The 126,830-nt window shown below is 34.0% G+C and overlaps 15 protein-coding genes, 6 long non-coding RNA genes and 1 pseudogene across 41 annotated transcripts; 10 read left to right on the forward strand and 12 right to left on the reverse strand.

The window, feature by feature from the left end:
* Positions 1-3,928: 3,928 nt before the first annotated feature.
* On the forward strand, positions 3,929-7,120 carry LOC106371852 (probable protein phosphatase 2C 12). Its single transcript, XM_048737621.1, has 10 exons — positions 3,929-4,212; positions 4,624-4,920; positions 5,019-5,190; positions 5,284-5,437; positions 5,535-5,598; positions 5,697-5,804; positions 5,886-6,011; positions 6,083-6,318; positions 6,418-6,620; positions 6,701-7,120. The coding sequence occupies exons 2-10, from the start codon at positions 4,723-4,725 to the stop codon at positions 6,724-6,726; spliced, it is 1,287 nt and encodes a 428-aa protein (XP_048593578.1). The 5' UTR covers positions 3,929-4,212; positions 4,624-4,722; the 3' UTR covers positions 6,727-7,120.
* A 5,355-nt stretch (positions 7,121-12,475) lies between these two features.
* Positions 12,476-14,926, forward strand: LOC106405322 (annotated as a pseudogene).
* A 2,496-nt stretch (positions 14,927-17,422) lies between these two features.
* Positions 17,423-20,008, reverse strand: LOC111200019. The gene is made up of 2 exons (XR_002653743.2): positions 18,564-20,008; positions 17,423-17,780 (listed from the first exon to the last, which is right to left on the reverse strand). It is a non-coding gene; the product is annotated as an uncharacterized LOC111200019 (long non-coding RNA).
* A 6,506-nt stretch (positions 20,009-26,514) lies between these two features.
* On the forward strand, positions 26,515-30,976 carry LOC125577012. Its single transcript, XR_007315328.1, has 3 exons — positions 26,515-27,450; positions 27,540-27,684; positions 27,760-30,976. It is a non-coding gene; the product is annotated as an uncharacterized LOC125577012 (long non-coding RNA).
* A 745-nt stretch (positions 30,977-31,721) lies between these two features.
* On the forward strand, positions 31,722-34,443 carry LOC106371855. Of its 12 annotated transcripts, none has more exons than XR_007315339.1 (8): positions 31,722-32,318; positions 32,546-32,621; positions 32,700-32,846; positions 33,107-33,182; positions 33,320-33,526; positions 33,622-33,688; positions 33,792-34,053; positions 34,132-34,443. It is a non-coding gene; the product is annotated as an uncharacterized LOC106371855 (long non-coding RNA). The 12 variants fall into 12 exon arrangements; XR_007315340.1 differs by having other exon boundaries at positions 33,339-33,526; XR_007315334.1 differs by having other exon boundaries at positions 31,722-31,902; positions 31,981-32,318; positions 33,132-33,526.
* Positions 34,444-38,925: 4,482 nt separating this feature from the next.
* On the reverse strand, positions 38,926-44,720 carry LOC106371856. Of its 6 annotated transcripts, none has more exons than XR_007315343.1 (5): positions 44,332-44,651; positions 43,786-43,910; positions 40,051-43,443; positions 39,422-39,620; positions 38,926-39,331 (listed from the first exon to the last, which is right to left on the reverse strand). XR_007315343.1 is itself a non-coding variant. In XM_048737626.1 (3 exons), exons 2-3 carry the CDS (start codon positions 39,590-39,592, stop codon positions 39,263-39,265), a joined length of 240 nt encoding a protein of 79 aa, XP_048593583.1. In that variant the 5' UTR covers positions 39,593-39,620; positions 40,051-40,221; the 3' UTR covers positions 38,926-39,262. The 6 variants fall into 6 exon arrangements, 3 of the variants coding, with proteins under 3 accessions (XP_048593583.1, XP_048593582.1, XP_048593581.1); XR_007315341.1 differs by having other exon boundaries at positions 40,051-43,465; positions 44,240-44,651; XR_007315342.1 differs by having other exon boundaries at positions 44,240-44,649.
* Positions 44,721-45,782: 1,062 nt separating this feature from the next.
* Positions 45,783-48,442, reverse strand: LOC106370478 (protein DETOXIFICATION 19-like). Its single transcript, XM_048737623.1, has 7 exons — positions 48,006-48,442; positions 47,097-47,641; positions 46,924-47,010; positions 46,777-46,833; positions 46,451-46,689; positions 46,237-46,355; positions 45,783-46,144 (listed from the first exon to the last, which is right to left on the reverse strand). Exons 1-7 carry the CDS (start codon positions 48,273-48,275, stop codon positions 46,043-46,045), a joined length of 1,419 nt encoding a protein of 472 aa, XP_048593580.1. The 5' UTR covers positions 48,276-48,442; the 3' UTR covers positions 45,783-46,042.
* Positions 48,443-53,496: 5,054 nt separating this feature from the next.
* Positions 53,497-55,456, reverse strand: LOC106371857 (tubby-like F-box protein 6). The gene is made up of 5 exons (XM_048737627.1): positions 55,191-55,456; positions 54,693-55,081; positions 54,529-54,616; positions 54,321-54,453; positions 53,497-54,252 (listed from the first exon to the last, which is right to left on the reverse strand). Exons 2-5 carry the CDS (start codon positions 55,017-55,019, stop codon positions 53,613-53,615), a joined length of 1,188 nt encoding a protein of 395 aa, XP_048593584.1. The 5' UTR covers positions 55,020-55,081; positions 55,191-55,456; the 3' UTR covers positions 53,497-53,612.
* Positions 55,457-61,662: 6,206 nt separating this feature from the next.
* Positions 61,663-62,794, forward strand: LOC125577013 (amino acid transporter AVT6B-like). The gene has a single exon (XM_048737628.1). It carries the CDS (start codon positions 62,155-62,157, stop codon positions 62,608-62,610), a length of 456 nt encoding a protein of 151 aa, XP_048593585.1. The 5' UTR covers positions 61,663-62,154; the 3' UTR covers positions 62,611-62,794.
* Positions 62,795-63,602: 808 nt separating this feature from the next.
* On the forward strand, positions 63,603-65,544 carry LOC106371860. The gene is made up of 4 exons (XR_001274654.3): positions 63,603-64,510; positions 64,874-65,070; positions 65,186-65,269; positions 65,361-65,544. It is a non-coding gene; the product is annotated as an uncharacterized LOC106371860 (long non-coding RNA).
* A 698-nt stretch (positions 65,545-66,242) lies between these two features.
* LOC106370809 (cell division cycle 5-like protein) lies at positions 66,243-66,950 on the reverse strand. Its single transcript, XM_048737380.1, has 4 exons — positions 66,801-66,950; positions 66,571-66,702; positions 66,409-66,483; positions 66,243-66,305 (listed from the first exon to the last, which is right to left on the reverse strand). Exons 1-4 carry the CDS (start codon positions 66,948-66,950, stop codon positions 66,243-66,245), a joined length of 420 nt encoding a protein of 139 aa, XP_048593337.1.
* Positions 66,951-67,363: 413 nt separating this feature from the next.
* On the reverse strand, positions 67,364-69,197 carry LOC106371861 (putative F-box protein At2g02030). Its single transcript, XM_013811959.3, has one exon. It carries the CDS (start codon positions 68,740-68,742, stop codon positions 67,462-67,464), a length of 1,281 nt encoding a protein of 426 aa, XP_013667413.2. The 5' UTR covers positions 68,743-69,197; the 3' UTR covers positions 67,364-67,461.
* Positions 69,198-71,380: 2,183 nt separating this feature from the next.
* On the forward strand, positions 71,381-73,610 carry LOC106369792 (amino acid transporter AVT6B-like). Its single transcript, XM_013809904.3, has 5 exons — positions 71,381-72,182; positions 72,253-72,375; positions 72,455-72,658; positions 72,720-73,188; positions 73,259-73,610. Exons 1-5 carry the CDS (start codon positions 71,804-71,806, stop codon positions 73,398-73,400), a joined length of 1,317 nt encoding a protein of 438 aa, XP_013665358.2. The 5' UTR covers positions 71,381-71,803; the 3' UTR covers positions 73,401-73,610.
* On the reverse strand, positions 73,524-75,405 carry LOC111200020. Its single transcript, XR_007315344.1, has 2 exons — positions 74,386-75,405; positions 73,524-74,278 (listed from the first exon to the last, which is right to left on the reverse strand). It is a non-coding gene; the product is annotated as an uncharacterized LOC111200020 (long non-coding RNA).
* Positions 75,406-77,690: 2,285 nt separating this feature from the next.
* On the reverse strand, positions 77,691-80,181 carry LOC106369793 (mitogen-activated protein kinase kinase kinase 20-like). Its single transcript, XM_013809905.3, has one exon. It carries the CDS (start codon positions 79,003-79,005, stop codon positions 77,884-77,886), a length of 1,122 nt encoding a protein of 373 aa, XP_013665359.2. The 5' UTR covers positions 79,006-80,181; the 3' UTR covers positions 77,691-77,883.
* An 829-nt stretch (positions 80,182-81,010) lies between these two features.
* LOC106371862 (gamma carbonic anhydrase 2, mitochondrial) lies at positions 81,011-85,988 on the forward strand. 2 transcript variants are annotated; one of them, XM_048737629.1, is made up of 5 exons: positions 81,011-81,264; positions 84,534-84,677; positions 84,988-85,113; positions 85,213-85,364; positions 85,517-85,988. In XM_048737629.1, exons 1-5 carry the CDS (start codon positions 81,150-81,152, stop codon positions 85,808-85,810), a joined length of 831 nt encoding a protein of 276 aa, XP_048593586.1. In that variant the 5' UTR covers positions 81,011-81,149; the 3' UTR covers positions 85,811-85,988. The 2 variants fall into 2 exon arrangements, with proteins under 2 accessions (XP_048593586.1, XP_013667414.2); XM_013811960.2 differs by lacking the exon at positions 81,011-81,264 and adding an exon at positions 84,183-84,433.
* A 521-nt stretch (positions 85,989-86,509) lies between these two features.
* On the reverse strand, positions 86,510-88,431 carry LOC106371863 (proteasome subunit alpha type-1-B). The gene is made up of 2 exons (XM_013811962.3): positions 87,998-88,431; positions 86,510-87,222 (listed from the first exon to the last, which is right to left on the reverse strand). The coding sequence occupies exons 1-2, from the start codon at positions 88,346-88,348 to the stop codon at positions 86,755-86,757; spliced, it is 819 nt and encodes a 272-aa protein (XP_013667416.2). The 5' UTR covers positions 88,349-88,431; the 3' UTR covers positions 86,510-86,754.
* Positions 88,432-91,960: 3,529 nt separating this feature from the next.
* On the reverse strand, positions 91,961-92,392 carry LOC125576875. Its single transcript, XM_048737381.1, has one exon. It carries the CDS (start codon positions 92,390-92,392, stop codon positions 91,961-91,963), a length of 432 nt encoding a protein of 143 aa, XP_048593338.1.
* Positions 92,393-104,918: 12,526 nt separating this feature from the next.
* On the reverse strand, positions 104,919-106,013 carry LOC111200022. The gene is made up of 2 exons (XR_002653746.2): positions 105,524-106,013; positions 104,919-105,283 (listed from the first exon to the last, which is right to left on the reverse strand). It is a non-coding gene; the product is annotated as an uncharacterized LOC111200022 (long non-coding RNA).
* A 64-nt stretch (positions 106,014-106,077) lies between these two features.
* Positions 106,078-106,922, forward strand: LOC106369795. Its single transcript, XM_013809906.3, has one exon. The coding sequence runs from the start codon at positions 106,495-106,497 to the stop codon at positions 106,855-106,857; it is 363 nt and encodes a 120-aa protein (XP_013665360.3). The 5' UTR covers positions 106,078-106,494; the 3' UTR covers positions 106,858-106,922.
* An 11,736-nt stretch (positions 106,923-118,658) lies between these two features.
* Positions 118,659-120,949, forward strand: LOC106371864 (metal transporter Nramp2). Its single transcript, XM_013811963.3, has 4 exons — positions 118,659-119,398; positions 119,511-119,647; positions 119,714-120,366; positions 120,504-120,949. Exons 1-4 carry the CDS (start codon positions 118,836-118,838, stop codon positions 120,732-120,734), a joined length of 1,584 nt encoding a protein of 527 aa, XP_013667417.2. The 5' UTR covers positions 118,659-118,835; the 3' UTR covers positions 120,735-120,949.
* On the reverse strand, positions 120,905-122,913 carry LOC106371865 (cyclin-A3-4). 4 transcript variants are annotated; one of them, XM_013811964.3, is made up of 7 exons: positions 122,428-122,913; positions 122,117-122,355; positions 121,866-122,021; positions 121,749-121,782; positions 121,512-121,661; positions 121,300-121,434; positions 120,905-121,196 (listed from the first exon to the last, which is right to left on the reverse strand). In XM_013811964.3, the coding sequence occupies exons 1-7, from the start codon at positions 122,740-122,742 to the stop codon at positions 121,122-121,124; spliced, it is 1,104 nt and encodes a 367-aa protein (XP_013667418.2). In that variant the 5' UTR covers positions 122,743-122,913; the 3' UTR covers positions 120,905-121,121. The 4 variants fall into 4 exon arrangements, with proteins under 4 accessions (XP_013667418.2, XP_013667420.2, XP_013667419.2 ...); XM_013811966.3 differs by having other exon boundaries at positions 122,117-122,349; positions 122,428-122,910; XM_013811965.3 differs by having other exon boundaries at positions 121,866-122,018; positions 122,428-122,910.
* Positions 122,914-126,830: the final 3,917 nt, after the last annotated feature.

Raw genomic sequence — 126,830 nt, forward strand, 5'->3', positions numbered from 1 at the left:
CAACATAAACAGACTCAATTAAGACTCTACAAACCACATTAGTTTTTTTTGTGTTATTCATATAGTATAGTTGTTATTCATATTAAAAACACATTAATTTTCATTATTATTTATATATATATATATAAACTCACCAGCATCCAACACTAACCAGTCAAGTACTTCCTATTGATTGATCATATAATACTTCATCAAAATCAAGGAAACCAAAACATAGTCTATCATATAAGAAAATAATTCTTAACACAATAGAATCTAGCTTAAGAGGTCACTAATAGTTAAGTTTAATTTTTTTATCAGAGTTGGTAAATTATGAAGAAAAAAAAAAGAAAACTTAGGAGAAAATAGATTTATTTTGGAATTTATGAAAGAAAGAATAAATATTTTCAGTTTAGATTGTGAATTTTATTTTTAAGTAAGATACTTTTTCTGAATATAACAACATTATATTATATTTATTTTGTAGCTTTTAACATTCTACTAAACGTATGATGTTAACTTTTGTTTCTTTTCTATAAGCATAAGTGTTTATGAGCCTAAAATTATTTTATTTGTACTTATAATTAATTTGTAAACTTTATAAATTTATATTAAATATCAAGTTATGTGTAATACATGTCTATATGATTTATACATTCTTATAAATATACATTTAGATGATTATAATTCTATTTAGAATTTTTATAAATGATTTTAAAATCGTCATAAATAATTTAAAAATTCTTATAAATGATTTTGTATACTTTTAACAAATGATTTATAGACACTTATAATAATTTATAAATCTTAGAAATTTATTTTGAAATCACTTAAAATGATTTTATAAATCTTTATAAATAAATACATAAATCTTTATAAATAATTGTATAATTATATAAATAATAAATAAATTATGTATATTTTTCTTAAAATTAATAGATATTACAATGTCTTTTATAAAAATTGAAATTCGTTATATTGGTTGTTACAAATTATTCTTTTTAAACTTTTATAATTTACAAATACTTAATTTCTAAAAACTAATTGATGGGAGATTATATAAACTTTCTATTATTTTATAATTAGTTACTATAAATCATTTTGTACTGGATAGTTGGTTAATGTTATTATTTGGTTATTGAACTACTTTTTCTCTTTAATTAAAAAAATATTCATCCAGTAAAATTAAGATAATTCTCTAAAATTTCACCTGCGAGAAATACACAAAAAAATATCACTTAAGTGACTTCTCTTTTGATATATAGTAAGATATGGTGTAAATTTTGTTTGACTTACAAATGTCCGAACAAAAGCTAAAGTTGACCATAGTATTTGAAATTTTTGAATTTTTATTATACACTTTAAATTTTGGTATTTAAACTGATAGATATGATATAAGTGTGGTTATTCAATTGTTAAAATTGTAATATGAAAAATATATATTAATTTTTTTTTTAAAAAAGATGATCAATTAGTATTTATTGAACATTTTGTTTGGATTCCATTCTCATATAAATATTAACCTAAGAATGACAATTACTAAATACAAAAGAATTGTTAGTTAGGGGAATTGAGAGGTTTATCAGAGAATTTAATTTTTAGAATTATTTATTTAAAATCCAACAAATAAGTACGAATTAATATATATATATATATATATTCATGTCATTTGCATTTAACATCTAAGACCATCTCCAACCATTAGAAATCATGTAAGGTTCTAAACTAATAAAAATATTCATATTTTAACTGTGCAAATAAATTTGATATTTTTTTAAAATCATTAAAATGTTAGTTGAATGACATGTGGATGAAAAATGTTTTGAAGTGGTTCTAAAATAAGAGTTTTTAGAACATCCTTATCCCTAAGAGGTGTTTAAAGACTCTTAAGTATATTTAAATATTTTAAGTTGATGCGTGGCAGTAAGAGGCAAGTCAGCAACCCTTCACGGCCTTTAAACAAGAGGCATGTCCAAGCTTTTCTTCTTTTTTTTATTTTCTTTTTTTTTCCGTTTAGTGCTAAGAGGTGTCATTAGAGACACCGATAAGGATGCTCTTTAGAACCTCTTTTCACTCTCTCTCTTTTTTTTTCTTTAATTTTAATAGGAGAGTTTTGATTGAAGAACCTCCATTGGAGGTGCTCTAAGATCACCTCACCCACTTTTAGGTGACAATATCTCCAACTTTCTCAAACAAAATAAATTAAAAATGACCAGTTAATCATGCAAGCTAAAGTTGACGTAGTTTGAAAAATACGCATGATACAATACAAGGAATTAGTTTCCATAATCCAGAAGCTACAACAAAATTAATAAGTTGGTCTGGTCAAGGAATTAGTTTCCACAATCTACAATTCTACTTTGACAATAAAATAACAATCATCAAAAGTTTCTTAGAGGATAAGAGTCAAGTTTAATACATGAGTTTGAGCAAAAACACACCAATACAACTCAAAGGATGATCTTCAAGAAAACTTAATTAAAAGCAATATTTTATCGTCTTCCAACACAACTTTATTACAGTTTAGAAAGACCAAAATAAAATTATATGCAACTTTTAAACAACCAAAATAAGTGCATGGCTTCCCCTCCCCTTTTTTTTTTACTATAAGTTAGATGTTAAAAATTTCCAAAATTGTCAAATTTAAAAATTAATTAAACTGCGCGTAGCGCGGAAAACGACCTAGTGTTATTAAAAGAAACAAACAAAAGACCATTTAAACTTCACACTGCAATATTTTACTATCGAAATGTTATACAACATCTATTCATACAAACGTTAACCATGAAACTCACCAAACTCATCGTTTCGAGCCCAAAATACAACAAAAGCATACAAAATATAAGTGTTTATATCCCATATAAAGCATATTCCGCGCATAGCGCAGACCGACTCTAGTATTTAAAACTCATGAAAAAATGGAAGTACCAATTAAGTAAAATACACATCAAACGTATTAAAATATCTTCACATCCAAAATAAAATCACACCATAGAATTAGCTCATTTCATCTATTGTGTTGGGAGCAATGATCATATGCTTACAAAGATAAATATTTGTTTCCATTTTAAAAAGGCATAATATAAATATCAAAATAATACAATGTCACAAAAAAAATTTAGTAGATAAAACTTAAAACACATCAAATATAAATAAATGTTAATTTTAAAACTAAATAAATATAAGTTTTTTCGCGAAGCGCGGACAGACCACTAGTGTATCTCTAAAACAATAGTTTCAAACTTAATTTTGAGACTTATATCTCCATGTTTTAAAAATTAAAAAAAAAACTTATAAACCGTAATTATAATTAGTTTGCAGTTTTTATATTAAACTATAACCCACTTTAAATCGATGTTTAACTAAATTAAAACTAGAATTAAATCTACCATAAAGCTTCTGAATGAAAATGATCCAAGTTAGGCTCATAATTGGATCTAAGTCAGCTTTAATTTAGTTAAGTGTCTATTTAAAATGATTTATAGTTTAATTTTAAAACAGTAAATCAATTAATCATGGTTAATGGTTTTTCAGATTTCAAACTTCAATGCCATGGGGAATTAAGTCTGAAACTATTTTTCTGAGATATGTAGAACTACATCATAGTTGAGAAGACATATAATGTTATATAATATTTTTCATTGGAAAATAGCTTGTGGATCCAATTTCTTTATATGTACACTTTTCCTAATAGAACTGAAAACAAGTAACACCAAAATTTTGTGTTTGAAAACTAGAAAATAAAATAGAGTAGAATTGAAAATCCAGGCGTGATTGATGTTTTCTAAGTAGTACATATGTATAAAATGTCTGTATGTAATTTGTTGAATTTTTGCGCGAGATTTGGGGGTTAAGCCAGGTCGACCACGTGGGAATCGAAAACGACAGCGTTTTCTTTTAATTTGCGCCGAATAAAAACATAACGGTGCAGCTCATGGCAGAGAGAACGGCGAAGGTTTTCAATTAATTTAAAAATATAAAATATTACAATAAAAAGAAATTAAATAGACAGAAAAGAAAGAGACACCTTCGTTTGCGCGTTTTCTGCAAATCTCTCTCTCTCTCTCTCTCTCTCTCTCTCTCTCTCTCTCTCTCTTACGGCTGTGTCCATGGCATTTCTGCAGAGCGCCGTGATCCGTGATTCTCGATCGGAGGAAGAACTAAAAGCTTCATCGCCGTCTCTCTCCGCGTAATATCCGTCGCCGATTATCGCATCTCCGTTCGATCCAAATCGTAACTTCTCCCCCCCCCCCCTCATCGTGTAGTTTCTCCTCACGAATGTGATCGTATTCATTTCGCGATTTCGTTAGGCTATTGAGAATCTGTTCGTTCGATGCCTCAGATCATTACGTTCGTTCATGTTCTTTTTCTTCACTGGATTGATTCGTTCAAAGCTCGTTTAAAGAACGCATTTCAAATTTGGTTTTTAATTAATTTTAAGATCTAATTTTAATGACTAGATCGTTTTGTTTCTTCCTCGTGAGTTCGATCTAGCAATGGTGGATCGAAACGTTGAGCATGTGCTAGACATGTATATATAAATATTTTTTTAAATAATAATCGTGTATATTAAGATCGTTCATAAAGCTATAATTAGAGATTAAAGAGGCTGTGATTAATTTTTAATTTGTAATTTTGTATCAGGTCTTTTGTACGGTGGTAGAGAACTAGAGAAAAGCTAGAGGAAGGTTTTAGTGTGTGTGTTTTTTTTTTTAAATTTATTTAAGCTTTGGGAGACAGACAATGTCAACTAAAGGAGAGCATCATACAGTTCCACTTTCGGTTTTGCTAAAGCGTGAATCTGCAAATGAGAAGATAGACAACCCTGAACTTGTACACGGCCAGTTTAACCAGAGCAAGAAAGGAGAGGATTTCACTTTCGTTAAAACTGAGTGCCAACGGGTTACTGGAGATGGCGTTACCACCTTCTCCGTCTTCGGGGTATTTGTTTCCTCTTTCTTTCATCTTGGTCCTGAGAATATATTATAATGATTGGATTGACATGAACATCTTATTCTGTAAATCCTTTGGTATTGCAGCTTTTTGATGGACACAATGGTTCTGCAGCAGCTATCTACACTAAGGAGAACCTGCTGAACAATGTACTAGCTGCAATACCCTCTGACCTCAACAGAGATGAGTGGGTTGCGGCACTTCCTAGAGCTTTGGTTGCTGGATTTGTTAAAACTGACAAAGATTTCCAGGAAAGAGGTATTTAACTCTTTCATCATTGAGTAAATTTATGATTTTAGTGAAGGAAATGTTTTGAGTTTTTGTTGTTGTTTCCTGTCTTTTTTTTTCCAGCAAGAACGTCTGGAACGACTGTAACGTTTGTCATAGTAGAAGGATGGGTGGTGAGTGTTGCGTCTGTAGGTGACTCTCGTTGCATACTTGAGCCTGCGGAGGGTGGTGTCTATTACTTATCTGCTGATCATCGGCTTGAAATAAACCAAGAAGAGTAAATCAGCTTTGTTCCTTCTGCTGACCTTCAGCTAATAATAATAATGAACTTATTGTATGTAATAGAATCATAATATCTTTGTTTTTATTAACAGGCGAGATCGCGTCACTGCAAGTGGTGGTGAAGTTGGTCGGCTAAATACTGGTGGTGGAACTGAGGTACTTCTTTTAAACAATACATTGTCAACTAATGCGCGTTTTGTAGAATGTAAAACATATGAAACTTCTTTGTGCTGTAAAAATCTGAATTGTTTTAGATTGGTCCTCTGAGATGTTGGCCTGGTGGTCTCTGTCTCTCGAGATCCATTGGAGATCTGGATGTTGGCGAATACATTGTTCCAGTTCCTTATGTGAAGCAAGTCAAGGTTCAAAATTCTTTAACTCTCTCCTGTTGTGGTTATGGGGCTAGTTGAAAAAAACGTATCTAATTTTTGGCTGTTGTGTAGTTATCTTCAGCTGGTGGTCGACTTATCATCTCAAGTGATGGTGTGTGGGATGCAATTAGTGCAGAAGAGGCTCTTGATTGTTGCCGGGGTTTGCCACCTGAAGCTTCGGCGGAACATATTGTTAAAGTATATAATTTTTGAATTGCTTATATTCTTTTCCATGCAGTACCTTGATGTGTTTTCATTGCTTCACACAGGCAGCTGTGGGGAAAAAGGGTATTCGTGATGATACAACATGCATCGTGGTTGATATATTACCATCAGAAAAACCAGCTGCTTCCGTGCCGCCTCCAAAAAAGCAAGGAAAGGGAATGCTAAAGTCCATGTTCAAAAGAAAATCTTCAGACTCCTCTTCTAATATTGAGAAAGAGTATGCAGAACCTGATGTAGTTGAAGAGCTCTTTGAAGAGGGGTCTGCTATGCTTTCAGAGAGGTTTGATTCTCTGAGAAAGAACAATAGTTAATACAGAATAATATATTTTCATTCATTTTGATATGTGAAACTTAACTTCGTTCTTGTTGTTTATTGCAGATTAGACACGAAGTATCCACTTTGCAATATGTTTAAGTTGTTCATGTGTGCTGTGTGTCAAGTAGAAGTGAAACCTGGAGAGGGTGTCTCGATCCATGCTGGATCGGCTAATTTCCCAAAGCTTCGTCCATGGGATGGTCCATTCCTATGTGCAAGTTGCCAAGAGAAGAAAGACGCAATGGAAGGGAAACGATCATTGGGAGGTATCTACTTACATTTCCTCCTGACTCCACTAAGAATGTGTGTGTTGCCGAAGCTAATAGTCAATGTTGTTATCTTGCAGATAGACATAGTAGTGAGAGCGACTAGCCAACAGATTCCACAACTTGCAATTTATTTGGTCAATCTACTAACAAAAACAGTATTGTGAGGTAATATGGAGCGGTCTTATGGATCTTATGGTTGTTAATTTTCACCCAGAGATATGAGTTCGTTGATCAACCCACCACCATTCTCCAGCAAACTCCAAAGCAGTTTATTTTTAATTTTGATATGGCTCTCTCACTTCACACCCTCTTGAAAGTTCTTTTCTTTTCTTCTTTCATTTGTGATGCTTTGGTGTTTCATGAGTAGAACTAACTGCCGAGAGATGGTAGGTACAGAAAGATATGCGAGTCTGTGAAATTATTTCATGTATAAAACCAATGAACACAATTCTGGATAGAAGCATCATTTTCATATAATTTAAATTATATCTTTCGTATTCGTTGGTTTATTACATAAGCCATTCTCTTCTATCGTCTGACACTTGATAATCTGACACTTTCAAGCTATGTATTCAAACAAGTGAACTTCTTGTTTTAAGAACCCATAAAGTTTACATGTCAAACTCTAAGAGATAATAGAGCTCAGTAATAAATCAATTACTGTCTATTTAATACACCAAATTCACAATAAAATTGCGTGAATCTGTTGCGGCTTTAACCTTAGGATTAATAAAGTTGTATGGTTTTAAGTTTTTACACTTGTTGATATAGTTGTACACCATTGGTTAGTACAATAAAGTTTTCAAAAATAAATGTTGTTCTTACTCTTAAGTTCAAAATCTATCTATATATCTATATATATTATATAAAACAACATAATATGAATAACTCAGTGAACAATATATACAATATTTGGAAAGTATTTTTTTGAATTTTGTTTGTGTGTCATCACCAAATTCATTTAATTATAAAAATATGACATAATTCAGTAAAAATGATGACATGTTTTAATTTTGACATGTCAAATTGCATTTATGAAGTTTTAATTTTTTTTTGGTAAGATGCTTCAAATATACCAATATATTATATGTATCATCATTTAAAGAAAATTTTAAACTAATAACCAAACTAGAAATATATAATTTTTAAATTAACTTAGAATTGAAAATAAAAATATGTATATATTTATATTTGTATAAATTAAAATGATTATATATTTGTTCACTAAGTGTTCGAATTATGTTTTAATTCATTAATTGGCAAAAGACTAATAAAAAAAGTGAGATCAAGATAATCCACATTAGTATTAAATGATCCATGGTTTTCAACCAGCAGCCTAATACCAGTAAACAGTATCAACATAATCATTATCTAAATCGTACAAAGAATTTTCTCATCAATGCGACATCAGAAACATGAAACCCACATGCAATTGGGCTTTGGTGGATCCAGATGATGTGGAAATTATAGAAAGTATAATACTGAATCGGACCCAAATGATCGATCAAGATGGATGGCACTTCACCAAAAATGGAAAATACACGATTAAATTTGATTATCAAGTCGAGCGGGTGTGCCCTGCTACAAGAAGGACGCTTCCTGTGTATGGACCAACTATCACCTCCTCTAAAGGCATATTCTTACAAAATATGTTGTCCACCCAAGATTAAGCATTTTTATGGAAAATAGTTTTAGGATGTCGAGCGGGTGTGCACGATGTAGAGCGGGAGTCCACCCTGAATCGAATCAATAAATCATGTTTGTTTTTAATGTCTCACGACTGTCCAAGTGTGGGCTCTCTCAAAAATCTCATCGAATGCAGTTAATTTTTCTACTTAATCGATTTTTTCAAATACAGATCATTTGTTTTAGAGGATTTCACCCCAAGTGATAATCATTAGTTTGCATGAATTTTATGGTATATTTTGAAAGGACGAAACAACATGATTTTTTTCAGCAACATAGATACCAATCCTAGAGATACTCTCCAATTGGCAGAAACTTAATCAACACTTTGGGTCGAGGCACAAACATCACTAACACAACGAGTCACCGAAACTAGAGAGGTGAGCCGGAAACATTACCTCACATATTGGGACGATGGTGTTTACGGATAAGTCATGAAAGAATAGCCCAACTACTCGGGACAAGGTTGGTATAGCTAGCACATTAGAAAAAAATTGATGGGATGATGGAGGCGACGAACATGAGAGCCAGCATTTCATCCCTTCATTCGGAATTAGAAATCTTCATTAGGGCAATGCAAAACATGAGGAATCTAAGACAGTTTCACGTAACGTTTGCAATCCTCAATTGTTGAAGACGGTTTCAGAACCAGGAATTTTTTTATAAAACGATTTTTATTTCATCTTCCTATAGTTTTTAAAACTCTAACAAAGTTATCTAACATAAATCATTTCCTAAAATTATACTAAAAACAGAAACATTTTCTTTAGAATCATGATGAACTTTAGATAACTAACTTAATATTGTTAAAATTACTATCAACCAAAAAATCTTTTGTAAATCTAACCTAAACAAACGATAATAACAAGAGATAAGGATTTATTAAACATTTACCCTATCTCATGATATGTTACATAAATAATTTAAACTTTGTTATGTTTAATATTTATAATTCTGAACTTATTTTCTAACAATGTGATCAATATTTAATTATTTTCATTTTATCAAGATTTAGATCAAGATTTTATCATTTTATTGACAAAAAAGTAACTGATTTGCAAACTACCCAATGTAAATATATAAATTTACGTTTTTGAAAATATAGTAAATTCATATGTATCCAACTAAACATTTTCAAAATAAATTTTTATACTACCCATTTGCAAAGTAGAAATTTTAATATTGCTTAATAAATATGATATCCAACTACATACATAATGATAATTTTACATAATCAACTATGGTTCAAAATCCATTTAAATAATATATTTATTTAGAGTTCTACTTATATCTATTGATAAAAGGTTGTTATTTAAATTTGGACATATGAACTTTTCCGTTAATGTTAAGACTAGATTGGATATTAAATATATAAATCTGAAAATTATGTTACACTAATTCATTTTGCTTACCAATTGTTTGGAAATCAATAAACATGACTGATGTTCTTACCAAATGACATTTAGTTTCTACATACAAAAATATCTATCTCTAAATATGACATACACAATACAATATAGTATACCTGAAATCATTTCATTATGTATTTTTACATTTCTCACTCCTACGTAGACTAATTCAAACCTTTTATTTATCAAGATTTTAATGTATGCAATGGTAATTAATAACCGGTGCTATAGGGAATTGTTTTAACTAAGCCATTGTTCATTTTTTGTACATATAAATAAATTTATTGGTAGAAAATAAGGTTAGATGCCGTTTTAAAATATTCAATATTTCGAGAATGAAATGTTTACATTACGTTTTTGACACATATTTACTAGAAAAAATTCATCCTAATATTCTTATAAGAAAACAAAATAATTATAAAACAAAAAAAAAGATTAACTGACAAAACAAGTCAGTAACTGAACTACAAACCACACATTCTAGTTTAAAATTTGATTCGGGTATTTAAAATTTAAATAAATTATTTTAGGTTCGGGTATTTTATGTTCCGCCTCAAATTACTCCAACCCTTACCCATACCTGAACTACAAACCACACATACCTAAAATTTAAATAAACCCGAACATAAAATACCCGAACCCGGTTTAAAATTATTTAAACCAAATTTAAAATACACTTCGAGTCGGGTTCGGGTATTTTATGTTCGGGTTCGGAATATTTTAGGTCGGGTTCGGGTATTTAAAATTTGAAGAAAAAATAAATAAATTATTCATTTTTAAGTTTTTTGAATTTAAAATATATTTTAAATTAACTGGTTTTCTAATTTTTAAAATATTAAACTATTAATAGGTTTGAAGATAGAACTTAAAAATAGAAAGACACTAATTTAGTTGTTGTTTTGAAATTTTAGATGTAACTTTTGTTAATGTAAGAAAACAGAACTTGATATGTATTTTAAGTGAGTAGCAAACGATTTTGTCCATAATTGTATGTATATTATATAATTTTGGGCAATAATCATCATTAATATAAATATTTTGAATAAAATGAGAGAAATAAACTAGAAATATAGGGTTAGGTATACTTATGTTTGGTTATCTTCGGATTCGGATATTACCCGTTCGTGAAATAAGTAATTTGTTTTGTTATTCTAATTAGATGATTTTTAGACCGAGCTGGTGAATATATACTAGACAGACATTTATATTTCGAGTCTGCACTTGTATTTTATAACAGCTTGATATATTAGATTCGAATTATAATCTATTAATATAGTTTCCGATGATTTTTTTCAAAATTTTAATTCTTAGATATGTATATGGAGTGAAACTAATTTTTACAGATGTCCATTTTTTTTAATTGACACTTATGTAATTCACCGAATTCATAAAACAAGTTAAACTTATAAAGTTAACTCATATCAATGAAATAAAGACGAGAACGAAAACACAATTTTATAGAGGTAGAAAATGAAATCACTTATGCAGAGTCAATAGTAAACAAATCGAGAGCAGAAAACTTAACCCCCTTTCGTCATTATACAATTGATGTTGCCTATTTGGTTTTGGTGATTTGTGTCAGGCACAAAACTTAATTTTATTTTGTGGATATGAAGTTTTAAAAATAATTAAAATGAGATGTAATACGTTAACTCTTCAACAAGGATGATATATTTAGGAGACTAACATTTGTATTCGTCATTTTATAATTGATAAAAACTGTAGTGTTGCAAAATGTTAAAACCATTTAATAAACAAACATTATCATAAGAATTCACTCCGCGCATGCGAGTGTAAGATTTGCTAAGAAAAGGAAATTCAGCAATGCTGCCCAAATTTTTTTATATCTATCTTATTAAAACAGTAAAACTCAAGTACAAATTAAATTTGTTTGGAAACATGTATAGCAATTTTTTTTAAACTTCGTTTGGAAACATAGATTGTATTTTAAAAAAAAAAATGTTTGGAAGCATGGATTGCAGTTTTAAAAAGGAGGTTTGTTTGGAAACATAGATTATAGTTTTAAAAAATAGGTTTGTTTGGAAACATGGATAGCAGTATAATTAAGAGAGAAAAAAAGTAATAGGCTATATATTTTTAGAAAATTTGGAAGTGCATTATATTATGAAAAACTATCTATCTGGTACCTAATCGGGTTCAATTCGGGTTTCTGTGGTCAAAGATTTCAGCATCATTCTAATATTTTTAAATTTTAGTTCAGGTTCATTTCGGATTTTTACGGGTTTGGTTTGAGTTCGGATAACTCATTTAAATTACTTTTAAAATTTTAAAATTCATTATATATTTATATACTTTAAATTTCTCAAAAACTATAAACAAAATAATATATTAAATATAAATTTGAATAACATATGTAAGGATACCTAAACTTAACATATACACTATTTTAGTTCAAATATTTGGATAGAGAATCAATAATTATTTTAAGTATTTTTGGTGTTTTAAGTATACTTTTACTATTTTATATATTTACTATAGATTATTTGTATATATTTTCAAGTATTTAAACCAGCTTAAAAGTATCATATATATTCTAGATGTTTTTATATATATTAAATCTAAAAATAATTAATATATATAAGTATATAAATCCATTTCAGATATATTCGGGTACCCAGAATACTCGGTTCGGATCGGATTCGGTTTCGGTCCTCCAAAAAATAAAATTTTGAATAATTCGGATATTTAATCAATTTCGATTTGGGTTTGGTACTACTTTTTTGGATCGAGATCGGTTCGGTTCTTTTGATTCGGGTATTCGGTTCTTTTGACACACGGGCGCGCGTGTCAAAGTCTAATTTTCTCTTATAACTCCATTTTATAAAAAATAATCATGCGTTTTAATACGGATTAGAATCTAGTAAAGATTACAAAGTCGGCATTTAGCAAGGCGTAAATATGACTTGTCGCTAATACTAAAAAGTAAAAAGTCATGTGTAGTTTTTGCTACAGAAACAGTATAATTGCAGTTGAGAAAAAAAAATGTAATATTTCTTCTTTTTTATTTCATCCAAAAAATATTAAAGTTTATTTGGTAAGAAAAGGAAATTCAGCAACGCCGCCCTAACTTTTTTGTATATTTTCTCTGCCGCTTTCCATATGGTAGCTAGGTCTTTTGACATAGCTAGGTTTGCCTAGGTCTTAATATAAACTTCAACACCTCCCTCTCTCTCACACAGACAAGCATAACGATCATGGCTACGGATCCTATCCCTGTGGAACTCAGCCACGAGATATTGTCAAGATTGCCAGCAAAGTCAATCGCTAGGTTTCATTGCGTGTCCAAGCAATGGGCATCAATACTTGATCGGCCATACTTCAAAGATTTGTTCCTGACCAAGTCTTCGACCCAGCCACGTCTCATATTCGCTATCGAAAAAAATGTGTGTGGAGCTTCTTTTCGTTGCCTCAGCATATGAGTCCACATGAGAAGCCATCATCTTCTCTTGTATTAACCCCTGAATTTCATATGAAGTTCCCTCCAGACGATACGTGGTGGATCTTTCCTCGTTATGACCGAAAGTTCGCATGCGGGTATGCCTCTGGTTTGATCTATTTCTCTTGTATGTCGGTTAAGGCGGGTTACGATGGAGTGCCTGTAATTTGTAACCCTAAAACAGGACGATATGAGATCTTACCTTTTATCAGAAGGTACAGAAAGTCGTATAGTTTTTTTGGGTTTGATCCTGTTGAAAAGCAATACAAGGTATTGCACATGGCTTATCCATGTGGTCCTAATGATCACAGAATTATGACACTGGGAACTCAAGGAATGAGGTGGAGAAAGATCCATTGTTCATTAAGACTTGAGAATCTGAGTGAAGGGGTATGCATTAATGGGGTTTTGTATTACTTAGGTGACACGTCTCAGTGTATGGAAAAGATTAGGGGGAAGTCTAGTTTTGCAATAGCATGCTTTGATATTCGGTCTGAGAAGTTCAAGTTTCTTTATCCGGAAAGCTTTTGTGAATTGGTAAACTATAATGGTAAGTTAGGTGTGATTTACTATGATGATCTCACTGATGATGCCATTGAGTTGCGTGTGTGGGTTCTAGAGGATGTGGAGAAAGAAAAATGGTAGAAATATTCCTACACTCTGAGGGGTGATAAACTCTTCCCGCATTATGCTTCAGTGGTTGGAGTGATTTCTACTGGTGAAATTGTGTTGTCGATGGCTGATTATACGTCCAAACAGCCGTTTTATATTTACTACTTCAATCCTGAACGGAACACCATTCGACGTGTTGAAATCCAAGGCTTCGGAGAATACCACAAAGCTTCCAAAAAACCTAGTAGAGTCTACGTCTTTTTAGACGACTGTAGTAGATTCTACCCTTCTGCACACCATGCTGAGGATCTTAATGTTAAGGATCCAAAGCTACTAAACTCAAGCATATATGTTCCATATGTGTATAAAGGAGAAGATGAAGAAGACGATGATGATGAAAATGGTTTTAGTCAATTTTATGGTAAAAAGAGGAAGAATAAACCAGATGAAAGCAGGAGTAGAAAACGAAGAAAGCAGAAGGGGAAGAAAAAGAAGAAGAAGGAAGTAGGAGGAGAAGACAGAGACAATCATTGGAGTTAGGTGAAAGCAATGGGCATGTCATTTTGTGCTTTTATCTATGCGTTTATGCTTTTGAGTTATGTACCCTCTTTATAACTATTTTAATAAACCAAGTTTTCTTTTAAGATTCCATCTCTTCTCAGTTTCTAAATGCAATAGCATCCTCTGGGCGGTAATGAATACAAAACCGTGCGTGGAGAGTTTATATGTGACAAATAATTATATTTTGATGCTGTCTTAAACAAAAGGAACGTGTATATATTGATAAGTAAATCGGTTACTCCTGCATCTTCACTATTATCCTGTTGGGGATGTTCAAGGGTCAGAGCAAAAACATTTAGCTTATGATTCTTCAGTTAGAATCTCTAATGCTAAAAAGAGGTGTTGAGTTTAGCTGAAGAAGCTCTTGAATAACATCCTCCAAGATGATAACTCAGACAACCTCTTCATTGCCAGTCACGATCCCTGTAGACAACTGCAATGTTGCTGTGACCCTTTTGGAACTTATTTAGGATAATCATATAATAATACACTGGAGACAAGAAGGTTATTAATATGAACGCTTGTATTATAGGATATCATATAACGACGCGGTCAAGAATGTGATTTCCCGCGGAATTCTCTCATAATGTTTTTTTCCTTTGAGGAACTTAATATTTTGTTAATTAAGCTGACAAAATATATAAAAGAAAAATTGATTACAAACTGATTAGTAATACACAATTGTTTTTTGGGATTATTGGGACTATGGAGTCATCTTCTTTAGTCACTCTTCTTATTGCCGAAAAATCTCAAAAAGAAAATGATCAATGCTAACAAGTTTGCAATTGGTATGGCAGAGTATCCGGTTGTTGCAACAAAGTTAATATAGAGAGTAATCAGAATGACTATTGCAATGAGTGTCTGCTTCTTCCATTGAACTGTATCATTAACTGCAAATAGCAACCATGCCACAAAAAATCACTCTTTTCAATATACAAATTAAAACGAAAGGAAAACAATGGTATACGTTAAACCAATACGTACCCTCTTTTTTGGGTTGGTTTTGAGCCGTCAAGTGTGAGAATGAGTCTATTGTCCTCTTTATACCTTCCTGTAGTTAAAGATTAGTGAAAGTGAAACGGATTACTGGCACCGAAACAGAATGATTATATCGATCTATATGTCTCTAATGAAAAAAGAAGTTTGTGTAAACCTGAAGTGGCACAACAGGAGCGTAGCCTAAGAGATCCTTTGCTTTTGAGGAATCAAAAGTTCTGCTGCAAGACTTTAGATTTAGACTATGCTAGGTCAAACAATGTATTAAGCAATGAATAATAAAACAGTAAATATAGCTAAGCAAGGTGAACAAGGTAGTTGTTCGGTAAATAATAGTGAGGTTGTTTGATGGAAAGATGGTTACTAGACTTAGGGTTTCATTCAGGTTATTAGAACTCTAGTCTATAGATGCTAAGTCTTGATTCTAGAACTCGATATCTAATGCAAAAGAAAACCAGCTCTCACTGTGAGTCTAATCTATTGACTAAGTTCAGTGTTTCAGCACTCGTATGCCAACACGGATCGAGCATCGATCGATGCTATGGTATGAGTGTCGATCGATGCTATGGTATGAGCATCATTCGATGCTACGGTATGAGCATCGATCGATGCTACGTTATGAGCGTCGATCGACGCTGCCTTAGGCAAGCGTTATCGATCTGATCGATTATGTTCAACTAGATTCCTAGACCAATGCTAGTATGCGCCTAGGTGTCTAATCCAACAGGATTTAGGTTCCGTTATTTGATTGCACTCTTGTGCCTCTCAATTGTCCTATGATTCTAGGTTCAAGCATTTAGTCACACTCTCGAGATTTTTCAACTACTCTAGATCCTAATATTACAATATATCCTGATGTAGAGATCTTTAGATATCCTAACAATCATATAATTCAGAAGTTCATTCAAAGCCCTAGAAATTCCTAAACCTAGCAGGTGGATCTACTCATGCATGATGTTTGTCACAAAAATCATAGATGCGTAGAAGAAATTGCAAGATATATTAAAACCAAAACCAATGGAATTCCAAAAGGACTCTGAAGGAGTTCATCCCTTCTCTCCTAACTAACAACAATGAATAAAAGAAAGCGTAGCCGTCAACAATGGCTTAGAAAACACATAAATAGGTTTTTAGGTCATCTAAGGGTATTCTTGTAATTTGTGGTTGCTTATGGGCTTCAGTCGGCCATAAAATATGCTCGGCCCATATTCTGGCATTATCGTCGATCGACAGTCCTTCATCTCCTTGACAGCTTTCTCTCGCGAAGCAGACTGGCCACTCTTCAGTAAAATGGGCATAACTTCTTCTATAAAATGCTGATTGACCTCAAACCGGTGGAACTGGAAAGCTAACTCAAAGCGCTAACATGTATCAAACGATGGGCTCAATATAACAGTGGGATAGTCTCCATCCATAGCTAGACAATCAAAATTCTCCAAAAGACACCAAAATCACCACTTTCCTCCAAATCGTCCATGAACCTGTAAACTCTCTAAATAGACTCTATATCGTAGTAAATATATCTTAAAACACCTATAAACCATGGCTAGAAGTGGGTAAAATCCATGGTTTATCAACTCCTACAGACTTACCCTTTTGGTTGTCCTCAAGCAAAACATACATAAATGGCATGTATATGGTTTTAAATTAGAGTAGCTTCCTTTGGTCAACACATTAACATACTGAACAACTTCAATTTTATTCAGCTTAATTGATTCTGTTTTCTCTCTGCAAAACGTCTTATGAAGTTTTTTTTCTTTTCCAAGAGTCCGCTCAATTGATTGATGTTTGTTTTTTCCACCTTCTCTGCAAAACTTTTTTGGTAGCCAAGAGTCACATTTTTAAAACTTCAGGCTTCTGAACTCTCATTCTAGGAATCGATTTTGGTGGGGTTCTCTCATTCTATGATCTTTTGTTCGTCTGATATCGTCAATTTCAAAAGCAAGTTGTTCGTCTTCATATCCAACTTCTAACTTGTACTTCATGCAGGTTTGGAAAATCCGAAATTGACAGAAAGAGAATTAGCAAGGAGAGATGACATTGGAGATCATTGGTTTTATAACAAAAGTCCAATCTTATTATTGGGAATTGCATTCATTTAACATTCATATTATTATTTATTATAAATATATCCACAGATCTGATACAAATATTATAATACTTTATTTTAGTGACACAAAATATTTAGACATTTATTGTTAAAAAGGTAATATAGACTTTGGGTTGTGTATTACATTCACAACCTTTAGCGAGAACCCTTACAAGGAGCATTGCAATCACAAAATCCCTTAGAATCCGAACAAACACCACTACCACTAGGTGGGAATTTCTTCTTACACTCATTTCGACATAGTATTGGAAAACATTGCTTTGAGTTATGTGCGATTTTATAAGGACATAGTTTTGTTTCCTTTTTCTGTGCATCTATCATCATTCCTGTTAGATACAAAATCTCAAATTTTATAAGAAAGAAAAAATAATGATAATATTTATTTATGAATTATAAAAAAATATATATCAACAAAATTCTTACTTACTTTTGTTTTAAGCATTTTAAATAAAAATACACCTATACTTTATTAGTAAATCAAAAACAAAAATTATTTGATGAAAAAAATTATTTTTGTATTTTACAGAAATGCGTGCATATTAATTTTAATTTTTTTTTGCAGTTTTAAGCACAAATATTGTATATATTGCAAAATCATAACATATTAACTATAATAAATTTAATATATATATATATATATATATATTATGTTATTCAAAATATAACACAAATTTACATAAGAACTATAGTTCATCCATATTATGAAAAATGTTGGTTAAAATATTTGTATGTGCATGAAAAAATGTAAAGAAATAGATGATAAAAACAAAAATATCTAGAATTGTTTTATCACAGTATTTCTCCATCATGTATAAAAAATATACATTTAAAAATAAAAATGGATCAAAATAGTAAATAAAATCTTAAAATATTTTAAGGTTGATCCTTTTTAGTTTAACACAAAAATGTTTGACTCAGTTTCAATATTTTCTAGCTTGCTAGGTATTTATGAATTTGCATTAAAATATAATTGATACTATATTTTATATAGTAAAAAAAAAATGCAGGAGGTCTACAATATATTGAAAATATAATTTAAATTATCTAATTATTATAATCAATTTAGTATAAAATAATTGTATGCAATATAGTAAGATATAAAGACAAACCTAATGAAAGAATGATGAATACGGTTAAGAAGGTGAATAAGAGTTGAAGGGATTTCCTCATTGTGGATAACAGAAATGAATTGATGGTGAGTTAAAATTTAGGAAATAGATAAAGTGTTCTATTTTTTTTACAACAGAAGAAGAAGTATTCTTACATATATACATAATAAAAATATCTAATTTAAGCTACTCACATTATTATGGTCCGGTTTAAACGAATCAAATTTAGAAAAATTCCACATTCTTTGCTCATGTAATATGTGAATGCTTTAGACTTGTTCGTTTTCCTAAAAGCAAATAGAAGGATGCGTGTTTTACGCCTGAAATTAATTTTGATGTTCTAAAAAAAGTTTTGTTAATTTGAGAATTATAAATTAATTTAAAGGAAATGTCAATAAGAAACTTGATCAAATATTACTGCTTGAATATACAGTTTATCATGTGAATGTTCCACACATAACATAATTTATAGATTATATACAAACTTATATTAATTATACAGTTTGTATGGCCATTGCATAGATATGTATAATATTTAGAGTTATATGTATGTATAATTTATAGATTTAATGTATATTTATAATAAAATAAGAAAATTACCTTGTGGTTTATGTTAATATATTTGTATATCGAAAAAAGGAGCGTGCGAACACGTGACTTGCTCATATGTTATTAATATGGTATTACTTATTTGCCCTTATTTGTGGTACTATTCCACGTGACTTGCGTAATTACTTGCGCCAAAATGTAAAAAAATCAAGGGAATGATTGGTGATAGTCATGAGTGCTCTATACAATTCCAATATTCTCTTCAGTGAAAACTAAAGCAATCAAGCTCTAGTAAGAAAATCTAAAGTTATAGCCCAAAAACTTGAAAATGAAATAAATTGATTTAGAAATTAATGTTTTTACAGTTTTATGTTTAGTGCTTTTAAACTTTAAATTAGTTCTACAGTAATAAAATCTAAAAATAAAACCACAGAATCTAAAGCAAAAAAATCAAAGCTATAACCTCTTCTAATCAATCTCTGAAAAAAAAATTTAATTGCTTACAGCTAGCGAAAAGAGAGAGTGAGATAAGACTACGAGAGCAAAATTACTGATTCTCGCTTGGGGTTGGTAATACGGCATGCAATCAAGCTCTAGCTATCATTAGTATACATTCTTCCCTTTAACAATCCTGAACTTTTCCAAATCCAACCAACACACACATAGAACATAACATATTAAAAAAAAATCTAAAATAGCAATCAGTCTCTGGGTTATGATTACTCTAATTCAGATTAGAAAAAATTCACTATCTTCAAATGATTCTCGTGAATGATTTGTTTTGAAGTTTTTATGAATTTTTGTATTTTCGGTATTTTTATATTTATTTTATTAATAAAATAATTTAAAATATTCGTTGTGAATTTTTTTATTTTTTGTGAATTTTATTGACTTTTTATGATTTGTTTTGAATTTTTTAATGATTTTTTATATTTTGTGTATTTTTATATTTATTTTATCAATAAAATAATTTAATTTTTTGGGTGAATATTTTATGAATTTCTAGCATTTTTATGATTTGTTTTGAATTTTTTTATGGATTTTTATATTTTACTTATTTTATACTTATTTTATAATTATTTTACTAATAAAATAATATAAATATTGTTATGATTATTTATTTTTGTAAAATTTTATGATTATTTTTATATTTATTTTATCAATAAAATAATTTAAAATACATTTTGTGAATTTTTGAATTTTGTGAATTTTATAGACTTTTTATGATTGGTTTTGTTTTTTTATGAATTTTATATTTTTGTATTTTTATATTTATTTTATTAATAGAAATAATTTTAAAAAAATGTGGTGAATATTTTGATTTTTGTGAATTTTTAGTAATTTTTTTTGAATTTTCTAATGAATTTTTATATTATTATTTATTTTAATATTTATTTTATTGATAAAATAACTTTTTAAAAAAATTAAAAAAAAAAAAGAAAACTGACACGTCATCGATTTTGAACAGTGCCGGTTATCGTTTTGACTTGATATACAAGTAAGCCAGAGTGGAGGTTTCTTTTGATAAAAATGTCGCTTGTGAAATACTCCGAGGGTTTAAAGTGTAAGTGGCTGCCACTTTGAAGGTTTTTTATGCGATTTTTTCGTTTTTCAATGTCCACTAGGAGTTCTCCTGCGCCATGCGCAGATATAAAATATTTAAAAATTTTATATATAAATAAAATTTTCTGTTTTTCTATTTTACTTTTATTAGTTTAAAAAATAAAACCATAATGTAATTGTTTTTAGTTTGATTTATTCAAGTTTAGTTTGACCTTTTAATTTTGTATTATTTAACTTTTGATAAAAATAATTGAAATTTTTAAAGTTACTTTATTATATTATTCTTTATTTAATTACCATTTTTAAATATTTCTATTTGTAAATATATAAATTATTTATAATAATATATAAATTAAATAAAAATAACTTATATACGTTGATAAAATATAGTTTAAACTACACTTATTTTAATAATAAAAATATGATTCATATATTGATGTAAAATTTTAATATTTGCTATTATTATTTATATATAAAAACATATTATTTTAATAGATATAGAAAAGTTATTAGGTATCATAAAATCTTACCAAAATGAATATTTTCTGAGAAAAAATATTTTTGATATAAAATTTATTAGTTATTACTATATTATGAAGCTTTTCCAAAAATATAAATCCGTATATAGAAAATCATCATTATTATATTTAAGAAATCTTACCAAAAACATAAATCTAAATATAGTAATTTTACATGTAACAATTAAATTTATGTCATGTCATATTTCTTTTAAGCCATGTTATTATTTTTTTGTGAAAGTTAATGTATTGATCACACTTATACAAATCAATTCTCAAATATAGTCTAAGTGATTGGATTTTAATAGAATTTGAGCGGAATTTGGTGTACTTTTGTATAAAAAAATAAGCATAAACAGAATCCAGCACTTCTAGCTTGGATTTTGAATTTATCAAATATTTTTTTTTCTTTACGATTCTCTTTGGTTAGGTTTTAATCCCAGCCCAGATAAAGTTAGACGTAGACAAATTCGGTGAAGTTGATTCTCCGTTAATCCTCAAAACCAATTCTCACCTCTTCTAACCCTAAACTCAAGTTTAATCGGACGTACCATAGCTTCTGACTTTGAAGCCATAGTTCCATTCTCAACCTCGTCGGAGTTTTCTCTAATATGCTGTCTTGTTACAAATCTTGTCTCGTTATAATCCGAACAAAAAAGTAAGAACTTTGATTTAATGATATTAGAAAGTGTAGGTTTTGATAATCAACCAACTTGTTTTTATTAACATCATACGATCCCATATTTATACAAAGACTAAGGCGGTGAAACATATTTCCTTGCCTTGTCGTATAAGGAAACAATCCTTATCACATATAGGAAAATATACAACCAAATATATGACAATATCTCCAATACTCCCCCTCAAGTTGGAGCAGGAGAATCTTGAATGCCCAACTTGGATACTAACTTTTGAAATGGAACCCGTCCAAGTGCTTTAGTTAATATATCTGCTATCTGCGAATCCGTGCGTATATGCTGAGTGACGATGATCCTCTCTTGAACTGCATCTCTCACAGAATGACAATCATTCTCAATATGTTTTGTTCTTTCGTGAAAGACCGGGTTGGCAGCTATGTGAATCGCAGCCTTACTGTCACAAAAAAACGAGTAGGAGTAAACTGCTCAAGACCCAGTTCTTTTAAAAGCTTTCGAATCCATTTCGTCTCTCGTAATGCTGTTGCCATATACCTATACTCTGCTTCGGCAGAAGAATGTGACACAGCTCGCTGCTTCTTAGTCTTCCACGCAATAGGTGATCCACCAAGCATAACCACGAAAGCGCTGAGTGATCTTCGGGTAAGAGGACAAGATGACCAATCTGCATCGCAGTATACTGAGAGCGTGAGATCAGGGTCGGATTGTAGCAGAATTCCCAGACCCAACGTCCCTTTCAGAAACCGCACAACACGAAGTGCAGCAAGCCAATGAGCCTCTTTCGGATGCTTCATAAATTGCGAAAGAATATGGACTGAATAACACAACTCAGGCCTAGTATTCAGAAGATATATCAGCCTACCAACAAGCCGCCTGTACTTAGTCGGATCAGCAAGTGTTGGTCCCTCTGCTTTAGCAAGTTGATGATTCTGCTCAAGAGGTGTGTGAGCTGGTGTACAACCTAAATTTCCAGTCTCTGTGACTATATCCAAAGCATACTTGCGTTGACAAAGAAAAATACCTTCTGGACCTCTCAACACTTCAATACCAAGAAAATATTTTAATTTTCCCAAATCTGTCATCGCAAAGCATTTACCCAAGTAGTCTTTGAAATGCTTCACCATATGTAAATTATTACCACAAATGAGAAGATCATCAACATAAATCAGTACTCGTATCTCAATATCCTTGCACGAGTAAGAGAACAGCAAATAATCTTCATATGACTGAACAAAACCGAATTTAAGAAGTGCATCTGAAAGTTTCTTAAACCAACACCGCGGAGCTTGTTTAAGTCCGTACAAAGACTTTCTCAGGCGACACACTTTACCAGGATGTGTATGACGGAAACCTGGTGGGAGCTTCATGTAAACTTCTTCCTCAAGGTCGCCATGTAGAAAAGCGTTTTGCACATCCATTTGATAGACTTCCCATTTCTTTGCCGCAGCTAGACGCAGAAGAGTGCGTATTGTGGTCATCTTAACGACTGGAGCAAACGTCTCATTATAGTCTGCTCCTGCGACCTGCTTATTACCTTTCACCACCAATCGAGATTTGTGTCTTTTGATGGTCCCATCAGAATTGTATTTTATCTTATAGACCCACAGACTATCAAGAGCTGCCTTTCCCGGAGGCAGATCAGTAATGTCCCAAGTGTGACTATCCTCAAGCGCCACAACCTCCACTGTCATAGAATTATCCCATATTTTACTACGCACAGCTTCTTGAAAGTGTTTAGGCTCCTGTGCACTTGTGATCGCAGTCATATAAGCCCGATGACCTGGTGAGAATTGTTCATCAGTTATACAGTCTGACAGAGGATAAAGAGGAATACCTGGATCGTTAGACGAGGACAACATGTTGGAGTTGGGAAGAGCATGATGTGTATTAGGCGTGCTCGCGGCACTGTAGAGAAGAAAATCTTTCAACAAGACCGATTGTGTCTTCTCTCTGCGTCCTCTACCAAGATTTTCGGAGGTCTCACTGGCCAGAGGCGAGCCCAAGTTCTCAACGAGCTCTGCTTCTGGTAAAGGCAACTCAGTTTCAGTTTCAGTTGCTTCAACACTAGCAACATTTTGTTCATCTGTATCAACTGCAGGAGACACTTGACTGCTCCCCCTGTTATCAAGACCCACGACCCAGTCCTCATCAAGAATCACATCCGACGATGGCACTGCAGGCTGGTCAAGTTTTGACTCTGCAAACGGGAACACATCTTCCCGGAACACGACGTCTCGAGAAACCAGAAACTCGTTACGTTCAACATCATACACTTTCCATCCTTTCTTGCCGAAAGGATAGCCAACAAATATACATGACCGACTTCTTTGACCAAACTTATCTTTGTCTCGATTCATCTTGTGCGTGTAACAGGCTGATCCAAAGACTTTCAACAGTTTATAATCTGGTTGCACTCCATAAAGGACTTCATAAGGAGTTCTTCCTTTAAGTACAGAGGTCGGAGTTCGATTTATCAAATATGCAGCGGTAAGAACAGCTTCGCCCCAAAACTTAATCGGCAAGTTAGCTTGAAACATGAGTGCTCGAGAGACATTCAAAATATGTCGATGTTTTCTTTCAACCCTTCCATTTTGCTGTGGTGTTGCAACACAAGACGTCTGATGAATGATGCCATTTTCTTTAAAGTAAGATGACAAGACCATGAACTCGGTACCGTTGTCACTGCGAACCGTTTTAACCGACTTCCCAAACTGCTTTTCAGTATAAGCAAGGAACTGTTTTAAGACAACCTTGACTTCTGATTTTTCAAGCAACAGATAAGTCCACACTGCTCGAGAAAAATCATCGACGATGGTAAGAAAATACACTGCACCACAAGAAGAAGGCACTCGATATGGACCCCAAACATCGACATGAATAAGAGAAAAACATTCTGACGTTTTATTTGAACTATCATTAAAAACTTCTCGAGTTTGCTTAGCTCTAAAACAAATGTCACATGGACTAGAGCCAGCTAAGTTAGAAGAACCAGAAAACAAAGCCAAATCCTTAAATACTGAGAAAGACGGATGCCCCAAACGCCGATGCCACAAAGCCTGATCGGAAATACCACTGACTCGGTGACTCTTTGCTGAGACTCTGTCTGTGAAGTAATACACACCATCATGCTCTTCACCGGTTCCAATCAGCGTCCTCGAAAAACGGTCCTGCAAGACGCAAACTGTATCAGTAAACATTGCAAAACAACTCGCTTGTTTCAACAACTTTGCTACAGAAATCAGAGTGCAATTTAAGTCTGGAACATATAAAACTCTCGACAACGTTATTTTAGACGAGAGCGCAAGAGATCCCCAGCTCATCGCATATGTCTTTCCTCCATCAGCAAAAGCGACAGAGCATGGAGAAATCGGCTCAACGTTCGTCAAAAGCGACAATAAACCTGTCATGTGGTGCGAAGCACCTGTGTCGAGAATAACATCACCCAGTTTACTCTTACCAGACAGTCTATCTGCAGCATTGGCTCCAGACTTCTCTTGAATCATTTGTGTAAGGATCTTCCACTGATCAGATGTAAAATCAGGAAATTCCGACGAGTTTGAACTCGTAGCATGAGCCGCACAAGCTCGTCCACGACCACGACCACCACTACGGCCTCCTCTTCCACGACCACCACTACCTTGTCCAAGCCCTGCACCACGTTCTGGAAACCACTCCGGAAAGCCCACTATCTGATAACAATCCCGTTTCTCATGACCAGTTCTTCCACAATGCGAGCACAACAATCTGGGTTTAAGAATTGTGTTCTCTGTTCTGCTCTGCGTCTCGGTTGAACTCAACTGCTGGCCTTTACGAGACACTTCATCAGACTGTGTTTGTCGTGCGACAAACCCGACTGCTTCTTGCTGATCACGTCCACGAGCTGACGCAAGGCGTTGTTCCTCTCTTATTATTTTACTGTAAATCTCGCCAAGAGAGGGAAGAGGATCTTGACCAATAATTGAGGTACAGATTCCTCCAAACCGTGAGTCATCAAGACCCATAACAAACTGGTGAATCTTCTCTTGCTCTCTTTCACCAGCGATGGCAGCAGCAGCTCCACAGGTACATGTGTGAACAGGCTGATACATCTGCAACTCTTCCCACAATGTAGAGAGCCTTCCAAAATAGTCCAACACGGACTGGCCATCCTGCTTACACGAAACGAGCTGCGCCTTTATCTGATGCACTCTCACTGTGTTTCCCACCGAGAAACGTTGCTTCAGATTCTCCCAAAGCTGATGTGCATCTGTGATGTACGTAACTGTGGACTTCACCTTTGGCTCGATGGAAGCCCGGATCCACCCAACAAGCATAGAATTGACTGTCAACCAATTCTCAAGATCTGGACTAGTTTCAGCCGGCTTCACCAAGGTTCCTTTGATAAAACCTAACTTTCGTTTTGCTTGAAAAGCATTCGACATCTCCGAAGACCATTCATTGTAGTTTTCTCCATTCAAACGAACCGACGAGATCACGGCTCCAGGGTTGTCAGCAGCGTATAGCGTATACGGCGAGACCGACACAACTTCATCTTTCTTTGGGTTGGCTTGGGCCAACTCACGATCATCCGACATAGCGAAGCTTGCTCAGAATCTTTGCAAAGATCGATTTGTAACTTCTTCAATCGTATCAATGCTCTGATACCATGTAGGTTTTGATAATCAACCAACTTGTTTTTATTAACATCATACGATCCCATATTTATACAAAGACTAAGGCGGTGAAACATATTTCCTTGCCTTGTCGTATAAGGAAACAATCCTTATCACATATAGGAAAATATACAACCAAATATATGACAATATCTCCACTAGAAAGTATTCTACATTGGCCTTTAGATTATTATATGCGATCATTAGAGAGAATTAGAAGTAGTGGCCTCGATGCAAGCTGTAACGACCCGGTTCATCAAAATCGGTTTGGTTTGGTTTAATTACAATTTTAATTACAACTTAAACCATCCTCTTTACTTCTTGGTCAAATCGTGCAATATATATATCATTGTACGCATCTCCCTTCCTCTCATTTGACCTAGCCGTAATCACCATCGCAGCCATTCTTCATCGTTATCTTCTTCTTCATATTAACCATCTCACGTCATGTTCACGTTCTTCTCTCATCATGTTGACCCAAGGCAGAGCCGGAGATTCCTTACCGCGCCGGAGCCGTCACGTTCATCACAACTAGCCACAGATTTGCACCGCCATGATCCGCTTGCTGCCGTAGTTGTCATAAACCACCGTCAGGATCCAAGCTAGAGAGATCGTGATCTCACACCTGCTTGCTCCACTGTCGCTACTCACCCCCGATCACCAACCGTTACCATCAGATACATGGCTAAGGAGTGGTTTTGCGAGAGGTTTCTAGTACGGTGCAGGGGATTCTAGGGTGTGCGCCATGTCTCTTGGGATAGATCTCGTTTCCAGGAATCTGTAGAAGCAAACAAAATCGAGATCAGAGTTGTGAAGCAAAAGTTATTGCTGTTGTTTCTTGGGCAAGAATAAGCTTAAGCTGTTGCGCTGCAGAGACAGTTCCGACCAGTCTCAGCGTAAAGGTGAAATGGTCAGCCTAATCAAAATATTTCAGTCTGGAATTTTGTCAGTAAGTAGTTAACTCTTTATCTATCATCTCCAAGAAGCGGATTGTCATTCCAAGTTATTTTCTGAGAGTTAAGCTTGTTTTCGTGAGAGGTGTTGGTGCAGTCTACGTTTGCGACCAGTCTGGAGACGAAGCTAATTTGATTAATCAGATGGAGTCCGATCGGAGTAAAACCGGTGGCTACGGATATAGGACATCTAGGGCTACATTCGGACCGGAGGGATTGAAAAGTTAACGGTCAGTTCTTGAGTTATGCATCTGTTTTCTCTTGGGTTCAGTTCTGGCAGAATCATCATACTCATTTATTTTCAGACTTTCGGAGTTGCTGTGATAGAGCCATCAAGGGCTATTCTGTGCTTCTCAGGTTCTTTAGAACCTGTGGCAAAGGTGAGGGTCTACTCCCTAAATCCCATACCAGTATAGAATTCTCTCTATCGTAGTTTAGATTTCGAATCATGATCCGTCTGTTTGAATTGAGTCTGTTTGAAGTACAATCAAACTATAATTCTCAATTCAATAACACCTCCTATAAGTGTTTTAGAAGGGTTTATCAATAAGAAATTAAAAAAGACTTTAAAATCAATAAATCTGACTGGATAAAAATAACTTACGAAGGCTTAGGATTTTCTTAAAGCCTTTAAACTTCAAGGCTTTTGAAACCATATTACCAATTACAAAAAGTATCTTTTATGTTTCAATTTCCGCCATTACGATCTTCTTCTTCTTCCACCTTCACCAGTCTCGCTTAGACACCCTCTTCTATTGATTGCTCTTTGGCAATGAATGATTCCTGCTACTCTGTTTAGATCCAGTTATTAATATCTACCCACCATCTCTTGAACATTGTGGTTTATCTCGGTTGTCCATGTATCTTGGAAGGTAAAGGGCAATGCAATACGTTTCATAACAGAACATAGAGTCTCAAGGGAAAACTTTCGCACAGTCTTTTGATGATCTCCTAATTGGTCTTCATTGAACTTAATACTCCTTCTCGCTACCGGCACAACACTACAACAGCTCTGTGGGATGAGAGAATCTCTTGTCATACGTCTAAGCATAAGAGGCTACATGAAGCATCAGATTTTCCCTCGATCTATCCAAAGAAAGCCATTTCATTGCTCTTTACTTAATCTCCAGCTTATGATTCTCAACTAAAATTATTAAATCAACTCAATGACGAAGTGCATTATGAAAGGATGCAATTATAAATCATTATTTAGATAATGGATATGTTTATAAACCGATGGTTTATATGGTTTAAGTGTTCTATACGGTTAAGGGTTACTTAATTTATAACATAAAAAGTAGATGTTAATTTAAAATGCTTCCGCTGCATTTTAATAATAGGTAATACATGTTATGAAATATTAACACAATCTTTTAAAAAAAATTATGTTATGAAAAATTAACATAATATTAAAAGAAATATACCTATTAGTGTTTTAATGTTTGTATAGTTTATAACATGTTAGTCACCAAAGTGGCCTTGTTATTTACTTATAAATATTAAAAGATAATAGTAGGATAATTGATCATGATCTAAGAGATGCTAAAAACGACATTAAAGCTTTAGTGATCAATTATTTTATTTTATATGTTCAAGGAGATCACCCAAAGGTGGATCATTGAATATAGTTAATAATAAGAAAAGGATTAATCACTTTTTACTATAGTTGATAGTAAGTATATACAAAGATAGGATACTATTTGACTTGAGTTTCAAGTGATTAATCATTAAAGTATATTTTAGCATCACTGATAATGTTTGTGTTTAAGTATTGCCCAAAGATTGCTTAAATACACTTGAAAGTTCAAGTTTACATTTTTCCACTCATATCCCAGTTGAATTTGAAAGGTGATACAAAATAATTTATACCGTGAGGCCACTTTTGCTTAAAAGTATACCAAAGTGGTCTCATATCGTCTGCGGTATACATTTTTACTCATATCCAGTTTTCCATCGCATTTTGTTCACTGATGACATCCTCCTAATGTGTCAAGCCTCAATGGAGGAAAGCTCTGAGCTAAAAACCATCTTAGGAAACTACGAGGCAGCCTCTAGACAAACCATTAACTTCTCAAAATCTTCAATTAACGTTGGCTCATTGGTTAACGAAGATAAGAAAGAAGAGAACAAAGGCATTTTGCGTGTCGAGACTGAAGGTGACGAAAGTATGTATATCTCAATATTCCAAAGATCTTTAGTGGTTTCAAAATCAAACTCCTTAACTTTATAAAAGAAAGAAGAGAACAAAGACATTTGCAAAACTCTGCCACTTCTTATGAAGGGGTCTCTGGAGCATTGGCTGTTAAAGAAAGGCTAAAATTTCATTGCATCAATCTGGACACAACCTGTGATGTTTGTGGGCATCACTCCGAAACTAATATGTCATGTCTTTTTTTGTCTCTTAGCACAAAACATATGGGACTCCTTAGGCTCCATTACCACCAGTGGGGTTCTCGCAAAACTCGGTCTTCCTAATTAACTTTCATCATCTACTGAAGACTAGCAAGAGAAAAAACACCGACTACAGGTTACGAAGAACCTTCCCATGGGTCCTTTGGCATCTCTGGAAAGCCAAAACCACTCTTCTCTTTGAAAAAGCTCAAACCTCACCTTTAGATATTTTGAGCAAAGCCAGGAAGGATGCAAACTTGTGGATTCAGGTTAACTACCAAGAAACACCCTCTATTAACCATGATGCCGTTACACCCTCTACTAACCCTGCTGTCGTGAGACCCTCTACTCATACCTCTGTTTGGCATAAACCAAGACAAGGAGACCTGAAATGTAATGTTGCTTCCTTCTGGATACTATACAATCACCATGGAGAAACATTACTCAATAGTAGAAGAACTTGCACCAAACTAGGCTATGAAGTGCATGTTGCACTCCTCAACCTCCACTGGGCCATTAAAAGCATGATGCACCTCCATTTTCACCGAATTATCATAGAGTTTTCCTTGACTGCTCTGAGAGACGTTCTATCCTCACCTGAATTTTACCCTCAGTACCACAACCTCTTTGATGATCTTCAGTACATGCTTAAGTGTATTGATTATTAGTGCTTTTGCCACGTGTCTCCTTCAGAAAACCAAGTTTCTGAAAGTATTGCATGGTCGGTGATACTGATAAGAGATAATATATCTATTGTACGTGGCAAAATGGTCCGTTGTGGGCCTGTGGCTCACCACAATCCTTAAGGACAATGCCATGGATATGCTCTAAGACGGCCATGGACTTGTGTTTCTATCCCTCATTGGGGTCTCTTACCATTTATTTTCTATTTTCACTAATGCTTTCTAGTTTTCAGAGTGGTTTTATTTTTCTTTTATAGAGCTCTGTTTTACTTCCTCCTTTATAACTTCAACATCAATATATTGAATATCAAACCGGTGTTTAAAAAAAATAACTAAGTTACAGTTGTAAACTTTACCATTTGACTCAGGGTATGACTGGTTTCTCCGCTACCACCCGCAAAAAAAACTTTTGCGGTTGATAGTGGTTGTTGGCGTTTCGCAACAATCACTCAGACCGGCTCTAAACCGCTTCAAACCGCTTTTTTACCTCATAAATTCAAAAGTTGGTTCGAGCTAACGTTTGGGCGGTTGCAGGAGGATAATTTTTTTTTAAAAAAAGAATATAAATATAAAAATAAAAACATTCAATAAAAAATTTAAATTAGAATTATAAAATACTAAAATATATCTATTATATTTTAATTAATATTAAAAAATTTAACAATAATTTTTTTCTATAATTATTATAAATGTAAATGTAATATTTTTAATTTATTATTTAACCACTTCTGCATTTGGTAGTTAACCAGTCATAAGTACCGCACAAACACACCAATTTCTAGCCGCATAAACAGTCGTACTAATCTTTTAAAACTGTTAGAAACCACAACCACGCGCAATCGCAACCGCTACGTTTGAACCAGTCAGACCATCTATAATGTTTATGATAAACAAAGATGAAAAATAAAAAAATCCATAATCATTAACTTCAATATTCTATATAAGTTAAAGATTCAAAAAAAAAAATCATTTTGGAAATTCAAATGTAATTTTTTTAGAATTTTTTTTAAATTAAGAAATTTGAATAAAATATGGAAGATAACTTGTTCATTTCTATATTTAATATATATATGAAAATTATTATACAGCCCAAATTGGCAAATTAGGTTAGTTTAGACATTTTATAAGTAAGTGTAGTTTTCCTAAATATATATCTATATTATAATAGGAGAGTTTTGAGCCTCTCCTAAAGGTGTCCACGTGGACATATGTTTAAGTTTGTGGGGTACATGTTTGGTTTGTTCATTCATTTTTTTTTTCCGACTTCGGATCTCCGCCTCGGTTCAATCATTTTGGTATATTCGGTATCATCGTAGTTCGTCTCTTCCATCCGCGCCGTTTCCTCTAATCTTTCACTGCAAAGACAATGGATTCGTCTCTAAACTCTTAGCCTTGTCTATTGTTCAACGTATTTCTCTTTATGTGTCCAATAAATGTTATTGTTTAATGCAGCCTCCTCCACATCTCCAACACTCTTAGCTAAACCATCTTCTCAATTTCCCTTCTCCGACTCAATCAAATCAATCACGACCCTCGCGATCCTTGCCGGTCCTTTGCTTCTTCTTTTTTTGTGTCGATTCGCGACCGTCCTGCTGGTTATCTCAACATGCCGTTGACGGTGGTTGCGGCCGGTTTATCCAAGTGGCTAGATATCTACAGTGTACTGATGGTTAGAGTTTTGCTGAATTGGTTCCCCAACATTCCTTGGGATCGCCAGGCTTTGTCTGCCATTAGAGATCTCTGTGATCCTTATCTCAATATCGTCAGGAACATTATCCCTTCCGTCTTTGGTACGCTTAGCCTTTTACTTGCTTTTTATGCTTTGGGTTCCATTCTCAACAATAGCAGATGATTAATTGTTCAAGTTATCACTACGCTTATGGATCTTTGGTCTTTTATGAACTCTTAAATTAATTGACCCGCAAGTCCACCAATGACTCTAATTTTCCATTGCTTTCCACCATTACACCCTTATTGTAATAAGTTTTTAATACTCACATGTTGCATCAATGTTTAGTGGTCTCCTAACCCCCCAGCTGAGAGAACCCAATCTGTCATGGTGGACACTACTGTTAACCCAAAAATATTTGGAGGTAAGTTTATATTTAAACTTAAAAACCATGTTGACAAACGTTTTAGTTAATGCAAAATATTTGGAGCAACCTATGCAGCTGGACTGGCCGTTTGATTCTGGAAGGAAGAAGACATATTTGAGTCAGGAGAGAGGTCAAAGAACTCCAAAGTATTCAGACCGGTTATGGAAGAAAGTGGAGTCGTGGTGCAAAGCGGTGGAGAGAACATTCGATCGAATCTTAGAGGTAATATAGATCTCAACATTAAACAACTGACCTTCCGTATGTTAATTCCTTCTTTTAATATTTGGAATTAGTACTGTGACTATAGGATTTTCAAAACGTTTTTGATTGAAATTTCTCTGTGATATTCAGGCCACAATTGAATGTTTGAGAAATTTAAATGGGGAATTGGTTGTGAATAGGTTTATTTTGGTTGATTAATTGATAACAATATTTCAAAAATTTAGTATAAGTGAGATCATCTGCAATGTTTTATCAATCAGTGCTGATCTGTCTGTGTGATAGTAGACGCGTGGCTAAAGAGGAGCGGAAAAAAATGGGGACTAAGGCCGATGAAAGGTTTCCATTTCTCAAACATCAATATTATACAAGTTTTCTTTATATCCTTGGTCTCAGCAAGATTATGCTTCCCTTTATTGGGCTGTGTTTTAAAAGCTGTCATAAGTTGCACTAACTGATAGTAAATCATTGGTGAGATGGAAAAAAATATTACAGGAAATGCTTTGGGGGTTAACAACAGCTGGCATGGTGGCCTATTTTGAGGTGCTGGTAGTGGTTGTGGCGGGGGTGGGGTGATAGACGTCGTGGGAGCGTCAGCAATGTATGTGGCTTTATGCATGTGGTCGCTTTGTCAAGACTGATGACTTCAGACTGATTATTTTGCAAGAAGGTTTATATCAAAGGTATTTTTCGATGTTGAATCTTGCCTGATAGAATTAGCTATTTAGCCTTTATCTTAACATGTTTACCTTTTTCTTGCACTTGATGGTTATATAAGTTGCTATAAAAAACCTCCCATGCCGTTCTTCACTTTATTCGGGATAGAGGATGCAGAAAATTATGTTGTAAGTTTCTGATGCTGGTTCCAGTCTCCTTCATTGACGATTTGTGATCTATTTGATTATAAAGCTGTAGCCATTGCTAATTAATCTATTGTTTTCTGAACAGGTTGTTGCTTTCAATGAACTCAAAGTATTCGCTCGAGTTAGATCCATCACCAACCAATATAAACATACAATTTTTCTTTATATTTTTTCCTTTCAGTTGTTCAACATAGTACCTGAATTATGTGATATCTATTGGATTTGCAGATCAGGTTTTTCGTTCAGGACTAAATATATGCTAACAATTCACGTCCTCCAGATCCAGGTTCCGTGGATAGTGCCATTTTGTGGTCTTCGACAGAGAGACGATGAAACTCATCAAAAAGGTACGTTTTTCTTTCATAGTTCAGATGATTGTATATAATTGTTTATTCTGAAGTCCCACAAACCCCAACCTAATTCAGATGAGTAGCGGTGAGGAAATGGAGCTACCAAGATGTCTTGAGGAGCTAGCTGGCAATGAATATGTTTTTCATCTACGTTGACTCCTTACAATTTCACTCCAAATCACCGTACGTTCACTGTATCATCAATCAGTGAAGACGTTTTTACATTTCAATCCCACTTAGCTTTCATTTCATTTCAATTGTCTATTCAACATGTTTCCTCTATTTCAAACTTTGGTTGTCTCTATGATTTGCTGTAAATTATTTCAATCACCGTACGTTCACTATGACTTTATATAATAAAGGAAGCGTGAACGTGTCTTTAGTTAATTACCAATGTCCCCAACTTTATAGATCAGTAAAGTTTAACGTCAATAATGCATAAACGTGAGTCATGTAAACAAGATTTTTTTACTCTCTCTGACTTAAGAAATCTTCTCTATTAAAATAGAAGTATCATTTTATTTTTTTTTTTTTTTTTTTTTTTTTTTTTTTTAGAAGTATCATTTTTATCTACCATAAAAAAAATCATAGCAGCTTTATAATTAGGTCCATTTCATTAATTATATTTATTTAATTATGTACATTAATCTATTAAATATATAAAGATATTAATAATAAATCAATTTTAACTGTAAATTTAAATTTTATCTTTAGTTATAACAAAATATTGAGAAAAAATCTAACAAAATCTTTTTAAAATTTAAATATTTTATTTAAATGAATACCATTGATTAATTTCGTAATTAATAATATATACTATTATACATTAATTTAAATAAGATTTTATTATAAAACAAAATAAAATAAAAGTGTATGCTATTTTTCAAATTTTATAATTATATTCTATATCATTTTTATTAAAAGAAATACCATAAAAAATTCATACTAGGCCTATTTCATCAATTACATCTATTTGATTATTTAAGTTAATATATTTAATATATAACATTTCTAACAAATCTTATAAATTATATATATATATTAATAAATAAATTTTAGGGCAATTGTCAATAATAGCACCTTTTGAAGTTTATATCTCAAAAATAGCACTAGAAGGAGAAAGTCACAAAAATGACATTCATTAAAGGGTAAAATATCTCTAATATCCTTGGTTTAAAATTAAATAAATAAATAAAAATAAATAAAATGAATTTTTTTTTGAGAAAAAGACTAAGATAGCACTAAACCAAGTTTTTGTTCCCAAAGTAGCACTCAAGGCTCAAATTCACAAAAATAGGTTTCGTTAAAGAGGTAAATATACACTTATACCCCTTGGGTTAATTAATCCAAACCGAGTTAAGGGGTGGGGTTTTGGAATTAGGTTTTAAAATTTTATAAAAAATAAATACTAAAATAAAATAAAAAATTTAAAAACTTTTTCAAAAAGTATTTTTAAATTATAAAAAGAAAATTTGAAAAAAAAATTAAAAAAAATTCGAAAAAAAAAGTTTCAAAAAAAAATTTATAAAAATTTCGAATCTGAAAACATATAATCTGAAACTATAAAAAAATTCTTTTTTTCATTTTTTTAATTTTATTTTTTTATTTTTGTTTATTTATTTAATTTTAAATCAAGGGTATTAGGGATATTTTACCCTTTAATGAATGTCATTTTTGTGACTTTCTCCTTCTAGTGCTATTTTTGAGACATAAACTTCAAAAGGTGCTATTATTGACAATTGCCCTTTTTTTTTATAGATTCAGATTATATGTTTTCAGATTCGAAATTTTTATAATTTTTTTTGAATTTTTTTTTTTCAAAATTGTTTTTATTTTTTTTTCAAATTTTCTTTTTATAATTAAAAAATACTTTTTGAAACTGTTTTTAAAATTTTTATTTTTTATTTTAGTATTTATTTTTTATAAAATTTTAAACCCTAATTCCAAAACCCCACCCCTTAACTCTAAACCCTAAGGTTTGGATTAATTAACCCAAGGGGTATAAGTGTATATTTACCACTTTAATGAAACATATTTTTGTGACTTTGAGCTTTGAGTGCTACTTTGGGAACAAAAACTTGGTTTGGTGCTATTCTAGTCTTTTTCTCTAAATTTTACTGTAAATTTAAATTTTATTTTTATTCATAACAAAATATGTTGGAAAAATCTAACAAAATCTTAATAAAATTTTAAAATATTTTTAAATTAATGCAGTGATTGATTTCATAATTGATAATACAGTATTATTATAATCTATTTACTTATAAAATCCCATAATATACTAAAATAAATAATATAGAAATATAAATTATGCTAAGAAAATATCAGTTCTATAGTAACTAAATAAAATTTGAAAATGTGTTGTATTCAGTCTGTAAAAATTAAAAAAAAAATGAAGGAGATTCTCAATTTGTTTATTTCATACTATGAATTTATTTTACCAAGCTCGAATATATATTAATATATAATAACAATTAATAATAAAGTAAAATGTATAAAACAAATCATTATACATTATTAATATCGAATAAGAAACTTAACCAATAACATTATAGATTTACACAATATATAATACTAAAATATAAATTATATCTTTGAAAGTTTTGCGATAGTATCTGTCATATATTTATAAAATGAAAATCTACCCGCACGGATATGCGGGTGAAAAATCTAGTGAAGATTACAGCCTAAAAAAGAAAGACATTTAAAATAAAGACATGTAAACCTTTTCTATTTTAAAATTTTATAGTAGATGTAATTTCACTTGCAAACTCCGCAATATTTAAAATAGCAGTCCCTCGCACCCAAAAAACCACAAAAACAATAAACTAACTGTAACATATATAAAACCACAAACATTTTTTTTCAAATAAATTCAGAGAAACAGCAAACATATAATCATACCTTCGAGATAAGTCATTTGAACACTAAAAGTAAAAAATTCATAAACTCACCACAACGTAACCAGTTCTAGCCACACAAAGCGATCAAAGGTTTACCAAAAAAAACACCACAAAACACATGATATACAATTCTACTCACATCCACTGCACAGTTTCAATAACTTCACAAACTACAACAACTCTTTGGCAACTTACGGTAAAGAAAAAAAAGTCAGTCATAATACTGCTAATGTATATATCATATATATTTACGTCTATTTAATAGTTCAAAAACTAAAACGAGGATAAATGAAAACCATCAACAGTTCTATTTATACGTAATCACAAATATTTTAACGCCAAGCATTCAAAATAGTGCATATAATTTCCTTTAAAACCCATAAATATTAAGTTACAAAAACAGTAAGACAATTATTTGGTAGTCACACAAACTATTTTAAAATTATTTCTATAGGTCTTTGTTTTCCTAAAATCTGGTTTCTACGACAATTTACAAATTACTAAAAAAACACATATATAACCAGTGGCGGACCCACTTAAGAGGATGGGGTTGCATATGACATTCCTTAAATTTGGATAAATATATGTTTTGTATGAATTACTATGTAAATATCAACAGCTCTGTTGGTTGAAGTCCCTCTGTGACACCCCTAAACCCAGTTTCAAATCCCACAATTGACACCATTAATTTTTTTACATGGTTTGACCCAGGTAAAATTTAATCTTGGGTCCGCCACTGTATATAACTACCAAGATAAGAATAGTATACAATATTTCAAAATATACCAAACTTCGACTATTCACCTGCTAAAGGATCAGTCATAAACAAAAGATAACATACAAATTTACAACTACTCTTTACCACACCAAAAACGTATGAAATAACAAATATTCACATGCAAAACACCACTTCAAAGGACACCATCTTCGCATCCATGATAAATCACACTTCCATCAACGAGGATACGCACCTAGTGATTAAAATGGTACGGTTTTAAAATTGTATTCTCGTTTAAAGTACTTTTGAATTTTTTTCGCTTCAGTTTTTCAATAACACGTGTGTCTTATTTACAAAAGGAAACAATTTCACTGAAATTATATGATGATGTAATTATTATTTAGTGTCAAAAAAATAGCTGAAAAGATATATACTAAAATTTTAGATTCGATAAGTTAAAAATATCAATAACGACAAAATTGTGTTCCTCTCCTTAAATCGCTCTGGTGTTCCTATAAGTAGTTCAGATTCTTTGTCAACACAATTCAATCTAGCGAAAATTTATCTAAAAACAAAAATCCTAATCAATAGTACAATAATCATTTAAATATTAATAGAGAGTAGAAGAAAAAATCGTGCAAACTAAAATGGAAAAAGTAAATTTCTTTGCAATAATCTTCATGGTGTTGTTGGTCGTGACAAGGGTTTCTGCGGAAGAGCCACCGGTGAAAGTGACGGCCAATGAGGTGACTCTTGCGGCGGAGGCGGCAGCATCGAGTTTCAAAAGCAGCGCCGGAGAGGCTGCTCAAGGGGCCAGAACATGGGCCGATTGGGCTACGAGCAAATTCAGGTAACATTCGTCTTATTTCCTTCTTCTGTTATTCTTTAACGTTAAAAAATTTGGGAGAAAAACCAATCTTTCCGACTCCGTTTATAATTTCAAAATTCGTCTCGTTAACACAAAGATTTAAAGAACATGGGTCAATCAGTGCACCATTCGTTACCATTTAGCGTTTATCATTAACCATATTTATCTTCTGTTTTTGTAAGGAATGCTGGCGTAAATTTTGAAAAAGCACCCGATTCAGAGTGAAACGTATGGAAGTCGAGTCTCAAGTAAACATCTACCTTCAAGAATATGCATAAATGTTTATCAAGAAAAATATGTAAATTGAGCAAGCAACAATATAGTTGCATTCTCTTGTATCTTATTGTATAAGAAAACTTTCCATTAAAGCTTACACGTAATTATCAATAAAATTTGATAATATTATGTAAAACCAATACAAAACTTAAAACTCATGGTTTGATTCATAGATGTAGTTTATGTTTCTAGAGAACACTAATACTCATGGACCTCTCTGACTTGACACGGAAGACATGTTTATTGCAAAACCAAGGAAACCAAATCCTTTCTCCTTAGGTGAACAATATGTCCAAAGTTTCTTCTTCTTCTAAATGCCAACAACTTATAAATATGGAATACCCAAAAAAGCACAGGGAGACAAACTTAGAAATCAATAAGATCATTATAACTACCATTTGACCCATCAGTCTATGGATAGAACAAGCTCCATATGCCACATCACTTTCTTCCGCGGGTTAGCCTCTGCAAATGGTAATTGATGTTTCCCCACGACTTGGACTTCTCCGCCTACAAAGCAAAAGAGTTTCAAGTAAACAAAAAGTTCACCAGCAAAGGCAGAAGAAGACAAAAGTAAACACGCAAAAAAAAGTTATTTACATGTCCGTTCATACAAACGCTCAGGAGGTTCTTCTGTTTCTCGCAGTTATCATCTTTGCATTTGTTGAGAGCCATGCAGTTGAGGAACGTCACCATCTCCTTCATACATGGTTTCGCTATACCACCGAGCTTTTTCGGGTTTATGTACAAATTTCCAGCCTTTCTCCCCATGGCTCACTCAAGTATAAAGAAACACCAACTGAGGAACCAGAAGTCAGAAAAAAAAAAACAGGAATCAATACTAACTCGCAGAGGAGAGGACCAAACAAACATTCCGACAAAGCTTCCTTCAACTGAACTTATCCTAAAATATTCACTTTTTTATACCATTGAGAAAAGTTCTAATCACATTTATGAAGTTAAGAACATTCTAATCATACAAATCCATCAGAAGCAGCATCTAAATTACATAAATGAATAATACTGTATGGCCCTTGTGATTCAACCAATGCAGATGAAATATACAAACCCAAGGACCCTAAGCTAGAAATCAAATAAAAATAACTTGGATTCGAGCAGCATCTAGAAACGGTGTCAGATCCGAGAAGAACGAATCAGATCAAAACTAAAAATCGAAAGATTGAAACAACGACACATTTTGAGAGAGGATTGGAGCCGAAACAACTTACAGTGTTGGTAGAAGCGGAATAAAGGATTGAGTTCTGAGGGAGACGCTGGAGAAATGGCGAAGGATCGCAGGTGAGGAAAAGATGCTGAGAAAAAAAAAATAGAAAACCCTATGGTTATTTCAGGTAGCCCATGGACTCTTTCCCACCATGACCCGGCCCAGTGTTGACTTTACCCATTGAATAGCGGATACTTGAACCGAACCAAAATTTAATTATTTGGTAAAGCAGTTATCTTGTGGATCGTGCCGCTGTCTATGTCCATTTGTTTCTACTTTATGTTTTTTTCTTTTTTTTTTTTCCGTAAACTCATTCTCTAAACATTATTTAAATTTTGATTTACATATGTCATGGTTCATTTTAACAAAAATTGACAAGGCTTCAATTTAACTGTTACACGTATAATTCTTTTTTTTAATAAAATTTATATTTTTGACAAAAAAGTTTTAAATATGATAATGAATTAATGACTGATAAACATATATCACCATTAAAGTATCATTTCTTAACAAATAATTATTTTTGACAAAAATTTTAAATATATTAATAAATAATAACTCATATATCTTCATTGAAACTTTATATATCACATTAATTATAAACAAAATAATTATAAATATAATTTTGAGTAACTCTTTTTTAAAGAAGAGTTTACACTTTAAGATTTTTTTCAAGAGATAATAGGGTCAATATATTCCAATCGCTAGAAAATTAAAAAAGTACCCAAAAACAAAAAGAACTTGTTGGGCCCGTACCTTTTTGCGTCCCCCTTTCCAAAAATGTCCTTATCGCCTCGAGACGTGCGGCGAGTAGGTGAAAAGTTGCGAGTCGGCGTGATCTTCAGAAGTGCAAACAAAAGATACTATTCTGATATAGCTTTCCGGCTGACATCTTTTCGAGCGACCGGTTTCTTTAGGTTACTCTGTCAAGTACAAACGGATCGAAACAAAAGCCCCTGGAAACATCTGTGGATCGTAAAAATGGGGGGGGGGGGAATTACAGGTTATCCGAATTTTTTTTGGGATTTTGGTAGTGTATTTAATGGAGGTCTGGGAAAACATAAATGTAAAGCATAATCGATAGAGAGAGAAAGAAACATGTTAGAGTGAGATTGCTCTAGTGGCGAAGATCCTTTTACAGTAGTCGTTATCCCTTTGTGTTCGAGGTATGTCTCTAATATTTTTTAGATTTGACTTTCTGCATTAAATTTCTTAACTGCAAACAAGTTTGATACTACGAAATAGGTGTTTTGGTCCATTGACATTTATTTTGACTGTCATAACTATCACAGTATTTTAATTCCAGTGACAAGCATCTCAAATGTCACATTCCCCCACGGATATTTCAGAAAAATTTTCCAACTTGCGTATCATCTCCACATGCTCAGGGATAATCCGAGGAAAGTGTGATGTCGGGATTAAAACACAAGAGGTAAAAGTCAGACACACATACTTCAAACGCATCTCTCTGTCTTTTATTTTCTTCTTCTGTAGCATTTCGATGGCCGTGTCGACTAAGCAGAACTTGAGAGATCCAATTAGTTCCCTCCAGTAAAGCTTTTCCTTAATGGGGTGCTTCTTCTGTTTGCAGTTTATCTTCGGAATCTTGCTGCAATTGAGGCTGGTGACTTGTGCGAACTCGTGCATTGACATCCTGAGCGGCTTTCCAGAGAAGAGAAACCAAGTCTTGTACTTTTTTCACGTGGAGGATTCGGACAATCACGAACTGGCCGAAACTTCCTGAAAATGAAGGATTCTCTGCTAGTGAAATGATCTTCCCAAACATCGTCTGCTGCAGGAAATGAACCTCTTCTGGCTCGAGCGCATCTAATATAGATTCAATTCTCTTCGGTTTGTGGTAAGTGTTTACTCTATCTCCGGATGGTTCTTCACCAGCTACAAACATCCGTTCATGCAGTATTGTTTGCTCCATAGTGTCGCTCGGAGATAAAGAAAGCGTCTTGTTTCTCTAAAGAAATAAAAGTAGGTCTGGAGAAATGAAGATGCAAAAATTGGAAAAGAGTGCTATTTCAAAAGGATCCCTTACACGTAAATGTAAAAGCTGACTTTTCATTTACCCTTTTCGTCATTAAAGTAAAAATATTAGAAATAATCTAGAGAAGCCTCGAAACCTTAAGTGACATGCCGTGTAATAGTGTGTTCTACTAATAGGATCTGACACCAAGGCGGTGAAGACTAAAAGATAAGCGTGTTAGGATGTAGGGGCGAAATGGTATTAAAATAAAATAGATCAATAGGGTGGCATTTGGCAAATTTCGAATATTTCCGTGTATATACATCATAATTTCTCTTTTTTCAAACTGGTTCTCATTTCTAAGAGGAAAAGAAAAGGATTATTTTTATGATGTACTAGATATATATATAGATATGGTTCTGTAAGTTGCACATCTGTTATTTGTTATATTAGTTTTAAAAATTACTATCAAATAGATTTTAAAATTTTATTTTTATTAGGATTTTATAAAATAAAAATATTAAAAAAATCTTTTTGTTTAGGATTTAAAAAAATGGAAAATTACTATCAAATTTTCTTTTACAGTTTTTAAGGGATTTTAGAAAAGTAAATTACTATCACATAATCTTTTGCAATTATATTTTTTTAGAATTTTAGAAAAAAAAATTACTATCAAATACTTATTTCCAATTAATATTAAATAATTTTACAATTTTACAATTTGATAATTTATTTTTGTTAATATCAAGATTATTTTAGGCTATACTTTTTAAAAAAAAATATCATTTCTCTTTTAGTTAGGATTTAAAAGGGAAAATTTCTAATTTTTATTAAGATTTTAAAGCAGAAAATTATTATCATATAATTGTATGTTTTTATTGTCACATGTAACAATTTTTTATTAATATATCTCACGATCATGTTAATTAAAAGCTTCGAAAAACAAAATTTTAATTATCCTCGATAAAAGAAAATCCGTGAGATCTACAAATTCCGATGACTTGAGAAACAGAGGCTAAGAGCATGTCCATTGGTTAGAACCCTTGATGGGTTCTAACCATTAGTTTAATTATTAAGTGTGTACTTTATGAAGTTAAGAACCCTTGTTAATATAATTACTTTTGTGAAGGTCCAATGGGAGAACCCCTTTGAGGTTCTTAAAAACAATTTTTTTTTTAAAGTTTAGTTATCAAATTTAAATGTTATAGAAACAGAGATAAGCAAAGGTCAATCAAACAACATTTTGATCGTAGGTGCTGCAACATTCAAATGTTCATGGCCTATGTTTCACAAACACTAATAATCAAGCACAATGTTTCGTTTTGACAACAAAGTTCCAGAGACAGAGACTGGATCAGATTGTTGTTCATTTGTGTCACAGGCTACTGTCTTTTTAGTTGTCACATGTGTGTCTTGGCTCCACTTGCAAAAGCAAGAGACGAGTCTGAGTGAATATACACACAATACACACAACACACAGAAGCAATATACACACTATAAGCTATTGCAAACACACAAGAGACACAAGAAATATACACACTGTAAGCTATGATCACGTAACCTATGTTCTGTCTCATTAAACACAATACACAATCATTAAAAGCTTGATCTTAAATAGAAACTCAAGCAACTTATATGTGGGCATGTTAATAGATTTCGCAAGTCCCGTGGGTGTGTGAATCAATTACAGCTAACGAGCTATTCATAATCCAACACAAGTCTCTCTTTTCCTTTTATTTACATACACAATGTCATCAAGCTTACCTCCATAGTATCTGAATCCAGCATCTTGCGCTGCCGTAGAGAAGGTGAAAGATAGAGACCTTGTTAACAGTGGGTACAAGTTCTTGAAGCGCCATGATCCTTTCAGCTATCCTTTCCCTACGTAGCTGCAGCAAAGTTAAAAAGCTTTCAGCTTTAACCTCTCCATAAAAATAAAACACACAATGATAAGCAAAAGAGAATCTCAAGTAAAAGTGGACCCTTTCTGTTGGTTAAGCGAAACATAACAGATCAAAGCTTATGCATGCAACAAGTTGACCAACATCGTCATTACATGGAGATGGAGGTTCTAAATGTCAAATTCCTATATCTGTTTCCTTACTTTTTTACTTGTTTAAATTGATTCAAGGGTTTTATTAGAATCAAACACTAATTGTCTGAGAAAGCAAAGGAGACAAAGGTCATAAGAGAGAAAACAGAGCATTGAGAGCCAAACCTGTTGTGGTGAAGCTGGTCCAAGAAAGATGGGAGCTTTATACGAGCTAACAACATCCTCAATCATGTCAAGAAGAGCAAAAGAAGACGAACCTCGATCATGTCGATGAAGCGGATGACGTTGGGGTGACTGATCTTCCTCGAGATGAAAATCCCCGACGTCGCAATTTCCATGGCGATCTCCTTGATAGCAACCACGTTTCATCTACACCACCGAAAATGATCCCCACCCGATTTGTTGTCCCCATCGATTTCTCAGACCAGAAAAAAAACAAAGAACGAAGACGAAGAGAAGACGAAGAAGAAGAGAGAGAAGGCAAAAAAGAGAAAATCCAATAATAAAACGACACGTATGGGGTTTCTAACAACTCTACTTCCTCTTAGTTTTTTTTTTGGTGAATACTCTACTTCCTCTTAGTTAGACAGCGGTTCTCTCTGATTTTAGCATTTTTGATTTATTTTTTTTGCTTTTTCACTTTAGAACCCCTCCTTGGAACCACCAATGGAGGTGGTCTAAGAGGCTAAATTACATAAAACTAATCTGAGACACACGTGTTTCAAAAAAAAAAAAAAAAAATCTGAGACACACGTAATAGAATGTTGACTGAAGAATGATCTTGACTTGGGATCATAGAAAATTAAACAGAGGCTAAATTACTTATTTTCACATATGTAAACAACTTTCAAACTTTACGTTTCAAATTTACACTACGTCATTACCTATGGTTTGATCTGAAACAAATTCAAACTATATATTTTGAATTAAAAAAAAAAAATAGGAAGCCGAAAGAGAAAGAAAAAGATAACAATTAGAATTCTTCCAGAGGAGACCGGAGAAAAACTAGAAGCCTATTGAAAGACGATAAAAGAATCGGGTTGTGTGAAATTAAATTGACATTATGCCCTATCACCATTTACGATCAATCGAAATTCAATACTTCTTATCCAAGCCGTATTTAATGATATACTCCTTTCATTCCATGAATATAATAGTTTTGAGATTTTTATTTGTTTCACAAATATAATACTCTCTGTGTTTGTAAAAATTAATGTTTTCGAATTTTCATACTTTTTAATGTATTGTTTTTTGTAATTTTATATTTTTTATATTTTTAAATCAATAAATTTAAAAAATGCAATTAATGTTTTTGAATTTTACAATTTTTATTATTAATTGACAAAAATTACATTGTAAATATAAATATGTATTTTTTTGAAATAATTTTTTTTTTTAGAATATGAATTTTTAGGAATGGAATGAGTAGTTTAATGTGTGTTTAATATAATTCAATAGCTTCGCCTTCCACACACCTTACAACATGTTTTGTTGTTCTTCAGTCTACATTTGGTCCATTGGATGTATATTTTTTTAAATGTTCTTAATACTATTTCCTTGTTACAAACATATGATGATTCATCTTTTCATTGATTCTATCATGTCTTTTTGGACACGATCTTCCCATCCTCAAATCATAATTTCTTTATTTTGAATTTCCATAGCTAACACGTGAGATATATATATGCTTTACTTGTTTGAGAAGAAATCAATAAAAGGTTGATGTCTAAGATAAGCATACTATGCATACAGTGGTGCTAGAATGTTCGAGCCACAATCCCATTTTGAGAAGAGTAACCAGATTTTCTCTCTAGGTACCAAATACCAATAAACATAGATAGATTTGAAAAAAAATAAGAAGCAATTAACATAATATTTTTTTTGTCGGCACAATGGCATTATCATCTTCACGTATATAACAATCCAAACTATTCTTTAAATGTGCCTCTGTAGAAAATTGAACTTATTTCAGACCGAAGAATTCAGCTTTGTCCACTTCCGGAAAATTGTCATAAGTAAGAGAGATGAGGATTGGCTAAATAACCCACATATCAAACCAATCCACAAACCCTGTTTTCACCAAAATAATAGCTCCAAAATAAACACAAAACCATAAATTTTTCTTTATCATCAATCAATTCATAAGAGAGTAATGCAGTTACCTTGGCATATAACTTCAACTTGAAACCACAGAAGGCTGCAATAGGCATTCCAATGAAGTAGAATGTTCCTAGATTTACAACCGTGACTACCCTTTGCCATCCGCATCCTCTGGCCACTCCTGTAAGCAATAAAAAGGGAGGTTTCTTTTTGCCTTCGATTCATCGAGAAAGAAAGAGGCTTTCTTGGATCTTTTATTGGGCCCTCTTTTATTACCTGATAGAACACCTTGGATCGAATCAAGAGTTATAGAGGCAGCAAGGAAGAATCTCAATGATGCAAACTCATCTTTAATTAAAGGACTATTGCTGAATAACCCAACCCAACCATCATGACCTACAAATAAAGTAACCACTACGCCAAGAGCAAGAACTAACGACAACTTGGTGGTAACAGAAGTCGCCTTCTTTGCACCTTTTACATTTCCTGCTCCAAGTTCGTTCGACACACGAGTACTGCAGCATTTTTAAGTTTTACATTTTCGAAACAATATATTAACGAGAGGAAAATACATAATTTTCATGACTCATGAGATTACTAACCTTGCAGCTGCGCTAAGTCCATATGTTAACATGTAGCTAATTGCTTCCGTGTTGACGCTGAATTAATTTAATATTTACGCAGCAATATGCTACTTTTGTTAGAGTGAAACAGAACATTAATAAACTAAATAGTAATATAAAACTTACCATATAGCTACCAGAGAGGTGGCTATTTCCGGGTTCGGCATCAGTCCTGCCAAGACCACAAGGATCTCGAACGCCCAATATTCCAAGCTGTTGCAATAACATAGTCTCTTTAGATTTAAGAAGCATATATATGGAATGATAGGCAGATGACAATAATTATTGATCCGACCTACCACACCATAGCAGCAGAAGGGAGACTTAATGTCAAGTTTGTTACTACATAACGTATTGATTCCAGTGAAAATCCGGTCCATGTATCCTTAAACTTGTCGGAACAGATCACATAAGTCCCAAGAGGAAGGAAAGCTATCCACAATGAAATAGATGTAGCTATTGGAGCACCAATGAACCCAAGGCTAGTTAAATAAACCAGAACATAGGATATGCCGATATTAATCACCAAGGGAACAAATGAGAAGACAACTAATGGAGTAACGACTGATTGTGTTTGGCAAAATCTCAGTATGTTTTGTAAGAATCCGTAAGCGAGTAACCCGGGAGCTTGGTATTTCATATATATTGCAGCTTGTTTTGAGATGTTAGGATCTTGTCTGATAAGTCCGAAAACTGATTCTGTGAAGAACCACAAGACGGAGATGAAGATGGTGAAGACTAATGAGACTATGCAAGATGATTGTAGATGAATCCCTAACATTCTGTAGCTTTTTGCACCAAAGCCTTGTCCACATAATGTCTCCAGTGCTCCACTTAAACCAACCTGAAAAATAAAGGACATTAACCTTTTTTTTTTTAACACTGAGGACATTAACTTCTATTTTAAATAATCCACATGTATTAAATCACCATTAGTGATTTCTTTCGTACAAAATCCGTCCACATGTCACTTTAAACGTCTTAAATAACAAGAAAATTGGGTTATTAGTTTGTTTTCACATCACTTACGACGATTAATATGTTTTATTAAAATTACCATAAACAACTAAACAAGAAAGAAATATTTGTAAATTCGAATAACTAATCCTGCATAAATGGATGAAGTGGGTTCTAGTCATTTATGCAGCTAATTAAATATCAATACCAAATGTTAAATAAGGAGCTTGAGATGAAGAGCGGAATGGTACCATGAACGCAAAACCGGTGACGGTTGTCCAAGAATTGGCGAGGGTTGCAGCGGCAAGCTCGAGCTGGCCGAGGTGAGAAGCGAACATCACAGAGGTTAAAGGGATACAATAGAAGAAAAGATTTGTGAATATCATTGGAAGAGAGTAAACGATTTGAGCCTTTGATTCTTCCACGTCGATCAATTTTTGAACCCAAGAGAAGCTTATGCTTCCTCTATCATTTACATTATCATCCAACAACGGAGAGCTTGATATGATGGGATCAGCCATTGGAACTTCTTGGTGAAAGACTTTGCTTAATTTAGTTGCTGAGAAAACTTGAAAATGTGTAGAAGAAAGCTATAATTTGTAAAGGGGAAGATTTGAATTAAATAAGGAGGGTAAGTAGCAACACGTTATTAAATATAGTTGGCACAAAGACAGGCAAACATTATCTATTCCATTTATTGTCACTCAATGATTAAACTGTAAACTATTTCATTCAAAAAAAAAGATTAAACTGTAAACTATAAGTGTTTTTTTTTTGGCTTTTCTCTCATTTTCTCCCAAAACCCTAAAAGACCACAGTTAGTAGGTGAAAGCATTGTATCATAATGTTTAAGGTTTAAAGATTTTTACATCCAGGTCTAGAGTTCAAATCTTAGGCTATGCAATTTTTAGATCTAGAGTTCGAATCTTAAACTATGCAATTTATTGCAGATTGTACATTATAAGAGATCCAAGTTTCAATTTCCGGAGAAAGCGATTTATTAAACAATTATGTAGGTTGCTGAAGAAAAGCTTACAAGAAATTTTCAACGTGGTACAAGTATAATAGGTTTAGGTTTTTGTTTTTTTTTTTCTATTTAAGGATTTTTAATGTTTTCTTTTATTTTAATTACTTTAATTATTTATCATATATTAATATTTAACCATTGTTTTGTAATTGTAATTTCGAAATTATAATTGAAATTAAGGGTATTATAGTCTTTTTAAAAATAATTAGCCTAATGGAACATACAATATATGAGATTAGTCGAATAAGACATAGTTACCATTTTTTTTTTTTTTTTGCAGCAAACGGCTATTCTATTACTCAAGCTTGAGGTGGTCTGGGAAGCCAGACCGGAATAGAACAACCAATAAAACATAAGGGTCTATGAAAAGAACGTGCATTCCTAGCTAACGAATCTGCAAATTCATTTTGCGTCCTTGGAAAGTAGCTGATCTTGAAGTCTGAAAAACACAACCGAAGAGTTTGAATTGTTTCCAGTTCAGTTGAGAATTTGGGCCAGGCTTGTGGCTGTTCTATCATTGCAATCAGATCCTTGCAGTCCGTCCCAAACCTCTGACAGCTCGAGTGTTGTAGCATGCTCTCCATTGCCCACTGTAGTGCTTCCAGTTCCGAATGTAAAGCTGTTTGCCTCCTCCTCAGATTTCTTGACCCCATGAGTTGAATCTTACTCATGGTATCCTTCCAAACCCAGCTATAGAGGTCCATGAACCATCCACCATACAAATATTACCCAAGCTTAAGGCTTGTGTTTTTTCAGTAGTTTGTACCTGTGTCGGAACCGGCACAGAGTCTCGCGCATTATACCAAGCTTGGCACTCACTCTCTGCATACCTGACTAGTTCCAAAGGGTCCCTGTCTATGCCTCTAAACAACTTATCATTCCTAGCTTTCCAGATGTACCAAATTATCCAAGGATAGAGATCTCTATCATCTTCTGGCTCCAAAATACTATTCTTTCTCCAGAAAAGATAGTCCATGTTAGCATAAATACTTGATACATGGAAGATTTGAGAGCTCGACGGTGTTACTGATAGCTCCCATGCTTGTAAGGCAGGTGGACACTCAAAGATAGCATGAGTAACGGTCTCTTCTGGCATTCCACATCTTGGACAATAGTTATCACAACGCATATTACGACGTACCAAATTCCTTGTTACTGCTACCTGTTCTGATATTAGTTGCCATATAAGATGACATATCTTTTGTGGCGCATTCACCTTCCAAGAAAAGGCTTAAAATTTTGTAATGCTGGGTTGTAGAACTTCTATTTCCTCCTCTTTTCTCATCAAGTTTGTAGCAACCCAATATCCTGACTTAACAGTATATTGTCCGTTCTTTGTGTGACTCCAGCAAACAGTATCTTGTCGATGGGTAGGGCTTATGGCCAAACTCAGAATCATCGGAATATCCTCTTGAGCTACATATTGTTCCAGCAAACTGACATCCCACTCCTTTGAAGCAGGATTGATAAGACTGCTTACGGTCATCTTCGGGTTTACTGTTGGGGCCCTGGCATGAGCCGGTCTTGCTGGGGTCAAAGGGATCCAAGGATCCCCCCCCCCCCACATTAATTTCATACCCTGAATGCACTTTGCTTCTGATGCCCAGAAGTAAAAGCTTCCTCGCGGCAATAATGCTCGTCCATACATACGATGGGGTATCTGCTGTACCAACTCGCAGCGGCGAACTCAGACGGTAATATCTTCCCCGAAGAACTCTCGCTACTAGTGAATCCGGGAATTGAACGAAACGCCAAAGCTGTTTAGCTATAAGCGCTAGGTTAAATTCATGGATCTTACGGAAACCAATTCCTCCTTCCTCCCGAGGTGCACACATTTTTTCCCATTTTGCCCAATGGATTCCTCTTTTCGGAGGATTCGAACTCCACTAGAATTGTGCAATGGCACTTGCTAAATTCTCACATATCTCTAAAGGAAGCAGAAAGCTGGACATGACATAAGTCGGCAGAGCTAGCAGTATCGATTTAATCAAAACCTTTTTTCCTCCCTTAGATAACCATCTACCTGTCCAGCCATTCACTCTGTGTAGGAGCTTCTCCTTTAAGAAAGCGAATAATTTACACTTTGATCCACTGATATCCTCTGGGATTCCTAAGTAGGATCCCATCCCGTCTTCATTTTGTATACTAGGAGTATCCTTGATCTGCTGTCTATCATTCGCTGGAATCCTTTTACCAAAGAGTAATGAGGATTTGTCAAAATTAATACGTTGACCTGATGCTTTCTCATATTTCCTGACTACTTTCATAACTTCTTCACATTCACGGGGCTCCGCCTTACAGAAGAAAAGGCTATCATCAGCAAAGAGAAGGTGAGATACCGAGGGGCTAGCGCGAGCTACTCGCATCTCCGTTATCTTCCCTTGATTCTCTGCTTGATTAAGAAGGCTAAGGAGCGCTTCCGTGCATAGAATAAATATGAAAGAAGACAAAGGATCTCCTTGTCGTAGTCCTCTCCCAGGGACAATGTTTCCCCTTGGTTCCCCATTTATGAGAACTCTATACTTGACCGAGGTGATACAACGCATAATCCAGTCAATCCATATTTTTGAAAAACCCATCTTTCTCATGACTGCCTCAATGAATGACCATTTCATTCTATCATATGCTTTACTCATATCAGTCTTTATAGCCATTCGTTTAACCCGTCCTCCCGGCTTAGTTCTCAGGGTATGAAACATCTCCTGAGCTATCATGATATTATCCGTAATTTGTCTACCAGCAACGAAGGCTGACTGAGTCTCTGATATCCGTTGTGGAAGAACCTTCTTCAATCTTTGGCATAAGACCTTAGATATTATCTTGTAGCTGACGTTGCATAGACTGATAGGTCTAAACATTGTCATCTCATTCGGCTTCGTCGTCTTAGGAATTAAACAAATGTTTGTGTCATTCAGACCCTGTGTCATTGTTCCCTCGAAAAGAAACTGATTAACCATACGAGTTAAATCATCTTTGACAATATCCCAAAATTTCTGATAGAAGAGAGCTGTCATTCCATCCGGTCCTGGTGCTTTCTCTGAATGCATACCTTATCTTAGCATCAATAGTGTGACTATAACCTCTTTCTATATATCATATATTTCTGAATTTTTTTTTATATACAATATTTTGTAGAACACTATTGTCGATATGTTTTGTGTCTAATTTAAAAATTCTGAATTCATGCAGTTGTTGTGACTCTTTGATAGTGAACCGTACAATTGTCCATGAGAGACCATCTTGCATCTGTTGATGTGAGACTTGTTTTATGAATAAGAATCTGTTGATTATTGATCTTGGTTAGGATTTTTTTGCTTCAGTAATCATGTTGTCTAGGCTAGTTATTAGTTAAATTTTTACATTGCAAATTTATTTTTGATGATTTAAATTCCTTAATAACATGACTGGAACATCTATTTTGAGATCAAGTTCTTGATTTGGAATCTCTGAAAAAATTAACATATTTAAAAATCTGTGGGATATGGAATATACTGATTTATAACTTCTTCTTTGTCGTTACCAATACTATTAGAACTTACATGTTCCTTTTGCTCACCGTCTAAGCAATTTAACATACAGTTATCCATTTTACCAACCGTTTCATTCCTTATTCTTTGGTGTAAGCATTGATTTTTCGATGAGATAATTCTTGTATTCAAAAGTAAATTTGGAAATCTTGATATATAGACATTGTAATGCATTCAAAATGAGCTGCATTCTTTTGGAAGAGCAATTTGTTGTCTATCTAAGAAGGTAAATCATGTGAACATCAGTTTAGATGTGTTTAGATGTGAAAGGACATGCAGAAAAACTCACCTAAATAGAAAAGTCGATTATTCATAATAAATTGACATTAACTTAACTACAACAATATAACCAATTTATATTGTAGATAAAAACAAACACATATAAGCATAATAGTCACATTAACTTTTGTACAGCAGCATAACTGCATAACATCTATTTGACTATATGTACAAACGCCAAAGTATAATTATGGCAATAACTAACGTACATCATCATTACAATTATGACAAAAAAAAATCAACGTCAGTTTAAGAAGAAAAAAAACATGTGAAGATCAGGAAACCTAGTTATTTCAATCATATTTTACAATGCTAAAAAAAAATCATAGTTTACAATTATTTTTTTCTTTAGGATTTTAGAAAAGGGAAATTAATATAAATAAGTTATTTTATAAATATTTTTTTGTTTAGGATTTGCAAAAAGGAAATTTTCTAGAAACAGCTACTATTAAATAATTTTTGAAATTAATACTTACTATAAATAATTTTTAAAATTCGTTTTTATCATCTTAGCATATATATATTTAATCATGAGAGATTTTAACACATGTCGATATATTAAAAGGAAACCCACTATCATATAATTATTTGCTTAAGATTTTTTTTTAAAAAGAAAAAATATTATTAAATAATATTTACAGTTACTTTTTTACAAATTGTTTTTTTGTTATTATCTAATTATATATATTTTAATTAGGAGATAGTTTAACACATGTCATAATTTTGAATTTATATTTACTACATGTCACAATCGTGTTAATTAGCAACTTTGAAAACCAAGCTTTATATGATAAAATAACCAAAATATAAAGAATGATAATTATCTCTTATTTCTCACATTAGGTCCAAATTTAAATAATAACTAGAAAAAAAAATATGATTCTAAATTAATAGATTAGATTAAGTGGATGAAGTTGAATGGGAAAAGATCTGATTGTTTGCTCCAAGAAGGAATGTATGTACATTCATTTAACACACAAGAACTGCAAATAGAGAAGATAACATGATATGTTCCTTTTGTTCATTCACCGAACAGGCTTTGTGTCGAAGCTGCTTAAACAAATGGCAAAAGCTTGGAATGCAGAGATCGGGTAACGATAATCCATGGTGAATGTATCTTTCCCTATCTTCCCAAACTGCAGTATCACTCTCTCTTGTTCCTCTTCAGGGATGTTCATGTCCTTCCCTGCTTCTGCAGCAGCAGCCATTAGCTGGAAGTTTTTCACGGAGGCAACCGTGACTCGTCCTTTGAAGTTAAGACACCAGCACTGAAGCTGCTCGTGCCATCTCGGCAACTTGTTTTTCAGGACTAATGGTTCCTTCACGACGGATTCTCCTCCCAAGTTCCCTGACCAGAAATCAATCAGCCCTCTCTTCTTCTTGCTTCCTAGGTTTGACAACTCGGTCGGAATATGAATCTGTCCCCCTTCTTGAATAGAAGAAACTGGGATAGTGTTCATGATACATTGCATTCTTCTTGGACCTCTGGTTCTGAGGACATTCAGCTCATACAAGATCGAAGCCATGCTGTAACTATGAGTAGATGAAGTTACCCATGGAGACACACGCATCGTTTGCGATAGTTTCTTGTTAAATGATCTTCGGGAATCAACCGGAGAAGGCTGGTTTTCGTAAACCGTGAACTTAGTTCCAAGGAAATTCGATCTATCCACCCAACAACAAGAAGAAAAGTTATAAATGTCATGGCGATATCAAGATGACAAATAAGGTACCTTAGTTTCCCAATGTAGTTAGTGCTACTTCTTGAGAAGTCCTTTCCAGACAAAGATACAATAAACTCAACACCAGTCGCCCTCCTTACCCTCTTAGCCGATAGCAAGAGCTTACTCTTGTCCCCGGTAAGCGCTGAAACCATACAGACATTTAAGATGACTACACATAGTCCCAAGACTCACAAGAAGTAAGAGAAGTTAAAACTACCAGGGCTTAAACCAAGATAGAGACGGTATATCCCAGTGGCTCTCTCCCGTTTGATAAAGCATTGAATCGGATCATCTCTAGGGCCAGGCTGAGACAAAAAAACCCAATGTCTTTTAGCTCATCACTTCCAACGATTACAAGAATGTTGTAGAAAGAGTATAAACCTGTTTTAAAGAAACTGGAAAAGTGAGGAGACCAGAGAGCTCAGGAACCTTAACAACTTCTTTAGTTATCTCCCTCCACGCCTTACAAACCGAGGCGCAAGCAACAACGTCTCTCCTCCCCGGCCATGAGGTCTGACCAGACTCGATTCGATGGATGATGTCAAGAAGCAGCTCCGGAGGCAAATCAACCCAAACGCTCTGATCTAAACAATCATCAGCAGCTGATGGAGAAGGAGAAGATCCTACTGGAGCAATGTGAGACCTTCCTCGTCTACCATTGGCTTTGTTACGACCCCTAAGCTCGCGTACTATGTTCTTCAACGGCATTTCTACAATTCAACTTCTCCCCAAATCGATCAAACGAAGCAAAAAAAAACCCTAATTTGTACCTTCAACAAAGGAACAAAGATTAAATCATGAAAAGGGCATTATCGTGTAGAGCCCCGAGAAAGGTTGAATAATGAAAACGAGAGATACAGAGAGAGGGGATGTATGTACCTAGAGAAGCGACAAATCCATGGGGAATCACGACGATCGGGGTGAATTCCGATGAAGAAAGTCTCGAATTGAGATATTTTAAAACGCTCCTTGAAAGTAAATAGAGCCACCACCACCACCACAACTCCTCCGATGTTGTTAACCGTCGCCGTCGTTAGGTTTGAATCCCGACGACGACAATGATTTCGAGGAGACGGGAGAGAGAAAGAGGAGACGGGAAAGTTTCCGTTTTTTTTTTTTAATTTAATTAATAAGAGTAGGCGCGGCCCCCATCTCTCCCTCCTTTCAATTGAAATTAGTAAATTACTCAAAATAGGTTTTTTTATCTCTTTTATTTTACTCTCTTCCATTTTGGTCAAATTACTTTCTCACAAGTTTTTGTATTTTTATTCTTCCAACAAGAAAATACTTTAAAGCAAATCTCCTAAGGAAAAGACCGAAAACCTTTTTTGACCAAAAAGACACAAAACGAAAATGATTTTAAATAAATTTATAAAAGAGGTAAATGACAAGTATACCATTACTTTATATATGGTAAAACTCTATAAATTAATAATGTTGAGACTAGGATATAATTTATATAGTTTCTACTGTATATAAATATAAATAAATAATAAAATATTATTTCCCAAAAGAAATTTACTCAATATTGAAAAATCTTTTTCCAACAAAATTTTCAAATTTTCTTCTTTTTTCCAAATTTTATATCGAAATGTGAAAATTCTTTATTGAAAAATTAAAATTATTATTTAAAATTTTAAATTTTAAACTTTAAATCTGAAACCCTATCCCCAAACATTACCTCTAAATTTAAACCCTAAGTTTAGATTATTTAACCATAAGAGTAAACTTATCTATTACTTCTTTAATAAAATATTTGATTATTTTGATTCTATTTTGTGATTAAAAAATTAATGCTATCATATGGTTTATCTATTGGCCATGTTAAAAGAGTATTTTATTATAAAAATTTGAGAAATACTCTATGATAAAATACAAAAATTTATCACAAAAATAGTTCTAAAAGTCAAAATGATCAAAATATGTTTTATTAACAAGATAAAAGATATTTTTACCGTAAAAGTTAACTAAGTTTTTAACACTAGTTAGTTATGCTATTACAAACTATGAAAAACATTACATATACGATACTACAGCCGATAATTTGTTTGTCTTATGAGGATTCCCGTCTGACTACATCACCTAGAGCCACCCTATGAGATCAATTCCTGATGGTACTCTTTGCGCCATGTCGAAGATCTCTTGTAAGCTTTTTTTCTAATATTCTGCATAATTCGCCTTCTCCAGGAATTAAGGGGGTGATTGGTAGTTGCTGTAGGTGCTGTCTACAGCCCTATTTATTTCTACAGCACCAAATTCAGAGCAATCAAGCTTTAAATTATTTTTTGAAACTACAGCTCTTAAAATAACCTACAGCTGTACAAGTGCTCTGCAGAGCCAAATATCTAAAACAATTTTTTAGTGCTTTCAATAAAATTCTACAACAATAAAATCTAAAGCCACAGCAAAAAATCTACAGATTTTTTTCTACAACAAAAATTTTAAAGCTACAGCCATTACCAATCGGACCCTAAAACTCATATCTCCTGGTTTAGAAGCATTAATGAACCTTTAGTTAAACCACTGGTCCAAAGGGGCTTACGATTAATTAATCTAGACTAGGGTTTAGTTAGGGAGATAGGTTTATAGCGTTTATAAATTTAAAATAATAATTTAAACAAAAAATTAGAAAAAAATTAGAAAAAATAATCATAGAGAACTGATGTGTGGCGTCTAGAACGTGCACCTTGAAAACCAGCCCTTTAAAAAATTTCAATAAAATCCATGAGTCTTTCCTTTGCCTTGCAACATCTTCTTCCACAGGTCAATAGTCGAAACTCTTTCCCGATGAACATTGAATAATGCTTGAGAAACTAGGTTTACACATCGAGAAAATGTCAATGGAATTCTGTGAGCCTTGAGAACCAAGTCAAAGCCGGTCCGTTAAGACTTTCCACGAACAATTAATAGTATACTGCATCTTTCTCTTCGGCGGTAAAGTGTGTGTGATCACTAGGATCAGATTTGCCTGAGAAAGAGGGACCTTTAGCATATCTGTAGGACGAACTCGGCCGTTTTTCAGCAAGGGTGTCTTCTGTTTTTCTTTGAGGACACGCTCTAGCTCAGGAGCCGAACTCGTTACCGATGAACTTTTGACGAGCCGTCCAGGATTGTGTCCCGAAGAACTTTGATTTTTTGAATCGTCGCCTGGTTGGTTTGATGTGTTTGTTGATTAAGATATTCCATTAGTTTTTGCTTCATTGTCATCGTGGTGGTGACATCCACAACCGGAAGGATAGTGCATGTCCCTCTTTGATCATCGTCTCCAGCCATCTCTGATATTTCTTGGCATTGCTTTGTAATTCCACCCAAACGACGCCAATTGTTTCATCTCTTATCATCGCCCAAGAAACACTTTCTCTCCTATTCAGCATCTCCCGCAACACTCCTCTCTCTCTCTCTCTAGCATCACCTCTGCACTCCTCTCTCTGGGCCAGGATTGCCCATATGTCTCCTTACTCCTCAAAGTTGCCCATACCTCCTCATAACTCCTCAGCATCGCCCACTTCTCCATTTGTCGTGTTCTTGCTCGAATCTTGATCGTTCTTTGTTTTGTCGCAATCGTAGTTGTTGTTGAGATTTTTCAAAAAAGTGAAAAATTCTTTAGTTTTTGTAAAATCTAGCCAACTGTAGAGTTGGAAACTGTTAGTTTAAACATCTAATATGTTTTCGACAAAACAAAATGATTTTTCTCTTTGTAAACTAACAGCACAAAAAATGCAATTCGGAGCGCAACGATGATATTTTCAAGAATAGTCGGCGAAACCTTAATTCGCAAAACAGTCCAAAACAATCTAAAACACGAAATAGACCTTTTCATTTAACGTGTAAAGTAACCATATATCAATGAAGTTTTACTTTACTTAGAGAGGAATAAAGAAGAAATTAAGATAATGAAAGATTTTCGAAAGAGATAAACTCGACTCTCGACAAAAAAGGAAAATATCAGAGAAAATATGGAAACAAGGCAGATGTGGATCAATGGCAATACAGTCGGCCTTGGAAGAATATATAAACCTGGCCAGGACAGAGAAAAAGGGGACAAAAAATTAGCTCTCGAAAGTCTATGCACTTAGAAACCTTAAGTTTTGTTTTTTGCTGTTTGCTAATGAGCTGCAACCCACCTAGGATTTCTAGGCTTATGTGGTTAGTCTAGCGAACTTAGATAGATTTCGCTACCTTCGCTTATTTGACTTCCGTTATAATCTTGCTATCCAGATCTCCTGGTATAAAAACATTAATGATGTGTAGTGTTTAGAACGTGCACCTTCAACAAAATTTTGGTTTGGGTTTAGTTTCCGGTTCGGGTTTTTTTGCTGAGGCCTAATCCTACCAACATAAGAGAGTTTAAGTGAGGAAATTTTATTTATCAATTTTGTTTCCTAAGATTATTATATAGTTCTTCAGACAAGTGTAGAAAGGACAGCAGAAATGTAAAATTAATTCAAATATACAATAAGCATCAACTAACATCGACTTAGAAACAAAATTCCACATTGACTTAGTGAACATATGCATCCCAATCCTAAAATTGTAAACTCTGTGTTTCATACGTTTACGATTAGATTCTAGGTCAAATACATAAGAACAATAATATTTATGTATAAATATAGACTAGGTGTTTGCCTGCAATTTTACGGGTAGTTATATTATATAAAGATATATATTTTATCTTTACACTGTTATAATTTTTCAATAATAATTAGAAATTTAAAATATTTGGATAATCAAAATTTTTGATAATCAAATATTTGTGAAATCAAAAATTTCAGTATATATTTTTAGAAGATATGTGAAATTTAAAATAGTTCAAAAACATAAACCTTAGTCAAAAAAAAATATTTCTCTTACAGAAAAGAATATTATAATTAATTCAGATAATTGGTTGTAAAATTACTTTATATTTTAGCTTAACACATGAAAAATCAAAAATACTCTAGCTCTCAAGAGAAAAAAAAGAGTGCGTTTTTTTGTGTAACTTCAATATGACCAATACAATGATCGTAGGCTTTTAACATGAAAGATCTTTTGTAAACGGTTTTGTGTGGGCTTTAAAAACATAAAAGTTAAAATAATTCCTTACCTACAAATATAATTCTTTTATATAATAATATATACCATTAAATTTATTTCTATAAAAAATACTAAAGTATTTTATTTAATTATATATAACTAATTGATAAAAATAAAAAAATTGATATAACATATATATATATATATAACATATATATATATATATATATATATATATTATTTCTCTAATTGTACAATTAGTTACCATAAACTATTATTTGTACTATCATTTGTGTTATTTGGTAATTTGTACTAATTAGTTCTAGATTTACCCTTTATTTTTAGATCTGATTAAAACAATAACTAATAAATGTTAACAACCAATCAAATTATAACTATTTTTAAAAACTAAACCTATTAAAGACGCATACTCAAAAGTTAATTAAATGACTTCTCAATTAATATATATAGTAGGATTTATCTCTTTAAAACTAATGATTAATTTGGTTAAGCTAAACATAAAACATGTATTAGAAAATGGTAGTTTAAGCATTTTTCTCATAATTTGTCCCAAATCACACTTTCTCACTCATTTTTTTTTAATTTAGTGTTTAACATAAAACTCACTATTTTATCAAAAAATAACTCATTCAACCAAATGCTTTTAATTAAAACTAATCACAGTTTACATATCTCTTAAAATTATTGTTTTAATTTATTTTAACTTAAATTAAAAAATACCTATATTAATTAAATATGATTAACTAATAAGAAAAAATAATATTTCAATTTTTAAATAACTAAATGTTGTTATTTTAGGCATATATACTTAATATTAATGTGAGATCCAATATTATATGAAATAAAATGTTTTTTATTTGTATACATTTTGTTAAAATTTTATTATCGTACAATTTAAAAGTTTATTATAGTGTAAAAAAATACATCTCATTAATGTTTTAAATAATTTTTTATTACTTTCAATTTACATTATATTTTCCATCTTTGACTTTAACAATTGTAGAGATGGTCATTTTTATTGAACTTCCTTACTAAATTTATACCACATTGTCATTAGAAAATGATTGAAATTTTTTAGAATAATATATTTGACTGTTTTGCATTCATTTGACACATTTTTATACTATATATAATGAATAAGTGAATTTAATTAATATTATTAAGTTTAGATTAATTAGTTTTCTAAAATTTATGATTTATTTTATTGACTGCTAATATAAAGATAATAAAAATCATTTTTATAATTGTGTCTATAGTATCATATGTATTTATATGTATCTTATCAATTTATATAATGTAATTTAGATATTTAATTATTTCTATAAATAAATTATGTTAATTCATCTATATGTAAGATGCTTAATTGTATGTATGGAAACATAGATTAGATTAGATAATTCTATGAATAGTTTCTTTTTAAAAACTTTAAATAAATAAATAAAAAATTAAAAACGATCAACCAATCAAATTATAACAATTAATTGGAGAGCTATTCTACAAGAAACACGTTAGCAAAAATCACTAAAGTGATTTCTCAATTAATATATATATATATATATGAGGATATTAATCTACTATATATTAATTTTGGAGTATTACAACTTTTGAGTGTAGCCACATTGACTTACAATCTTTAGCATATATATGACAATTAATGATTTTGAATAATAAAAATTTTATAATATTTTTTGTATCCTCAATCATTTTTGTTTAATTTATATTATTAAAAAAATTAAACAATCACATTAACCATATAATAAAAAATCTAGATTTTGTTTCTTATATGTTATATTTTAAAATTTTTAAAACGACCATAAATTACTAAAACTGTTAAAAATCTCACAATGAAAATTTTGTGAACAACGGTTTTACTTTTTTTGTTATAAAAAGTTACAAATGATCACAAAACATATCAATATAAAGTATCATTTAATAGATATTCAGATTGAATATCTATTACTGAGCTTATATATGTTAAGGTAATTTAGATATTTTATAGTTTGAAAGATTTTTGTAGTTTATTTTATTTGTTATCTTGAATATATTTTAGTTAATTTAGATAGTTTAACTAATTTTAATTAGATTTATGAATAATTTTAACATTTTGAAGCTTTTTTCAATTTTTGAGATTTTTATAAATATATTTTGGAACGATTTCAGATATTGGTTATAATCCGATCCGAACCGAATCCGGAAGGAATCAAACCGAATCCGACCCGATTATTAGTAAAACCCAAGTCGGATGTATAAGCATAATATCAAAATTTTGAAAATTTGAATCAATTGAACCGAAACCGACGGACCCCCGAACGCCCAGACCTATGATACATTAATACACAAACATTTGTATTCATCGTTTTACAATCGATAAATATTATAATATTGTAAAATGTTATAACCATTAAATAAACAAATATTAGTATAAAAAACTTACTCCGCGCGGATTATCATCTAGTAATATTATTTGCCAAAATTAATATACAAGGACATAAATATTAATTCATAAATATATTATATTTATGGTTTTACCCTAAAAATATTTAAAACTAAAATAATTTTCTAACCAGGTTTTTTTGTTATTTTCGTGTTATAGGGGAGAAAATGGTATCTGATAATATTTAAAAAATAAAAAACAGCAGAAAATAGATAATTGGTTCGAAATGTCGTTTTAATAGGTTCAGCGCCAACGATCAGTCAGGAAATTATAACTTCACCTTCCATTCTCTCTATCTTCTTTTCAATCATCTCCAGAATGAAATATACAATTAGGTAGTTTCGATTCGATGCTGCTCAGCTCATCAAAGAAACAATGGCGACTAAAGATGAAGTCCAGAACCATCCTACCGATCCACTGTTGCAGGCATCAGAAAGTGACGGTCACGAAGAGTTCAACGGAGCTTCTTTCACCGGAGCGGTATTCAACCTCGCAACAGCGATCATCGGTGCTGGTATCATGGCTTTGCCCGCCACGATGAAGATCCTTGGACTTGTTCCCGGAATCGTGATGATCCTTCTCATGGCTTTCTTGACCGCCAAGACTATTGACTTCTTGCTTAGGTTTAGCGGAATCGGGAACGCTAGAAGATCGTACGGTGGTTTGATGGAAGATTCTTTCGGTAAAACCGGAAGGATTGTGTTGCAAGTTGCTGTTCTTGTTACCAACATTGGGGTTTTGATCGTTTACATGATCATCATTGGTACCTTATCTTTGATATTATATTGGTCTCTTGTTCCCTACGGCTACTCCATCACTTACTACCTCTAATCTGAGGTTTGGCTCCATCACCGCCGCTCTCATTGCTGTAATCTTTGTGGGTGCAAACTTCATTCCAAGCATCTGGGATGCTTTCCAACTCACTGGAGCTACAACTTCTGTCTGCATCGGTTTCATATTCCCTGCTGCTGTCATCTTGAAGTAAGTCCCCATTGTTTCTCATAACAGACTGGTTTTGGAACCTAATGGATCATTTTACCTGAGAGTATCTCTTCAGGGATAGTCATAACCGAGCAACAAAGATGGACAAGACTATAGCCATTTTCGTGATTTTCCTTGCGGTTTTCTCCAGTGCAATCGCCATTTACAGTGACGCTTACGCCGTAGTCAAGAAGAACAAACCCACATGTTCAATGTGAGCAGATTTGTTTTGTTACTCTACGTGAAACCAAAAAGAGTTATTGGCGATATAAGAAGTCTTTAGATAGTTCTGAACAGCATTATGAATAGTTGTAGTAGAATCTTTAAGTAGATAGATCATATTTGTAAAATACTGTTGCACTGATATAATTGTCACTGAATCTTTAAGATACAGACAAAGAAAAAAACAGCAACAAGCGTCTATTAGGAGTCATTGGGACAACTCAAAACAAAACAAGAGTTATAAAGAAACAGCCTTAAAGAATATAGGGTTGACTTTTAGGAAGTTGACTTATCTCCATCGCTGAGACGGGAAGCATTGGCCTCCACACAGTCTCTTTGCCAATATCCATTTCTGCTACTGCTCTGATTAGATCACTTACTCTTTCTTCTTCCGCGCCATTATCCTTTCTTCTATATCTTATGTGCAATGTCTTCTCTGCTCAACCCTGCTCTTGTTAGTGTTTTCGGCATAGCTCAGGGTTGTGAGCAAACCAAGCACATCAAGAACTTCCCTGTCTACTTTCTCAATCTCAACGAGTGAGGGACACTCGCTGTTTCTTCTGCGTTTTCTGATAATATAGAACATCAATTATGTTAATTCTGTCTGTAAGATAAGAAGTGTATTGTCGACAGCTTTTTAATATCAAAAATTTATATTACCATGTTTTTTATTCCTTTTCAGTGGCTATAAAATATTTCAGTGTGGCAAAAAAAAAAATATATATATATAAGAAACATAATAAGAGTTGACAAAAAAAAAAAAAAACATAATAATAAGAAGCCTTATCCTTCTTCTAAATCTTTCTTTAAGCTTCTGTTATCACCACACATAGTTGATGCTGTCTAAAGATCCGTTACCAGAAGTTGAGAGTTGCCGACGACAAGGTAACTTGGGAGATGGAAAATTCTTGTCAGAGAGAGAGAGATAGATTACCATTCTTATTCGAGTAGTAACTTGGTGGGATCTGGAGCTCTTCAGATTCCAAACTCAACTCAGAAAGCTTTTAGATTCTGAGGGATGGATCCTTGAAAAAGCTTGAAAGCAAATTTGAAGAGATGGTTCGGAGAATAAAGATGGGGTTCCTGTTGAGAAATGATTCCTAGAGTAAAACCTGCATATGAAAGAGGGAAGACAGTGAGAAGAAGAAGAACAACAAGCAAGGAGAAGAGGAAGAAGAATCAAACGTCGTGAAGGAAGGAAGAAAGAAGAGAAGAGTGAGTAATTAATTGGTTAGTAAGCTAACTAAGTTCAGAGTTGGTAGAATAGTTAAGCTTTGGAGTGTAAGATTAGTCTAAAGACTATAAGTATGGAATATGTTTAAGTGAGCAAGGAAGCAGCAGGAAGGAGTCTACTACAAAGATCTAAGTGTGACAGATTGTAAGAAGTATGCAAGTCTGAATGAAAAAAAGGTGTTCGATGAAGTAAACTCTTGCACAACAAAAACAGAGTCAGAGAAAGTGATAAACAAACTTTTAAGTAAGAATTACAACAGTTCCTCTTGTTGTAGCGGTTTGGGCTTCTCTTCAGGTAATCAATCTACCCCACAAAAAAAGTTATTTTCTTGTTTTAATTTGTCCCTTTAAAAGGGTCAATTTTGATGGTTAGTGGATAGTATCCTCATATAAAGTTGGAGGCTTTATGCCTTTTATTTTTTTTTTTGTTCTAACTTTTTACACAAACGTGTGTCATCTTTCGAAATAGTTATGGTAAAAATTGCTTACCATGGAAGAGTTGCAATCTTTGAGGCTGAATATTATCTTATATAATTATTTATTAGCTAGTGTAGGTTTCTTATGTTCATATGTACACATAAAGATATATGATGTTTGAGGGTTTAAAGTCATGTTCTGTTTCTTTCACTCACTGTGTTCATATGTTGTTTCTCTGCAGTATGGGAGTTACCAACCAGAAGCAGAATGTGTTCCATGCTTCGGTGAGGATGAGATCAGGACCGAATCCAGCTTATCAGTCTACGTTTAGCATGATATCTTACACGACAATACAGGGACACTTCAAGTTTAACCTCTATGAGAGTAATCCTGCTAGTGTCAGATACGACAGTCTATCTCGATAGCTGCGAAGTTAAGGTAATACAAACAATAACACTACTTAGGTACTTTCCCTTCTCTATTCACTAATTTTAAGTATTTGCTGTGAATGATGTTTTGGGCCGTTTGATATGATAACTAACGGTGATGATAGCGAAACATGCTGATGAGTTCTGTGGTCAAGAAGTCGAGATGGTGATTTGATTCTACAACCTTTGAAGGTGTTAGCTCCAGCTAGGTATAAAATTTATTTTCTTTGTTTATATGTTGCCTACTCTCCAAGTTTTAAGGAATGGCACTTCTCATGATGGCTGACATAACTTGAACAGTGGAGTGTTCCTTCAAGTTCTTTACACTCTCTCGATTGCTCCTCTAGCTTGTTTTACCAGGGAAGAATCTTGTTTCGAACGACTAAGACTGAAAAAAATAATGCAGGGCTAAAACCATCCGTGAGAGAGTACAATAGCCCTGTTCGTTTCAAGAACGCAGCGGCAGGGAGGAGCGACCAGAATTTAAAGAGAAACAAAAAGAATTAATAGGAAAGAGAAAGCAAAAGTGAAGGAAATTTATGTGTTTTCAGTCGCTAGAAAAGGAGAAAGAAGATGAACACTGACGCTGCTTTTTTTAGCGGCCGTGGCACCACCGAATTCGTTTGATTATTTAATCGCAGCGTCTTCTGTTTTTCAGTCCACCGATGAGTGAAGAAGGAAATCATTAACAGTTTTTTGACGCTGACTCTAGTCGCAGCGTTATCAAAACGAACAGGGCTAATGTTATTTATATATGGGAGTGAGAGTTGGAGTAGAAAGCTTTCTACATAAAGTTTGTACTTTTGTAATCTAGTTTGACTTGTGCTTTGTAGTTTGGTAACAATTTGTACTTTTGGAATCTATCTAGAAAAAAGACCTTTTGGAATCTATCTTGAAAATACCTTTTGTAATCTATCTTAACATCCGCTGTCTTTTGTTCTATTCACCAAGAAACTAGTGTTGCAATTGTGTATTTTACTTATAAAGTTTATTGATTACCGAGAGGCTCGATTTCAACTATTGAAAAATGCAGAGTATGAATGGGAAACTTGAGAGTTTCCTCTTTATATATATATATTTTTTTTAGGTATTCCAAAGAGTCTAAACACACACCAAAACCTAAAGAACAAAAAAAACTCAGCTATTGTCTAAATGAAAAACAAAAACCAAAGGTGAACAAAATCAGCATTGAATCTTCCGTTTCATTCCTCTTCGTGGTCCACCAGTACTAGAGTTGTTTCCACCCTGTAAATGAAAGAAGTATAGTGTGTGTTAATTCATTTAACCTAATTTTGACCCCTCAAACAAAAGCATCTAACATTAATAAAAGAAACAATAAATAAAAGACCTTGAAATTTTCGGATGAACTTGATTTCGAAGTGGAAGTCGCAGTCGGTGGCATAGTGACAGAAGTCTCATCCATCTGAATTTTTTAATAAACATCAAAATTAACAGAGATATATGATTAAGAAAAGAAACTATAGTTTAATTAATTAAGAAAGCTACTCACAAGAAAATCATATCGATTTTTGCAAGACAGAAAAGATCGATTCATCACCGACGCGATCGTTGTCCACTGAACATCATATCCGAACTTTGCGACTTCGTTTTTGAGTTTGAGGTCTTCTTCAACAGTCCAAAACTATTATAAGAAAAGAAAATGAGAAATCAACCCTAATTCTCTATATCAGTACACATGTCAAGTCTAGTTAGTAAGTATGTGTTGTCATCATTCATTACCTTCGGTTCCATGAGAATTTTGTATCTTTCCTTGCACGAAAGTGGAGAACGGCGATGATTCATGATTGAGGCTGACACTCTTTTCCAGGCGTTGGGTCCGTACCTCTCAACTCCAACTTTCAATTTCTCATCTTCGTGCTTTTTCCACATCCTTCTTTGGAGAAAAAAAAAATGCTTGGAAAGCTCAAAAACCGTGACCCTCAAGGAACCTATCTCTCTCTCTATTTATTCACAAACCGCTCACACCTAAAGTAGCCGTTAGTTACTTAAACCCAAGCTTAAAATTTAAAATTCAATTTTTTTAAACTAGCCGTTAATTACTTACATCATTCTTCCTTTTTGCTCTTGCTTGACACTCTCCTCGTGTAAATTCACCAAAACTCTTAGTATTCGTTTGATCACGTGTCACATGTTACCAAAGGCTAAAATGACTTTTTGTATAGAATTTTCAGTCTAATTAACCCAATATGCAAATACAGCACAAGAAGTCTAGTAACTAAGTACTGTTGATATCGTAGCAAGCATGATATTCATAACTTGATAATAATAATTAGGTCATCAAAACATAAATAAGAAGTGCTCATTGCATACTTTGAATATAAAAACACATTTTAATGTTACTGAAGAAGATAAATAGTTTCAGAAAAAAAAAAATAGAGAGCTAGAAAGTTGCATGAACTAGTGATAAACTTGGAAAATAAGGAACAGCTAAGCCATAGTAACCAGAATAATACAAATGATAAACAGTCGAGTCAGGATCAAGATCAAAGTCAACAAGGTTTCCTTGATAGGTAAGCGAGAGGACGACTTTATTGTTATCCTTGGAAATGGCCAAAGGTGTGAGAGGCTGTGAAGTGATACCACCAAACCAACAGGAAGTAGAATTCAAGTCAACTGAGAAGATTCTCTCCCACTTGTTGCATTCTTCAACCCTCCACCAAAACTCTTGCTTACAATCTCCCTTGAGCTCAGAAATGCAGAGACGACCATCAAGATTACATAAACCAATTTTGTCACCAGAGGCATCAGGGGTAATAAAAGGTGGTGTTGAGGTGACTTGAAACATCTCTGTATAAATATCGAAAACTATGAGCTTGGTTTGTGTTGATGGGTATCCTCGTTCATCTCCCGTAAGCCAGTATAATGATCCGTTTGCAAACGATGGCCTCTGACTCGACAAGATTTGGTGATGATCAAGAGGTCTGGTAGTCACGAATCTCCATCTCCATTCCTCAAAATCGAAAACCTCGCATCTTGTCTTCTTCTTCTTGTTCAAGGTAGCAGGATATATATTATAGAGCCACACTATCTTATATCGTCCTGTGACCCTGTCTTTCCCAAATCCAAACCTAGTAAATAATATGAATGGCACTGGAACAGTATGTAGATCATCATCTTCATCTGTCACGTCCTCCATCTCCACCTCCAGATCTGGGTCTGGATGGTCTTTATAGAGCTGCTGAAATTTCGCTAAGGGGAGTGGTGGTACCAACGATGTTTCTGTGGCCATATTTATCACTCTCACTGCATCCGTCAAGCCGTAGAAGCAGACAAGGCCATCGCAGCATTCGGAGATTGCGATAGCACCCTTAATCTCTTCAATTTTCAAACAGAGGCTCTCTTCAAGAGAAGTCGTCTCCATGTCCCTTTGCTCAAAACGGATATGATACTGACCATAAGAGACAAACATGAGTTTAGGATCTTTGCTTCTCTGATGAGCCATGTGTCTTGCCCTAAAATCTCTTGTCTTAATCATGGATTCCCAGTGCTTTGAAACAGCTTGGAACCTCATAATCGATCTCACCGGAAGCCTCATCACGATTTCTTCCATGACATCATTGGGGATCTCAATCTTCCACTCTCTTCTTCCTTTTCTTCTACGTTTGGTTTCTCTTTGTTTCATGGGAAAGCTTCTCTGATAAATCTCCATCCACGCCGTCATGTTCTTCCACTCCCAATCTATATACTTATATAGCAAACCCTCGATTTTCCTTTTTCCTTTTTCCTTTTTATTTTTGTTTTGTTTTGTTATGGCAACCCCATTTACTTTTTCTTAAACAAGAAAACTCATTCTGCCGACAAAACCTAACCCTACACCCTTATTTTGTCCAAATCCCCTACAATTGGGCTTAAATGAGTCCATTTTCTAAAATATATTTACCCAAATACCCAAACACTTCTATTTACCGTGACATGGGGGCAGCTGCCCACAGTTAAATCATTTTAATTCACGTAACTGTTAAACGTTCAAATATTTACCCCCGCTTAGAAAGTTTGCCCCCAGTAACTTTGCTCATGACGTCTTAAAAAGTTACCCCAGACGGATGATATCCAATAGTTTTGGAATGTATTTCCATAACTAATGTTTAAGGAAAACTTATATTTTAACAGTTTATCTTTTTTTTACAGTGGTTTTACTATATTTACATTTGAAAGCAATACAGATTAATATGGAATATATTAATGCATTCACTAGTGTTCTTAAAAAAAATTACCATTCACAAGGAATAATAATTCCCTCTCATTTTTTTTTGTAAAGAATTAAAGAACAAAATTATTTCTTATTAAATTTGATAAGTAACAACCATTTCTTTTCATTCTTGCTATTTAATTTCCGTACATTCCTTTTTTATTCGTTCCTCTTGTTTCTCGAATAGTCACCAATCAAACATTTAGTCTCGCCCTATACATTTCTAGAATAAACAATACTTATGATGCTATTATATTAAAATACTTGTGAATATTTTACTATAGAATTTTGCTCCCACTAAAAATCAAGCCTAGAGGCTAGATCCACCACAGCATATATTCCACTCGGATAAGAGCAAAGTGCTGGGATTTAAAACCAAACCGAAATTTGGCCATTTCAGTTTTACTTCGGTTATCAAGACAAAACCGATCGGCACAAATCTCAAATGTTTTCGGTTAACGGTTCGGGTCGGTTTGGTTCGACGAACCGAACGGTTAACCGAAACAAAAACTCTAAAGCTACTCTAGTGTTTTCTCCTTGCCGAACCGAAAAACCATATGCCAAACCGACCCGAGTTTTTCCTCAGTTTTGTTCGGCAGCTTTGAGTTACTTATTGATTATCATACATCTTCGCAAGATCACAAAAGTAAAATTTAAATTATAAAGATCAAAAACATATGAAACTTAAAAGATTGATGCGTGAAATTAATGGGGGTGGCGTGATATTTATATAGCAAATTAGTTTAAGTTTCTAAATTACCTAGTTTTCAAAAGAAGCTATGAGATAGAATATCCTCTAATAAATTTTAATTCAGCTATGAGATAAAATATCTTCTAATAAATTTTTAAAGATATTCTGGTTATAATATATACATAATTTTGGTAACTCAAATCTTGCTATATATATATTTAAATATTAAATGCATGATATTAGGAAAGAAGATACATCGTCAGTTGATTGCAACTGGTTTTTGATAAAACAAATCCAAGTATAAAGATTTAAATAATAGATAATAAGGAAATAATAATGAATTTTAACGTTAGAACCCCCAACTAAGTTTATTTTGGGTAAACACTTCCAAACTAAGTATTTAACGAAAAACCCCCTAAACTAACTTTATTTAATGAATTAAACTCTGATATGTCATAATTACTATTACTACCAGTAAATCTTTAGTTTAGGGGTTTCTACACTAAATAAACATAGTTGAAGAATTTTACCATTAAAATGAAAAATAATTCAAAATATTGTAATAGGATGATAAATTTTCAAAATTAATGTATAAGCTTCTATAAATGACTTAGAACCTCTTATAATAATTTAAATGTCTGATTTTTATAAATGTATTTATAATTTTATAAATGATTTAGAAAACATGCATTGAATTATTAGACATTAATAGTTATTATGATACTTTATATACAAATATAATTCTTTCTATACGAATATAAAATCATTATATCAATTCAAATAAACGCTTTTATTTATTATTTTATGTAATTTATAAATATATATAAAAAAATTGATCGCATTATTACTCTTTCATAGTTTCAACAATTAGTTACCATAAATAATTATTTCTAATATTATGTAGATTATTTGGAAAGTGGTAATTGAATTATCCTTTCCTTTTAGATATAATTATAATAAATAAAATTAAAAATCATCGGTCAATCAAATTATAACAATTTGAAGAGTTCAATTATGATCAACACATAATAAAAAATCACTTATGTGACTTCTCAATCAATATATAGTAGGATTTATATTTTTATAAATAATTTATAACATTATATAAATAATTTTAAAATTCTGATAAATTTATTCTGTAAACAACGATAAATAATTTAAAAATCATATTAATAAACATGTTTGGATTTTGTAATATTTAAAATAGTTATTATATAATTATATTCGAATACAATTCATCAAGTAGAGTATAAAACTATTATAATTATCTTATATAAAAATTTGTTCATTATATTTTATAGTTTATAAATATTAAAAGTAATAAATATAACACTATTAATTTTTCTATAATTTCAAGATTTAGTTGTCATAAATTGTTATTTGTAATATTCTATAGATTATATCGCAAGTGATGTTAAATGTTTTTAGACTTACCTTAAATTTTTAGATCTAATTAAATAAATAAAAATTAAAAATAATCGACCAATCAAATTATAATAATTTTTATGAAACTTCAACTATGAGCAACACGTCACCAAACCTCACTAAAGTGACTCTTTTAATATATAGGGGGATCCTAAAAAAAATATTTAAAATTAAAATAATTTTCTAACCAGGTTTTTTGTTATTTTCGTGTTATGGGGGAGAAAATGGTATTTGAGGATATTTTAAAAATAAAAAAACAGCAGAAAATAAATAATTGGTTCGAAATGTCGTTTTAATAGGTTCAGCGCCAACAATCAGTCAGGAAACTATAACTTCACCTTCCATTCTCTCTATCTTCTTTTCAGTCATCTCCATCTGTGATTCTCGTACAGTATCTCTAACCTCATTAAAGAAACAATGGCGACTAAAGATGAAGTCCAGAACGACCCACTGTTGCAGGCATCAGAAAGTGACGGTCACGAAGAGTTCAACGGTGCTTCTTTCACCGGAGCGGTACTCAACCTCGCAACGGCGATCATCGGTGCTGGTATCATGGCTTTGCCCGCCACGATGAAGGTCCTCGGACTTGTTCCCGGAATCGTGATGATCCTTCTCATGGCTTTCTTGACCGACAAGACTATTGACTTCTTGCTTAGGTTTAGCGGATTCGGGAACGCTAGAAGATCGTACGGTGGTTTGATGGAAGATTCTTTCGGCAAAACCGGAAGGATTGTGTTGCAAGTTGCTGTTCTTGTTACCAACGTTGGGGTTTTGATCGTTTACATGATCATCGTTGGTACTTGATCTTTGATACTAATCACAGCTTTTGATCTTTGGCATTTGTTTAACTCTTGTTTCGCTTGAAGGTGATGTTTTGGAGGGTATGCTTGAAGGATGGTTTGGAGAAAGCTGGTGGGACAAGAGAACTATTGTTCTTCTTTTTACAACTCTTTGTGTCTTTGCTCCATTGACATCCTTCAAGCGCATTGGTTAGAACAATGTGTTGCATACTTCTCTTAGAATGAAATGGAGAGTGTATCTGATTGATTTATTATGGCTTCATTGCAGATACGTTGAGATTCACATCTGCCCTATCACTTGTACTAGCGTTTGTTTTTCTAGTCATCACTGCGGGAATAGTCATTACAAAGTTTTACAGAGGTGGATTGATGAAGCCAAGACTCTACCCAAACGTCACTGACTTGTCATCGGTCTGGAAACTCTTCACCGTTGTTCCTGTGCTTGTCAACGCATACATTTGTCATTCTAACGGTAACGCTTCTTTCTCACTAAAAGGATTAAACAGGAACTCATGGTTTTTTGATGTTTTCAGTCCACAATATACAGAACGAGCTTGAAGACTCCATTCAGATGAAACCTGTTGTGCGTTCAGCTCTTATGATGTCCTCCTCTGTTTACGTAATGACAAGCTTGTTCGGATACCTCTTGTTTGGTGAATCTACTCTTGATGATGTTCTTGCAAACTTTGATACCGATCTTAAAATCCCTTTCGGTCCGGTTCTCAGTGACGCAGTCAGACTCAGCTATGCAGCTCATCTCATGCTTGTGTTCCCTGTTATCTTCTATCCTTTGCGCGTTAACATGGACGGTCTCTTGTTCCCTACGGCTACTCCATCACTTACTACCTCTAATCTGAGGTTTGCCTCCATCACTGCCGCTCTCATTGCTGTAATCTTTGTGGGTGCAAACTTCATTCCAAGCATCTGGGATGCTTTCCAACTCACTGGAGCTACAACTTCTGTCTGCATCGGTTTCATATTCCCTGCTGCTGTCATCTTGAAGTAAGTCCCCATTGTTTCTCATCTGGTTTTGGAACCTAATGGATCATTTTACCTGAGGGTATCTCTTCAGGGATCGTCATAACCGAGCAACAAAGATGGACAAGACTATAGCCATTTTCGTGATTGTCCTTGCGGTTTTCTCCAGTGCAGTTGCCATTTACAGTGACGCTTACGCCTTAGTCAAGAAGAACAAACCCACATGTTCAATGTGAGCAGATTTGTTTTGTTACTCTACGTGAAACCAAAAAGAGTTATTGGCGATATAAGATGTCTTTAGATAGTTCTGAACAGCATTATGAATAGTTGTAGTAGAATCTTTAAGTAGATAGATCATATTTGTAAAATACTGTTGCACTGATATAATTGTCACTGAATCTTTAAGATACAGACAAAGAAAAAAACAGCAACAAGCGTCTATTAGGAGTCACGCAAAACAAAACAAAACAAAACAAAACAAAACAAGAGTTATAAAGGAACAGCCTTAAAGAATAAAGGGTTGACTTTTAGGAAATTGACTTATCTCCATCGCTGGAGTCAGCCGGAGAAGGGAAGCATTGGCCTCCACACAGTCTCTTTCCCAATATCCATTACTGCTATTCCTTGAACTGCTCTGATCTGATCACTTTTCTCAAACTCTTTCTTCTTCCGCGCCATTATCCTTTCTTCTATATCTTATGTGCAATGTCTTCTCCGCTCAACCCTGCTCTTGTTAGTGTTTTCGGCATAGCTCAGGGTTGTGAGCAAACCAAGCACATCAAGCTGCTTTCTCAATTTCAACGCTCGCTGTTTCTTCAGCATTTTCTGAATTTTTGAAGAAGAACAGACAAGTTTGGTATGAATGGTGAAGTGGCACAAGAAAAGAAGAGGAGCAGGAGTAAATCAGAAAACATTAAGCTTACTAATTTAAGTATTGATGAATTTCAATGCATCTTGGTAAGCACCCGTGAGTATATAAATCGTCTAACATCTTAGCTTCAAACTCACTTTTTGAGCTTGTTAATGATGTCTTTGGCTTCTGCAGTCTGTTGAGCTTTTCCACCGTCTTCTTCAGCCATTGCTTCTCGATATGGAAAGAGGGCATCATCAAGATCTTGCAATGTCAACAAAGATGAGAGATGTTACAGTCACAAGTGAATATAAATAAGTGCAAAAGCTAAAAAAAATTGTTAAAAAACATATCTCAAGTAAGCACTGCACCTGATAAACATAATAGAAAGCTTCTGACGAACTGTCTAGCTGAGAAAACTCAGAGGAGACCGGTAGTGTGCACTCATCAAGAAGTGTCTCTGAGGAACTGTCTAGCTTTCTTATCTACGAATCTAAGTTACGAGAGACCTGTAGAGAACGTCCAAGGAGACGGCGGCGCGAGCATGGCCGATGTGACTGAAATCATATCCACAGACGTACAATCCGACCTTTCCGGGAGTGAACGGATCAAAAACTTCCTTCCTTCTGCTAGAGTCATCTTGTTGTAGACCTTCAGCTCCATCTTCTCTTCTGCATCCATGGCGGAGGAAGGTGGAAACGAATATTTAAAAACCTTTTCTTTTCTTTGTGTCAGCTGTTACTTTATTACTGTCGTCATTATTTTTTATCTTCTCCTTAAACCATTTTTAAAATAACTTACGAGCTTTCAATTATATACTCCGAAAATAATTTAGTAACTCTAAATTTTAAAACTTTGAATAATAAAAAAAATTAATTTAAGATTTAATATTTTTAGAATTCTTACAGTTATATGTGTTCTAAATAGTCTTATTAATTTTAATATTTATCATTTTAGTTTGCAACTTATATATAAGTAATAAATAAATTTATAAGCCATTTTAAAATTGATTAAATAATCATATATAAGAGTATTACAAAATAATGTATTCAGTAGTTTGGTATTTTATTTGTAAGTAATGATTTAATTGGAGTTATTCAGTTATCATTTATTATAATATAGCATTTTGTTAATCAATACTATAAAAATATTACTTTAATATATTCTTTATTCTTTAGAATTTTTTTATAGATTTAATCAATTTTTTTGTTAATATCAAAGACTAAAATACAAATATATATTAAAAATAGATTTAAGGTTTTACTATTGGAGATAACACCCTCGAATACGGGTGGGCGTTTGGGTACCCGTTCAGAATCAGTTCGGGTATGTTCTGGTTTCGGGACAAAGATTTCAGTCTCATTCGAATATTTCTAAATTTTGGTTTGGGTTCGGTTCGGATAATCTATTTAAATTATTTTTTAAAATTTTTAATTCATTATATACTCTTAATTTCTCAAAATATATAAACAAAATAATATATTACATATAAATTTGAATAACATATGTCAAAATACATAAATTTCACATATAAATTGGTTTGGTTTGAATATTTGGATAGAAAATCAATAGATATTTTAAAAATATTTGGTGTTTTGAGTATATTTTAGCTATTTTAGACATTTAATTTTGATTATTTGTATATATTTTCAAATATTTTAGAAAACTTAAAAGTATCTTATATATTTTGGATGTTTCAATATACATTAAATCTAAAGATAATTAATATATTTTGGTATATAAGTCTATTTCGGATACATTCGGGTACTCGAGATACTCGGTTCGGTTTTTTAGATACCAAAATTTTGAATCCATTCTGATATTTAATCAATTTCGGTTTGGATTCCGTACTATTTTTTGGATCAGATTCGGTTCGGTTCTTCGGATTTGGGTTTTTTTGCCTAGCCCTAGAACCTTCAATTTGAGGTTATTCCAACCTTAAATATATGATTTCTTTTGAAAATGTTCTAAGTTGGATTTTGGATTTGTTCATAGATATTTAATCAAATTTCGGTTTGGGTCCGTACTATTTAATGGATCGGATTCAGTTGGGTTCTTTGGATTCGGTTTTTTTCCCAGCCCTAAAACCTTCAATTTGAGGTTATTCCAACCTTAAATATATGACTTCTTTTGGTGTTGTGGCTTCGCTTTGGTTCGGGGAGTGCCAATTCCGGTTTTGATTGGTTGGCTAAAGCAACAATTGCAAAGTTTTGGTTTTAAGGCGTGTCTTTTTTGTTGCGTGACAGTGAATAATTTTGTTTTGAGTAGTTTAGTAAGAATTATTGGTTGTTGTATTTTAATAGATTTAAAAATTTGAACTAAATCTAGTGTTATTGGTTCTATGATTTTCAAATGTGTATTAATATCAAGTGTTATTGGTTTAATGATTCATAAATTCTATATTAAATCAAGTGTTATTCAATCGTACGGATTTACTAATATATTTGATTTTATAATGGATTTTAAAGGATTTGTTTGGATTTTTTAGGTAAAAATACAAATTTGATGGTGTTATTTGTTTATATATTTTGATTGATTTAGAAATCCATATAGTATTTATAAATCCAAGTAAAATATGCAAATCCGGAGGTTTTCCCTCGGATTTGAGTTTTTGTATCTTTAACAAAAAAAGTCCAAACAAATCCATTCAAATTCATTATAAAATCAAATATATTAGTTAATCCGTAGGATTGAATAACACTTGATTTGATATTGAATTTATGAATCATTAAACCAATAACACAAGATTTTAATACAGATTTGAAAATCATAGAACCAATAACAGTAAATTTAGTTCGGATTTTCAAATCCATTAAAATACAACAACCAATAACCCCTACTCAAATCCGAGGGAAAACCTCCGGATTTGCATATTTTACTTGGATTTATAAACCAATAACATCTCCTTAGTAATGCTTTCTTTCCAGGGTAATTTACTAGCTATGAGTTCTTTTTAACAACGGAAGGCAAGAGCTATCATTAAGGAGAATCTTCACACCATTATTCTGGTGTTTCTCTCCTTCGGTGGGGAGGTTTTTGGCTTTGCTTCTCTTCTCTGAAATTGACACTCTTCTTACAGCTGAACCTTTCGTTGTCTTTAACTTGGTAGTCTCTGGAGTCTGGAACTCTTGTGCTAGCCTCCACGCTTTAAGGAGCAACAAAATGTAGAGTCACATTTATACTCTAAACAGTTTGCATAACATTTGATGAGATGTTTCTCAAAGGTCCATGGCTTTATATAATGTATATGGAAAAACATACATCGACCGGTGGCCATAAGCAAAGTAAATAAGATAGTTTTTGAATAAGGGAACTCTTTTGTTAGGTCGTAGAGCTTGTTCCAACGTCAAATTATGATTCACATTGTCTGTCTTTTATGCATTTTGGTTTGTTTTGTTTTGTTGAAGATGAAAATGTAATGCGGCATTCATCAATCGTTTCTTCTCACGTATATTATGACTATCCGAGTTAAATATGCTAATTAACCACAGTAAAACTTTGAAAGCTGGTTTGGATTTTTTCATAGAAGAAAACTCTGTGTAGTAAGAAGCATTTGAGATTGAAGAAAAGAACTACTTCATTAACAGTTTTAAGATGCTTTTTGGTTGCACTAGGATTCCCAGAGTTAAAAGATGCTTTTTGGTTGCTTACCACAGTAAAAAGATTGAGACTTGAGTTTTCAAGAGAAAAGAACAACTTTTTTAACAGTTAGAAACATACAGTAGTAAAACTTTGAAAGCTGCTATTCAAATGCTAAATTAACCGCAGTAAAACTTTGAAAGCTGGTTTACATTTGAGACCTGAGTTACTAAACTTTATAATGAACAGAAACAACATATACTAAACAGAGACTTTAAACAGGAGACATACTAGACCTTCATGAATATAAAGTACGTACTAAACCTTAATGAACGGACACTAAACTGAAAGAAGTCTGTCGATTTCTTCAACCCCAAGACTTTGGTCAGAGTTCTCTTAACGGTCTTTGTCTTCCAAAACCTCAACTTCAAAGGCTTCATGTCTGAAACAGCAACATCATCCTTCGCTAGTTTCTTCTTGGAACCTCTTCTTCTGATTCTCAACTTGAACAGGTTCGACAGAAACGAGTTACTTGTCTTCTCCTCTGTTGTCTTCTCATCCTCTTCTTCAACTTGTGGACGAGGCAAGAAGGGATGAAGCAACAACTCATGCGCGCTTCCTCTCTCCTCAGGGTTCCTCGAGAAACACGTTTGGATAAAGTCCTTTGCATCACAAGGAAGCGTCTCAGGTATCTCTGGAGATTTACCCGAGAGGAGACGAGTAGCGATCTCATCTAGTTCAAGGCCTTCCCATGGAATCACGCCCGTGTACATCTCCAGAACCAAACACCCCACCGACCACAAGTCTAGAGACACGTGGGCGATGCCGTCACGGACCGACTCAGGCGACATGTAGATCGCAGTCCCGAGCCACGGGAAGTTAATTTCCCAACACAGAGGAACCTCCCCTATCTCTAACGAGTTGCCGAAATCACAAATCTTGACCTCGTATGAATCTTGTCTCGAAGTGGAAGAAGGGAAGACGAGTATGTTGTCTGGTTTGATGTCGCAATGAACGTAGCCATGGTCGTGAATCGAGACCAAACCTTCGAGAACCATCCGAGTGAAATCCCTGATCAACGGTTCAGGCAACTTTCTGTCGGCGTAATTGTTCATGAAAGCGTGGAGACTACCTTCGGAAGCAAACTCGAGTTGTAGTTTGTGGAGTTTCTCCCCGAATCTGCTGAAACTTTGTTGGAGAGAGTCTCCGAGACATGTGACGATCCTGGGACATCCCTTGAGTTGGAGAAGAACGTGGAACTCTCGTTGGAGAGCGTTGTAGTCTTCTTGGTAAGAGTTCTTTACGGCTGAGAGGTAGGACGAGTTGTCGTCGGGATTATTGTAGCGGACGAGATTAACAAAACCATAAGCACCTTTGCCGAGTAACTTGACGAATTCTTCTTTCGTTTCCATCTTTTCAATCGGGTTTTGACACAAAATCGTTGTTCGGAAAGAGAGAACGTTAAGACAATTAAAAAATAGGAAACTGTGGCGAAGGAGAAGTGATTTCAGAGTGTTATGTTATATAGAGAGTTGGGGTTCAGTTAAGTCGGTGTTGCAGACACACGGAAAAAGGAAAATTGAATAACATAATTTCCTTTTCTGAGATACTTCAAAAAGGAAATTTGAAGCGCTGGCCAACGGTTGAAAAAAGGAAAAGAATTCGAATTTTTGGTCATTTATAATTAAAATGTCCAAATTTATAACAATAAAGAATTTTGTCCACGATTTAGTTAATACTTTAATATAAATTTTTATTCATGTCGTTTAATGCTTAAAACGTAGTTTAGAAAACTATAGGATTATATTTATTTTTCAAAATTTTAAAGCAGAAAATGGTATTTGTTTTGAAACTTCCTCATTAAACATAAATGCTATATATATACAACAATGTAAAAAGAACATAATGTATTTGTGACATCTAAAAAAATTATAGAACTTCTAGTGGAAAAATGTTTAAAATAGTGACTAAATTGTTTGGCTATAAATTTGTTAAGCATGACATTTTACCTGAATTCAAAAACATGTTCACTAGATCAAAATAACCAAAACCGGACCAAAACTTTCAAATATTTGAACACTTCTTATACTTTTATATTCAAAATAATCAAACCAAAAATTACATAGACACCAAGTATATATATGAATATAATTATATATACTTATAACTTAACCATATATATATATATATACACCTTATTTATAATTTTACTAAAAGTATCTGAAAATAGTTAGAAAAATCGAATTATCAAAATTATCGGAAGATATTTGGTATTTTTTTATAAAAAATATATAAAAATAATTCGAGTCGTTTGATATAATCTGAATCATCCTAATTACTCAATATTTTACTGAATCAAACGAGACATCGGATTACAAACAGTTTCTAGTTTTACTACCTAAACTAGTCCAAAAACGAAACTATCCGAACTTATTCAAACCAAGAAGTTGGCGGTTCCTAAAAATACCTATTCAAAATATCTGATACATGTAATATCTCACACGAGCGGAATCGACACCCGAAATGCCCTAGTCTAATTTTGTATTTGATTTTAAAAAATCTAACTTTTAACACATAAAAAATTCAGGCTTTCTTTTAGAAATTTGAAGATTTAATTAAAATTGTTGCTATAACTAAAAACGTAATATTATATATATATATATATATATATACTTATATATGATATATATTAGTTAAGATTTAGTAAATTAACAAATATGATAAATCAATAAATTGATACAATTAATTAGATTTATAAATTGAAAATAAAAATATCTAATGTTAACGATTTATTGTTAAATAGTGTTTTTGGAATTATTTTCATACTTCAGCAGTATTTCATGATTCATTTAAATCATAATGGAGATGATGTAAGGGAAATTCTATCAAATATCTATTTTTAAATTTTTGTCACGAAAATAGTCCTCACGAAAGAAAATGATCAAAATAACCCTTTTTTATTTTAAAAATTTTAATATTTTTTTATTTTTTTTAATTTGAAACCCTATTCCCAAAACCCACCCTTAACTCTAAACTTTAGGTCTAGATTAGTTAACCCTAGGATAAAAATATATTTTTACATTTAATAAAACTTATTTTGGTCATTTTATTTATTAGGAACTATTTTTGTGACAAAAACTTAAAAATGACTAATTTGAACTGAATATATAAAAAAAATATTAAAAAAAATCAAGCAAAGCTAAATCGATCTCAGTTTGAACCTCATGAGTCCCTCTTAAAGTGTTTTTCAAATATCAAATACCTTAAAATTTGTTTGAATGTGGTAAGATGATCCAGTATACTCCTCTTAGTGTTTTGTTATCAGTGAAATCACTGGATGACCAGATAATATCGTAATTTGTTGGCTGGAGTCAGCTTATTATAAGTTTTGGTTCGATCCTTTTAGAAATAGTAAATGTCGGTTCGGTTCAGATCGAATCGGTTTGGTTCAATAAAACAAATCAACACCTGAGTCCCCCCACCACCACCCTAACGCCTCCATAAACCTCATGTGCTTTGTTCAGAGGATCTCGTCTTCTTCTCTTTCTAATCGAAAATGGGAACGTTGGGACGAGTAATCTACACTGTGGGTAACTGGATCTGCGGGTCTGGGCAAGCTCTAGATCGCGTCGGTTCTCTTCTTCAAGGGAGTCACCGCTTGGAAGAACACCGTGAGCCACATTCAAACCCTAGATCCAAATCCACATCTCTAATTTGTCGCTTACAAGAAAAGATATGTTCATATTCGAGAAATTGGTGGTCTAATTTAGGCTCTCGTTTTCCATTGGTTGTTTTGATTACAGTATCGAGGCATCGGACGTTGATGAGTGTGTTTGACATCTTATGTTACCTGCGCACAAACATATATCAATTACCATTTCGATTAAAAGCTGTTGAACCATGACAGAGATCAACAACTCAGACACCCATTTGCAATACTCTCGGATTACAATAGACAATAACAACCGTAATTTTCAGAAAAAAAAAAAGAAAAGAAACTGAAAACGAAGATGTAGGGCAGAGAGATAACCATTTAGGGAGCTTCGGAGCGCGAGTATGCTATTGAAGCTATCAAAGTAACTTCTCCATTACTCTAAGTGACTATGTGATAGATTCCCTAGAAATTATCTGCATAGAGCAAGACTCAAAGTTGGAGTTATACTTCACTTGTCATTATGTAATCAAAGACAGGAGGTGTCTGTAATTGTGTTTCCATTGATTCTCGAGGTTCTACAAAAAATGGTGTAAAGACAAATGACGGAGTTGTTCTTGCAGTCGAGAATACTATCACGTCACCCTTACTGGTAAACTCTCCCTGTGAGACTTTTGGTGGGCTTCTGCTCTTTGCTTTCTTAAAGTCTCTCCTTCTTTTTTTCAGAAGCCGAGCAGTGTGGAGAAAATCATGGAAACTGATGACCATATATGTTGTGCAATGAGTTGTCTGATTGCTGATGCATGTAATACTTGTTGAGCATGCACGAGAGGAGACTGAAGTGAGACCGTTCTCTGTTCCTACTTCCTAATCAGCTCTGCCTAAGAAGGGTCATAACTTTTTCTTTTTCTTTTACCTCAGACTTATGATTTTTACTATGGGATCATTTGTAAACACGATTCAGATTCACAATTGAATTGAACGAAATGAAAACATAGTTTTCTTAAATTGACACTTGTCCTGTTTTTTAAACCTAATCCCCCCTGCACAAAGTTATGTATTGATTTTGGCCTTGTGAGTTGTGGCATAATATGAGTTAGACCACTTAACTAGTACCACTTTCAGTTACAACAGTACATGCGGCACCAAGCAAGGATTGTGTCTTTAAAAGGAGGTGTTATGAATTTGCCTCTTGATAGAGTTTTAAGCGCAATGACATTAGAGTTTGGAAAGATTTGTTTTGGTGAGAAGAATAACAATACATGCAGTTTGATAGGAATAGTTAACATTTTCTTAAGGAATACAATATTACATCAAACCATTTCATAAATGTTAAAATAAAGATAGAACTCGGATCAGACATAACGGTTGTAAGGGATACAAATCAGATCCATCCAACCATTTCGGTTGATAAAGGTATAAACCGAGTACTTCTGAGCTTCTTCGTCCGTCATATTGGGTTCGTACACAGTCTACACGGTTGCTAAGACCCAAACCCCAGTTCCAGTGTTCTTGTACTCTCCATACCTCAACGTCCTAGGGTTCCATGTGATCCAACCTCTCGGCTCAACCATGTCTCCTAAAAACATCTTTATAACCAGAACCGTTGCAAACGGCTTCCAAGGCCATCCAAGTTACAGAGCCGACTCAGAGGACAAACCACACAAACCATCGTTTAGTGCATACAATACGAGAAAACATAATATATTTATTAATAAAAGTTATATAAATAATACTAATATTTTTATGATTATTATTATTATTATTACTATCAAATAAATACAAATTATGTTTATAAACTTAATAAAATTATATAAAATATAAGCAAAAATTATTAAAAATATAAGTAAAAATTATATAAAACATAAGAAAAAATATTATCTTTTAAATGTGAGATGTTGTATTAACAACTGATTTTAGTAATTACGACTGATTATAGTTAAAAGGTTGCTGATAATATTAACAAATATTACTATACAATTAACTTTATAAAATTATCTTTAATAATTATTAATGAAGTTGAATTATTTTAAATTTTTTTGTGATATCTTATATTTTACATATATATATATATTAGGAAAAATTGTAAATATATGTTGTTAAAAGTTTGTAAGGCATCTAAAAGTGTTGGACCTTGTATAACATTTTCAAAAGTTTGTAAGGCAGATAGCTGCTGCATAGCCAAAGATGAAATCAACAATTCCGATAATATAGCATTCGCGGTAGAGTTGGTCACCGGCGTGTGTATACAACGCGTGTCTTGGAATCCTTGGAACGTGCAGCGGTACATGACGGAGTGACTAGACTTGGAGTGAAAGGCCACCGCTTGTTTTTTTACAGTCCGGCTGTGTTGAAGAATTTCATATATATATCCACAAAACTGTTTCCATAAACCTGTGCATTGTTGTTGTTATTATGTAAAACGTTTTCCATGACGCAGCGTCTCAATTTTTCATTTCATTTAATCAACGTGAAGAAACTTATGAACAAATCTCAGACGCCAATGACGAACGATGCGTTCGTTAAACGAACAGGGGCAGGGGCGAAGGCAGCTAAGGGGTAGGGTTCAGCTGACCCCACTATTTTAAAAAAAAATATATATTTTTTAGATAAATTTTGTATTGACTCCACTTAAAAAAGAAATTTGACCCCATAAAAATAATTACAAAATATTAAAGGCAAAATTTAATTATACAACTAATATATTTTCATTTTTTATTTTTAAAACTTTAGATTTATATTAGTTTTAATCTTATTTTATTTCTATAATTTTTTTTGGTGTAATACATTTGTAGTTTTTTGGTCATTTAAAATTATGTTTTGATTTTTTTTTTATCCCAGTACAAAAAGTTTCTGGTTCCGTCACTTAACAGGAGTAATTTGATGGCTGGAGTCAGCTTATTATAAGTTTTGGTTCGATCCTTTTAGAAATAATAAATGTCGGTTCGGTTCAGATCGAATTGGTTTGGTTCAACAAAACAAATCAACACCTGAGCCCCCCCCCCCAACCCAAACGCCTCCATAAACCTCCTGCGCTTCAGAGGATCGTCTTCTTCTCTCTTTCTAATCGAAAATGGGAACGTTGGGACGAGTAATCTACACTGTGGGTAACTGGATCCGCGGGTCTGGGCAAGCTCTAGATCGCGTGGGTTCTCTTCTTCAAGGGAGCCACCGCTTGGAGGAACACCGTAAGCCACATTCAAACCCTAGATCCAAATCCACATCTCGATTCGAGAAATTGGTGGTCTAATATAGGCTCTCGTTTTCGATTGGTTGTTTTGATGACAGTATCGAGGCATCGGACGTTGATGAGTGTGTTTGATAAATCACCATTGGTGGATAAGGACGTGTTCGTGGCTCCGAGTGCCTCTGTTATTGGTGATGTTCAGATTGGGAAAGGCTCCTCTATTTGGTATGGCTGTGTTCTTCGAGGTAAAGCCCTTTTCTTTCCACTGAATCCTTCAAAATGTTTTGTCTTTGGTAGCGTTAAGGCAAAGCCAAATGATATTTGGTTGTTGGGAATGGTATGTCCCCCACAAAGACTTAAAAAACAAGATTTGATATAAATTGCAAGCCAAGTATCAAATTTGCAGCATTATACTTTGCAAGATCGTGTGCACTCGTTACAGTTTAAATCTTTGCTGATTTACTTGATTGTCCTTTTCATTTGAAGGTTCTAGGTTTAGTGTATTGCTGATGAGACGTTGTGAAATAGCTGGAACTCATTGTAACTTTTGTGCAGGTGATGTGAATAACATCAGTGTTGGGTCTGGGACCAACATCCAAGACAATTCTCTTGTACATGTTGCAAAAACCAACTTAGCTGGGAAGGTTTTGCCTACTACAATTGGGGACAATGTCACAGTAGGTAAACTTCTAAAACTGATTTATCAGCTTTTGAGAATCTGTTTTATGTAATGTGTTCTGTTGCATGATCATCTTTGTGTGTAAAAATTAAACCGAGCAGGTCATAGTGCTGTCATACATGGTTGTACTGTTGAGGATGAGGCTTTTGTTGGCATGGGAGCTACACTACTCGATGGAGTGGTGGTTGAGAAGCATGCCATGGTTGCTGCTGGTTCCCTTGTGAGAGAGAACACACGAATCCCTTCTGGAGAGGTTTGTTTCTATTTTCTTTTTCTTTTCTGGTTTACTATCTACTGCGTTTGTGATAAGACTGGCACACTATTAGAGAATCATTGTTATAGCTGTCCCAAAGGTTTCCAATGACCACACTAAACTCAGCATTATAACAACAATTCATGTGGCAGGTATGGGGAGGAAACCCAGCAAAGTTCATGAGAAAGTTAACGGATGAAGAGGTAGCATATATCTCAAAGTCGGCTGAGAACTACATCAATCTCGCACATATTCACGCAGCAGAGAATTCAAAGTCATTTGAAGAGATCGAGGTTGAGAGAGCGCTTAGGAAGAAGTATGCACGCAAGGATGAGGATTACGATTCAATGCTTGGGATTGTCCGTGAAATTCCAGCCGAGTTGATTCTCCCCGACAATGTCTTACCGGAGAAAACTACCACCAGGGTTCCAACTACTCATTACTGATTCGCCCGCCTCAGGTTGTTTTGCAGACAAAGATTGATTAAGTCAAGAGAGATATTATCTTTTGGTTTTACCCTTTTTATGATATTCTTGCTCAATAAAGCCGAAAAGAACATGTACTGTTGCGTTATGTCACATTTGTTGGATGAATAATTGCATAAAGAAAAACGATTTGCATTCATTGTTTTCTTCTCTGTTGCTGATGATGATGAAATAGAAGAATTTTTAGGAGCAAATGAGTTTGGTTTCAAGGATGAATTAGTGTATAGAGATCATGATTTCTGAGTCCACGTTATAAACTATTAGGACTTGGTGTTTGGTTTAGTTTTTTGAGTTCTTATTTTGCTATTAAGACTTGGTGTTTTACTATTTAAGCATATGGTTTTTTTTTGCATTGGTGTTGCTATTTTGGACTAAAATGTAGTTGATTTGGTGTGTTTGGTTCTAGCATACATATTTTACAAAGATGCTGATGAACTTAAAGTGGGACTATAAGATGGTTTGAATACGTTTTCTATAATGCATACGCATGGCATTTGGCTGAGTCTCAAGACCAAACCAAGCATTGGTGACTAATAGCAGAGACAAATCACTGGAAGCTGACAAACAATATTTGGTCACAGTGGAACGAGCAGGACCTGTGTTGCCTTGTCCCATCCACAGACCACCGGTTATCAATAATCCGGACAGTTCTCAAGGATATACAGATTCGTAACATCTAATAAGATGGCACCAGCATAAATTCTAAACAAAACAAACCTGCTTCAGTTTGCTGTGTAGCTTAGGTAAAAACTATTACTGAAAATTGTAACCTCAAAAAAAAACAAAGATTTCACGCTGAGTAAAAAGCAAAATGTACTTGGGACAGACTGATTTTTAAATTCAGAAGCTAAAGACGGACACAGTTATAATTCCAAAGTCATTTGTGATCAAACTCTCTCACTTGCTCACATTTCCATTGGTGCAACATCTTGATCACCTGCACCACCTTGTTCCGTAGGTGCAGCAGCAGCCTCGGCCTCGGCCTCACCGCCATCCTCCTCTTCCTCGGGAACCTTCTCAAACGTATCAATCACCTTCTGTATGCTTTCCTGGTCCAAGAAATGGAATGGTTCATCGACTCCTAGAACAGAAACGGTGCAGAGCGAGCTCTTGAGTGTCTCCCCTTGCAAAGTTTCCCTTATGGCCAAAATAGCATCTTTGATCAGATCTTCTCTTGATGACTCATTGAAGCTCTCGAATCTTCGTTCTAGATAAGTTTTCGCAGCTTGTGAGCGAGACCCGATGGCGAACGCTTGGTACTCAAAGTAGTTTCCGCTGGGGCAGTTGTAGTAGAGGTGGGCTCCAGACTCGTCCAGTCCACCAACCAGCAAACCCACACCATAAGGTCGTTTCCATGACCGTTGGGTACATACCTGCTCAGAAAAAAGTATGAAGAGGGTAAACACAAGATCAACAAACAAGTTCAACGATCAACGATACCAGAGTTTTGTTCAAAGTACAAGATTAATATATGAGACTTATGGTCAGAAATCAACCGAGAAAGAATGTCAATAGAGCAGCTAACTAGACCTGTTGAAGCTGTGAATACATTATTAAACTTAAGAACTCTAACTTAGACGCCAAAGTGAACATATATCAGAAAGTTCTATTGCAATTGTAAAACAAGATCGTACTGGACAAGCATAAGAGAGGGTGAGTACACACCACAAGTGAACACACACAAAGTAGCGCAAGTTGAAACCACAAAAACCAAAAAGAGAACAGCGAAAACAGTATATCCAATTTTGCTTACAAAATGAAACAAGTTTCTAAACCAAGTGTTGAAGATAACAAATGATGCGAACAGCAACAAACACAACCAAAGTATGAAAGCAGGCACATTCTTATACAGTTATAGTGCCTCAAGTTGATAACTTTTACAGCATTCTCTCGCTAAAGTCTAAAATCATTTTGTGTAAAATTAAATATTCGAACCCAAGACCTTGAGGTTTGGAATGTTAAAGTGTTCTTATCACAAAGCTACTATGGTCACATTGGTCTAAAGGCTATGTCTTTTTTGTAAAATTAAATATTCGAACCCAAGACCTTGAGGTTTCAAACGTTAAAGTGTTCCTACTACCACAAAGCTACTCAAAAGGCTATATCTTTGTAACTCAAGAAGCGGCGAGAGGAGGGAAAGGAGTAAACCTGAGCCTTATCAGCAAGACGAACGACGAGACGGCCAACGGGAAGAGGAGACTCATAGGTGAAAGAGTGATTGATGGATTCAGATCTCATGTAACGCGAGAGCACACGGCCATCGGCGGTGAGACCAGCGATGGCGACACCGATGTGGTCGTCTACTTTGAAGATCTTCCTTTGGTGAGAAGAGAGCTCCGACTGGGCTTTATTGACGGAGGCGAGGACGACGTGGGAGCGAGATCTGAGCCCGATTGCGGCGGAGCCTTGCTTGACGGCTTCCATGGCGTACTCTACTTGGAAAAGACGACCGGTGGGACTCCATGTTGTCACGTCTGTGTCGTACTGGTTCCTGAACATCTTTGCTTCTTCGTCTTTGTTCGTCAAAAGAGTGTGTATAGAGAAAGACGCAGTGAAAGAGGAAAAGCTTTTCGTTTCGTTTGGTTTCTCTTTGATGGGCTCTTATAAGACTAGATGGGCTTACATAAATCTAAAATGCCCATAGAAAATAGAGCAATTGGCGTGTAAAATGCTTTTACTATTGCAGAAAATCATGTAAACAAATGCTCAAGTCTTATTTGAAACTGAGTATAATTGTGGTTATTTACCATTTAATCATTTCTCTTTCTTCCGGCTGCCAAATATTAAGATAATAACCAGCCACATATATATGGACAGTAAATTCTCAGTAGCATAGTGGTTGGCGTGTGGTTACAAGTATTACAGGGTAGCATATTACTTGTAGTTGGCTTTGCTTATAGCAGACTAGTAATATTTATATAATATTTTAGTTATTTATTTATCTCATATTTCATTTATAACTAGGTGTTTTTAGCACTATGTGCAGTAATAATTTTTAAAAATTTAAATCATATTTAAAAATAAATTTTATTAACATTTTAGATTTTATTAATTTTTACCAATATTTTAATATAAATTTAATTTAATTAAACATAAAATTAAGATAAAAATACTGTTTTCTTTATTTTAAATTATATTTAAGAATATATATATATATATGTATATTTTAAAAAATTTAACCTTAGATATATTTTTCAATCTATTTCTTTTGGTTAAATATATTAATCAACTATAAAATTAATAAAAAAATTGATATAAAATTATATCATTATCAAAAATTAAAACTAAACAGTATTTATAAAAAGATGAAGATGTTGTCCTTAATATGTATGTAGTCATCCTATTTTTCTGCTCATTTCGATATTTTTTCTAATCTCTAAGTAATTTTCTTTCGTACTTCATGTGATCTTAGTACTTATAAAATCAAATTTGTGTCTATTTGATAAAGACTGGAAGCAGTTAAAGGAGAGAGAGGAGCTGGCTGTGAAAGCCAAAAGGTTTGATGATAGTAATGATATTATAAATTGTTTTGTTGAGTTTGAATTAACTCATTGTGCCGAATTGGCTCAATTTGTTTAAAAAAATGAAGTCAATATTAGATTTTATATATAACAATGTTTATTTTTACCAGGTATGTGTTTTGAATAATTGAAGGTTGTGTAATTTTATAAAAGGATATCACTTACATTTTTAGTCTAAATTACATATAAAAATGATGATTAGGTAGATTTGTTGAAAAAATTAAGTATAACTTGTAAGTTAATATCAAGTTGACATGAAATACTCTGATTTAACCATATATTATATTTAAATAGAAATCAACATAACCTTTACTCTGACCTCAGTGGATTCTTTCATCAACGTAACTTCACGAACATGGAATACCAGACAATTCTGTCTTTGGTAGATCCCTAGGATGTGAATATTATTGAAAGTATACTATTGAGCTTGACTCGTATAACATACTGTGATGGATGTCATTTTACCAATAATGGGAAATACACTGTGAAATATGGATATCAAGTGGAACGATTTTTTCCCGACAGAGAAAAAGTGCACTGAAGGCTTTTTGTTGGAAAGTACGTTACTCCCCAAAAATAAAACACTTCCTTTGGCAACTAGTATCAGAATGTATATATAGCGGTTAAGAAAAACTTGAGAGCGAGACAGATTCAATGTGATATATATTGTGTCAGACATAGAGCTATTGAAGAAACAATAAATCATGTGTTTTTTAAATGTCCTCCAGCGGTGCAAGTTTGGGCACTTTCATAGATCCCATCGAATCAATATATTTTTCCGGTTCAATCATTCTTTACAAATATGAATCATCTGTTTTGGATAGTTTCTCTGCATATGGAAAACCATAAACTTGCTTAGGTTTTATGCTACGCTTGGAGAGGGCGAAACAACAAAGTTTTTAGTAATTTGGATACTGATCTGAGGGATACTCTCAAATTGGCAGAGACAAAATCATTACTTTGGGCAAAGGCTCAATATACTCTTACTCAGAGGGTCGTCCAATCTAGGGATGTAGAAGACTCAATTTTACCTTCCATACCGAGAAGATGATGTTTTACGGATGGATCATGGAAAGAATATGAAAGTCATTCGGGACACAGTTGGTATAGCATGCTTGAAGGCTTTCATGAACTGATGGGAGCACGCAATACCAGGGCCAGTCTCTCACCCCTTCATTCGGAAATAGAGGCGCTCATTTAGGTAATGGAATGTAAGAGAAATTTAAGGCAATATCATGTCAGTTTTGTAACAGATTGTTCTCAATTGGTGAAGATGGTTTATGAACCAGAAAAATAGCCAGCCTTTGCAAGTTATTTGGAAGATATCAAGTTCCTAAAATGATGTTTCAACCATTCAGACCTCATTCATATACCTAGAACACATAATACCAGGCCGAACAGTCTCACACACAGTGCGAGGAAACAACCATCGTTTGTCGTTCATATGGATGCAGAACTACCAGCTTGGTTTACAAAGTCTTCATGAGTCAGTTTGTGTCGGATAACAAAAAATCATATTTGAAGATGAAATTTTATTTCATTTCACTTGATATTAGAACAAATTATAGTTATATAATATTATAAAAGGATACCAAAAGCATACTCGACCTACTATATAAAAACATTGACTTATTTTGAGAAGCTTAAATACAAATCATAGTAAATATGTACGTCAAACTATCTGTACTCTGACTTTTCTAGATCTTCCATAAGTTAATGTCGTTGTACTCCAACTTCTCTAGATATTCTACATTTTTTTAATTTATAAATACCAGTTACTTGATCAGTTGATGGATATGTTATTTTATCAAAAGATATTTCTTAAAGTATAGTTATGTGATTGCACTAGTGATTAACCATTTTTTAGAAAGCCTGTCATGTATGGATTGTTGGATGTAAAAAGTCTACCCGTACAAGGAAACATAAAAGTAGCTCTTTAAGAAATCACAACAACATAATATTGAAAAGGTTGTTAGCTGGATAAAACTTTCTAAGTACAACTAATATTAAGTTTAATTGTACTTAAAAGGTTTTATCTGGTTAACAACCCCTTTCAATCTTAATATAGTTTTCATTTGAAAATTGTGTCAATTTGAACATTTTGATGATCAATCATGCACATTTATTAAAAGAAGTAAAGCTCTAGATGCATGTAAACTATTATTTTTAGTAAAAGATAGTTACGAGGAGAAAACACTTTGAACATGTGAAAACCAAATGTTTTTCTGTAAACTAATACTAGTTTATTATATATGCATGTAACATATCAACCAATTTTTGTGTGCAGAAAAATTGTTAGAATTAATGTAAGCATCAACTAAAAATAGTTTTAATAATCATTGTCATATCCACGAGATCTAACATCTTCATTAGTGGCTTCTCATGTCAACAACTTTTCCTATGCCACAATCACTGTCATTTGATTCAGATTCCATTCAGTCATAGTCTTCATGGCTTTTTTTTGAATGAATGTTAAATTTATTCATCAAAAAATTCTTAATACATCAAGTGCATCCTTTTTAGTTTATAATAGACTCCATACGCAGCTATTTCCCCCCCCCCCCCCCATTTTAATAAAGCTATCATCTTTTTACATTCTAGTAAGGAACCAAAATTGCATCAGCTTCTCCATTCCCTTGATCCCTTTCATTCTCATCAAAGAGATCTTGTTGCGGATTCCCTTATCAATCATCCTTTTAATCACTGGTAATGGCAATAACTTATCACCATGCATAAGCTTGTTACGCTCTCTCCATACTGCATACAGAACTTCTTGGAAAGCATATCTTATACAGAAGAGGCTCATCTTTTCTCTTTTCTCATCCAATAGAATAGCCAAGATCTCAGACCAGATAACTGTATAGGAGTCTCGTAAAATACCTTTGGCTATAAACTCCCATATCTGTGCAGAGTAATCACATTCGAAGAATAAGTGACTCCTCGTATCTGCAGCATTTTTACAGAGCACACATGTAGTGTCCAGTCCCTGGCTCCATCTTGATGCTCTGTCTAAGGTCGACATTCTATCTCTTATCGACAACCACACCATGAATGCAAACTTTGGAGTTGCTTGAGAAAACCATATACCCCGAGCCCAAGAGCATTGTGTCTTACTCTCTCTGAGCAACAACCAAGTTTCACTAGTTGAAAATCTCTGTTTAAATCCTGATTTCCCTTTCCATAGACTCACATCCTTTCTCTCTTGATTTAGCTTTCCCCCAATAATAATCAACTCCTCCTCTATTTCAATGAGTAAACTCATACGGTGTCATGCGTCTTCTTCTAGTATTTAACACAGCTTCCTCCAAAGTCGCAACCCTACTCACTCCCAAGTCGATAATGCTTCGAGGCCCTAGCAAATCAAAGAGAGCTCCCTTATTCGACCAGTTATCAAACCAGAAAGATATATGTCTTCCATTACCCAGCTCTTTCTTGTGAAACATCTTTGCAACTTCTCTAAGTTTCAACATTTTACGCCACATCCAAGATCCATTCTGAGTATTGACGCTTAATTCCCAGAAACTTTTCCCTTTCAGAAAATTTGCTTTGATCCATTTACCCCACAGCGAGTTACCCGATAAAATTCTCCATATCAACTTAAGGCCATATACCTTATTAACTTCCTTTAGATCTCTTAATCCCAGACCACCTTCACTCTTCATACTACATACATCTCTCCACGCTACTTTGGCATTTGACGACTTAAGTATTGGTCCTGTCCAAAGAAATGCTGCACATAATTGCTCCACCTCTTTAATACAAGCACTTGGGAGACGAAATACTACTAACCAGAAGTTGATTAGACTCATTAAAAATTGTTTTATTAACTGCAGTCTACCGGCATACGACAAGATCTGCACGTCCAAGAGCTTATTCTGCTTCTGATATTTTCCAGTAGCGAAAAATAGTCTTGCTTCCTCATCACTTGGGTCATAAGGGGGAGTCCCAGATACCTCACTGGAAGTTCACCCTCAGCAAACAGGAAGTTAGTTAAGATACTCCTTTTCTCTGCCTCCGGTACTCCTGCCATATATATTGTAGATTTCTCTAGGCTAATTCGTAACCCTGACCACTCTTCAAACTCATCAAACACAGAAAGGGGCTCCCTCTATAGACTTTTTAGAAACTTCAACGAACACCATTAAGTCATCTGCAAAGCAAAGATGTGTTATAGAAAGCTTCTTACATCCCGGATGTAGTTTGAACTTCTTATCAGCCACTGCTCTATCTATTTTTAAAGATAGCACGTTCATACAGAGAACAAACAAATACGGAGACAGAGAACATCCCTGACGAAGACCCCTCGAGCTTTGGAAATAACCAGCTAGATCACCATTGACTTGCACAGAAAAGGATGGGCTTGTGATACATAGCTCAATCCAATGGATAAACCTCTCCGGGAAACCCAATACCCTCAAACTCTTCAGAACAAACTCCCATTGCACCGAGTCGAATGCTTTAGCAATGTCAATCTTCATAACACACCTTGAAGACACCGCATCCTTGTGATAACCCTTAACAAGCTCAGATGCAAGCAGCATATTCTCCATGAGAAGTCTACCTTGTATAAAAGCCGGCTGAGTCTTTGTTATGATTCTTGGAAGTAGCTTCTTCAGTCGATTTGCCAAAAAATTTGACACAACCTTATAGAGTACGTTACAGCATACAATAGGATGGTAATCTTTCATCTCCATCGAATCAAATTTCTTGGGAACTAACGCAAGAATTGTCGAATTAACACCCTTTGGCAAAAACCCAAATCTGAAGACTGATTGTACCGCAACAATGAAATCCTGAGATATAACCGACCAAGCTGTTTTGAAAAACTCACACGGGTAGCCATCTGTCCCTGGAGACTTGTTGTTCGGCATAGCAAAGAGAACTTTCCGAATTCCATCTTCAGTAACTTTTGCTTCAAGAATACTACAATCCTCAGATGAGCAACAAAACTTTAGCAATTCCTGTAACTCCTCCTCAGATGCACCCTTGTAATTCTCTGGCTTGTGATTTAGAAATTCTGAAAAAAAGTTCTCTGCCTCTTGCTTTATCTCTGAATGTTTAGTCACCACTCTTCCATCTGTACATCTTATCTCCCTGATCATGTTCTGAGCTTGCCGGGTTTTGATAGCTCGATAAAACGTCTTATTATTCTTATCTCCACTATCTAGCCAATGTAGCTTCGCTTTCTGCTTTAAGTATTCTTCTTCCAGACTTGCCACATGTAGGCATTTACCATATGCTTATGCCTCCTATTTGACAGCTGCTTCGCTCGGATTTGCTAGTGTGTTACTCTGCTTCACACATAGCAGATCATACGCCTCTTTTGCTCGAATTGTTAAGTTACCCATCTTATCTCTTCCTAACTCACGAATCAACGGCTTCAAATGCTTTAACTTCTTTGTGAATCTGAACAACGCCGAGGTAGAGTGAAACAGTCTTTCCGTTGTATCCCAATACCTCTGGACCATAGGAAGAAAGTCAGGCAGGCTACCTATCACATTGATATACTTGAAGGGTCTTTTGACTTTCTCACTCGGAGGAAACAGTTGAACTTTGCACCTCATGTGATCCGACATCCCCCTGCTTCAAAAACTGCATAAGCATTACTAAATCTTTGCAGACCCTCTTCATTTAGTAATACCCTGTCCAGCTTCTTGCAAATTACTCCATCCTCCCTCTTATTACTCCATGTAAACTGTGGCGCTTGATAATGTCAGAGAGCTGACACTGAAGAACCAAACTCTGAAAGTCTCTCATTCCACACGAGATCCTACTCATGTTATCAAACCTCGAACTCTCAGCTCCATCAAGAATTTCATTAAAGTCTCCCATGATCATCCAAGCTTTATTTTTGAAGCTAGGAGAACTATGATGATGCACAAGATCCTCCCACAATTCCTTCCCACCCTCTACTTGATTACTTACATATATACATCAGCAATAGAACTCTTCTTCTCCTTTCATCTCCACCAAACAAATGACTATCTGATCAGATTTATATACAGGCGTCATATGAATCGTATCTCTTCATAATAACCATATTCTTCCTCCTTGGCTATCTTCATAATTTGTTATTGATGACCAATCTCCAAACAGTACTCCTCTTAAAATCTTCCATGCTTTCCCTTCCTTAACTCTAGTTTTCAATATACAACCAAACTTCAACTCCTTATTATATTTACCCACTCTTTTACTATGGAATGCTTCAAATCTTTATTGAATCCACGAACATTCCAGAAAAAGCACGTCATTTTTTAAGATTTCACTGAGAAGACCTTTTACTCTTCGGCTGAACCTCATAAGCCTTGGTCTTCTGAGCTCTTCTTCCACCTCTTAGTTTTACTACCTTGTTTTTCTCTTCCAGGATCTCATCCTCCAACAACTCTCCTTCCAGTATATTTGTATTCTCCGCTTCCTCATGTTCCTCACTCTCCACTTCCTGTGATTCTTCTAGTTCACACTCCTCAACTTCATCTATTGAAAGAACATAATACTTCGACGCCGAGATTTAGACTTCACCAGCATCTCTCTGCAGAGAATTTTGCACTCTCCCTATTTTATCTGGTGAGACAAGTGACCAACCACTACCTCTCACCTGTTTTTCCCCAGTGCCTACCATTTCAGCCTTATTAACTTCTCCAATAGAATCATCCTCCGAAATGACTACCTCCCGGTTCTGTAACTCTTCCTCCTGTTTACTATCTTTCTCCCTCAACCCTACTATAGCTTCACTTCCCACTTTATCACAATTCTTCTCACCAGTTTCCTTCCCCTCTATCTTCTTATCTCTTTTCTTCCTCACACAAACCTTGTCTGTATGTCCCCATTTCTCGCACAAGTTACATCGAGAAGGTAACCATGTGTAATAAAATTCAGCAGTGAACTCCTTCCCTCCCATTGTGAAATCAACCTCCTTAGGCAACGTCTTCAAAATATCAACATTCACAAACACTTTCGCTTCTTCAAATTTTGAACAAGACATTGTCTCTGGGTGAAGACGAACAGGAAACTCCAAAGTACTCGTCATGAAGCTTAGAGCCTCCCAAGAGAACGTGTTCAGAGGAATCTTTCTTAAATGCACCCACATTGGTATAGCTTCCTCCTCCTGCTTAGCCTCTTCTACCTTAGGCGTCCATTTCTTCACAACCATAGGAACTCCAGTTATATTCCACATTGGTATAGTCTTCAGGCTTTAGCTTTTGGCTTTTCTTATTTCCTATGTTTCTACAATAGTTTCTTCTTTGCTTTCAACTGACCCCCATAACCTATGTTGCTTCCTGCTTAATTAAAAATCCAATCAATATCCACCACTAAATAGTCAAACTCCATAAGAGACAATTAGTTTTCAGTATTGAATAACTCTTACCGAGATTGTCTTGTTGTGAACCTCAGCAACCAACCCATGTGCTTGATACCATGTTAAAGTTCATAGAAAGAACTTTAAGAACCTCAGCCTTCTTCTTAATCGACATTGAAAGAGCATGAAATAGTGTGGCAAGAGCTTATCTTAATGTAAACATGAGTAGTATCTGAGTAGATGAAAAGCTGCTTACAATTCTCACTTTGGTTTCTCTGACATCCAAATCAGTTGAGACCAATATAAATTTCAATGTGGTATTAGTCAGGTAATTGAAACCTAGAGAAGAATAACACATGAAAGGAGTACCATCAGAGACAGATAGGCTAAGAATAACACAAATGTTAAGTGTAGGCACAATTCACACTACTTAACGCTTACACTTTGTAGTTCACCTAAAGGATAAAATAGGCTAAGAAGTGCCTCGTTGAATGTTGTACCAGATATTTTCGGATTATTAACTGCATAAAAAAGTTGACACATTTCCAAAGAGGAAAAGAACATTACGATGTAGTCTCTATATATATTTACAAATGTCGTATAAAGTAAATACCAAGTAATATAGACAAAAAACGAAACGGAAAGAAAAAGTTCTTGCAATTCATTTGGAGAAACAAACATTGACACTAAGAGAAATGGATCTAAGAAAGTAAGAACCCTTATCATACAATTTTGTTTTCCCTTGAAGTTCAGAATGTATAAACGGTTCTACGAAACCTTCATGGTTAAGCTTCCCGTCCACCTTGAGGCGACGAAGTAGCAGTTCATAATATGGCATTCAATCAAGGTTCCCACTACATTTTCTTTAGTTCAAGCAACCGATGTTATTGGATAACACCAACACAGATTTTCGAGGTCTCTCAAAATTGAACCTTTACCAGCTTTTCTTCTAATATTTTATTTCATCGAAACCAAAAAGGAAAGAAAAGTTTTTGCAATTCATTTGGAGAAACAAACATACACATGAAGACAAATTCTAAATAGAAAAAAAAAATATTCGATAAAATAAAGGACCTTGAGAGCATGAGGACATCACCAAGATCTGTCAAGCTCTGCATCTAAGGTGGATTGTTCTGTGTGGATCCTAGATCAGAGACAATGAATCAAATCCAAAAATCGGTGAATAAAGTCAGCGGTTAATCTTGAGAGCGACAACGACGGATCTGGAAGTTCCGAAGTTAGAGACGACGAATGGGCTTTATAAAACAAAAACCAGACATCGAATATAAGCAAAAGCCCAAACAAATTATAAACCTAAACAAATGAAATGGTGAGTTTTGTTAAAGCGGACAGGTGTCGCTCCCAGAACGCACGACTTAGTGACGTGGCAGCACTAGGAGAGAGCAAACATCTTTTTATATAATGGATAAAAGAAAGGACCTTGAGAGCGTGAGGGCATCACCAACATCTGTCAAGCTCTGCATCTAAGGTGGATTGTTCTGTGTGGATCCTAGATCAGAGACAATGAATCAAATCTAAAAATCGGTGAATAAAGTCAGCGGTTAATCTTGAGAGCGACAACGACGGATCCGGAAGTTCCGATGTTAGAGACGACGAATGGGCTTTATAAAACAAAAAGCAGACATCGAATATAAGAAAAAACACAAACAAATTATAAACCTAAATAAATGAAACGGTGAGTTTTGTTAAAGCCGACAGGTGTCGCTCCCAGAACGCACGAATTAGTGACGTGGTAGCACCAGGAGGGAGCAAACATCTTTTTATATAATTAGATATGCAGATTCACTTATCCACAATATGATGTACACACATGTTCAAACTCACTTTCCACTTTATTTTATCCATGCTCACGTGTCCATTTTGTTTTGTCCACTCTCACTCAAACTTCAATTTTAGACTATCTACAATGAGCTATTGAATAATAAAAAAAATCAATAGTTGAAAAGACAATGGTCTATTGAAAAACAAGTTGAATCATACTTATATTAAATATATTTGAAAGAATTTAACAATGTTGAATCGGTAAAGTGGAGCCAGAGTGGAGCCATCAATGACCACCTTTCATGAAGTTATTGGCTATAGAGATTTCTGATTTGTTTTTCGTCTGAATTATTTGAGATAAATTATTTCATTAAATAATTTTGAAAAAATATATTTTTACACCAAGATTATCATGTTTCATATTTTATAAATAGAGACTTGCTCCATTTAATTTTGAAACAAAAAAAAACTTATCTATTTCTACTATATTTTCTAGTAGACTATAATAAATTCTTGTTTATATATTTCCCCTTTTTCAGTGAAATGAATCCCAAAAATAACTTTTTAACACCCAAAATTCTACTAATCATCCTTTTAACTATCCAAATCTAACAACTAACAGTTTTAAAATATTGGAGAAATGAATTGGTGCATACAACGCTAAGTGTATGCAGCAAGGTATTGGTCGAAAATGATATATTGGCGCATGAGTAATATTAGAGTGATAAGAATGGGCATTTTATTTAATGTCGGAATGGCTCGCTGTCTGTGATCAACCACGTTATGGTAGTCAAGTATGAGGAAATACTGGTTTTGGAAGCAGTGGATTTAAGAGAGCCCATGAAAGTGATGCTCGAAACTCCAGATTTGTAAAATTTAGTGCTCGTCCAATGGGGATGGATGCATATAAGAAGAAAAAAAGATAAAAATATGGGCTCTTACCAGCCTTGGAAGTGGTCAATGAAAATTTCATTGAATTCAAACAAATCAAAGGGAAATAGTTGTAACACTTGGAAAAATTAGTCATGTTGCAAAAGAATTGAAACCAAAGGTGAAAAGAGGCAACCCAAAGGAAAGAAGAAGCAAACAAATTGATGAAATAAAAGATTTGGTCTACGAATATAAAGATGTGGTTGAAGTTAAGTGAAAAGGTACATCTCAGTGACTAGAGCAGAGAAATGTCCCAACAGTTGAGCCACAAATTATTTGGAAATTAATTGTAGTCCCAAGTGGATGTTTATATCATGTCACTTCATGCTTGTTTGTATCATGTCACCTCATGCTTTAATAATGTTTGTTTGCCACTTTTTCTTTTAATAATTTAATATGTGACTTTTGGCTTTTATTGAGAGAATCTTATCCTCCAATCACTCAACATGCTTTAAGCATTGAATGTGGGGCATAACAAAAGAAGAAGAAAAATAACATGCATCAGACTTTACATTTAATTTTCATTCAAACATAAAAACGTAGAATCATTAACAATAATAAAATATAAAAGTACTTGCATGAAGAATAAACTGTTTTATAAAAAAATTTCCTACAGAAAATGGTAAAAGAGTGGGTTGTCGATTCTGGGCACCAATGCATGTCAATCCCTTTTTTTTCTCTTTGTCTATAAAAATACTAAATACTCTTCATTTTCTTCTTTCAAAGGGCATTCATTTCAAATGACAACTGCATCTTACTATTGCGAGAACCTTGCACGAAACAACCCCCATCCCCCCTCCCGCCCAATCAAGTATCAGTTGCTTCGCAGCGCGGATAGCCTCAAATCAAAAATCTTCTCTACTCATAAATTTTTTTATTTTCTTGTTTTATATAAAATTTAAGATGAAGTCTTATATTATGTTTAACTGATTTTTCATATTTTTAAGGTTGTTTCATACGCTTCTTTCCACCAAAAAAATCAAAAATCAGATACATCTTTTTTGTTTCTTCAATAAATTATGAAACTTCTGAATTTTTTAAAATAAGTTAAATTTCTATTCGATAATACTTAGTAAAAATCAACCTGTTATTTACAAATATATTATAACATATGCAAGCATTTAAATCATCTATATATATATATATTAGTTTAATGAATTTATGCATGTTATTAATATTAAAATATTTTTTATAATAAATTTATATTTGTATAGTTAATTAATATTTTACATAATGAAATAGTAAATATAAGTTTTATTCATTCATATATGTACTATAACACATGCATGTATTTTAATCTTATGTATAATTGGTTTTTTAATTTTTTATCTTCAGTTTTCTCTTATATTAATATTTTATTAAATATTATGGTACATAATTAATTTCTATAGTGAATTATAAATACTTTAATATGTATAACATTTGTTTAAATCTTATGTATTGTAATTTAATTACAGTCAATAATTATTACTCCATCCGTTTTGATTTACTTGTTATTTTAGAAAATCACGCAGATTAAGAAAAGTAATAATTTTTCTATTATACCCTTATCAATCAAATTTATTTACAAGTTTAGTTATCTATTTAATATTTTAAATTAGTTGTAAGAAATGATTTTCTTGTCTAATATTTGGCTCTTAGCATTCTTCACCAAATTATCTTTAACTATTAGTTCAATGAATTAATTAAATTGACTACATACTCCTGTTAACATCAATACATTTAGAGGGAAACTAAAAAATTTACGTTTAATAATACGCAAAAACAAAAAATAGTGGAGGCAAGTAAACAATTCAAAACTTTTGACAATCAGTATATAAACAAATAGTGCGATAACAAAAGTATCAATGGCTAATTCTGGTCAAAACGTTTTTACATTCAACAAATAAAAAGCATTATTTTGATTTAAACAATCGTGTGATAACAAAAGTATCAGTGCCATTTTCTGTCAAAAATAATTACTGAAAAAATATAAATGGGCTTGTTATCTTTAGATTATAAACAGTCTCCGCAACTTTAACATACATGTTGACCACATTGGAAAAGATAAGAAAAATATTTCATTGTATAAAATGGCGGTTGAGATGATGTTAAACGAAGATTTTTTGAAGTATAATTAGTTAATTTAAAACATTTTGTTATTTTATATTAAAGTTAGAATAGTTATTGTCTTGTATAAATCATAGTGAAAAACGAGAATGGCGGTTAATTTGTGACAAAAATCAAACCTAAAACGACAAGTAAATTGAAATGATGGCAGTAATATATAATCAGAAAAAGAAACATATAAGAACGTAAAATTATGAAAGAAAAAAATTGTAGGGTATTTTTCAACAAACCATTGTGAAATATAAAAAATGAGTGGGTATTGAATTATTATGTAGAAGATATAAACGATGATGGGGAAGAGAGAGGAGATAATGTTGAGTGTATTAAATGTTGAAATCATTGTGGATAATGTTAGACTATCTACAATTGTGGGTAAATTTACCACCCTCATTTTATTTTATTTTTTAACACTCTATATCATCTTCTCGCTTTTCCACCTAATTATTCAACAACAATTTCATTTTTAACCATACAATAGTTTTGTTTAATAAAATTCAACATCATACCCCATAATTTTTAATTCATAAGTTTTTATCGTTTATAATTTAAACTTTATTAATAATTTGATTATGATTAACTTAAATAATTAAAGTATCAAAATTTTTACTAATTTTTATTTATATCCTTCACTACGTTTTGAATGTCAATAGTACAACTAATATTATTAAAATTCAACTATGTTCTAATTAACACACAAAAAAAAACTGCAATACTATATGGAAAACAATTATTTTCTGGTATCCAAATCAAGTAAACCAAGTCTCTATCTATAGAATATAAAAAGTTATGAATTTTGATATAATTTATTTTGAAAAACATATTATTTGATATAAAATAATTGATCTTAAAAACTGTGGTGAAATAAAAATCTATAAAATCTAAACAACTACTAATATAATGACGTGTGTACCAATTCACTCATTTTAATTTGTAAACAAAACTAAAAATTTATTTTTGATAACTTTTTTTTATTTAAGTGTGTCTCATAGTAATCAAGATAACTTTGTGGGCTCTACTGTTGGCTCTTCCAACAGGTTGAATACACTTATATTATTAAGTTTTTCAATAGATTCATTGTGGGTAGTTTTACACCATTAACAATGATTACATGATTCAACACCCTATTTTCATCTTTTTAACATTCACATCATCTTCTCTATCTCTCTTCCACACAATCATTCAACAACCACTTTATTTTTGTAACATCTACCATATTTTTGTTTAATAAATTCAACACCTTACCCACTATTTTTTAATTCATATTTTTATCATTTACAATATACTAACTATTTATTAATAATTTTTTATTGTAATTAACAAAAATAATTAAAAGGACAAAACAAATTACCATTTTTTCAAGTTGGATATTCATATATTTTAAAAAATATATTATTAAAACAAATGAAATCATTAAAATTACTCATGCCACCAAGAGGTATTGGCATAGATAATTTAGAAAAATCAGTTGCTACAATAATATTTCAAATATAAAAAAAATAAGGTGTTTGAGAAAAATAAATCATCATTGATCGATAATATGGAAGATAGTTTGGAAAAATGAAGACATGAAGAAATTTGGTGAAAAACCATAATTTGGTATATTTTTTGGTTAATTGAAAATTTAGTTTTGAAATTGATAATTTTGGGGATTTGGGTAATTACAAAGAAAATTAGAAGAATTTTAGATGTTAAAAGAATTATTATCTCGATCCATTTATCAAAAAGAAGATTAAAAAACTAAAATAGTTTATTAGAGTGAAAAATGACGTTTTATTTTTTATACCCAAATGAAATAAAATTTATCTCTATTTATAGATCATAACAAATCACGAGTTTTTGTATAATATTTTTTAAATGTTATAACACCAAAATAGTTGATTATAGTGAAAATGACGTTTTATTTTCTGTATCAAAATTAAATGAAATTGGTCTCCATTTATAGATCATACAAAATCACGAGTTTTTGTATAATATATTTTAAATGTTTTAGTATAAAATAAATGAGTTCAAATTATTGGATGATGTTTTTGAAAAAAAAAATCTGGAAAGCCACTAAGAATCAGACATGTGTCTCTATCTAAATGCATCATGAGTAACACGCGTCCAATATTTTTTCTAATTAAAATTTAACAAGTGTCAAAGCTGCCCCAGAAAAAAAAATTGGTTGAATACTTTCAACTTTTATGAATCCACGTGTTTTATTCCCAAAATCAATACTCTGGCTGCACTTTGTTCAACAGTTGAATTAATAATTTAACATGTTCACTTTGGATAGTCTTATAATATTGGTTTCATATCTTGTTCTACATCGTTGATTCATCACTTATTCAATAATAACTTCCTGGTAGTCCATTAAATTAAGTCTCTAGTTTTTTTGCATAAAATTTGATAATATTGTGTCTAGTTACAACACAATATTCACAAAACTTTATGAATGTATTACACATACGAGCACATTTTTGTTTTTCTTACAGATAAAGACACATTCCAGCTAAGAGGTACATTGTGTTTTAATCAACGAGATTTTTGACATATTTACCCTTGTTCTTGAAACAGAGTGTAGACGTTCTGTTAATAAGACTACCCTTGTTTTACTCCCAAAATCAACACCCTGGCTGCACGTTGTTCAACAGTTGAATTAATAATTTAACATGTTCACTTTGGATAGTCTTATAACATTGGTTTCATATCTTGTTATACATCGTTGATTCATCACTTATTCAATATTAACTTCCTGGTTAGTCCATTAAATTAAGTCTCAAGTTTTTTTTTCATAAAATTTGATAAACGTTTGTGTCTGGTTACAACACAATGTTCAAAAAACTATATGAATGTATTAATGTATTAAACATACGAGCACATTTTTGTTTTTTTACAGATAAAGACACATTCTACTTAAGAGGCACATTGTGTTTTAATCAACGAGATTTTTGACATATTTACCCTTGTTCTTGAAACAGAGTGTAGACGTTCCGTTAAGAAGAAATGAGAACAATAAGTAACTAGTTATAGCACTTGGGTATTAATATTTTATATAATTATTATATACTACACTGTTTTATGTAACGGAAAACAAACCAAATGAAAAAGACATAGTTTATCTTTATTATTATCATTTATTCTACCTCTTTATATTTTGTTTTACTTTATTTTAAATTTAAAGATATATAAAAAATGCTTGATGTAATAAATTATGTTCTTTATTCTCTATAATTTGTCATTAACTTTGATATTTTTATTTTAAATTTATACATAAAATAGTATGGACTAAAACGTGGACAAAGGAGTTGTGGATAGGAACATTCTGATTGTGTACATTCCAAAAATGACTAAATAGTTTTATATGTTAGCAATTTGAATATATAAAAACATATTTTTTTGTTGGAGAAACCATTTGAAGTGAATTATGTATTTTTTTGGAAGAGAAATATGGTCATATATGTTGTGGATAAATAAATAATATGAGTTCATACATTAAGAAGACCATTCTACATATTTAAGAATTTTGAGGTAAATGCGTAAATAATAAAAAGACAAGGGACCAACAATGCAAAAATATAAAACTGCACCATTGTTGGTCTTGAGACCTCTGGCTTCTAATCAACTTGGGCGAGTGAGGCAGGATGGACTCCGACTCCTTTCACCAACATGTTATCTCGGCTATACCTTTTCGTAGAAACCGCAAATAAAAACCGATGTTGTTCTCCGATCTCTCTTTCTCTCTCTTGTTACAGATCTGGCTTCTCGCCACTGTTTCTCTCTTCCTCTAGTTCCTTAACCTTCAACTGAAGCAATCTGAAAAACCATAATACGAAGAATACTTGGGTAAACAATTTGGTTGAACAAATAAGTGTCATCAACGACAACTCAGCAGACGACTCGGTGAAACAAATTAGTGAGTAGTAAATTCTCACATCAACCACCAATACTCATTTCTGTTTCACTAATTCTTTTAAATCTTTTTTTTGTTAGTAAACATGACTGAACAAGTCCTTTTTGGTTTCATTGGAGGAATATGAAAGGAGAAAGAAAGACCTGCATGGAGCTACAAGAGCATTTGGATTAAGAAATTGGAAAGAGCATATCGTACGGCCACAAATCATCTTTGGTTTGTTTGTTTTTTAGCTCGTCCAGTTTTGATGTGTTCACTGATTATTGTTGAAGACATTTTAGGAGAGAGACAAAGAGAGTTAACTAGTAAAGGAGAGAGAGTGAGTTTCACAAAACTAACTAGTAAATGAAAGAGAATGAGTTTAAGAAAACTGAAACGGAAGCTTTTGGGTTTACCGGTAATAACGACTTTACACAGACAGAAAGTATGTCTCATGGGACAAGTGCCTTAAAATGTAACTGAATTCTTGAAATGTGTCTCTGAACATAATTTTCTCAAACCTTATGCATACCATGATGTCTAAAATATCTTATCAATGTTGTATTGTCCACAACTAATATATTTTAATTCATAATCAAAATTGTAAGTTGTGTGTGTGTGTGTGTGTGTGTGTGAGAGAGAGAGAGAGAAAGAGAGAGAGAGAGAGAGAGAGAGAGAGAGAGAGAGAGAGAGAGAGAGAGAGAGAGAGAGAGAGAGAGAGAGAGAGAGAGAGAGAGAGAGAGAGAGAGAGAGAGAGAGAGATTTAGCTTAGACGTGAGATGATTTGAAAACAATAGTTTTGATCACTTCTGTGGGGCCAGGATACCTCTGTATAATTCAAAAAAAAAAAAGCATAACAAAACGGTAGGACTATAAACTGGTCTGATCAGTTTTCTCATGACTTAAGAGTCACCAGTTGTTTGTTATTAATATTGTTCATCTCATCGGTTTCAGCTTTGTTTTACTTTTAAAAACTGGTAATTAAATATATTATAAAAGTCCAAAAACGTTTCTTAACCTTCTTTCCATTAAATATAAATAGATATGGGATTGTACTATCAGCAATCAAAACACAAACTCGATAAAGACTCATATATTTGAAGAAATCTATATTCTTTTTTTTCCTTATCTCATAATGTCTATTAAACATGTTTTTTTCTCAATGGTGGTTGTGTGTGTTGTAGTCTCTGCCAATGCTCAACTACCCCAGTTTCTTATCCCATTTCCTTTTCCACTCCCATTCCAACCAAGTCCAGGCATTCCCGGATTACCTGATGTGGCAAAATGTTGGTCTTCATTGATGGATATTCCAGGATGCATTATAGAGATTTACACATCTATACTCACAGGACAATTTGGACATATAGGTCCCTCTTGTTGCAAAGCATTTTTGGAAGCAGAAGCCAATTGCTTACCGAAACTTCCATTCATTCCACTTTTTCCTCTCAAAGAACAATGTTCAAGAATTGCTAGCGCAGCTCCTCCTACCACAAAATAGAGTTTCAAATTAATAGAAGTAATAGCTATGTCGTTTTTATTTTCAATGTATTTTAACATTTTAGCTAAATTCTACGATGTTATCCTCCAAAAATACGACTATATAAACATAATTTTAGAAGTAAAAAACTTCCAGCATTTACTTCTAAATTAACCATGTGGTTCATGCCTGTGAAGATTCTCAACTAATCTTAATTAATAAACATATTTAAATTATACTACAAACTAAACCGTACAATTTGATATATGAGAAAGTACATGGATTGCGTCTACACAATAAATATAAAGAACAACATATTAGAAGGATCGATTTTAGATATGAGTTTCATTTTACGACAAATCCTATAAAGTCTATTCATAATTTTCTTATAAACTGTACAAGTTTCCTTTATTTCGTCTATTTATTTTTTGTTTCATAAAAAGGCATTTTTGTATTGCGAAATTAGGCAGTATAGCAACAAAACAAAAGATAATTAAGTATATAACCAAAAAAAATACCTCCATTATTTCTGAAATATATACTATATTACCCTTGTCATCCGGTTAATGTTAAATCAAAATATCTTCTTCTTTTTCATTTATCAATTACCATTACTCTTCTTCCATCTCCACTATCTCTCTTTCCGCCACCGATACAATATATTCATCACCAACTTCATGATGTGTTATGTACTTATCTTATCCATAAGCACCACTTTTTTATAATCAATTTTCTTTTTCATAATTATTATCACTTTATTTATACTCACATTCATCACTGAGTCGCCATTAACAACCTCTGAATCTATAATCTCTGCTAGTACTATAAATTCATGGTTGTACTATAATATTTAAACAATTTGTACTATGTTATTTAGTTTGTTACTATTCTATTTTTAATAATATTTCATATTATCAACTATGTGCATATTTTGACATTTGAGTTAGGGTTTAGATTTGTTTAGGGTTTGGTGATTAGTGTTTTGGGTTTAGTTATGGAAGATTTGGATTGAAGTTGGGGTAAGCATTATCTATTTCTGCAATCATGAACACTTAAAAATTTAAACAATATATAATGTTATTTCATTTGTTAATATTCTATTTTGATAATTTTTTATATTATGTACTATGTGTAGAGATGGCAATTGGGTTGTACCGACCCACCTTGTCCCGCCCCGCCACGGTACACGGTCAATGCGGGTCTTCGCGGTACAGGCCCGCGCGGGATGCGGTTCCTAGAAGAGCTGCCCAATCCCGACCCGCGACTTGCACAAGCCTTGGCGGTACATGCCCGCGGGACTCCGATCTTCATCAACACATGCGGTACTGATGGCAATTGGGATGTACCGACCCGCCTTTCCCGTCCCGCCATCTCTATCCTGAGCATAGCACCTGCAAGAAAAAGAGACCAATAGAGATGAGAACACAACATGTCCTATGAATCAGTTGAACACAATGATGCTCAGCCAAAGGATTGAGAATCATATCGAAAGCGCACATAAAAACTCAATGTAACATAGAAATATAGAAAGAAAGAGATCTATGTAAGAACACAAGTATATACTAGTAACCTAGTTGTTTTCAAGAAAAAGATGCAAAGATTCATGATAGCTGTTATCAGATTAAATGAAAATGGAGAGATTCAAAAGATGATAATACATTCTCGTGATCCATGTGCTTGAGGAGCTTAATCTCTCTCAAGGTTCTCTTGGCGTCGATGATGTTTTCAAAAGCGTTACCGATCTGCTTGATAGCAACTTCCTCTCATGTCTCTGAGAGGAAGAAGAGAAGCCGTAAGCGATCAAAGAAGAGAAGCCATAAGAGACATGCTTTCTAATCGCTATTTCTCTCAGGTTATTCTGTCGGTGAGAGCTTGAAGACTCAAAGTGACGATGTCTTTGCAGATCCCCGCGCATCCCGCGGTACACATCAAGCCCATCCCACTTCTGGCCCAATCCCGCACAAGCTCAACCCGCTAGGCCCGTTAAAAATTCGGGCCTGAAACTTTGCACCCAATCCCGCCCCGCGGCAAATTCAAACGGACCGGTCCCGCGGGCAGGTTCATGTTTTGCCATCTCTAACTATGTGCATATTTTGATATTTGGGTTAGGGTTTATATTTCCTTTTAGGGTTTAGTGATTAGTGTTTTGGATTTAGTTATGGAAGATTTGGATTGAAGTTGGAGTAAACATTATCTCTTTCTGCAATCATAGACATTTCAAAATTTGAATAATATATACTACGTTATTTCGTTTGTTACTATTCTATTCAGATAATGCTACATATTATGTATTATGTGCATATTTTGATATTTGGGTTGGGGTTTATATTTCCTTTTAGGATTTAGTGATTAGTGTTTTGGTTTTAGTTTATGAAAGTTTGGGGTTGACATTGAGGTAAACATTACTTCTATCCCTGCAAATATAAACATTTCAAAATTTGAACAATATGTATTATTCTATTTTTTTGGTACTAGTCTATTTGCATAAGTTGATATTTGGGTTTAGGGTTTATATTATCTTTTAGGAATTAGTGATTATGTACTATATTGCTAAATTGTCTATTATAAAAGTTATGTTTATGCTATTATTAATTTTGGACATATATAATATAATATATTTAAACTCTTTTATGTTTTCATTAATATAAACTATATCATTTACCATGTTCTATTATATTTAAATAATAGCACTATAGTAACCATTATAGTCAATATTATAAACAACATTCATTTAACAACAATTTTTGTTTTGTTTTATTTAAGTGACATATGTTTTTTTACCTTCAACTGGCTTGGAAAATGGACAAAACCGGAAGAAAATGAAGAAAATGCTAGGAGAACTAATAATGTCAACATCAGTGCTATATTTTTAATTTCCTCTCAAAATTGGCTATTACACCAATTAGCCCTTTTGTATTTTCAATGTAACTTTATTGCTTATGTATCCATTTTACTCATATTAATTAAGATAGCTACTACATATATTGATTTCTGTACATTATATATTAAAGTATGATTCTTCTCAGTGTTGTAAGTTTATTATTAAAATGTGTGAAAACTCTAAAACTACCTTCTTCGTGAAATATAGTGAAAAATACGCACTATAAGAATTCACTTGTGAACACTCAAGACTTGTCTTGGAATATGTCCATCTATATATTGACTTGTGCATTTACTATCTAAATCGAAAAAAGCATATAGTTACATAGAAAGAATCATTATTTCGTTATATGTCTGTTTAATGAGTAAATTGTTTCCAAATGATGTTTTTGCCCGTTAAAAAAGTTGCCACCTAAAGGAGCCAATATAGTTAGCCTGTTGAAATTGTTATTTTCAACAAAATTCTACTCTCAAGCTTATTATAAAAACTCGTTATCATGTTTTGTCTCCTCAAAAATTAATTTATTTGGCTTAATGAAAAGTTGTTTAGCGTCTAACCATCAAAACTCTAGAAATTGGTAGATTTTTTGCCCCTTGTTTAGAGAGAGAGAGAGAGTTCACTACTCTATTGATATTTACAGGAGTTATTTTTGATTTCATGTACAATATTCAAGTATAGTTTATAATATTGAAAATCAGTAATTAACAAAAAAAAATATTTTAAAATTTGTCTACGTTATATTTTTAATTTGTCTACATTTACGAGTGACTACGCCGATCTTTATATGTTTTGGCCAATCCAAAATTGACCTTTGGATCCTGAAGTAGGGGGCGCGTTTATCGGAGGAAGTATCTAGAAGTCCCCAAGGTTTCTTCTAGTCTTCTCCTCCCTTCCTATGTTTCGAGTGAAAGTCGAAGCGTTATTGGTGGACGGTTGCAAAGAAAGGCCGACAACGAGTTCAGTCAGGGGAGACAAAAGAGAGATGCTTTCATGATCTGCCATAATCTCTTCGAAGAACACGCATGGACTAGTCCGATTCCCATTACTTAAGAAGACAGTAAAATTTATAACAATAATAAAGTTATGGTTAATTCACAGATCTATTGTTCTTTTCATATGAAAATAAAAATATGAACATAGATTGTATTGTGGTGACCAAAAAAAACATAGATTGTATTGTACATGTTATATTTGAATACAAATGATATACATGGTTTAACTAATATCTCAATGACTTAGACGGATAGATGACAAAAAAAACTAATATCTCAACTAAATAGTAAAACGTAAAATAGTTAAATCATGAAATATAAAACTATTAAAGTAAAAATAGAAAATAAAATAGCTAGATTGTGAAATAGCAAAATTATTGAAACGAAATAAAAAATATATATTTATTATAAAATTAAAATTTGTGAACTGATCTAAGCCAAAAATATTTATCCTTTTTGAGGTTTATTACTCATTATTCATATATTTAACTATAAATAAATGGTAATGTGAGGGTTCCATGGTTACTCGAAAATGGGATCCGGGAACTATCAACGAAGAATGGATTGGAGTTTCTTTATATCGAATCAAGGGTGGCATGTATTTGGGAACACGATCTCGATCAGATCAGCGATGTATGGGGATGGAGATTAAAGGGGTCTATATGGAGAGGATAAGGAAGATCGGATTTATTGGGGAACAAGATTTGATTTCAATCATCCTTAAGATGAAATCGAATGTATTTAAAGGTAATATTGGGATTGGGACGGCAGAGATTTGTTGTTTACTGGAAACGATTTTTTGGATCTTTTGCTTTATTGAGAAGATTCGTTATGAGATTCAATGGTGCTTTGTGGTGGAGTTTCAGAATGGCAATCACGGATTCGATATCATTAAGGAATATTTACCAAATATTAGGTTGGCTAAATGGAATAGCTATAAAAGGAGGAAGGGGTCGTTTCTATATTGCATCGGTTTTTGTTGGCTTAAACTTTCATACGAGATTTATTTTTTTCTTCGTATCATGACGCAGAGTCAATTGCTTTCTAAGGGTGAGATGAAGAATGGTGACAATACCCGTAATAGGTTGAAGATAACGGTGCCTCACTTTGATAACTCCGAGTTGATCAAAAAATTTTCCAAAACGCTGATTGGTCGGTGCATGAACCCGCCGGCGCAAGACATGAAGGCACTGATTACGAACCTTCCGAAGATATGGGGGCTGGAGAATCGGGTTACTGGTACGGATTTGGGACTTGGTAAGTTTCAATTTGCTTTTGAAACAGAGGAGGAGTTAGAGGGGGTCTTGAGGCTTCAACCGTATCACTTTGACTTTTGGATGCTTTCACTGGCTCGATGGCAACCAAAGAAAACTCCACAATTTCCATCGGAGATAACCTTTTGGGTTCGAGTGTTAGGTGTTCCAGCGGAGTTCAGGACGGCACCTACATATGAAAGTGTGGGGGATGCTATTGGAAGAACGGTGATGGTGGATGTGGATTATGCGAGGGTTCAAGTGGTAGTGGATGCCTTTAAGGAGCTTTGCTTCGAAACCACTATCGACTTCAAGGGGGGAGAATTCTATGCGAGTGAGGAAGCCTTGGTGTCTCTACGGTACGAAAAGCTCTTCGGCTTTTGCGAGTTTTGTTCCAGTCTTTGCCATAAGACTGAGAAGTGCCCTCTGGATCCTAAGAATATAAAGACAAGCCCGGAGAAGAGTAGGGAGATGAAAGATGGAAATGGGGGATGGCACGAGGTAGGCCAACATGATGACAGAGCCCGGAGTTATAAGGGAGTGGTTATAAATGGGAATAGCAATCAACCAAACAGGGAGAGAGAGAGTAGAGCTTATCATGGAAAGGGGAAAGGCAAAGTGGCTGTTGATCACAAATGGGTGAAGACAGCGGAGAAGGGTTATAAGGGAACGTCCTCATATCATGGGAATTCTCGGGGGGACGCAGGAGGCTCGCATAAAAGATCTGTACGAAGAGAGGAATTGGCGGTTGTGCCACAGGAAGTGCGCCTTCGTGCATCGCCACGACATGTGGAAGAGCAAAATAGGAAGGAAGTGGTTCCGGAAGAGACACGGGAGGAAGGAGAGATAATGAGTACGGAAGAGGAAACTTTGGCTCCTGCTTCTAAGGAGTTTCAGATTGCACTGGCTGAAACTCAGGCAAATGGTTTAGAGATGATCTCTGATCCGGTTGATAGAGAGGAGGGTTTACAACAAATACAAAGCCTGGTCGTGAAGGACAGAACGTCTGATAGAGTTTCTGAAGGTGACGAGGAGGACGTGATGGAGATGGATGAGTTTCAAGCAGCGCTGCTGGAGCATGGCTTAGATGAGCAGACGATAGATGCTCTCCCGGCAGTTTCTGAGGAGGAATTGAAGGAGATAATGGCGGGCTATGAGGAGGATGATCAACTTCAGGAGGCAGGAGAGCAGAATAATGGTGCAGAGAGAGGAATAAGGACACTATAGAGCAGGCACAGAAGCAGGGGACTCGTAAAAGGCTGTTCAAGTCATCAGTCATTGTTGCAGGAAGCACAAAGATGAGGAATGCAGTGGCGCTTGTATCCCCTCGCAAACGTGCAGCAGCCAGGATGGGGACTCGCAAAGGGGATACAAATAAGCAATTGGAGAGTAAGGGTTCGTCAAACCTGAACTCTGGAAATCTGAAGATTTAATTTATGGATCAAGTCTCACAAGTTTCTTCCAAGCAGGGTCTGGGTTTTTTATTTTTCAAAGTTTTTATTTTGTTGTTTTGGTGTTGGGTAAGATCTTTATATAAGATCATGATTTGGAATAAAATTTGTTGTTTGGATTATTGGTATTGGGCGTGTTGTGATCAGATATGCATAATTATTGCCTATAGATGTCTGGATTCTCTCTGTGGGTTGTGGGCATATGGCAAGGTGTTGGAACTGTTCCTTACTCGATTGCAGTCGAGATCTCAATGGTTCTTTTGTAAGATGGTATGGTCTAGACGTATGGGGCATCTATATGGTTTCTATGTTGTTTTGCCGAATAGGTGTCGGTTTATATGGTTTATGGTGAAATTTGGTCCAGAGAGGAGTGTATCTTGGATAACAATGCAGATACTCAGGCTCTTACATTACAGAAACAGAGTTAGGCAATTGAGGGTTTCTAAGTTGAATAATTGTTGGAATGAGTTACGAGTAATTAAAAAGGTGAAGTGGGTTTTATTGGGTATTGGTCATTGGAAATATGATTTTTTTTGTAGTAACACTTTATCAGTTTTGGTCCTTACAAGTTTTGTCTGGCGGTTGGTGTTGGTTTTATATGGATTGTGAATTGTTTTACATTTTGGATATGTGGTTTATGGTGGTCTTAAGGTCATTGGTGCTCTGCTCCTATTCGTTATTCTTACAGGAAATGATGGGACTTGCAAGCTTCATGACTCTCACGAGACGTTGGGGGTTATGGAAATTATTATTTGCTCGGGACTATTTTATTATTTTTTTCTTTCAAGGACTATATAAGAATTTTCATTGGAGGTTCGAAGGGAAACTCTTATGGGATAGGGGGGCGATTGTAAAGCTAATAAGGGGGGAGATACTCACCGGGAGACGAGAATTTCTAATTGGGGATTTGGAGAATCTAGGATATCATTACATCCAATTTAACAAGCTCAAGGGAGCATCTCTATATATTTTTATATGAGAACACTAAGTTGGAATTGTCGAGGAATGGGAAGTAAGTGGACGATAAGTTATTTAACGGAGATATGGCATAAACATAAGCCAGATTTTTTATTTTTATCAGAGACAAAGCAAGAATTTGAGTTTGCTCAGAAATTTCAAGGTCATTTTGGATTTGATAATTTGTTTACAGTGGATCCTGTGGGAAGAAGTGGTGGATTAGCGCTTTATTACAATAATGAGTATCAGGTTAATGTGTTATATTCAAGTAATCGCATGATAGATGTGGAAGCAGTGGCTCTTGGGAAAACGGTATATATGACGTTTGTGTATGGAGATCCCGTCCAAGATTTACGAGAACAAGTGTGGGAACGTTTAACTAGATATGGGATTTCGAGATCAGAGCCTTGGTTTATTATTGGTGATTTAAATGAGATTACAGGAAATCATGAAAAAGAAGGTGGTGCGTTGCGAAGTGCGAACTCATTTGTTCCTTTTAATAATATGATAAGGAATTGTGGTTTACTGGAGTTCCCAGTCAAAGGAAATAAGTTGTCCTGGCAAGGCAGAAGGGGTAAGGGTAAAGGGGCAGTCACGGTTAGATGTCGGTTAGATCGAGCATTAGCGAATGAAGAATGGCATTCGCTATTTCCCTGTTCTTATACAGAATATTTAGGCCTGGTGGCATCGGATCATCGTCCAGTAGTGGCTTATTTGGAAGATAAAGTTCTTAGGAGGAAAGGGCAGTTTAGATTTGATAAGAGATGGGTTGGACAAGAAGGTCTTACGGAATCAATTACAAGGGGTTGGTCCGATAATAATGAAGGAACAAAAACTGGTATAGTGGAACAAATTAGTAACTGCCGCCGGGAGATAGCCAAATGGAGGAAAAATAATCCTCCTTATGGGAAGGAAAAGATAGCGGACTTACAAAAAGCGCTTGAAGAGGTACAAACTGATGATTCTAGATCTCAGGAGGATATTATAGAGGTTTCTAGGAAACTGCAAGAAGCATATAAGGATGAGGAAGAGTATTGGCACCAGAAAAGTAGAAATATGTGGTATTCATCTGGAGATCTTAATACAAAATTCTACCATGCTTTAACTAAGCAACGAAGGGCTCGTAATAGGATAGTGGGGCTACATGATGGGGAGGGAAACTGGATTACAGAGGACAATGGAATAGAGAGAGTGGCGGTTGAATATTTTCAAGATTTATTTACTACCACTGCTCCATCGGAGTTTGATGAGTTCCTCTCAGAGGTAACACCGGGTATAACCCCACAGATGAATCAAAGATTACTGCGGATAGCGACAGAGGATGAAGTTAGAGAAGCTCTGTTTATGATGCATCCAGAAAAAGCACCAGGACCGGATGGTATGACAGGCCTCTTCTTTCAACATTCTTGGCATATTATTAAGGGAGATTTGGTGGAGATGGTGAATGATTTTTTGGTGTCAGGAGAAATGGATTCAAGGTTAAATATTACTAATATTTGTATGATCCCAAAGACAGAGAGACCTACAAGGATGACGGAGTTGCGACCTATCAGCTTATGTAATGTGGGGTACAAAATTATTTCGAAGGCTTTGTGTCAACGGTTAAAGTTATTACTTCCTTCTCTAGTTTCGGAAACGCAATCGGCATTTGTGGCAGGACGGCTAATCTCTGATAATATCCTTATAGCACAGGAAATGTTTCATGGATTACGGACCAATAAGGCGTGTAAAGGAAAGTATATGGCAGTCAAAACGGATATGAGTAAGGCTTACGATCGGGTTGAATGGGAATTTATTAAGGCATTATTACAGAAAATGGGGTTCCATGAGCATTGGATTAAACTTATGGTAGAATGTATTTCTTCGGTTCAATATCGGGTTCTTTTAAATGGCCAACCTAGGGGACTCATTATTCCACAGCGGGGATTACGCCAAGGAGATCCTTTATCTCCCTATTTATTCATTCTGTGTACTGAGGTGCTGATAGCGAATATTAAGAAGGCAGAAAGGGAAAAACAATTAACAGGAATAAAGGTAGCCAGGGCATGTCCTTCAATATCGCATTTGCTTTTTGCGGATGACAGTCTTTTCTTTTGTAAAGCTCAAAAGGAAGAGTGTCATACCATTCTCAGGATATTAAAGGATTACGAAAAAGTGTCAGGTCAACTAATAAACTTTGATAAGTCATCAATTCAATTTGGACACAACATTGAAGAATCTGCCAGACAGGAGCTGAGAGATATCCTGGGCATACAAAATCAGGGAGGAATGGGAAATTATCTGGGTTTGCCGGAGAGTCTGGGGGGTTTTAAAATTCAGGTTTTTGTCTTTGTACAGGATCGCCTAAATAATAGGGTCAATGGTTGGACTTTTAAGTTCTTCACGAAAGGAGGAAAAGAGGTGATAATCAAGTCAGTGATTACGGCTTTACCAAATCATGTAATGTCTTGCTATCGCTTACCCAAGGCTACTGCAAAAAAGTTAACAAGTGCGGTAGCACAATTTTGGTGGAGTCCTGGTGGTAATACAAGAGGAATGCATTGGAAATCATGGGACAAAGTATGTGTCAGTAAGGAAGATGGAGGGTTAGGTTTTAAAGATATCACTGATTTCAACACAGCGATGCTTGGTAAACAATTATGGAGGCTGATAGAGAGGCCAAATACTTTATTTTCTCGAGTTTTTAAAGGTCGGTATTTCAGGAATGCATCACCCCTGGAGCCGATTCGTTCATATTCTCCGTCATATGGTTGGCGGAGTATTGTTTCTGCTAGATCTCTGGTAAGCAAAGGACTAATCAAAAGGGTGGGAACAGGATCCTCTATATCAGTATGGAATGATCCTTGGATCCCAACCACTCGCCCGAGACCAGCCAATAAAAATCAACACAATCTTTACCCAGACCTTACAGTGGACTCTCTTATTGATCCACATTTGCGGAAATGGAATCTGCCGGTGATTCGGGCTTTGGTGGATCCCCAGGATGTGAAATTTATCGAAAGTATTCCATTGAGTAGAATACAGATGGCAGACAGAGATGGATGGCATTTCACAAATAATGGAAAATATACGGTTAAATCTGGATATCAGGTAGAAAGGATATACCCAGATAAGGAAAAATCACCCTTAGTGTTTGGACCCACAGTGGATATTTTGAAGGCACATTGTTGGAAAATACGATGTCCACCAAAGATTAAGCATTTTCTATGGCAACTGGTGACGGAGTGTATTGCAGTTAAGAAGAATCTACAAAAGAGAGGAATACCCGGGGATATCATTTGTGCAAGATGTGGAGCTGAGGAGGAATCGATTAACCATGTTTTTTTGAGTGCCCTCCAGCACTCCAGACATGGGCTCTTTCAAAGGTTCCAACAAATCCAGCTTTGTTTCCAATAAGCTCCCTCTTTGCGAACATGGATCACCTCTTTTGGAGAGTTGTGCCACAGATGGAGGAGCATCAATTTGCATGGATATTATGGTACATATGGAAGGGAAGAAATAATAAAGTCTTTAGTAACCTAGATGTTGACCCGTTGGATACCCTTAAATTGGCTGAAACGGAGTCAAACCTATGGGCTGAGGCACAAATACTAGAAGAGACTAAGAGGAATCCACATGTTCAGGCTATGAATCTCCCCTTAATTCCAGGAAGATGGTGTTTTACGGATGGTTCCTGGAAGGAAAATGATATTTTCTCAGGACAAGGATGGGATAGTACTCTAGAGGGATTTGCGGGTTTGATGGGTGCAAGGAATATTAGGGCTTCCCTTTCTCCTCTTCATGCAGAGATGGAAGCACTATTATGGGCAATGGAATGTATGAAAAACTTGCGACAATTTCAGGTTACGTTTGCAACGGATTGTTCTCAATTGGTGAAGATGGTGTCGGATCCAGAAGAATGGCCAGCATTTGCAAGTTATTTGGAAGATTTCAACAGCCTGAAAGAGAGTTTTTCTAGAGCAGAGATCATCTATGTTTCAAGAACGCATAATAAGAAGGCGGATAGCTTAGCTCGCAGTGCTAGGAAAGTATCGTCTTTGGTGGTTCACATGGATCAAGATCTCCCAGTTTGGTTCACAGAGTCAATATAAGTCTGTAAAGTTGATGACAAAAAAAAAAAAAAATAAATAAATAAATGGTAATGTAATTGGCGAAATGTAAATAAACTGATGAATACGACATAATTTATGTGTCATAATAGTCATCCACCTAATCAATTGGTTCGCAAAAGCAATACTAACAATATAATTTGGGTATGGAAAAGATAGGAAAAAGGATAGTGCTTTTAAAAAAAATTTAAAAAGTGTGACATAACCAAATGAAAAAGTAAGTAAAGCAATGCCTCAGTGCTTCAAGGAACCTGTTTTGTTTAATCCCTCCGCTCCCAATTCATCATCACTCAGCTCCATTTCACCTCGCCGGTTAAATATTCCGATCCTAACCTCACGGAATATTCCCCTTCCCAATGGAAAACGACGTCAAGGTCGACGAGAAAGTGGAAGAAGCCGACCGCCTTCTTCCTCCCCATTCTCTCCCCTCCAATTCCGACGAGGATGAATCCGAGGCCGCCTTCGAGTCCAGAGACAAGATCGTGATCGTCGATTTCGAATCCGCCGACGATCCCTCCGCCGCGGCACCTCCTTTCTCGTGGCGGAAACTATGGCTGTTCACCGGTCCAGGCTTCCTGATGAGCATAGCGTTCTTAGATCCGGGGAATCTAGAAGGAGATCTGCAAGCGGGTGCCATCGCTGGCTACTCTCTGCTTTGGCTCTTGATGTGGGCCACCGCCATGGGGCTACTGATCCAGATGCTCTCCGCTAGAGTCGGTGTCGCCACCGGCCGGCATCTGGCTGAGCTCTGCCGCGAAGAGTATCCGACTTGGGCGAGGTATGTGCTCTGGTCCATGGCGGAGATTGCTCTCATCGGAGCTGATATTCAAGAGGTTATCGGCAGTGCGATTGCGATTCAGATTCTCAGCCGCGGCGTCTTGCCGCTTTGGGCCGGTGTTGTCATTACGGCGTCGGATTGGTGAGTCCTCTTTCAATTAGCAAAAAAAAAAAAAAGATTCGATTTGAAATCAAGAAGTGTTGCTTTTGTTTTTTCTTGAAAAACTTGGGGCTAATGAGTTGTATGCAAACAGTTTTTTATTTTTGTTTCTAGAGAATTATGGTGTGAGGAAGTTAGAAGCTATGTTTGCCGTTTTGATTGCAACCATGGGTTTGTCTTTTGCGTGGATGTTTGGTGAAACCAAGCCAAGTGGAAAAGAACTTATGATAGGTAAACAAACAGAATGATCATTTTTTAATTCTCTTTGATTGCTAAAAAAGATCAGATCTTTTGTAGGTATTTTACTTCCAAGGCTTAGCTCAAAGACAATTAGGCAAGCTGTAGGTGTTGTCGGCTGTGTCATAATGCCTCACAACGTGTTTTTGCATTCGGCTCTTGTACAGTCGAGGCAAATCGACCCAAAGAGGAAATCAAGGGTTCAAGAGGCTCTGAACTACTATTTGATTGAGTCTTCGGTCGCACTTTTCATCTCCTTCATGATTAACTTGTTTGTAACCACCGTCTTTGCAAAAGGGTTTTACGGAACCGAGAAAGCTAATAACATTGGCTTAGTTAACGCTGGTCAGTATCTACAAGAGAAGTTTGGAGGTGGGCTTCTCCCGATTCTCTATATTTGGGGAATTGGTTTGTTAGCGGCAGGACAAAGCAGTACGATTACTGGTACGTATGCTGGACAGTTTATAATGGGAGGGTTTCTGAATCTCCGGCTTAAGAAATGGATGAGGGCAGTTATAACAAGAAGCTGTGCTATTGTGCCGACCATGATTGTGGCGATCGTGTTCAACACTTCTGAAGCTTCCTTGGATGTTTTGAATGAATGGCTCAATGTGCTTCAGTCTGTACAGATTCCTTTTGCTCTTCTCCCTCTTCTAACGTTGGTATCCAAAGAAGAAGTTATGGGAGACTTCAAGATTGGCCCTGTTCTCCAGGTTAATTTCAATGTCTTTTACTATAAAAGCTCTGAGTTTTCACTTGGTATGAGTCTTAATTGGTTACAATAGGTCTTTCATTATGCCATGAAGCTAGAGATTATGAGTTGATTGGATTTTATTGATTTATGTTGCAGAGAATAGCGTGGACAGTGGCTGCACTTGTAATGATCATCAATGGGTATCTTCTGTTGGATTTCTTTGTATCAGAAGTGAACGGTTTTATGTTTGGAGTTACGGTCTGCGTCTGGACAACTGCTTATGTTGCGTTTATAGTCTACCTCATCTCACACAGCAACTTTTTTCCTTCTCCTTGGTCTTCCTCCTCCATTGAACTTCCCAAAAGAGTGACAGTCTCAGATAGCTAGTCTGCACAAAAAATAACTGCTCTCTGGCGGTTCGACACATTTTGAAGATACGGTAAACAAACTTCACCCTCTCTATACATGCCAAAGTGGGGGAGTAAAGATTTATTTAGTGCGAATGTGACAACACGACCATCTTTGTTGTACCTTTTTGTTTTGTTTTTAAAAGAATGTGCAAGTAAAGTGATGCTCCAATATGATCTAAAGAGGCTTTTACATTGATAAAATCACAAAAAAAAAAAAGGTAGAAGACAGATCAATCAAAGCTCATAGCCATTGAAATGAATGGCCAAGCAGAATGAAAATTTATATGGTTGAAAAAAATCTTCAATACTAAGCTGCAACTCTAATGACATATACAAACAATTAAAGCTCCTTTAAGCAAGCCTTTTATCTGATTGTAACATCTTCAAAGAAAGCTTGGGGCAGCTCAGGTGAAACAGGCATGGTAGCAACGCACTTGAACTGTAACACCAATAGAATCAGATATTAACCATCTAGAAATGTTGTTGTAACATATCATCATGTCAATGTTATATATCAGTGTAACGTTGATTTTTTTTTTTACCTTATGCTGCTTGTATTTGTTCCTAACAGCTTCTAAACTGTTCCCTCGTCTGCTTAGATACAAGTCATGTATGATTCCCACAGGTTGTTGCAGATCAGACGCCTTGTACTTTGTGTACTCTTCTAACATTTGGTTCTGTTTTACATCACCAAATGAGATTCAGTTTACAATGACACAAATCTCTATAAAAAAAAACAGTCATAGTTGCTTACCCAGGGACGTTGCTTTGGACGGATGATGAATCGAGCAAGAAAGACAGCAGAAGCTGCCAACATAGAAGGCAAAAACTTCACACAGCTGTAATCCAACAGACTCAACTCTGAGAGATAGCAACAGAGGCACTCTATCTGCAACAGTGGCTCCTGCAAAGAGGACGTAAAAAAAAACACCAAAGAGTTAACAACTGAAGCTGTTTTAAGTTGCAAACGGTCATGGGATTTTGAGCTTACATTGAAATCCTCTTGAGCAACCCTTGTGAACCGTCTGCACAAACCCAACATAGAAAAGGGTAAAAACAATCAAAATGTGGACAAACAACCTTTTAAGTACAAACAACAAACCATTACCGTAAGAATGTTTTGATGGTTGGACATCCTAATTCAAACTGTAGAGCAACAAGTATATCAGCCTCCATGGACACCACATCTTGTCTTGTAAACGTATTATCAGTAATGTAAACAAAATCTTCCACTTTAGGAGGACTTATCTCTTCGTATTTCCTACTTTTTTACAAAGCACCATATAAGAAGCTTTCACACTACAACAATAACCACAAAAAATAATAATAATAAGAGAGTGAGATTAAGAAGATGCTTACGACGCAATAAGCATAGCAGAAACACCCACAAGCTGAAGCCTCTGCCTGTTAATAGGCTTTGCGGACAAGAATCGATCAACATAAGAGACAGTGAGATAGAGCGTGTCGGAGACGAGTTTGTACTCCTCAGCAACCTCCACTAACCAGTCCATTAAAACCCCTCTCATGCTAGGCGTCAAATCACTCTGAACCTTTTCAATGTAATCATGTAAAGGTCTTTGCTTCAGCTTCCTCTGAATCTCACCAAATCCAAAACAAACAAAAGCATTAATCTTTCAGCATTGCAATAAGTGCCAATGTTGATTGCTTACCTCCATTTCGCGGAGATAGGCGCAGATGTCAGCGACATAAGGACCACACATCCGAGGATCGCTAGATCCGGATTCGAAATCTACGGTCTGAGGTAAGGGAGGGTTCTTCGGCTGCTTCTTGGGGGCGAAGAGAGTTGATTTAGGCTTCTGGGTCTCTCTTTCTTGGAGGGGTATGAGCGGAGCAGGGACATTGGAGTTATTCGGAAGCTCTCCGAGAACGACTCTCTTCTTGCTAACTGGGTTTTCGTCCGTTACGGAGGCCTTTCGCTTCGCCGCCGCCCTAGTCATCCTCGTGGAGTTCTGATTCTCCGCCATGGGGGTTCTCAGTGGGTAATAGAGAGAGAGAGATTGGATTGAATAAAGAAATGTATAAGAGATGGAAAGTGTAAAAGAAGCGCCATTTTTTTTGTGTGTGGGTTTTGGGTTTTTTCTTCTGTAATGCTTTCGAAACTTTTAGGGATTTTTGACCATCCAAAAACAATTGGGGGCTTCGTAGATTTTTATCCCCCATTTATTTGGCGGCTGTTTTCTCCACATTTTACCCTTCTAATCTTTTACAGATTACCTATTTATTATTAATATTCACTGTATTTAATTTATAGAAATTATATTTCATTTTAGTGTATTTTTATTTTCAAATTCTTTAAAAATAAATATATTAAATATCATATCTTTTATTATTTATTACTAGATTTTTATACGCGTTTTGATAATGTAGAACTAATTTCATAAATTTTAATTTAACAAAATAACATAAATTTTATTTTTTTATTTGTAAACAATTTTTTCTAATGAATATTATGTTTTAAAATATTATATTATTAGAAAATTAATTTTATAGAATATAATAAACTCAATTTATTAATTTTATAATTTATTTGATTAGTATTTAGAAGAATTGGTTTGAGTTTTTGGATGTTCTTATAACTAATACATTATTAATCTAATATTAATTTGTCATATTAGTTAAAATTTATTTTTATTATCTAAACTATACTAAAAGGAGAATAAACTCAACAACTAAGGTGTCCACATCAGATTAAATAATCCACCAATCAGAAAGATTTAATTAGCCACGTCACAAGAGCTTTCTCTTTTTAAAACAAAAAAATGGTCTTTTTTTTGGCTGAGTTTACATTTTTAAATATCACAATTCAAGCCCAAGCTTACTTTAGTCTCGGAAGCGTTGGTTTTCATCTTCTCCGACTCTTCCATCTGCACTTCGCCGTTATGCCGTTAGGGTAACCCACTCTTCAACAATCTGTTATGATCTTAAATCCTTTTTAGTGGTTTCTTTCCTCACCAATCTGTTATGATCTTAAATACTTCTTTAATGGTTTCGTTCCACATCCCCTTCTTCTCCTTTTATATAAAGCGTTTCATCTGATCTATACTCCAACCCTAATTGAAAATCTCCACTGAAGAAAGCTACAGCCACAGCGCGCCATGAAATCCACCGGAAGTCTCCCATCTCCACCGACAAGTCTCCCGTCTCCACCGACAAGTCTCCTATCGCTGTGTATATCAACGACGTCCCGGGGCCAGCCGATTGCAAAAGGTGGGACATTTAGTCTATAACAATGTCCCTAACCGCTGATTGAAGTTTTCCATTTCAACATACATTTTTTTTTCTTGACGCAGGAAGCCCAAACTCCAAGACAACTGAGAGCATCGATCATGGAAGTTCATGTTCATGCGCTCAAGCTCCATCGCGGATTTACTAATGCTGTAACTCTGTAAGTCATGAGTTTGAGATTACCATTTACTTCCACCGTTCCACGTATTGTACAACCTGATGTCCTTAGTTTACATGAAGGTTATTTCGTTAGAGGACACAAAACATCGGCATCTTCCCAGATCAAACCAGTCGCATATGGTTCACAATTCTGATTCTTGCTTCGGTACGTCTTATATGCGTCTTCTGAATAATTCAATGCTCCTGCCAGAGTTATAGTTGTCTCTTATTGGAATATGAATAGATAATATCATAATCTATAAATGTGATCCAATTAGGATCAACTAATTGTTGTCTTATTTAAGTTTTTTCTATTATTGTGTATTTGTAATGATTTTTACTGGCTGGTGCTGTTTTGATAGATTTGATGAACTAATGAATAGGCATGAGCACCTTCTTATCATGTGCTTACAGGAAGAAGGGACGGTGGGCGTTTAATGATGACGGTGTGGTACTACCGTCACCGTCCACCTCAGTAGAGAAGTCATTGGCATATTTCAATTCCAATGGTCTTGACGTTTGGTACGTGACTACTTTTAGGTAACTTATCATTTTCCCCTTTTGATCTTTCTCTAGCTTCTTTTACAAGTCTAGGCTCTCTATTCATTTAGTTCAATAAAAGTTGTTCTTTCTTTGATCCTCCTCAGATGCTCAGGTTCAAGCTAGATTCTTAAGCTTGCTATTGGCTACGGGAAGTATGTCAAGTCATCCTATTTGAAAAGGTGATTTTCTCTGGAATTAGTGTGTTTATATGTACATAATTTTTCAGTGACAGGACTCTTTTTTTGGGTCCAAATCATACATTGAAATTGGAAGAGCTTGGCATAAAACTTTTATGGTCGTTGCATCTTGAAGCTAATTTGGTTTCTCTAATCTAGAAAACCACACAACTTGATTTGACATAATCACGCAGATGTACAATATATTTTATTGGTTTTTTGTCAGTTATTTCTTTTTAATTTCGGGCCATCTCTTATGTAATCCATGATATATTGATTAACAACAAAAATGAGAAATTTGTGACATGTCCATTGCTAAGCCAAGGTTTTTTTTTATTTATATAAACTTCTTATTTTACAAAAGAGTGTTTATTTTTTGTTGAAGATGTCAAGTGAACACCAAGGCTGTAGTTAGTGTTATAATTTTCACCCTCGAAACGAAGGTTATAATTTTGTCACATTACTTTGATTTCTTTGTTTTAAACTATACCAAAAACTCAAGTATTACATTTTATATTTGCATTTTGAGATACTTGACTATGCAGTTGACAGAACTTTCTGAGGAAGATAAGAAAGCGTTGGTTCTAATCATGAAGGCTGCTCAAATTCCTGACAGTATTTACTGTGAAAGCAGTTTGTCACAGCAATCCGGATTCAAGAGATTGGCTGAAGGAGCATTGTGATGCATCAAAACTGACAAATTAAAATGGGAATGCTTCCTGATCGACAAAAGTCCATGGTGAGTATCATTTTCAAAATTTTGTGTAGGAAAGTCTGAATTGTCATTTATCATCCTATATCTAAACTTACACTTAATTATTTAGTTTTCTCAGCTACAAAAGTTTAATATGATTGACCTATTTTTCTTTTTGTATGCTGTTATTTTTGTTTCATGGTTTTCTTTCTTGAACGTGCCATCAAAACATATCGACAACATATGTGTCTGAATTGTATATGTTGTGTAAATGAGAGTTGATTGTTTTTTATTTCTTATCCAAGTTAAATCTAAAAGTAACTTTTGATGCTAATAAACTATTATTACATATGTGAGCCAGGGGTCGAAACGGTGGCTATGATGCAGCCAAAGACATGGTAACTGTCAAAGGAACGATGGATGTTAAAGAACTTGTGCCTTTTCTCGCCAATAGCTCAAATGAACCATAACATTTTCTTCCGGTCAAATAGATGAAAGTGCCACCCCTCTCGCCGTAAAAAAAAGAAGTCCCGGCTACAGGAACTAAAGAGGGAAAGATTGAAGTGAAGTTTGAGAGAAGAAAACAGAGGGTGGCAAGAAGAAGGAAGAAGTTTTTGACGGCAGAGAAGATAGAAAACGAAAGATGTCGGAGATGGCAGAGAGAAGAAGAAAGAAGCCGGACACGGTGAGAAGTAAGGTGGCGGCCTGGGAAGAGGTGCTCTTGTGACGATGGTGAATAAGATGTAATATAGGTTCTTAAAATATTGTGAAGGTCAGACTTATCCGATAAGAAGTCAGAGTTGTAATCCAGGTTTAGGATATAATTACGTGAGTGAAAATTAGGTGTTGTACTCATCGTAACATGAACACGCTTTTTGGAATGATCACCGATGATAATCCTAACGGTTGCACTCCATAGCAAAACCATGCACACGCTGATAATGTTTGTAAAACTTGGGTCACAAAGATCCATTTCAGAATATAAAAATTAAATAAACCAGCTTAAATTAACCATGTATGATGTACTTTAAAACTATTCAAAGACCGTAGGAAAACTAATCACCCTCAATAAAATACCACAATAATCTATAAAACGTTATTAGAAACTCTAAAGGGAAATTTAAGGAAAATTAGAATATATAAAAACAATTCTGCGTCACACCTAATAATAGAAAAAATGGATTGCAACATTAAAAAAAATACCAAATAATTTCATCTTTAGTGTGTTAATTGTGCTACTTATATTTTGATTCTA

Source organism: Brassica napus, chromosome A8 (assembly GCF_020379485.1).
Source record: "Brassica napus cultivar Da-Ae chromosome A8, Da-Ae, whole genome shotgun sequence".
NCBI lineage: Eukaryota > Viridiplantae > Streptophyta > Magnoliopsida > Brassicales > Brassicaceae > Brassica > Brassica napus.

Bases quoted from the DNA above. Each gene is read 5' to 3' on its own strand.
- LOC106371865 (XM_013811964.3), bottom strand. From the start codon at position 122,742: ATGGCGGAGAATCAGAACTCCACGAGGATGACTAGGGCGGCGGCGAAG. The intron at 121,435-121,511 runs GTAAGCAACTAT...GATGTAAAACAG, and splicing joins GTCCAAAGCAACGTCCCTGG to AACCAAATGTTAGAAGAGTA. The intron at 121,197-121,299 runs GTAAAAAAAAAA...TTGGTGTTACAG, and splicing joins ACAAATACAAGCAGCATAAG to TTCAAGTGCGTTGCTACCAT.
- LOC106371852 (XM_048737621.1), top strand. From the start codon at position 4,723: ATGTCAACTAAAGGAGAGCATCATACAGTTCCACTTTCGGTTTTGCTA. The intron at 5,599-5,696 runs GTACTTCTTTTA...GAATTGTTTTAG, and splicing joins ATACTGGTGGTGGAACTGAG to ATTGGTCCTCTGAGATGTTG. The intron at 5,805-5,885 runs GTTCAAAATTCT...GCTGTTGTGTAG, and splicing joins CTTATGTGAAGCAAGTCAAG to TTATCTTCAGCTGGTGGTCG.
- LOC106371856 (XM_048737624.1), bottom strand. From the start codon at position 44,443: ATGAAACGTGGTTGCTATCAAGGAGATCGCCATGGAAATTGCGACGTC. The intron at 43,911-44,239 runs GTTTGGCTCTCA...ACTTTGCTGCAG, and splicing joins GACCAGCTTCACCACAACAG to CTACGTAGGGAAAGGATAGC.
- LOC106369795 (XM_013809906.3), top strand. From the start codon at position 106,495: ATGTCTATTAAACATGTTTTTTTCTCAATGGTGGTTGTGTGTGTTGTA.
- LOC106369792 (XM_013809904.3), top strand. From the start codon at position 71,804: ATGGCGACTAAAGATGAAGTCCAGAACGACCCACTGTTGCAGGCATCA. The intron at 72,659-72,719 runs GTAACGCTTCTT...TGATGTTTTCAG, and splicing joins ATACATTTGTCATTCTAACG to TCCACAATATACAGAACGAG. The intron at 73,189-73,258 runs GTAAGTCCCCAT...GTATCTCTTCAG, and splicing joins CCTGCTGCTGTCATCTTGAA to GGATCGTCATAACCGAGCAA.
- LOC106371857 (XM_048737627.1), bottom strand. From the start codon at position 55,019: ATGCCGTTGAAGAACATAGTACGCGAGCTTAGGGGTCGTAACAAAGCC. The intron at 54,454-54,528 runs GTAGTTTTAACT...GTATGGTTTCAG, and splicing joins CTATCTTGGTTTAAGCCCTG to CGCTTACCGGGGACAAGAGT. The intron at 54,253-54,320 runs GTACCTTATTTG...TTGGGTGGATAG, and splicing joins AACTACATTGGGAAACTAAG to ATCGAATTTCCTTGGAACTA.
- LOC106370478 (XM_048737623.1), bottom strand. From the start codon at position 48,275: ATGGCTGATCCCATCATATCAAGCTCTCCGTTGTTGGATGATAATGTA. The intron at 47,011-47,096 runs GTAGGTCGGATC...TTATTGCAACAG, and splicing joins CCTTCTGCTGCTATGGTGTG to CTTGGAATATTGGGCGTTCG. The intron at 46,356-46,450 runs GTAATAAAAGAG...TATTGCTTACAG, and splicing joins GATCCAAGGTGTTCTATCAG to GAGTGGCCAGAGGATGCGGA.
- LOC106370809 (XM_048737380.1), bottom strand. From the start codon at position 66,950: ATGTGGAAAAAGCACGAAGATGAGAAATTGAAAGTTGGAGTTGAGAGG. The intron at 66,703-66,800 runs GTAATGAATGAT...TTCTTATAATAG, and splicing joins AAATTCTCATGGAACCGAAG to TTTTGGACTGTTGAAGAAGA. The intron at 66,306-66,408 runs GTCTTTTATTTA...TTTCATTTACAG, and splicing joins GTTCATCCGAAAATTTCAAG to GGTGGAAACAACTCTAGTAC.
- LOC125577013 (XM_048737628.1), top strand. From the start codon at position 62,155: ATGGCGACTAAAGATGAAGTCCAGAACCATCCTACCGATCCACTGTTG.
- LOC106371862 (XM_048737629.1), top strand. From the start codon at position 81,150: ATGGGAACGTTGGGACGAGTAATCTACACTGTGGGTAACTGGATCTGC. The intron at 84,678-84,987 runs GTAAAGCCCTTT...ACTTTTGTGCAG, and splicing joins GTATGGCTGTGTTCTTCGAG to GTGATGTGAATAACATCAGT. The intron at 85,365-85,516 runs GTTTGTTTCTAT...TTCATGTGGCAG, and splicing joins CACGAATCCCTTCTGGAGAG to GTATGGGGAGGAAACCCAGC.
- LOC106371864 (XM_013811963.3), top strand. From the start codon at position 118,836: ATGGAAAACGACGTCAAGGTCGACGAGAAAGTGGAAGAAGCCGACCGC. The intron at 119,399-119,510 runs GTGAGTCCTCTT...GTATGCAAACAG, and splicing joins GTCATTACGGCGTCGGATTG to TTTTTTATTTTTGTTTCTAG. The intron at 120,367-120,503 runs GTTAATTTCAAT...TTTATGTTGCAG, and splicing joins AGATTGGCCCTGTTCTCCAG to AGAATAGCGTGGACAGTGGC.
- LOC125576875 (XM_048737381.1), bottom strand. From the start codon at position 92,392: ATGTCGACCTTAGACAGAGCATCAAGATGGAGCCAGGGACTGGACACT.
- LOC106371861 (XM_013811959.3), bottom strand. From the start codon at position 68,742: ATGACGGCGTGGATGGAGATTTATCAGAGAAGCTTTCCCATGAAACAA.
- LOC106371863 (XM_013811962.3), bottom strand. From the start codon at position 88,348: ATGTTCAGGAACCAGTACGACACAGACGTGACAACATGGAGTCCCACC. The intron at 87,223-87,997 runs GTTTACTCCTTT...TTTTCTGAGCAG, and splicing joins GTCTTGCTGATAAGGCTCAG to GTATGTACCCAACGGTCATG.
- LOC106369793 (XM_013809905.3), bottom strand. From the start codon at position 79,005: ATGGAAACGAAAGAAGAATTCGTCAAGTTACTCGGCAAAGGTGCTTAT.